Source organism: Gymnogyps californianus, chromosome 2 (assembly GCF_018139145.2).
Source record: "Gymnogyps californianus isolate 813 chromosome 2, ASM1813914v2, whole genome shotgun sequence".
Lineage (NCBI taxonomy): Eukaryota > Metazoa > Chordata > Aves > Accipitriformes > Cathartidae > Gymnogyps > Gymnogyps californianus.
In genome coordinates this window covers 47612789-47740943 of record NC_059472.1, presented here as the reverse complement: position 1 = coordinate 47740943, position 128155 = coordinate 47612789, and the positions used below count along the sequence as shown (strand labels likewise).

At 42.3% G+C, this 128155-nt stretch overlaps 1 protein-coding gene across 1 annotated transcript; it reads right to left on the bottom strand.

Moving 5' to 3' along the window:
- Positions 1 to 23745: 23745 nt before the first annotated feature.
- Positions 23746 to 125256, bottom strand: GAREM1 (GRB2 associated regulator of MAPK1 subtype 1). Its single transcript, XM_050891360.1, has 6 exons — positions 125136 to 125256; positions 101550 to 101690; positions 46381 to 46511; positions 35482 to 36660; positions 30186 to 30352; positions 23746 to 26912 (listed from the first exon to the last, which is right to left on the bottom strand). The coding sequence occupies exons 1-6, from the start codon at positions 125254 to 125256 to the stop codon at positions 26000 to 26002; spliced, it is 2652 nt and encodes an 883-aa protein (XP_050747317.1). The 3' UTR covers positions 23746 to 25999.
- Between the last annotated feature and the right edge of the window lie 2899 nt (positions 125257 to 128155).

Sequence of the window (128155 nt, the reverse complement as noted above, 5' to 3'; positions counted from 1 at the left end):
GAGTCCTGCAACAGCTGTCAGTCAGTAGTGTGAGGGTATGTGGAGTGTGGGAGCATCTGGTTCATTAAGTTATTTGGTTGTGATCTATTCACGATAAAAGAAATAATAAGTAATGAGGAAAGTGATAAATTAACCACCCAGACACACAAACATTAACGAGGAAGTCACAACAGAGACGATAATGAGGACCCGGAATGCTTCAGTCGCTGATTGATGGTCCATTAAAGGAACTACTCAGGCAGAGCCTTCAAGAATGTCAACCTGAACAACAATTTTTAACTAATAGGAAGGGGGAAACATGATTAACATGAGTATTATGGGAAACTTGATGCTGCTTGGGATATGGGCTATCAGAAGAGGCTTGTGGACTTATGTAAAAGTCTATGGGAAGGGCCAAAGGATTCAAAGAAAAGGGCGAGGATCACGGTGGGCCAGAGAGAAACTAGTGTGGGAAAATGGTGCCAGCAACTGGAGAGACCAGCCTGCAAAAGAGATCTGTGTGCCAATGACCAGAGGAGACCACAAGTCTTAGGGCTTGTGGGTCTAGGTACTAGCACATGGAGGGACTGGCATGCAAGAGTCTGTGTGCCAGTAACTGGAGGGACTGTGGGCCGCAGGACTTGGGCCGTAGGGCTTGTGGGTCTAAACACCAGTGACTGGAGGGACTAGTGTGTGTAGTATATGTGTTGAAAGGTCCAAGTGCCAGCAACTGGAGAACAGACCGTGGGCACCAGGGCTGTAGGTCTGGGTGGCAGCAACTGGAGGGATCATGCTGTATGTGGGTGTGTAAGAGGTCTAAGTGCTGGCAACTGGAGAGACCTGGATGTGTTTATATTTCTTCAGTGAATTTAATCCTTTGTATGTGTATGTATAATTCACTAGCAAACTTCAGGCTGGACTAGCTGGTGAGTTGGAGGAAACATTTCCACATCTGGAGGACTCGGTCTGAGCCAGTGGTCGGGGTAAGGGACCCCAGGGTCCAGGCATGGATATTAGGCAGACTGAGAGCCTGTGGTAATATTCAAGGGATCTGTGACTGTGGGAGTGCTTATGCGATGAGTGTGTGAGCGTACGCATCTGTTTCGCCAGCAAGCATCACGTTGCTCTATCTGGCAAGTAGGAGGTGACCTGCATAGCAGTTAAAGGACCCCAGGTCCAGGCATGGATATTAAACAGGTTTAGAGGCTGTGCTAACATTCAAGGGGGCTGTGAACATGGGTGTGCTTACGGATGTGGGGAATGAGGGCACACGTGTTTTCACCTGATCGGCTGGAGAGGAGGAAGAGGGTGGGGCTGTCTGCACTTGTGTGAGTTTGGGTAGCATTATAGGTGGGTTGTGCTACCTGCACTGCTCTCTGTGTGTGTGAGACAGTCTGTGCAGCCAGCCATGTTAGGGTGTGTGGGGTGGGTGTGTGTGTGTGTGTGTGAGTGTGTCTTTTGGATACACGCTCAACCTTGCTACAGGTCAGACCTGCAAGCAGGAGCAGCAGCAGCTGCATCCCTGGGACTGGGATGGAGAGACCACCTGGGACTGTTCCTGGCTGGGCACGTTGGCTGGGGATTTGGATCCTGGGTCTGTTGGATTTGGTGTCTCCCTTAACACCCTTGATAAGGAGGGCTACAATTCAGTGGGATTTGGAGAACAGAGTAGGCATGGAAATAGGAGAAGGGCCAGAGGAAGCAAAGTGTACTTCCTTGAGGACACTTTGCAGAGGAAGATGGCAGTCACCATGGGCACAGATCGTCACATTTGCAGTGTTTTGGAGGGGGGCTGCAAGAGACGGGAGTGCCAGTAATAGAAATGTCAGGTCACACCAGATGGTTGGTAGACTGGTATGTGAATATGTTCACACTTAAAGGTCAGCAGCTACTTTGATTCCCTGGAATGGATGTTGATGACCATAACATTTGTCATGCAATTTACCCTAACTCTGGGCAAGAGCAGTTCAAATGTATGAAAATTTGATAAGGGAACTAGTCTTCCTCTGAATGCTACTGCACGGCACAAAGCAACAAATGTGTATGCTTCTGTACCAACATTAAATATGTAGTCCTCCTCTGATTAATATTCTCTGAAATGTAGTTATATTTAAAGCATTCATAGCTGGTTTTATTAGCTTTTGTCGGAACCCAAAGATTCATGAAAACAGCCAGACAAAATTAACAAAGATTTGTCAGAGCTAACAAACATCCTAGATAGGAAGATACCCTACTATAGTTGTCTTAAAATAACTTTCCTATTTTGACATGTCTTCATCAGCAGTTTTCATGCAAATAATCCTCCAAATGCGCCTTCAATTAAGATATGCACATAGATTTACATGGAGTTAAGAAGACACAAATGAGACTGTTCATAAATTCAACCCTGGCTAAAATACTTAACATTATAAATAGTGAGCAGTTCATAATTTCAAACGTGAACTACCAGATTTGTGACTGAAATGGCATAAATACTTACCTGTGCTTTCATCAGAAAAGAGCTTAATACACAGAGCAATCTATTACAATACATCGTGCAAGATACAAATTCCATAGGGTATATCCTGAAATGGTAAACTTTCATGCGAAAAAACCTTAAGCTTCTGCTTATTCATTTCAAACAGGAATCAGTGAAGAGCACAAATTAAAACTGAATCTCCCGGTCAATGAGTATGAACAACTCACTTTTCAGTGGTGTGCAGATTCCATAGAGCCAAAAGAGACTGAGGTTTTATTAATGTCATTAACTGACCTAAAAATACTCAAGAGGAAAATACTTTTTTTTCAATTTACAATGCAGAAAAATTACTGAGGAAGTCCAGCATCAGATTCAATATTGCACTTTACTGTCTGTCAATCACAAAAGTTATACTACTAGCTCAAGTTCCTGAACAAATACATTTTTCTTAAAAAGCTGTAGCACAACTGACTTACAGTGATGGTATTTTTCTGTGAAGAAAGGAGGTGAGAGATTAAAAGTACATATGTGGTTTAGGAAATGAAGCATTTCAACTGGAGTTTCCTTCTTTATGAGTAGATGCTTTACTTGGATTTGTAATTTAACTGGTTAAAGTTGCAATGCCTCAGTAATGGTCACCTCTTGTAAAAACAGCAATGAAGATTCACCAGCCCAGGTCCTACAGCTTTCCTCTGAAGCTGACTTCCCTGCTTTACAAAGACTTTTCCTACACGGTTACTAGGACTGCATCTATTATTTTTAATGAAACAGCTTAATTTTGGAGACGTACATTTGACACTTTTACGGATAATATGGATATTCATCACAGACCAGATACTGCATTGGTTAGTTGGAGAGCCATACATGGAGTTGCAGCCTGGGTGTTTACTTTACTTTCCTAAAGCAGATTTATTCACAGAAAGTTTTACTAAAAATCTTTAATGTAATGCAAACTTCTCTGTGTGAAATCACTGAGATACTAATATGGTAGTAAAACCCACCAGCGTTAAATCTGCACCAAGTTCCACTTCTCTTTCCCGTCCTCACACTGTGGTGATTCAGGTTAAAATTTGCAACAAGGATTTGTTCTGCCTGCATCCCTGGTCAGGCACATTCCACTCTCTACAGATCAGGACTAGTGTAAAAAGCCTATTATTGGGTTCCCACAAAGTGCAGAACAAGGGCTTGATCTGTGGACATCCACTCCTTGGGTCGACTGCCCTGCTCCTGTTCCTAATTCAAGTGTGGGTCTCTGCTGGTATCCGGTGGCTGCCCCCCTAGCAAAGACCCAGGCTTAAGTGAATGTTGTCTTCTCTGCTCCTCCTTTTCTGGGCTCCGGACTAGCTGTACAGCTGGACCCAGCAGAGTATGTGCACATTGTATTTAGAGCTGTGTGCATGACTCATTCCCCACTGCTGAGTCTATCAGGAGTCACAGCATGGGGTTAAAAATAAAATAAAATAACCCCAATATTCAAGTCAGTGGCTCAGGTCTGGAGTTAAAAAAAAAAAGTTAGTCTGTTGTTCTAGCTACTTATTGTTCTTCAAGAATCTCAGCATTGCAGAAAATCTTTTAGGCATGCCACCTAATATCTATGCTAAACAGTATACACAGCCTCATATTCCTGATACAGGCAAACTAGACCAATTTCATTGCTATTTGCATCACACGGATCAGCTCGCTCAATCTAGCTTTTGCACAAGTAGCAAATAACTGCATCATAATGTCTAATAGTTTGGCTGGCACTGCATTGTCTAAATGCAAAAAAGGGACTGATCCTAGACACTGGCTCTCTTATTTCAGCTAAGCACGTCAGGTGTCTCATACCACCCACGCCAGGCAGACAGGGTTCCAGGGTGCAGGGCAGGAGTCATGAGTTGTCATTTTTTTAGGTGCAGATCAGAACAGAGAAGTGGTATTTCTCCTTTTTTTTTTTTCCCACAGCCCTCCTTTTCCACTGTTATTAGAGCTCAGGGGCTTTTGCTAAGACACAGATGCCACGTGTCAGTTAAAGTACCTTTGATTCTCATAAATAGGACCTTAATTCTCCTGTCTACTTGGACTGCATTTTCAAGCTATCTTCAGTACCAGTAGTACAGATAGTCATGTCTCAAAAGGAGAAGATAACCACCAAATAAACTGCCTTTTCTGAACATTCAATTGCTGTTTCTCAAATGTAGAGTTGTTGCTTAGAGACTTTTGTAGTATTTGATGCAGTAATGGCAAAATATCTGTATTTTGCTCTGTGTTATGAAATTACAAAGAAATTAAATATACAGTGATCTCATTTTCCCACTTCTTTCAACTACATATATTCTAGTTTATTACAAAAGACAGCTCTAAAGTCAAGTTTTAATAATTTGTTTTGTGCAAGAAGAAGATTATGAATTTTTTGCAGCAGACAGATTCCACGTGGCTGCTCTCCTTGTCCTCTCCCCTTTCTGAGCATCAACAGAATGAACTGGGAAAAAACCAATGACCACAGCAATTCAGACTGATCACCCCTCTTACTCCCAAATTAATAATTTTCTGGAGTGCATATGGATCAGTCTTGTTTGTATTAAACTTCTTCAAAACCATCACCAGTGCCACCTTTTTCTATTTTTTCATTGAATGCTTTTTTCCTCCACCCTCTCCAGTCAAAGTTTATTACTTAAAACATGTACACTATAACTGGTATCATAGAAGTTGCAGACAGGTTTCCATTCCAGTTTTCATTTTCATTTTCTCATGAATTCCTAAACTCCTTCCACCTGAGATGGAACGGCCTATGCTTGATCTCTGCCTTTGACTTCACCTACTGTGAAAACAAAATAGCGTCAAAGAAGCTTAACTTGAATGTCTGGAACTTAAAAGAACAAAATCAAACCTCATTGTTTCCCAGGGTTGCAACGCTTAATCCTACAGTACATAAACATGATTGTTCTTCCAATGCAATACTCATGGGGAAAAAAGGATTGTGTGCTCTTTATCAAATTTGAATCTTATCTCTAAACAGTTTGACGGAACATTTTGATTATCTTCTTAATGATAGCATTTTTGCTTAGCGGTTACTAATATGTAACTGGAACCAGCCATCTTGTTCTGTTAGAGCTCTGTGTACGTGCATTTGCCCTTGAGGTTTCTTTTTGACACCATCTAGATCCATGCAGTCTATGCTACAAAAAGCCAGATCAAATCTTGTCAGCAGCACATCTCCCTCTTCATCTGTGATTGCTTTTTTTTTTTTCATACTTCTTATCATGTTGTGAACTCTTGGGTTTGGAGGCAGCTTTCACTCATGTAAATGATGTTTGCTTGTTCAGAACAGAGCGTTATAAATTCGATAAAATAACATTGCAACTTCAGTTTAGTTTGTTAAGTAAGCTTTAGTTTATTAAGTTTGGTAGTTATTAAGTTGTTTAATAAACTTGGTTTATTAACTGTGGTAGGAGTCTCTGTTGCTCCTTAGAAGAGTTAGGTTTCATTCTGGCTGCTACTGTCAAGCCTTCGTCACCAGAAAGGATTTGTCAGGGTAACCTGAAGGTAAGGAGAGAAACAGAAAATGAAAGTATCTATCATCTCATCTGGTTAAGGAACAACCTCTGCAGGCACTCAGGACAACTGCAGGTTTGCCTTGGCCAAAAGAATAATGGTCGTACTTAAGCCTTAGCGTGTGTGATTGGGAGGAATGGAAAAAGAAGAGCCACTGGGATAAGAAAATACAGATTTCTTTAAGGGAAAAAAAGCTCTAAGGAAAAAAAAAGAAAATTAAATTGAAATGGCGAATACCGATTATGGGCCACTGCATGATAGTCTACAGCCCATGTCTCCCAAGCAGAAAGATGCTCCTTTGCAATGTGAAGCCTGAACAATTCCTCCTGCTCAGCAGCCCACCCGTTTGCTCTGGTTTTCATAGGTTCCCAGCTCACAGCAAGATCAATTGCCACTACTTGTGTCCTTTTTAAACCTATTTCCATCAGTTTACAGCAATGTGCACATCTCTCACTTACAAGCACCGTGAGACCTCCGGCTGCCCCAACTGCAGCGCTGCAGAGCCTCTTTGGGCAGCTCTCTCTTTCAGGGAGGTCTGGGAAACTGGCAGCCAGGGTGATGCAGAGGCTGCGCTGGCACAAGCATCGCAGAAAACATACTTTGTTGCTGGAAGCTGGAAGACTGAAGAAAAACTTGGAAGCATAATCCCTTCCATGGCCTCTGCTGGGGACAAAGCCAGTGGTGGCACCCCATGGTGCTGGCTCTGCTTTACCTATGGAGAGCTCGTCCCTGCATAGGCTGCTGCTGAGGGCAATAAATAAGAGTGGTTCTTGCCTTGGAGGATTTGTTGGAGGAACTGGTGGAGACCAGCGCTCTGTTTCACAGAGCCACTGAAGACCAGATATAAACATTCGTCCTCCTCCCTTGGGAGGGAAGTCCCCATCCCGCACCTGATCCCGCTTGCCAGGAAAAATGGGGCTGCCCTGTTCTGGCGCTCTGCCCCACGCCGGCTTTCCTGGCTGGGTCTCCACACAGTCACACGGTGGGAGTGACTGCATAGCAATTTGGTTGGCATCAAACCTCCCCGCTGGCTACACCCCTGTCCATGAAAGACTTGCAGAGCAGTGGCTGGAAACCACCTTCCCCTCAAGAGTGAATCTTGAGCTTCAGAACAAATTTGAATTTCTGAGAAATACAAATAGCCACAGATGCATCCATTTTAAATGCAGTCCCAGCAACCTCAAAGGTGTTTCTGAAATGAAATGTGGGGAAAGGAGGAATAGAGGTTTATTTACCCTTTTTTCCCCTGGGGTTCCAATGAGCAAGCCACTCCACCCTTTGTGCTTGCAAAGTCATAGAAATGCTTTCATTTATGCCATAATCATGCCTGCGTGCCTAGATTAGGTGGTGCCACTTGCTTTCCTAAGAGCAGGTTATCCTGGCTTCCACTTGCCTTGATTTATACCCATATTGCACAGACCGCTTTGCAGGCATGTCAGATCACTCTCAGATTGGCTGTGGTTGGGCTTACTTGCATATTTGCTTTCTCACTTGTTTCCCACAGCATCTCAATGATCTGGTGGACTAGGACTCGGTGGGCTAAAAATGATTTTTTTTTTTCCGTTCCACAAATTTTCTTCAGCTATAAAACACTTGCCCATTTCTTATTAGGTGGCGTCAAGATCATTTCAAGGCTTTGTTACCAAGAAACCCCACGGGCCGGGGTGCAGGAGCTCGGGTACATGGGTGCTTGCTGATGCGTACACGGGCGCACAGCATGCAGCCGGGCACACGGGGCCCATTGCACAACAGGAGGTTTTTAGAGCTCAAAAGAAAGAAAGTTTGATATCTTTGGAAATGCAAGGCTGAGCATCAGTTTCTTAATCAGCAGTTACAGCTGCTGTCAACTGCCTTCCTGGCAACCCCCTGCTGATGGTGGAAGTGGTTCAGGGCATATTTTGCAATACAAGGATCACCTCTTAAAGGGGAAAGCAGAGCGCTTTTTGCCATCTTTCAGCTGTAGGGCCAAAGCCTTTTGCACACTGGTTTTAGAGCACTGGAAGAAATTAAATAGCCTAATAAGCAGTAGAGAAATCCTGACCTTTCTTTACTACCACTTATTCAGCATATATGTGAATGATTAATTTGTGCTGAATAACTTGTACAGTATCTGTGAGTGCATGACTTTTACCTTAGTTTATTAAACAGGAGTGCAGTAAACATCCTCTCCTTCCCCACCACTTTTGGCTTTTGTCACAAGGGGTGGTGAAAGTATTTGAAATTTAAGCAGGTACTGGTGAAGTCAGAATATTTTTTGTACATCCCTCCCAAGAGTCACTGTGTAAGACGTAGCCATGCACTCCTAAGGGTCTGGATCATCTCAGATGGAGCCACACATTAGCAGGATTACCCTTGCCAAAGGTCTTTTCCCAGCTGCAGCAGGGCTTACTTGTCATTAAACCTCAAACTTCAGTTATGTTTGACAACACAGCAACCCCATGCAAATACACAGGTGTGCCGTACAAAACTTTTATGGAAGGGGAAATGTTGTGGGTCCCAGCAGCCAGAGCCCTGACACCTCTCCATGGATGCGCAAAAGAAATGAGGGCAGGAGGAACATCATGGTCACCCCCTTCAGATCCAGGGACTGCAGGATGCAGGCCAGACCTCTGAGCTGGGCGTTAGGGATAGTCATTAAATATTTGCTGATGATGCCAGGGGCTAATTGCTCCAGTAAACTGGAATCTTGGTACTTTCAAGCTCTGGCAGGAATGAACTTGAATGAGATAAATGTTCTTGCACTTACAAAGTATTTTTACAATTAATTGCCCAAATACTCCTGGGAAATGGGAAATCAGTTTCCTCAATTTATTGGAAAGACAGGACTATTAGGAGGCTTAAGTAAGAGCACAGAGTAAATCGCTGTCAGATCAGATTGAGAAAAGGCAACCCAGCAGTACCTGTTTGTTAGCCTGATGTTTTGCTGCCCTGATGGTGCCGTTTAGTCCAGCGGCCACAAGCAAGGACACGGCACTTGGTGGGAGCAAACCCAGGACCTCTGGCAGCACCGCTCTGCCACGGCCACAATCATCACCGAGACCCTTCTTCCCCCTTGGCCCCCAAAACCCGACAGCCCTCGGCTTCGTTGCTGTTGTCAGACAGACCTCAATAGCTGGATGAAGGTGTTGGGAGCAGGAGAGCCAGGAGTCCCTGCTGATGGGTCAGGGGACGCTAACCCTCATGTTGCTAACTCCAGGGGAGCCTGGGGCTGTGGTCTCAAAAAACGCAGTTTGCCAGGCAGCTGAAGGGCAGTTACAGCCAGCTTTTATAAGCTACCACTTGATCTTCATGGTAAGTATTTTTATTCAGTGTTTTCTAAGCTCCTTCCCTGTAAATGAAGACGTCTCTGACAGTGTTGCAAGTATGTTGTGAGTACATTGACATAGATATTGAGAAGTGTTGAAGTTTTTCCTCTTTTCAAGTAATGAAGATCAAAACTTCCAAAGTTTAAAACATTCACTTAAAGCTTGTAAGTACCTTGAAACATCATTAGTACATTTTTTTTTCTGAGCTTGCAGCCTTTTATTTCGTACGTTACTCAAAAATACAGCTTCCATATAAATGTCATGAAGTGTGATGTTCAACTTCATTTTAACAGGAGAAAATTGTGAACAAATCAAATCAACACCTTTCATCATTCCAGGCACAGGAGTCTGCCATACTCCACCAGCATCTCCAAAAGCACAGGTTTACGCAATTGAAAGAAGGCAAAGCATTAGAGACTTGCACTTGAGCCTTAAAGTTCCCAAAGTTGAAGGGCTCTGGTAAGAAATCCTCCGCATTATAGAATTTTAGTTTGTTTTTTTCTAGCATTCTCCCTCCAGAATGCTCCCGAGTCTTGGCAAACTTGGAAATCTTGCACCACTGATTAGCTTCTAAATTGCTTTAGCTAGTTGTAAGGTTACACCAACAGTACTGGTGTATAAGAAGGACTGCAATTGTTCATTTCAGTCTCAAACTGGAAAGAAAAGAAAGAGAAGCTGGCATTCCTAAGGTCAGGAGTGTAAATTTATCTATTTTTATATATACATATATATATAAAAATATATATATATAAAGGAACAACAACTGTTTTCTTAAGGAAAAGTTTATATTACTATGCTATTATTACATACCTAACACCCCTCCAGACATTACTGCAACACAGGTAGGTACTAAAGGCATCCTCAGAAATCCTACTGTTTCAATAAATCAGATAGAAATGCTCAAATTATACTTTCCTTATTAGAGTTCTTGCTTCAGAATCCTCCCAGAATAAATCTTTTTTTCTTTTTTTCATTTAAGATCTCATTCCAAATTTCAAAGAATTATGCCTACGTCCAATCTAGCTTTGCATTTTATTAAGGGACTAACTTTTGACTTTATTAAAGCTTTAGTAGATAGTCCTTTGGATTGCAAAGCACAGCAGCTCCATTAGCATGTCATTGAGTGCCATTACACAACTGCTTTGAATTTTTGTGGCTCCACATATGCTATATTTGGACACACAGCAAGGTAATTCAGGTGCTGGGCAAGTGCTTTGGACAAGGGGTTGTTGGATAACAGATCCCATCTGTATTGACGTGGTTAAAACGCCATAGTAGTGCGGTGTGGAGGAAGCGTTTCAGTACTGCCAATAAGTAGGTGTGCAAGTTGCCCTCTTCAGGAGAGAAAAGACATACTCAAACAGAAAGATTTGAAAAGGATTATTGGTTTAGGTTAATCTATTTTTAAAGGAAGTTATCAAGTATTTGATTGAAGCTCTGTAGAGCAATAAAGAGCTTGATTTATGTAAGGAAGCTGACGCCTCTGCCAGGAGCTGTTATGTACCAGGTTAGCATTGTCAGGCTAATGTAACTTAATTATGGGTGCTGAAAACAAAGCATTTAGAAAGGAAGTCACAACTGAACAGCCACCGTGCCTACAAGTGACAGAAGTAGAATAGTTCCATCAACTTGAGCGATAAACTGAAGCCCATTCTTGAAATCAGTGGGTGTCTCGCCCGAATGAGCAGTGCAGGATTAGACTCGATTGCACATCATGCCAGCACTAGTTAGAAACATAGAACAGATGTCAAGTAAATAGGGAAGTGTGGGACAAAACAGAAATAATTGTAAAAATGTGCCCAAGGATAAAATAAATTGATCCTAAGACACTAACAAACATTCTTGTATAAGACGAAATGAGTCTTTGTACTGGGTTGGCTTTTATTTTCTTGCTAATATTGCATAACAGAACTACACTGGCATGATGAGGAGAGGGGATAATAAAATAACTTATCAATGCACTATTAACTCTGCATGTTCTTACCTAATAATAAGATATTGATGTCTCCTTTAATGCGTGTCCCATTGTTGAGAACTTTCTCATTACCCCACAGCAGCATACACAAAATGGCTTTTTTAATATACTCATGGCCATGAACGTTTGGTGCTAAAGACTTGCTTAAATGGTCAAAGATATCCTATTTAAGAAACAGCAAACACTTACATCGCACATTACCAACATTAGAATGGAATCTCATTATCCATTAACCAGTATTAGTGCAATTTATAACTTACTTTACTTTGAGCTTTGCAGAATTTCTTGATCTTTGCCACATCATCAGCTGAGAATGTGGGTGCTATTTCTTTGCTCATCAGTTTGATATTATTAGCCAGCATTATTGTCCTGGGTAGTTTCCTCCAGATGCAGAGAAATGTCATGAGATTAACTATTAAATAGACGAACTATTAAATACATACTGGACCATTGTTGTCACAACACAAAAAGAATCAAATTCAAAGAAATTATTAGATTTATCAATTTTATTATGGCTTAGCAAGTGAAATCCACACTAAAAGAGGATTCAATGAAGTTCCAACATCAGAATTCAAAAGAACTAGAACTACATCGTATAGCTTTATAGCGCTGGGGATTTCATTTCTTCCTCACCCTGCAATATGAATGGGTGGGACGTCTGTATGGTGTGGAGCAGTATGGTGCGACATCCTATCAAAGAACGTGCTCTGGCATCAGGGCTACCTTGGAAGGAAAGAGAGAGGACAACTCATTTTTTGCTTTGTTTTCAAAAGGCTTGTCAGACACTTGGGCTTCTTCTAAACACCGATCAGACAAGCCTTGCAAACCCCAGAGGGTGAGAAAAGGCAATCGTCTCAGAAACCTAAATTTTAAAGCAGAAAGCGGGGAAACACCACCTTAACTTCTACTTTATGAATCTATCAATCTTTTGTAAGTTTACAGGCTTTGTAGGGAAGTGCTGGCGAAAGAGCTGACGCTTCAGAAGTGCCATGAGAAAATGCTTTGGGGAGGGTGGAGTGCGATTGATACAAACCATACAGAGAAAGAAGTGGATGCAGCCCAAGATCTGCATGTGAGCAACACAAGCTCCCCAGGGCACGGTTGTGTCTCCCAGGTAAGAGGACTTCAACAGAAACTAAATCAAAAATTAATCCAATTCCAGCTCAGACTGCCTCTGGAGGCTCCTAACAAGCCTCTGTGTTTTGCTGAGCCTGTCTCAGCCATTGCGGTCAGGAAGAGCTCTCCTGGCTGCCCAATTTGGCCCTGCCCAGGTGAGCGCTGAGCTGGGGATCCACCACAGCCGACCGCAAAGAGGGCTCATGGAGGAGCAAGGAGACAGCTCAGGGGGCGTTCAGCTGTCACTGGCGAGGGTCTGGGGCCAGGTAGCGGGAGGAAATTTGGCAAAGAGGAGACGGAGATAGGTGGAAACGGTTGTTCTCAGCTCCACAAGCGGCGCAGCAGACGTCCCCGCCGGGCACGGGGAGCCGCAGGTGGCAGCAGCCACAGGCGAGGCCTTTTTCTGGCTCTAAAAAAATGGGATCTTTCTGAGTGGACCCTCAGGGAAAAGCTACCGAGGTCTTTTTGTAATCAGTACAGAAGAAAATTACAATAGAATTCATAGCACTTGAAGACATGCCGACAAGAATTTTTTAACTGTTCAGTAAATGCCAATCCCTCCTATTTGATACCAAGTTCATCTCAAGCCAGTCCTGACAGGCAACCTCCTTTGCTGCCATGCCCAACTGCAAGACCAGCTGGCAGCCACTTGGGGAGCGGGTGTCAGTCAAAGGTACCTTGATGGAAGGAGATTTTATGACCGCTCATTCCTCCTGCGCACTATCCAAAAGAAATTAATTTTTCTGTAAATACTTTTCATGTGATATTTGTAATATTGTAAGCAGAACCGTTTGCTCTTGGGGTACGCGATATTTGGGTATATTTCCCCACCGAGGAGGACGGATGGCAACTCCAGCAGCTACGGTCACACAATGGTATGGCGAGGAAGGAAGGACGCGATGGCACGCAAGTTGCCTGTATTACTGTTCCAGTGCCTGCGTTACCCTGAGCTACAGCTAACGCCTTGCGGTAAATAAGGACACCGGGATCTGAAGAGACGTCCGCCCGGAGATGCCTGCTCTGCACCGAGGGGCACCGGCTCCTCACCGCAGCCACGCGCCCGGGACCAGCCCAGGCAGTGGGCACCCAGCGAGACCAGTGCCACCAGCAGAGCAGGGGGAAAATGCTGTATTAATACTTGCCATTAATACTTACCGATTAAGAAAACCCAACAACCAGTGCATACTGCCTTTTATACAGCTGAGAGACAAAACACAGACCAAGTTATAACAAAGCTTAAATCCAAAATAATTACATTTTGTCACAATTCCTTCCACACAGCCCAAGCTACCAAGGAAGCGAGCTGCCAGCGCCTGGGGAGAGACATGATTTGCTCCACAGCTCCCTTCAATCCCAGCGTGAAAATTTCCAAATGTTTGAAACAGGGAGCGACTAAATCTTTTAATGCTCTCTGAAAAGCAATCAGCTCACCGAACGCATCATTCAGCAGCCTCCAATATAAAATAATTAAACCATGAAAAGCTGCTGCAGTAATCTTACTTTAAAATCCTAAATTCCTTTACATTTTGAGGATCTGATGGCATTGATTCCAGTCAGACACACACAGGCAGGGCAGAGAGCACGGGAGCTTCTCACAGCTCAGCTGAACACACCTCTTCCACTCCTTGAGCAGAGGCAGCTTAACTTTATGAAGATTTGTTGTTGCAGCAAAACTATCCAGGAGATACAGCTAAATCCAAATTCATTTCATTTCCAGCCAAATTATGTTTTGATGCAGGTCACTAGAAACTAATCTTTCATCTCTGTTTTTCATACATGAAAACGAAAAAAAAAAGAATTTCAGATTAAGCGGCATTTATCATACTAAATAGTATTAAATCAAATGGAAAATTGCATAAAGAAACTCAGTTAAAACAATCTAATTAAAAAGCCCTTTACCTGTGTGAATGTAATCTTTGATTTTCTCAGAAGAGAAGAAAACCTTGTTATTAAGCAAATTTAAAAGGGAGCCTAGATTACCCTTTGCCCATTTCCCTGCACTTGAACTGTCAGTCTGTCTTCACAAACAGATTTTGCTTCCTGTCAGGCAAGTTCACTTGCTTGTTCTCACATGCTAGAAAAACCCGTGTTTTTGGTATTGCAGAAACATTTCAGCTGTACAGTAAGCAGCAGACACGTAGCTGATGATTTTTTATTCATGCATTTTTTGTTAGTTACATGCATATATACACAGACACACAGGTGCATACACAGACACCTGCATTCAGTAATGTAACACAGCTTTAGCAAAAAACTGAGCTAACCAGAGGCTAGCCTGCTTTTAACAACCTTTATTGATGCTCTGACTTTTAAAGAGCTCCCATCTGAAATAGCTTATGGTAAGCATTAAAAATGAAGAAATAGCAAAGCCTTCTAGAAGACACCTATTTAAAATTACCTCACAAATATGTCAGCATAATTGAAGGAATTATAATCCTTTTTTCCCCCAAAATTCCAAGTCTTCCATTACATCAATTAAAAAAGCATTTATAAGCTTGGCTTACGGCAAAATCGAGAGCAATAAGCAGTGGCTGTTATGGAGAATAGCACTCTGGGAAGAATTTTTCTGATATATAACACAGGCCTAAGAGGCTCAATAATGCCTTGGGTCAAATTTTGCTGATGAACATTATCTTAGTTTCTTGGCTGGAATCCCCTCTGGCTTCTAAAAATCCTATTTCATTTCAGGGCGAATTTTGTCTGAGAAATAAGTGCAGAAACCCATGCAGTAAGGTTGGTTTCACACAGAACTTGGGAAACGCTGAGGTTTGGGGTCCAAGACAACATTTACTTTGTTCCTTGGTATTTGGGCACATTTCCTTTAGATCCCCATGAATGAGTGGGTGCAAAACGCATCCCTTGAGAATTGGGAGGGGTTTCTTTTACCCAGTCAGAAACAAGCATCTCCTAATTCAAGGTGCTCCACAGGTTATTGCATGAATCCCAAGCTCTGTGAGTACCAACAGAAAGTTGTAACACCTTGAAAAAGCATGCAAGAGGCAGAGTTACATATGGTTTACAAACACAACATGCTGATACTGTTTTAGTGGTGGCGCTGGAGTCTTTAAATGCATCTGTTCCTAAAATCTTGATTTTTGCTTAGCGCTTCTGAATAAAATCCAACATAAGTTGCAGGTAAAACTTTGCATTTTAGCATGAAACTTCAAAACTCGTTAGTGAAGACAGTGACTTTTAAATACAAAATACCACTTCTGTCTCTGACAGCTCCAGAGATGTAAATCATTGGAGACGGGGAAAGCAGTCCCAAGAAATATCCCCGTGTGTCCTGTTCTCATTCCCTTGGCATGATATTCACTCAAGGCTCCTGCAAGGGAGGTGATACCAGCCTGCAACCTTGGGCTGAGCCGCTGCGGCTCAGCTTACGCTGGCTCTTTTTCTGTATGTTGGTCCTTTGTGTTTGGAGATGAAAGGCGCAGTGCGACAGAGAGGCCTCTCCTCTCTCCTTTAGAAACTGCCTTCTCATCTCTGGTTTTCCACAGTTCAAATGTAAGACTTTGAAAAAGATTTCAAAGCTGCAGCTTGTATATGGAAATTCATGGCTCCAGGCAAGTTCATCATCAGCCCTGAGATTTCAAGCTTAAGAGTAAGAACCTGCAGCCTAAATATAACTCCTTTTACTTGTGCGTTGTCCTTCTGTGTTTTTTCTGTTTAAAGCCATCAATAGGAATAAGATGATACTAATTTTCATGGATCATCTATATAGTTTTACTTTAGGTAGACATTTCAATTTTCTTGTAAAAAAACTGGGCTAAGGAAATATGAACACAAGCCATTTGGATAAGCTACAAAAATCAAATTCCAGCTGCTAGCTATCAAATGTGACATTATACATGCTTAGGAAACTGAACTCTGTACAACTAGACAGTAACTGAAGGTGTCTCAGTAATCCCCAAAGTGGGGAAATAACCAAACCACTGTCAGGGTGGTAGGGGCAGAAATACCATGCCATACACTGGCCTTGGGGATGGGTTCATTTTACACGTGAAGAACCAGGGAAGAAGAATGAAAGAAACTCCATCAACTGAAAGCTTTGTGGTCCTCAAAACAGTTCTTACTGCTCAACAGCAGTAGGGTATTTTATAAACATCAGCTACGTGCTTTTATATGTAGATATCACCCTACCTGATTCCTTCAAGGTTTGCAGGCATGGTGGAAGCCAAGAGCAAGTTTATCTGCAATGGAAGCTCAGAGGTTGAAGCTCTCGGAGCAAGAGGGGTGCAGACAGCAGGAGCAGGGCAGGAGAAGGATGGGCTGTTTTTCCTGGACATAGCAGTAGGGCTCTGTGTGGGACCAGAGGCAGCCACCCACCCCCTGCAACCACCCCGTCACCCATGGCACGAGGCACCCACTCAGTCTCTGGAGGCCAAAAGGTAGCAGAGGAGGGTGACAAAATGAAAGTATATGCTGGGTTGGGTTTGTAGGTCAAGCTGGCAAACTTGGATTTGTACTGTTTGTTGCTTTTTTAATTAGTGCGCTTTTTATCCTTGGCCTGCCGCACTCCCACTGGAGGCTCAGTTTCCAAGTCCTAGTTTTTAGCATTGCACAATAAGCTCAGATTGAATTCTATAAAGCAAAAAATGAACATTGGAGACCCTGTGAAATGACACTGTATTTTTTCAGTAAACCATCCGTAGCAGAGAAGAATCAAAAGAAGAAACAATATGTGCCCTTAGATTTTTTTTTTTTAAAGTCAGGAAGGAAGGGTTATTGGAAAGCTTACTAGATAGGTAAGAGAAAACTGTTTAAATATCACTGCCTTTCATTAAAGAAGAGAAATCCATAGTAAGGCAAGAGTAACTGCAGACCTATGTGGGACAGATGTAGACAGAGGGCCATGCCCATCTCCACTGCAGTTTCACTGATTTGTTAGTAAAAGGAGAAATTTCAGGGCCATGAAAATGGTCAGAGGGCTGGAACACCTCTCCTATGAAGAAAGGCTGAGAGAGCTGGGGTTGTTCAGCCTGGAGAAGAGAAGGGTCTGGGGAGACCTTCTTGCGGTCTTTCAATATATAAAGGGGGCTTCTAAGAAAGATGGAGAGAGGCTTTATACCAGGGCCTGTAGTGACAGGACAACGGGCAGTGGTTTTAAACTGAAAGAGGGTAGATTAAGCTTGGACATAAGGACAAAATTTTTTACAATCCGGGTGGTGGGACACTGAACAGGTTGCCCAGAGAAGTTGTGGATGCCCCATCCCTAGAAGTGTTCGAGGTCAGGTTGGATGGGGCTTCGAGCAATCTGGTCTAGTGGAAGGTGTCCCTGCTCATGGCAGGTGGGTTGGACTAAGTGATCTTTAAAGGTCCCTTCCAACCCAAACCATTCTATGAAATACTTATCCAGTGTGATTTTCCAGTCTTTTTGAGGGATAAAAATACCCATTTTCTTCAGGAGGAAACTGGAGGGCTGGTTATCAGGATGGCCTATGCTTCGTTCGTCAGGAGCAGAGGCTATCTAGGACGAGTATGTAGGATAGGTTCTAGCTGTCATATGTTTCTCCCACTTGCAGAGCTGCAGTTAAATAAGTAAGATTAGCCAAGATATATGCAGTTCTTCAGGGCTCTGCCAGACCTTCTGCCAGGTCTTACATTGTTGATCCATTAGAGCTTCCTCCTGCTTTCTGTTTGCACTAATGCACTGGAAACCCAGCCCTGGAGACCTGCCTCACTGACCCCCATATTCATTAAGAATAATTGTTGATACTGTATAATGGAATAGCAGCAGCGCAATTAAAACAGCTCCTTCTCGTGGCAGAGTCCTAATGAGATCCCTGAGCCCATCTATCAACCTCTGCAACCCCTACAGCTGGTTTCATCTTTCAGCGGCTGCGTGCCAGTCTGACACTGTGTGGCACGTACAAGTACTACAGCAGCCACCGCCACACAAGGCAAGAGGACATGCCCCTCTGCTTCGTTGCCAGCTCCTTAGACTTGGCACCTTAAATATGTTTTCTCCTTCCTCCCTATTTTCTTTCCTTTCATTCTTCTTCCTCCTACCCCAGACTCCCTGTGAGGAATGGTTTTCATTTAATCCAAGCGTGTTTGGCACCAGATTCCTTTTGTCCTGCCCAGGAGTCAAGGGCATTTAGAGGTCTCGTTGAGCAATAAATAAAGATTTGGGTCATATTTCTATGCTCACATTGTGGCGGCCTGGTTACCCGTCTTGAGCTTTCCACCTTTGGAATCTGATGGCGAGAACGGGGAGAAGACACCTCCTTCTCAAAGCCACTCTTCACGTCAGCTCTTCATTGTGCCAAGTGAAAATGAACAGCAACGCTTTAGCCTGGGAAAGGAGAAACGCTGGATCCAGGCAACTGAATAAAAATATAAATACTGTTAACTTTCAGTAAAAATTGATCTTCACTGAGTGTGACAACCATGGGCAAGAGAAGAAAAGGAAAAAAAAAATCTATATACAGAATACAATTAATCTTGAGTTTTTGCGCAACCACGAGAGCTGCCATTCCAACAGCCGCCCATAGGGACAGAGGCAGTGGTTAGCAAGGGGTGCCAAGGGAACCCCTAAAAATCATGCTGCCATGGGAGCAAGCCTGCTAGGGAGATGGTCCAGCAGCACCGAGGCCTGGGCAAAATCCCCTAGGGCAACTGCCCAAGCAGCCCAGATTTCCTGTTCATTCTGCAATGGCAAATCCCATCATCTGCTCACAGCATGGAACACAGGGAGAACAGGAGAGCTTCACCCAGGTTTGCAGCTTTTGGTCACCCTGTGCACAGGAGAAAGTGGTTGCATATGACGTGTGCATCTGGTGACATAAAGCATGTTTATACCTGGGCAACAGAGCGTGGTGTAGAGTGCCCCAAGCTAGTGACGACCTGAGCTAGCACAGTCTACTGCAACTAAGGACTTCAGTGATTAGTCATCGGCGTCATGAGACAGGACGTCAGGCTCTCTCAATATCCTGAATCCCATAGCAACTCGACTCAAGGACAGGAGCCCCAGTGAGAGCGAGAACAGGGCACATACACACATAACAGATCTAGGGGAGCTCTAATTAGCGAATGTATCACACCAAGAGAAGCGGCACGTCCACGAACGTTAAGCTTGCACTTCCTGAAGAGATGAGAGCTGCATTTTCAGGTCCTTCCCCTGCCTCTATTCCTTTCTTATTTATAGGTAGCCATAGTGACTACAGTCAAACACGAGATATATGTGTCAGGCTCGATGACTACTATAATACACGTAAACAGAAAATGCCTGCCCTAGAAAAAGCACTTTCCTGATAGTGAGATGGCCACATTTTGACTTGGGCTATAGCCCTGCCCTTCCCTTCCCCTTCCTGCATCAAATGCTTTCCTGCAGACCCTTTTGCTCAGCCTGGACCTGACCAACTGGAGCATTCAAAAAATTAAATATTTTTCTTTCCCCTCTTTGGAGAGCGGAGCAGAGATGTGCCCTAGACAGCCCTGCTCACAGTGAATGAGATTCTTCTTAACTTGTGAAAGCAATTTTTCTTCTCTCTGTTCACCCTCCCCCCACAACACACATTCTGCCTCTAGACACGCTTCTCCCCTCTCTCGGATGTGAGGGCTGGGGGCAAGTAAACCCCATCTGTCTCAAATCCAATGGCAACCACTGTGGCAGATTCCGCCCTGCTTTATTTCTCATAAACATATATTAACGAGTCTCTCCATAAAACCCTCCACAACTACTGTTGTGCTGGAGTAAACTTTCTTTTGGCCTAGTATCAGCGAACGAAGCTTCCACCCAAGGGGAATTTGGCACAACAGCAACTTATCTGCATGACATGTGGATGGTTGTAGAGCTGACATTTCCCCCTATTGCCAGGAACAGAGGAAAAGCGAACAGGCAACCTAGAGCACAACTTGTTTTGTCTCTAATTTTCTCCTCACCCAATAAATGCTTCAGAGACTTTCCGCAAAGCAGAAATACTTGTGCGTGGTCTTGCGCTTAAAAGCATATCCAAATTATAATTGAATACATTTCGCTAAAAGATAATAGGCTGAGGGCTCGGGAAAATAATGTTTTAGGTGAATGTCTGCTGGAGACAGGAACGCTGTCTGGCAACAATTCTTTGGGGAACACACAGCTCGATACTCTTGCTGAAGGGGATCAAGTGAAATTACAAGACAGGGAAAAGTAATGCGTCTTGAGAGGTTAAATGCAAAAGCCTGATTGCTCCTCTCAATTATCCCAATCTTACTTTGTCAATTCACTATTTGGGAAGTGCTTATTTCTGAATTATACTGAGATGAGCAAGAGGGTAAGTCAGTGAAATTACTAAATGAAAACCAACCATTTTATATAATACGTGCAACCCAACCAATTTAGTACAACAAATTCTGTACACGTTTGAAATATCATGAAAATAGTGTCTTTAATATACAGTTTATATACTTACAATACGCGGTTTAAATTTGTTCATATACATTACAGAGATATTTATTTGCACCTGGTTTAAATAATAATCTGCCTTCAGCCTTTTACACAAAAGCCCAAAACAGCACAGAATTCCACAAAAACCATGCTTCGTTTTATAACGGAAATGTACTAAGTCAAAGTTTTGGGGCTTTCTCTTGTTTTTCCCAAGTGTTACTTTTTTGACCTACCCAAAGTGAAGCTAAAGAGCTAAGAACTAACAGATATTTTTAATATAATTCAGAAGATTGTCCAAGTCAAGAGAATCACTCTGCAGATTTTCACACTGAAAATTTGGTTATTATGCACAAAAATGGTAAAGTCTGACCAACTCCTGGACTATTAGGAGTTTAAGACACAACAAAGGAAGAGTCATTTATTGCTAGGTCTCAACAAGGGGCCTGCATTTCCCTACTGCCCTGCCGTCCCTAATACCACGAATAAAAAGGACGATCCCTCACTTCGATCAAGATTTCATTCGTACCTTCTAGCTTGTACACAGGAATGCTGCAATTTCAGAGCATCAAAAAGAGGAGCCAGGAGAGCTGGGCTAAGCCCTAGTCCTTTCACATAGGGCTGGTGTTCGGCTTTTAAGTAGTGTGGTGTACCCCCTGCCTGGCCTGCAGGCAGGACTTTGCTGACCTGCGTTGCAGGCAGGCACCCCGCTGGACAGCACGCAAGTACCTGGTGCCAGCACGCTTTATTTAGTGGGGAGACAATCAAGGAGCTGATTCAAGAAGATGACATAGGAGAAAACACTTCAAGTATTTATAGACAGATTTGAAACACGGTGGGTTTTGAGACAGCATCGCTATTTATGCTGTTTCTTTTGAAGTTGTTGTTGTGGAATAAAGTCCATTAAAGTGGCAAGTAAAACTGTTGTATTGGAAAAAACCCTGTGTAATACACAGTTACTTCAAACCCTTGCTTCTAGCTGCAAAGAACACTTCAAAATGCATTTTCCTTCTAATTTTGGATGGACCAAATATTTGCTGTCTCTAAGTTTCTAGCCATAGGCAATTTTTACAATATGACAAGAATAAGAACGCAAATATGCACTTTGAGTTGATTTCAATACAGCTTTGGTTAGCCAGCCAGACAGCAATACAAAGAACCTTAATCCTAGGCACAACGAGTGTTTAAAGGAAACCAGCATTTCCCCTCACGTTTCCTCCCCACCCCTCTCCTGGCTAATTCTGTGTCCACCTCCAGAAAAGCCCCCATGCCAGAATCCAGCTTTCACCGCTGAAGGCAGCATCAGTCCTTGTGCCACCATGCGACTGTTGCATAGAAAGGATGTTTCCTGGTGCAGGACAAAGAGACAGCTCCATACAGAATGACATGCCAGATTTTTTGCTACCAAAACCCCCAGACAAACAAAACCCCCGAGGATAACACACAACTTCAGACACTGATAACTAAATAAGCACCAGAGGCCTTACATTTATTTAATCTGAGGAAAGAAATCCAAGGTTAGACTGGCCTATTTTAGTAGACTGCCTCCAAAAAGTAAGAGATTTTAGGCCCACTCTGGCACAACACGTGTTGTCTGAACTCAATGGCTACATCTCTGTTAGTAGACAACATGGGCCAGCACCTGCTCTCAGGCCCCAAGGACAACCAACACAGCTCGCATCAACATGGTTGAACTCCATTACCCTCCAAAACCAGGCTGGTTTCCCCCATTGCTAACCTCCGAGCTGTGCTTGGGAGTTGTCTGGGATCACCCATTGCACAGGCTGGTTGGGTTGCACCAAACCAGGCAAGAGCCCATATCAACAGTTCAGCAGCAAGGGACTCCCGTGAGAGAGTGCCCCTGCCCCGGTGCCGCTTGGTTTGCTAGTATGGTTTGCAAGTCCTATCCAACGCTGAGTGCTGTTTCCTCCTATTCACATCAGCTGGTAGAAAGTTCATATCACAGGGATATTCCCCAGAGCTTTCAGAGACTTCCTAATCCCAGTGGGAACATTAAAGTAACCCTCCATCTCAAAGTACCATAAGCAGTGCAGCATTTTGTAACCTTTTACAGATTTAAGTCTCCAGGTTTTACACCCCATTCTTCTAAAGAGGCTGCGTGGTTCTCTGCTAAGGCCTGAAGCTCTCCTCTGCTCCTGCCCCATTTCAAAGATGCCATCATCCCTTTATTGCCAGGGACTTCCCGTGAGACCGATGCGTTCACATTGGTCTGCCCTGTTGAGACTGCCTTCTACAGCGCCAAGGACGGTCCTGACCCCCTAACAGCACAGCAGCGAAGCTCAAGAGGAAAGCAAATAAATTAGATCTCATGGGCATCAGTGCTGCCATAGCCTGGCTACCTACACAGCGGTGGAGAGGCCAAGCCACCACACTCCAGCTGCCTGGTTTGCTCATCACTCTCCTGATTTCACCAGAGCAGATGCTTCAGTCCAGCCTGGGCATCACAGCAGGTAGCTCGCCGCTGCAGTTATATGATTCACACAATGCAAAGGTTAGGAACACCTAAATTGCTAAAAAAGGCTTGGAAAATTAAGATGATGGGCAGCTAAGGGCAAAAGAAAAGGTCAAATGCTAACATATTATGCATAAAGATAAGTAAGCAGTGCCAAGCCAGAACAAAACAACTGGAAGGACATCGATAGAAAGGTATTGCAGTTAGAGGTTTTAGCTGTACTTTTGCATGCAAGCTCTGCTTCTGAAATGATTGCACATTTCTGGGCCTTCCAACAGGCCAGTTGTATTTTGGTCTATGCATATGAAACGTTAATGCAGCACACTCATGAATGCAAATTCCACCAGGCTGCCTGCAAGAAAAAACATTCCAAGCAGGTAAGCAGAGATAACAGAATAGGTGTCCATCCATAGTCAAAGAACACTATTCTCTCGGGGATGTTAATATCCTGGGGGCATTAGCAATATTTAATGTTAATATTACCAAGACTGCAATCTCCTCTTTTTTTTTTTTTTTTTTTTTTGAGAGGATATATTTTACTTTTTTTACCTGGAATTAGCAAGCCAAGCAAAACAAAGAGAAGTACCTGACATTTAAAACTTGGCCCTTTCAAATTTGAATGCTCATTTGACATCGCGAGGGTTAAAATGGAATTGACTTCAACTTGCACGTGCCTACCAACAAGCATACACATCTGAATAGTACTTGAATTTGGTTTAGTCTTACTTGCAGCTAAAATATTTTAGGACGCTAATTAAAAAGCATCCGGAGAAAGCTATTGATCTGTTGCTAAAAGTCAATACATTAAGAAAAAGAGTAGGATTATGAACTCTTGGGGTTTTTCTACCGGGATATTTTTTGGCTCACTGCTTTCTAGTACCCACATCAATTGGGCTTCGCTCTCTGGTTGGGAACTGCTGGTTTGCATTATTGCAATATAAATGATGCATCTTGGCTTTGGCATGGAGACATGACATGAAATTTGCCCAGGCAACAGAAAACTCCATTTGCAAATAAATTCTTTTTAATGAGTCAATATGGTTGAGAAAACAGGCAAAATCAGCCTCCCATTTTTGTCCCTGCTCTGTATTTTCTCTTGATGCTCCCGCTATGTGCCCTACAATGGAGAAGGAGAGATTTTTTGTACTTCAAAAAGGTAACAAAGGCAGGTGACGGTGTCACCCTGGCTAGGGCTCTGCTCAGCAGCAGGTGAAGGTGAAGCTGCTCCGGCATCCCTGGCTCTGACCACCTGAGGACCCTGGGCACACACACTTGCTGAGGATGGACACCACAGACTGTTTCCTGAGGATCTCCATAGATCCTTGCATTCAATACTACAAAGGCAGGGGATCCTGGGGTTATTTAGACACATTTCAGAGAGCTCTGCCAACTACAAGAAATCAGCAACGGACTATCCAAAGTTAATCCTATTTCTAGCCTTCTGAGCAGTTAAATTTGAAAAGTCTCCAGGGGCAGACTAATGCCCCCTTCCCATCTCTGTGCTCCCTTTTGACTGCTACTTCCATGTGACATCTATTGCAGTGAGTTCTTGCAGCTGGGCAACTGAATTAGCACACCTTATGATGCTACAGTCCCTCCTACTTTGACACCCACATCCTCCTAGCCCACTGCAAGCAAGACAGGTGAACTTAAAACATCACAAGCATTTCCCGCGGCATGGCCCAAAACCTCACTTGGCCTCTTCTTACCAGCATGCCATGTGCTGTTTCTGTTCCCTCCCACCTCGCTAATGTTTTATTTCAAAGGCATCCTACCGGAGTACTATCACCTTCCCACACAGATCCGACTGCAGGAACAGGATAGCACATCGAGCACATTTTCAGACGATCGTAACAGCAGCAGAGGAAACATAAGGGTTGTGTTTCGCCAGAGCAAGGCTATTGCAAGGGCTGTGCTAGCAGGCTACTGCGGCAGGCAGGATCTGCCGAGAGAAGAGTCTGTGCACTGAACTGCCTTTCCCATGAGAAAGCGGCACGACCAGAAGTCATGCTCCTTACTCCAGCCATCCGACTACAAAAGCAACTTTTGAAATCTACAGGTCATAAACTTTTAATTGGCCAGGGCAGAGTGGCTCAGTAGGAAAATCCCCCTTCTCCCTCCCCTCTGGGCAATGAGCTAAGCAAGACTCTTGTTTTAAAAACATTTAACTCTTTTTGCTCAAAGTAACATGGAAAATGTATCCACATTACAGGTAGTCAGGAAGATACTGTTAATAAAAATATGCTGCAAGAATAGCGTGTTAGTGGCACTTCACAGCAATTCTTAACATTTTCAGATGTAGTGTCAAAACAGTATTTTTGTATATCTGAACATGCTTTTTGTTAACAGAAATGGAAGAAAGTCACAGCATGTTGCCAAATATTATTTGAACAGAAATAATCCCATAAGAAATAAATTCTTTTTTGCAGTTAACACAAAACTGTAAACTGGATCAGTGTGTGTCTTTCAGCATCAAATTGTTCAGTAATAAATACGACTAAGTCTTAACAGACTACGGAGTGAAAGTTCCCTTAGTGTCCAGTTTTTAGCAGCTGTTGAATGTTCAGGGATGCACAAGGCACACCTCTGCAGATTCTCTACCTTTATTATTGACATACAAAAAAAAAAAAAAATTAAAATCTGTTCACCACTGAAAAATGTTTATCTGCATAGTAAGAATTTTTCTACTACTATTTACAGGAAGGGCTTTTAGTGCAAAAAACAGGAAGTGATGTATTAGCTGAAGTGCATCGAGCACATCTCGTACAGTTTCACTAATAACTAGTTGGCATCACATCTTGGGCCGCCAGCCATTAATGAACTGTAGTATTTTCTTAACCTGCAATTTGCTTAGCTTAAAGTCTTCTGACAGGATTTCTTCCGTAAGCTGAACCAGTAAATTGCCATCAATCTTCTCTGTAACAAAAAATGATATGACATCTTCTGACAGACCAATAAACCTCAGCGATTTAGACACTTCCTCTATCGAGAGTCCAGAAAGGTCCGTGGGTGGCTGCCAGGGAGAGCCGTCCCCACAAGATCTTGGTGCTAACTGGAGGTGGAGGGGAGACGAGAAGGGATAAGATACAGAGTATGTATCCTGCATGCCCTTTTTAACGAGATACTGATCTTCCAAGAGTTCTGGAGAACCAGTTTTCAACTCCTCCTCGGCACCATCTATTTTCAGCGGCAAGGGACCAATGTCTGTAACTGTTTTCTCTTCACTTGACTTCGGTGCCCGAGGAGGTAAGGCAGGACACGAATGGCTCTGCTTTGCGTTGCTGACTCCCAGAGTTTTCTCATCAGTGCAGTCCAGAGAGTAACTTGCCGACTTTGGACAGCTAGAGATGGTGTTCCTGAACTCTGCTGGGGTCAGCGGGGAGTACCCCGCTGGGAGCTCACACCCATCGAAGTCGAAAGTCAAAGGTGCTGGACAGTTTCTCTTTGGCGTACCTGGAGTCTTCTGTCTGGGGTAACTGTAGCTCCTGCTTGGATCAAGCAGGAAATCACTCCTGTTCAGGCCTTCCGCAGTTCCTGAAAAATGGTTTGGCCAAGATAACCGCGAAGGCAGAGCTTCAGCTGAGGGGCTTCCCAAAGGCATCGTGCTCTCAGGCTCTTTGGATTCGGTTTTCATCATATTACAAGGGTAGCAGGAAACAGGTGTGCTCTCAGTTGGATTGGTGTTGTCGCTCTCTGTGACATTGCTTAAGGAACAAAGCAGAAAGGATGTCATTAGTATGAAAAATGTGGCATTTGAATAAATTCATAAATCATCTGACAGAGTCAGAGGGTGGCTGTCACAAGGAAAGAATCTTCTTTCCTCCGGCAGAACTTTTCAGATTTGAATTAACAACACGTTTGAATAATGCATTGACAGTTCTTTTACTCCTTCTACAAGCCTGACAAGATGCTGATATACCCAAAAGCCTCATGTCTTGGTTTTTCAAGCTCGTAAAAAAGTAGATGTCTCAATTCAGTTCTGTGTCACCTCCCGAATACTCAGTTTTTCCACTGTCAAATTCCTGAGGGACACCACCATGGAAAAGGAACAGCCTCACATATACTAGAAGATGTTCTAATCCTGTATTTTATATTTATATACCACGGATGTGTCATGGCACGCAAAAGCTCGTAACAGGGGCAGGTCACCATTGCACTAGACCCAAGCTTGACTGACATAAGGAGATGACCACAAGCCCTTTTGGAGCCAATATTTTCATTTGTTACGGCACTTGCACGTGCATGGCGCACAGGATCCTTCCCCACTGGTCACCAGTGCAAAAACTGCACCCGTGCACAGTACAATAACATAGAATAAGTTAATGGTTACTGCCAAAGGAAGAGTTCTACCTGGAAGGGTAAGAAGACCTAGCTGTATGTGTTGATGTATCAGGCTTTAAGCTTACGCCACACTAACTTGTTTGTGTGTCCATATCCTTAAAAAGCTATGACAAGAAACACTTGCTTTTCAAAGGCACCGAAGGAAAGTTACTCTGACCTACTTCCAGGTGGTAAACTAAGCTCAGCCTGTCCGAGGAAACTGATAGTTTATATCCAGGTGTTCCCAAGGGACATAGATGCCAACAAAAGCATGCAATCTGTTATCAAAAGCAAATGTTTGCCACTTTTATGCCACTTTCTAAAAGAAAGTCTGAAGGATTGGGTTGATCTTTGGAATTCTGGCCAACTAAGCCAGAACGCTGGAAAAACAATTAACAGATTTATAAAATCCTTACTTAACACAACAGACGGAAACAAACAGTTGAAAAAAATGTTTTAATTACTCACCTCTCTCTCCTGGAAACTAACTACTCAAGAAAGAAACTCGGTAGTCATTCTGTGACAGCTCAGTGAAAACTGCTTGAGGAGGGCAGCAGCTTTCAAAAAAACCAGCATAGTTTTGAATGGATTGACACAAAATTAGTTCCCCGTGCGCTTACAGTGAGTCAGAGAGGAAGCCAACCTGGACTTGCCCAGCTCAAAGACAAAGCACAGATGCGTAAAAGCAGCTCTAATCTATATCACTGGAAAATTAGTTATAAAACTCAGCCCCAACAGATGCAGTTTCCCTCTTATCTAACCATCCCTTGGTCTCCACTCCATGCCCTCCAAACTTTTCTTTTTTCCTGTTTATGTCACTAATACAAGTCTGCCAGTTAAAGCAGTTGGATGTTTACAATAGCAGAGATGTCTTTTTTCCCCCTCAACAAGGATACACTGTCACCTGGTCATTTCTGGCTGCTTAAAGGCCAACTGGTGTAATGTACACAGTGCAAAGCATTTTTCACAAACCAAGGCTGCTCTAATTCAGAGAAGACAGTTAGTGAGGCGTTGTAAATGACTAACCATACAGAGGAATTAAATTGATTGATCCTGTTTCTGTTCTCTAATTCAATATTAGAAATGGGAACATTTAATGATTTAAAAGATTAACGGAATTACTGAAAACTGATAAAGTAACATTTTCAAAGTGCTTCCTTATTCGTCCTCCACCAAAATTAACTCATTGAGACTCAGTGCCAAAGGATGCAAGAGAAACCTCAAATACAGCTGAAGTCAGGCATCAGGCATTTTCATAGGCAGATAAGGACAAATCATATTGGGTTTGTGTTTAAAATATTGTCTGCAACCCTTCACTATCCAGAAAATAAGATCATTGATAAAAATGGCAAGACTCGAAAAGCAACTTCACCAGCAATCTGGTTACTCCACACATTGCCAATTTTCTAGCAGCTTCCTCTGCAGCACTAGGTCAATTCTACCAAAATGGAGATATCTGGTCTGGACCCAAGCTGGAGATGAATTTCATACAAATATTGTGAAGTTCAAGGCAAATAATACCACCTGCATTCCTGAGAAACTTCACTTCTCACTGTTTTCCTGGTTTCTTGGGAGGCAGATGTATTCTTAGCTACAAAGAGAGAAAGCAGCATTTGGTGGGCCCCAAATGCTGGGAGGTCTTGTGCTCAGCCTCCTGTGGAGTAGACCTTGACAGAACTACCCAACAGGCTTTCATAAAAACAAACGAGCAGCCTTGATCTAGAGTGATCATTGCCAGATACACAACACTAAGCTGCAAATGTGCAGTATGGCTTAGAAAGGCAATTCCAGCATAAGTTATTATGCCAATTGCATCTAGGCTGAAATTATTTCAGTGGTGTTTCAGATCAATTTGTAATATCCAGACAGGCAGCATCTTGTCATTGAAGAGATACCAAAAATAATGGCAACAAGACATTCAGGGCAAAAAGGAGGTGAAACTTCAAAAGGTGTATACACTTTCTAAAGCCAAAGGAAGAACACTGCATTGCTAGGAAAAGATATGCAGCTACATAATTCAAAATTTACTGTCAACTTTTGACTAGTCTGAGTGGATTTTCAAGTTTGTGGGTTAGGTTTGTGCTGAAGTGGGTTTGATATGGAAGCTGCCTGGCCCCCTTCCGCTACACCTCACTTTGCACTCAGTGATGTCTGCTGGCCTCTCTGTTCTCCATCACACCCACCCCGTAGGTTCCCATATAGTCGGCACAACACATTTCTGGATTACCACGCCCCTTTTGTGCCCCCACTTATCAGAGCTGGCTGCACTGCATGCATAGAGCACCGAAATCCCACCTGAAAAGTAGCTTTGAGATGTTCTGGTTTGAAGATTCAAGCCTTTCAAGAATTATACAGAACTGTACGGGATTTTCCATTTAGACAGCCAGTGCCACATTACAGTGAGATTACCTATAGCAATACGTGCACGTATTTAATATAAATTGCTATGTCCTATCTAGTAAAACATAGTTTCTGCTGGAGCCTTGCTTCCTCTTGAATCTTTAAAAATAACTTGACAGGTTAGCCCATTTCACAAAAAGTCAGCAACTCTGACACAGTACCATGCCTTTATAAACAAGCACCTTCAAAAAGAATACTGCTACATTTAACTTTCTCAAGAAGAGCTAGCATGGGGCTCTCACACCTCAAACACATACATGTTGTGCAGTCCCGAAGAGTAGTAGGACAGAGTAGGGCTAGGAGAGCGGGTCTGCTGTCGTGCAGGTTTGACTGTACGAGGAGGGATGGAAGGACTGGTAGAGGACGGCTTTGAACTCCGTGGTGGGACAGGGGGAGCATTCAGGAGCCTGCATTCCTCTTTTACCTGTACAAAAGAAGCACATGTAAGTAAGCAGCGAGAAAATCTGGGCAACAGCACTCTCAACCAGATGAAACACATCTGGTTCTGCCTTATTCTGTGAAAGGAAATAATTAAAAAGGGAAGAGAAGAGAAAAATGACGGTAAGTATATACATCTGCAACAGTATGTGGCTGTCATAAAGAAGTCCAAAAGAACACCTTGCTACCAGTAGAGCTACTAGCAATCTTTTTTTAGGGTGCTTTTCAGTAGTTTGATATCCACTCATTTAAAAAGTAGCAGCAATGAAACGATGTGAAAGAACCTTCCAGTAACATACAAAATCAGACAGGCTGTTCCAGATATTTTACATTTTCTAAGGAGCAATTCATTAGGCTTAAACTTCATTAGTGTTGTTTATTTAGATGTAATAAACCAAGCTTACGTAATGAAAAGGTCTCAACAGACTTTGATGTTTCCTGACATACTTCACCAGTGATACTCAGCCATCCAGCTCTAGGATAATTCCCAGCCTTCCTCCCCCAGGAATAGTACATGTATCTCGTATTTACCAGGTGCTGGGATACAAACCTGGAGCTTCAGTCCTTCTGTAGCTGCCAAAGCAGTCCAGGATAAGGTTAACTACAAAACGTACAAGTTGAAAGGTGTGGGCAGAAGAGCCTGTTCAAACAATGCACCCAGCCAATAGGTCTACTTTTTGCAGCCAACCAACTTTGCAGCTTAAAACACATGACTGTAGCACTGCTTATCTGAAATTTAGTTTGGTCTGCCTAGGTAGGAGCAAAATATCAGGATCCATCCCCATAGAAAAAATGATGGAATTAAGACCTTAATCTCATCAGTACATATTTGGGAGAGAAACTTTGTTCAGTAGGGCTAGAGGTGAGCAAGCTACTGAAAATCAGGCTGCTAGGCAGGATTTTTAAGGACTCACCACCTCCCGCTGGGCAGGAGGAGACCTCTACGTTCTCCTTGTCTGAAATAGTCTCAGATACACCAGAAATGGGAAATTCTCTTTGTGTTTGAAAGTTATAGTTTATTTTTAAATTTAACAACACTGCAGAACTAAAAGTTATCTTAGCAGTTCTGCAACACATAATTAGCAATTAAAGTGATTTAATTTATTTAAAAACAAAATAAATGTGGAACCTTTTGCAATCCACTTCAGTGCTTTCAAAATGCAATGACCCATTTAGTACTTTTGTGAAATGGAAAATTGGGGACTAGGACACTGTAGTACATTTTTTCCCTAATTCAAAACAAGTCAAAATTACAGGAAATGCCCGACAGCATAAAACACTGAAATAAATCTTGCTCTAAGGGTTCTTATTTGCTCTTTCAAGAAAAAAAAAGAATCAATTTTATTCATGTTTGTTATTGAATTCAGGCATAAAACTCTTCAACCATTTTAGTGCTGTGCCCCAAGGATGCCTAAGGACTTAATTTCCCCCCCCCCCCCCAAGTCAGACTTGGCAAAGTTAACACTGCATGCTACTGAATATATACCCATGGGGTTAGAGAGACCATTCAGGGGAACTCTTGGAGCACAGCACACGGTCAAGGGGTTAAAGGGATTCTTTCCTGGGAAGACTGCCGGCATTCAAAGGTGCTGGCACAACAAACTATGCCAAGCTCCCTTGCTGACCTAGATGGCAGATCAGAACGAGGCCATAAATAATACTAGTTTGCAGTCCCAGTTGGTCCCTGTCACAAGACCGTGATTACAGCTGCCAGACACAGCCCTCGGGAAACCCAGCAGAGGAATAAAAAGGAGAGATTTTGCAGATTAAACTGACAAGAGCAAGGGGAAACTTCAGAGGAGAGCTACCCTCACTTGGCCCAAGCGAACAGCAATGAAATAAATGCGGGAGAGGAGGGGAACCGCCACGGTACGACATGACAATCCCTCAATGGCTGCTGCTGTTAGTAGGAAATACTCTTTCGCCCAGACGCACTAGATGCCATACGGCTGCCAGATACCGATAAAGTGCATTTGCACTGCATGTCTCAGGACTTTTATTCGTCATCGTCTGAGCCCTCCCACGCTCCAGCACTTCTTCTCGTGACCCAAGGATAGTGACCCCTTTCTGATGGTGTGAGGTGGACTTTAAGACCTCTGTTCCTTTTCCTTGGTGCCAGCCCAAGTCCCGCCAGCACCCCCTGGGCCCTGGGGTGCCACTCCTGAATCCAGGCATTGCAGGTGCCCATCGCAGTGACTGCTTCCGAGGCCGCCTGGATAAAACCCACCCTGTCGCCGGCATGACTGCGAGCGTAATGCAAAGCAGTTCAACGCTCCTTGCCAACGGGAGCCTGAACTTCCAGCACACTCCATCAGGGACGTGCTTTAAATCAATCAGGAAAACAGCCTCTGATTTTATGCAAATTAGTGTTTGGGGACTGAAGCAATTTCTAACTTACAGGCCCTAATTCAGAGATCTGTGTGTCCCCCCCCCCCCGTTCTGCCTTCATGCTACTTTGATTTTCTGAAAGGTATTTAGAAAATACGCGATATATCAGAATGCTTCATCTGCTGGAGAGAAGAAAACCAGAACAGCTTCTGAAATACCCAAATGTCCTTTTCTCTCCTGCAAACAGCTCCTATACACACATTTTAAATTTAGTACATGCAAAAATACAATTGCCAGCCAACCTTTATACAGAAACGCTACGGAATATCATTCTAGAGGGAGCGATGACTAAACCGCATGTTCATCAGCAGCTCCTGAGATCTACTTATTCTATAAATACCCTACATGGAAACCATGCAAACATCTCCTCGGCCCCAGCCCACTGATGAATTCAGTAGGTCACTGATACTCATTCCAAAGCTGTTTCAGGAAGCCACAAGACCGAGCCTAAATTATTATCATCTATGGAGATGTAGGCTTTTTATTTTATTTTTTATGGAGTTATACCCCCTGCCCACCTCTAAATGCAAGCTAATATCTTTAGCAGAAATTACTTCTCCTACATAGCTAGAAAGCAATACCGAAATTGCTGACAGCACTCACACATTACCTCAGGAACGTAAGACACACATGACAAAATCGCACACTTTTCAAAATGACCTTAGAAGGCAACATACGTATCTATCCCAAACGCTACCCTGCTGCCCCCAGAAGGGAGTCGCTATACCATGAGGTTTCCCCGAGTGTGAGGGTCCACACCGATGCTGTGCAGGTGCTCCACAGTTCTCACAGCATCCCATCACCCACGCCTCAGGCATGACCCGGGGGGCTGGCACCCCGCTGCCAGAAGGGCTGCCCTCACCTGGCTGCGGGGGCAGCCTTCCTCCCCCCACTGCCCCCTCGCCCTCCCGCCTGCTCCCCAGCACTGGCTCTGGCGCTCCTTTGACCCGGCGCTGAAGCAGTTCAGCTCGCAGAAATCAGCAGGAAACTAATCATTTTCCAGATCCAGACCTGGCTGCCTGCCCAGGCGCAAGAGTGCCAGAGCCAGCATGAAAGAGGAGCCAGGACCACGTGGCTGGGAAAGGAGGAGGAGGAGGAGGAGGGTGGGACCAGTCCCACGCCGGTTTACATCAGCGTAGGCTGCCAGGGAACCTCATCCCGATATGGTGCTGCTGGGCACTTGTCCAAGAGAGTCTGGACAAAGCATCAGTGCATACCTGACCTCAGAGGCAAGGAAGTGCTCTTGGGTTCCTGCACTTAAGGCATTACACATAAACACTCTATGCTAAGAAGACGTAACGTCTTGACTTTCCTGTCTCTGCTGAAGCTGCTGCGGCTGCTTTTTGGGGAAGTTTTGGTGGCACGGTCAAAGGGCTGCAGTTGTGCATTTCGTGCCCGCACTGGCGTTCTCCTCCCCTCTCCTCCGCACACCTCCCCAGCAGCTGCACAGCCTGGCCAGGGGGATCCCTACGGCAATCTGCTGCAGGCTAACCCAGCACAAATAAACACAACTTAGCTTTCAAACAGCTTAGCTTGTGACCTGGCTCATGATGAAAAGGCTATGGCCAACACTGCTGGACTGTTAGACGGCAATAGGAAAGAGATGGAATCACCATGGTTTGCTGCTGTTTGGTCTTAGATTAATCTTACCGTGCAGCCATGCTCTTGAAAATATCATTGGACTTGAAAATCAAACAATATTTTCTTTATTTAAATTCCAGCAAAACCCCTGCAAAACTAGTTTGTTAAATTGTAATATCTGTCAAGATTCATGTGACGTAAGTATGTATCATTTAAATTTTGCTAAAGATTCCTAGACACTCTTTCCTGGGGGAAGTTTTCTTCTTTCCTTCATGTTTTTTAAAAAATAATGTTTAGGACTATGTCGAGAGACCATGTAATGGTTGGATTTCCCACCCAGTCCACATAAGCTCCTGTGGATAAAACACATTTTTATTTTTGCCTCTGAAGTCTCCATGACATTTCAGGTTTGGAGAAGTGATTTCTCCCATGAGTTTTCATTAGAAACCTTAGGACAGGAAACATGCTCTGTTTAAAACTGAGTCCTCTAGAAGGCTCATTTATCAACTCTGCAAAGTTCCTATTTAAACATGTTTTCTTTCAATAAGCAGTACAGACCAATTGGTTCAGGTGTAGTTTGATAAAGTTTCCGTGAGGTCAACGACACTTAATATTCTTCAAAATCTGCCATAGACTTGTAACAGAGAAGACAATCTCTCATTAACAAACACTTCAAATCCATAAAAATTCTAGCTGTCCTCATCATCAGGACCTGCTAATTGAAGACGCACACACTAAGGTGATCCGAGGCAGTTCCAAGTGGGGTCATGCCCCACACACTTCGACCACAGAAAATATGAGAAAACATGGAGGCCACGTGGAGAGATGATGTGGAAAGCCAGGGAAGGAAGTGACCTAGCAATTCTTAGACCTTGTTTGTGGGAGCACAAAACCCCAATAAATATCACCTGAAAGTATCAGGATTAAGCTACTAGATCAGTTATATTAAACATATTAAACACGTGGTGATTTTTAGGACACAACTTACACTTCGCAGGAAACTAGTTGAAGCTGCACATCTCACAAAGTCTCACCGTTTCCTTGCCCTCCATTTGCCCCCCCGCCAAGTCTTCCCTAAAAAAGTCCCCAAGCAAACTCTTCACCAGCTAAAAAAGAAACAAACCAACATAAATAACCCTGACTTACTGCTTCTGATTTGGGAGGCACTGGAGGTGGAGGTAGGGAAACATCTGAAGATTTTGTGGTTGCTCCGACAGTTGCAGGCACAGGAAGAGATGCGGTACCACACTTTGATCGGAAAGACCCTCTGTAGTTGTCACATTTGTTCTTCTCACTTAGTGAGCGAGTAAGAGGCTGGTCGCCAGCCTTTCCAGACCCTTGGTCCAACCATAGCTCTTCGTAAGGAAGTTCTGGTTTTGTAGGCAGAAACATCGATTCTTCACTAACTTCAGGAAAAAGGTAATCGCTGCTACTGTCACCAGACTCCTGGTACTGAAGAGCATCGTGAGAGAACAGGGCCCACTCGTTACACAAGTCCCTGCAGCCGTGGAGGTTCACTTCACTATTCCCATGCAAGTTGTTTCCATAGACGCACACCGAAAGCCGGTGGAAGGACTGCGTAAGCTCGTCCCGCGCGTAGCTGAGGGAGTTCGGCACGTGGCTGTGCCCTGTGCATCGGCTCTTCTTTGGGCTCTTGCAGTCTTCGTTCCAGTCAGTTTTCACATCTCGCACGGCACGGGAATACTCATCTATGTCAAACTGTTCCTGGCATATATTAAACCAATGCTGGATGAGGGATTCGTGCCACAGCTCCCCCTTCACCAGACTGTCGGGTAGAGTAAATTTTGGAAGCGTCAAGTGCAAGGGAAAATGCATGGGAATAATTTTGTTGCCACGAAGCACGCAACAAACCACCACAGTCTTGGTTTGAATGTTGACAAACTTGTACCTGTGCCCTTCACGGATAAAATGCAGGTCATAAGGGTTTCTTGGTGTAGGACTCGGCACGGTCACGTTAACGGGCAGCCTGGTTTTTTCTACTATATTGCGAATTGTGTGCTCACCTTCTTGCATCTGCACCTCCAGAGGGCTGCGGGTGCTAAACTTGCCCTTACACTGGAAGGGGAGACTGATGCTTTCGTTGGTCCTGTGGTTCATGCAAATGAGGCAGGGCATTTTGCCTCTGCCTAGCTTACTAATTGAATTAAGTTTCCCGATTTTTTTGAAGATGGTGTTGAGTCGTGACTTCTCCTTAGAAGATTTTGCATAAAGGATTTCTGCTTGCCCCATTAAAGTGAGCTCATCCCCAGTACTAAGGGTAATGTTGTAAACCTCAGTGTCTTCATTGCATTCACCTGAAGCCACCTGCAAAATAATAATAAAAAATTTGTTTTTCCCCCACCGAAGATAATACTTCATATCAAATCTATTAAGACTGAACTTACAAGACTATATATTGGGAGAAACTAAACTAACTTTATTTGAACAGCTGAGTAGTCAAGTGCAAGGTGTTTAACCTGAAGCTTGGCCAAGTAACCTTTTTTTTATTGTTCTGCACATTCCTGCATCTTACTTGAGGGGAAAGAGCCACCTGAAACTGCCAAAGAAGGCATGAGAACAAACACAACCAATTTTTAAAGAAAGGACAAATCCACATATCCCAGCAATTCAAATAGCCACTTGTGTCATACAGCTATGACAGAGCATGTCTAGATTCCCTTGGGTATCTTCTTCCCGCCCCCCCCCCTTTTTTTTTTTGCTGTTTGCTAGAATTTATTTGCCAGGCTCTTGAGGGAAGCAAACCTCTTCTTTCACCATCTTCAGCTCCCTGGGGAGCAGAAAAGGTGATCTCATCATTATGAATGAAGCATATCCCTTTGATATAACCTCTTCCAGGCTAGAAGGAATGACAGATGACATCTATTCCCTGAAGAAGTCAAGAATATCGGTCTATCCTATATGCCTAACTCCCCCTCTGCTTTGCTTTCCTAGTCATAGACTTCCTTCCTCATTTTTTGATCATAATTGCAATTTAAGAAATTAAACAACATATGCACAGCCATGTGTGTGCTTTTCGAATATGGAAATTCTACTGGAAAGAAAAAAAAAAAAAGCAAAACAGATGTCCAAGGCTCATTTGTTCCTGAAGTTATTTCCTTGAGACTGGAATAACTCTTTATAGACAAGATTCCTCTGCTTCGTATTTGAGTGGTTTAATGTGAAAAGCCCTTTTCAGAGTACCCAGCTCTTCCTCAGCAGCAGCAGATACCTACTCATAAAAGAAGGTGCATCAGATAAACACTACTGGCCTGTTATAGACCATTTTATTTGGAAATATTGAACATACTAAAAAAATTGCAAATGAAAACATATGCTAAAATTGTATATCCTTTCCTCACCTCCGCAACCCCTAAAGACTTCACAGAGCTGTGTGAAGTTCAAATTCCAGGCTTCAAACTCAGGTATCATCACAGAATAGCCATTGCCTGAAATCAAGGCTGTAATTTCAATCAGTTAATAACTGAGAAGTGCTGTGAATAACGCTTCCTCTTGTAAGACGTGATCTGCAATTCACCCGTATTTATAAAGTTGTGGTTATCTTCTGCAAGCCTTTCAGAGCAAACGCACAGGCGGCTCAGCCGAGGTGTGCCGCCTTAGCACTTCAGTCTCGGGGCTTCCGGAGAGGAAGTCATTCAAGCCCTGAATTATCTAAACAAACACTAATTCGTCTAATCCAGGAAACTACTAGGATTTATGGTACGTAATACTCATTCACAGTTCACACCACTGGCCAGACAGTATTTTGAAACACCACCACATGAAAGGAAAGCACTCGGGTTTTTTGCTGATAACACCGGTGTGACGCTCATTGCTGGTTTCTCCTTAAAACCGCCACAGAGCGCTGCTTTTGAGCTGCGGCCACGTAGCCCTGCCTTCGGTGGAGCTGATAAGGGCTGAGGACACATAGGGCTCTGTGCATGTACTGTTCAATCCCCCCCTTCTCTTTCTGAGAGGGAATGTTCTGTAAGAATATCGGTTTCTAGCATCGACAAGTCCCCACAAATGGCTTCTTTGGACAACGCGAGCTACGCTGTCAGATATTTTAACTTGAGACGGTACGGTTACAGCTTTTTCTTGCTTCCTGTGGGACACCGGCCGGAGCGAGGGAGGTGTCACAACCTACGGCTGTGGGAGCTCCTGCTTGGCCACCCCACAGTTCCCTGGTGATACACAAACAAACAAGCCACTGTAGAAGGAAACAGTGGTTCAGATGTGAAACCACAGAGGTAACTAACTGGCCGAGCTTCGCAACGAAGGTCTCACGAAGCAGCTGCTTATTAGTGGCATCCATTTCAACCAGCCAAATTGCAAATGGATTTTCAGATTCGACAGGCATATTTAAAGACAAAATTACTCTCAATTAAAAAATGTGGAAAATATTCTTTCCTTTTTTTTTTTTTAATATAGTCACAGGATAATAATAGGTGAAATAAGGCTGAATTTTACTGTGCTGGAACAAAAGAAAAATCACACCACGGTTCTAGTTTGGCACTCTGAGAAAAATACTGTTCTGCACTCTTCTTTCTGAATGAAAATATAAGGTATCAGCTGCTGTCCAAAACTGTAATTAAAAAAATCAAAAAGTTAAATTGAAAGTTTAAGACTGCACCACTTTATCCCTATCCATTAAACCCTACTATGGTGAATTTAAGGCTGCTGGTACACCTCAGCAGGCTAAGTATATTTTAATATCTAAATTCTGAATGTCAAGAAAGGTAATTCCTCTCTTCTTGTGTTAGGTGAATTCATTCATTACTGCATGGTAGTTAACATCTGTAAAGCATATATGGTAAGTAAATATGTGTTCCAGGACATTAGCAACAAATATATCTCTCATTCATACCATACATAGCAATTACTCTAAAATAAACTAGAAACTCACGCATGGATATCTCTAAGTTTTTGTTTCTCAGATTACATAGCTAAATGACCTTTACTTTGTCCCTGTAGCAATGACCTATGAAAATCAAACTTGCTGTCTTGTTCACTCAAACATTTCACTTTATCAATGGCCACAAAACTTAGGAAAACATCAACAAATAGGGCCATGGACTTTACCACAGGACATCAGGTGAGGCCTGCAGAATCCTCCAGGTTGCACAGGACCCCCAGAGTCATCTAGTCTAATCTGCTCCTCAAAGCAGGTGTAGTTACAGCAGGCTGCTCAGGGTCATGTCCAGTTAAACTTTTAGTTTCTCCAAAGATGGAGAATCCACATTTTCTCTGGGCAACCTCCTTCTGTGTTCAACCACTTATTAATTTTTTTTTTTTTAATTGGAGCGGAATTCTCATGTTCCAACTTGTGCCTGTTGCCTCTTATCCTCCCACTGGGCACCTCAGATGAGTCTGTCGGACCCTCCCACTAGGTCCCCTCAGCCCTCTCAAGGCTGGACAAACCCAATTCTCCCTGCCTCTCCTAATACGTAGTTTGCTACAGCCCCCTGACCATCTTAGTATACTGGACTTGCTCCCACATGTCAATGTCTTCCTTGTATTAGCGTGCTATTGGAAAAAAGCCATTTCCAAAACTGGAAACAATACTCCAGCTGTAGCATCACAAACGCCCAATGGCGGGGAATAATCACCAACCTCAACCAGCTGGCTACACTCTTGCTAATTCAGCCCCATATGCTGTTGGCCGCCTTCGCCACACCACCACTACTGTCTACCAGGTACCCTTCAGACTTTTTCCACAGAGCCACCTTCTAGCCCGTCAGCTTCTCGCAGGGCTTGCGGCATCCCAGGTGTTGGGCTTTGCGCTTGCCTTTGGCGAACTTCACGTGGCTCCCATCAGCCTGGGAATCAGTCAAGCACAGCAGCTCCTCAGAACCCATTTGATTCACACCAAATAGTACGCTTAAACACAACATGATCTGGGAGAAAGTGCATATCATAAATTATTCCTAAAAGGCAGAATGGGTAACACCACGCCAGACTCGGCTCCCTCTACCCTCTAAGCTTCCAGCACTGACCCAACAGGATTTGCACCTGCAAGCACCCCTACGCTCCTTCACACCCCCACTGAGAGCATGCCCCGTGCACCCTCCACTTCCCGCTACGACATCACTGGCAGGGTGTAGCAGAGCCCTACACTATTTCAGACGCTTGGAACTGCTAGTGGCATGTCCCAGCCCACACATGTGACACGGCATATCACTGGTATATGACGGAGAGAAGACAGCAGCACACCATCTCAGAGCAGCAGAGTTAAGGTAGTCCAGAACACAGACTGATGCAGAAATAACGATATATTTATGGCAAACTGTTAGGATCTCCTCATAATTCTGGAAAACAGGTAACTCTACAGAAGGCAGAAAGCACCTGAGAAGCCTTCATTCAGCTGCATAACATACACGGGAGGGCTGACTCCGGTTCCAGTGCGGCTCCACTCTGCCCCACACTTTCAGCTCACTTCCCTCCTCCTGCTTTGCCCACCCTCGAGCAATGCTCTTGCCTCCTTTGGGACTTCTGCCAGTTTCGGTTTTGAACCTTCAGGTGTGAAGACCTTCCAGCTGGTAGGAAGCTGAGACCAGCTGAAGGAATGGGGGGAAGGAAGGCAGGACAATACATTTTCCTCAAACATCTCCATAGTGGTACTGTGCCCTTGCGTTTTAATTTTTTGTGTGTACTCCCTCCTCATATCTTCTACTTAAACCAGGAATTCTTCACTGGACAATTCCAGTGCAACAACATGCAGCAGTAACCGTCATACCTCCAGTTGCTGTCATTACCTGATAAACATGAAGTCTCCTCCAGTTATTAAACTACTAGCCTTGGGAGCATTCTGAAATAACTCCTTCCCCAAACACGTTTATCTTCACGGTTGCTCTCTCTGTTTTACACATTATAACAAGGATGCATTATGCATTATAACAATGACTCCTGCAGTTTTACTTCCCCCTCATCCCTCTTTTGCCCTTCCCAGCCAGTTTTCACTTTCTGTCAATAGGTGAGAATAATCAGTGCTCCCAGCTCTGTGGAAGAGGCAGTACTTGTCACACTATACTCCAAAGCCATCTAGAAATCACTAGTAGATACTCAAATTGAACAACTCCTAACGCAGAGGACCCACAGAACCAGAACCTACTCCATGCTGTACTCACCCTCCACCTCCCTACTGCCAGATGTTGATCCATACTAACTGTTCACTATTGATGCCGGGATGCTGACCAGAAAGGTTACTGGCTTACAGAGACCTTATCAAACATATTGCCAAATGGCAGTGGGTTAAGTCACTATAACATTTTAAATTTAAGACTCCCGCAATCCAGTAACATTCAGAAGCCAATTATATCTACTGCAAAAGACAGGCATTGGGAAAGTGATGAATGATTATTTAGGAAACATGTTCTTTTGGGAAAGCTCAAGTATATTGTTTCTTTTGCTTAAGGAAAGGTTAACTCAGAAAAATAGATTTTGATAACACCTGAGTCAATATCCTACCTTGGACTCCAATTGTTCTAATTTGTTATAGTTGGAAGAAGAAGTCTTTAATCACTTGGACACATATGAACTCCTTATAAAAATGATTTGTGGCTTTATATTGCTTATTATATCTGCTAGATTTTATTGAAGTAATGTAAGCATTGCATTCACTTTAAAAATACACAATTAGGATTTTTTTTTTGGTAGAGCTCTTTTTAACTGTGAGGTCTCTGATTCATAGTTACTGCATACGGTTTTTACTATTAAAGCCAAGGGACCAATCATAGCACTATATATGTAAAATATACATTTTTTTTTTTTTTTTACAGGTCACAAAAAATAGATAAAGATTTTTAAAATATAAAACAAAGAGTCTTCAGAAGAGCTATTAGCAGAATAAATAAGCAAACTTTTTCAAGGAAGTTGACTACATTCAGTGAGACAGTATCCCATTTTTCTTTTATAAATGTCTGTCTCCCAAGACAAAGAATCAGCAAGTACAACTCCTCATGTTAGTATACGCACATCTCCCTCTCAGCTGAGAGGAACTTTACCCTGATTGCTACATTAAAAGCTAGCTTCAGTGCTGTTTAAGGATGTTTCAACTAAATAAAAGTGTTCCAAAAATGACCCAAAACATGATAGGTAATACTGCAGAGCTCTAACATGAAGCGTCTCTTCATGTGGGATGTCAGGAAGGCCAGCTCATGAAGCCACTGTGAGGCAATGGCGCTCACTATCCAGGCTCCTTTCAGAGCAGAAACCCTCTAGCAGGTACATCGATGTAGGCACGGAGCAGCAGGTCTGCTTCTCTCTCACTCGAGCCGTGTACCAGACACTGGAGGAAAGAGGCAGTCACAGCAGTGCACTGCCAATGCAAGACACCAAGGTGCCACAGCCTGTGTGTACTGGGGACAGAGGGGGAAGAGAAGAAGAAAAACCTTCTTGGAGCCAAGGCTTGCAGCCTCACAAAGCTGGCATCAAGCCACAAGGCAATGAGGGGACTAAAGCACTAATTCTCAAGGTGAAGTACTATGAATTGCCTGCAAGTTTGGAGCTAAAACCTACACGCGAACTGATTTCAAGAAAGTCACTATTGCAGCATTTAAAAATGCCAGTGTAGGTTACAACCTTCTATATATGTGCTTTCTGGAAACTCAGGGCAAGTTTATCAGAGCCGATAGAATTGCAATCAAAACAGGAGATCAATTTTGCTTCACTGTACTGCATTAACATGTCAAAAAAAAAAAAAGGCAAAGTTTTCACTATAGATTTATTTCTGCCAAAATGCACACTGTCTGGCCCAACACAGTTAAACCACTGTGAAAAGAGGATTACATTTAAAAAAATAAGCAAAGCAGGTATCAAAAGTTCACACCAGCCAAACAATGTCTTTGATAGGAAAGAAATGAATCATTATGGGACTAATTAACTAACCCACCTCTCTATCTTGGAAAGGTTCTGCAAACAGCGTCACAGCCTCTCCAGGGAGACGGAGTGATATCTTCAGGACAAAAATGATATCCCAGAAGATTTGAAGGGTCCTGCAACACTAAGTGGGCTGGTTTTTAGACTGCAGGAATACATGGTTTGTCCAATGTTCAATCTATCAGACAATATTGTTGCTTTTTAAGAGAACTTTTTGTGAATTGCCCTCGGTATGATGTGGGGTTTTTGTTCCTGGTTTTGTTTTTAAGTCTGAATGCAAATAGCTTCCTGGGTATTTGTACAAACTGCCATCTGTATGGGACCAGAGCAGTTGACTGCAGAAATCTATTGCTGTTGCTTCAGCAAAAGCTAGGGCCCTGGGGTAGCTCAATTTCCTTAATATTTTTCTTCCTAGCATAGAGAATCAAAAAATCCTCATCTTTGTAGCGTAATGCTGTTACATAAACAAAATCCTCTGCAATTATGCACTGATTATTAATACAAAAAAGGTTATCACCTATCTGGTCAGTGAAGAAAAGACAGAATGCCTCTGATTTTCAATTAGGAACAGATTAAATACCTACTGACTGAGTGAAATTAGCTTATCCCCAGAACACTCTAAATTGCTGTGCCTGTAGATGCTGCTGGCCACCGGGTACCTGAGGCAACTGACTGGGTATCCAAGCACAGTACTGATATGAACGTACGTCCAAAGAAGTTACCAGAAGTAGTTTTAGCCATTACAAAAGTTTGGTTTAATCTAACATTTTTTGTTTGCTATTCTGTGAAAAGTGACTCCACCTTCCACTCCCAGCTCTGCTTGATGGCATGTGTTACAGCCCTCCTTCAAATATCTGGCAGGTCCCAAACCCCCTGCCTCAGCGCACTGCCCAGAAAGTCTGCCTAGCTGCATAATCATGGGGAAGGAAGGGATACCCACCTCCCGGGCCTCCCCCAGGATAAGGTGGCTTATTCTTCCCTTTAACAACTAATACACGAAGTAAAAATAAAGTAACCCCCTTGGAGAAGATCCCACGGCCCGTCACAGTGAGAAGGCAGTTCGCTGAACGGCAGCACTAGCTGTAAAATCCTGCTGGAGCAGCAAAGGCTTCACATGGAGGAGCAAGGTTTGCACTAAGTCAAACCATAACCATGGCATATTGGCACGTGCAGGCAGACCCCCAACGAGCACAGACAAAACCATGCAGTAACTGTCTGGTGGCACCTTGTAACTCTACAGGCTCTTTCTTCAAAAATTATCCATGAAAGACTTGAGTGTTCGGAACAAGAAAGAATTCCCAGACTTTAGAGTTCCTCCTCATCTTAAATGCTTCATCAGATATTTGAAGCATTTTTTTTTTCTTTTTATATCAGATTAGCTACCTTCTGATACTCTCTTCTGAATTTAAACGGGCACACTGCATTAGACAGAAATCAACCGTACTTAGTATTCCTCCCTTTGCTCTAATCAGTGAGACAGGAACTCCCCTATATTAAAATTTTAGCATACATAATTCTCTTGCATGTAAAGGGTTATTAAACACTTTAATAAATCCTGTTAAGTTCATTTATTTTTTGGAAGATGCTAACCTTGGAACAGACTTCTATGAAACTGGAAAAAATGCCAAGAGAAATACTGCCAAGATAACTGTGTAACTAGGTTAAACCTGGATTATTATTACTGTTATTTACATTAAGGAGTATCACTATAATACCTTTTAAAAATGGATTTGATATCTAACAGTAAGCTATGCTTATTTCTCAGTTTGCTAAATATGACAAAGAGTTTTGAGAACACTCATATTAAACTCAAGATACAACATTTTACATTTAAACAAGCCTGCAGACGAGTACTTTTCTCCCTATAAAATCAAAGCTGCACATTCTGCTGTGCCACTCTCTTGATTTGGCCATTGATGAACTGAGAAATAATGGCACAGCACTGGATAAGGCTAGCAGTCCCAAGGTAAGACTGATTTTCCTGGGTAGAAATGAAATTTTCTTGTTGCCCTGATTTGCCCAACTATGTCATACACATACAGAAATGTTCCAACTTTCTCATGTAGCCTTCATTCATGAAAGGCTCTGTTTTGTGGGTTCAGGTTAACGGAGAGCATAAATGAAAACAACCTACTGTCTTGAAAGGCATGAGTCTGTGTCGCTAAATGAATTAACTGATGAGTTCTCGCACTTACAGCAGTCTTCAGCAATCGTGTTTCACACCTATAAAAATTGCAGACTAGCTGGTGTCCCCCAACTCTAGCAGTGCAAGAAAGAGAAAAAGCCATTGAAAGGTTGTTATACAAAGCCCACCTTGCTACACATGGGACCAGGAAACTCTATACTGGTTTTGCAGCAGCAGTATCAACCAGTTTCCCCTGCAGGGTACATGATGTGGATCTGCTCCATTGCATCCCAGCTCCAGAATGGTCTTCTACCCATCTTAGGTGGCGTATTAACTGAAGCAAACTAGATGAGCCCGAAGACCGCTCTGCTCTGTTGGCAGAGCTGACCTACCTTGTGCAGTGTCACACATATAGGTAGGACAAGGAAGAACAAGTTCTGTCTTCATTGTTTCATGCCACTGCACTGCAGTGTGTTTGCTGATAGCAAGCCCTCTTACAGTCATGGGATGGCTGACCCTTTGATGAGCCCAAGAGGCATGCACATGCAAACACACACACACACAGAACAAGTGTGTCCTGTTTTTTTTGTTTTATTCACAATGCTATTTAGCTGCAGTAATTTTGAGACAAGCAACCCCATCATTTCACCCTGTGTGCTCTTTGAGAATAAGGCTTTCTGGACAGGGATTTGAGCAGCTGCTGCTTAGCAGAGAATAAAATTCAGACTGCTGGAGGGGGAGGAGAAAGGGGGCAACAAACAACATTTGTTTAAAATCTGGCAGAGCATCCTAATTAGATGAATTATTGGATGGATCATCAGGACTGCTCCCCAAAGTGCCATAGGACAGGAGAGCCCTTAGAGGACATGTTGATTTAAGACTGCAAAAACAATCCCGAAGAGCACCATCACTGAATGCAGAACACTAAAGGCTCATTTGTCTCAGAAATCACACTTCCCACACAGTGCTGTTGCTCACTTGCCATGTATATAAAGGCTGCAACAGTTAATCATTTAGACAGGGATAAATATTTATTCAGGGACTACCTTAACGTTGAATGTTATTTCCTCCATGACGTAAACTCGTTCAGGAAATGCTTTAGCCACCTCCTCCACACTGTTAAAATACTGCACTGGCTCCTTAATATCTCGGTCTTGTTCCAGCAGCTTAAACTGCCCTGAAAACAGATGATAAACAGAAGAGTTGTAAGATATTTATATTGGACAACTGTCACTGTGGCAACTGCTGGCTCAACTTCTTCACCATTTTGCTTGGTCAATTTTTCCGGTTATTAGCAGCCAAACAAGACGACGAAAGATAGCAGAGGGTCTCCTGAACCTGCCGTGAAAGACAACCAGTTTCACCAGGTTGGAATGAAAAGAACGCGTGGGAGCTGAAGTTAAATTAAAAAAAGATCCTTTTATCACATGCTCTCTAGAAATAGTAAATAACTATGGAGGCATTTGTGTTTGTGTACTTAATTTGGTGTAATAGTATCTGTACAGATAGCATTTTTTGGCCCTTAATATTAAAAGCTTTACAGAAAGAAAACACACCCATTACTATAAAACCCCGGAACAATAAACATAGGGGTTTTGTTTTTGTTTTTAGCATCATCAAACAGCTATTAAAAAATGCTAGGCTAAAACCCTTTTTCCCCTAGGCTTCCCTAACAGTGGAATAGCACCTAACTTTCCTTAATCATAAACTAAGCCCTTTGAGAACTTTAACTAACATAAGAAATTAAACCATATACATTTAAAACCCTTTTGAAGGTGGTCGCCTTCAGAAGAGCATTAGAAAGAAGTGTTTCTTGCTGACTTTACCTCCTCCCAGCAAGAAAACCTTGGCTATTTTCTAAGTTTTGTAAAAGGCAAGAAATAACATGGATGCAGCCGCCCTGGGCAGACCTGCCAGGGACAGCCAGGCACATCAATCACCTCTGTGCACTACGAACACAAAGTTTAAAAGCCTTCTTCTATAAATACAGCGATAACAAAAGCTTAGACGGACACATTTGCTGCTTGAATGACTTAAACTTAAAATCAGTGGAGTGATCTTCCCAAATTTAGAAACATTAACTACTGCTAAGTTAAAGGCTGGTCTCAGCAAGAGAACAGCACAGCAAGACTCAATGTAAGAAACAACTCCAGAAAACAAGAAAAAGGCTGAGTAAAATCAACGGTTAGTGCATCTCCTGTAAATCATATTTCAAAATTAGCAATGCATGCAGCCACTGGATTATTGTTCCCAAACAGTGCTCAACTTCATTAAAATACATCCAATACATCAGGATGTCAGCCACCTACAGAAATATTTTCTCACTCCTTCAGCATTTTTGTGCACAACACCCTGCTGCCCCTATACATCCCATCAGACTTGAGACTTTTGTGACATGTTCGGAGAATTCACCCACACTAAACTATTTCAGGCCACCTAGCAGCAGAGGAGGAAATGAACGCAAGCTCAGCAAGTCCTGACACCCCATGAGAAAGACCTGTCCCGCCACCCTGCCAGGTGTGTGCACACACGTGTACATACATACCCACACCAAGAGAGGTGTGAGACCAAGAGGCTCAGCTCCTCCACCCAACTCCAGCACCCCGCTGACAGAGGCATGCTCTTTTAATCACTATGCTCGAGTACTGTGGTTGGAAGCCTAAATATCAGCTTACAAGACAGAAGATTTCCTTTTATTCCCTTCCATACATTTTGTCTTTCTAAAGGGACCACAGTAACTTTGAAGTATTATCAGCAGGGTAACTAAAGATGCTGGTGCTTCCCACTGCAAGACTGTATTTTGCAAATGTTTAATAACCTTCACCACACTTCAAAAATCAGTTGCCTTGGAGTTTTCCTAACTTCGTGTCTGCTTCAGGACATGCTATTATTTGAAGTTCAGCCAAGACAATTCATGTACTTTGAAAACCAACACTGGGGTAGAAGCAGCAGGACCTTTGGTCTGACCTGCTGAAGTCATTCCCGTAGTATATTACAGCAACGTAGTTAACCACAGGAATGGCTTCACCAGGTCAGACCAAAGGTCTGCCTCACGCAGCATTCTGCCTTAGACAGGAGTAAATGACAGCTGTGTAATGAGGACTTTAAGCACAATTGGCACTACCACCCAGAGCCTCCTCCACACCTCTAGGAGGAACTCATGGCTCAAGGATGCCCAGAGCAGGGAAGAGGTATCTTTGGGCTTAGTAGCTCCAGAGGTTTTCTTCCCTGTAAATGTGTTTAATTGCTTACTGAAGGTATCTAAATCTTTTGTTGTAAACATACCCTCTATCTTGAAAAATTCTGGCAACCTCTTCTTCCACAGACTTTACAGTACCTCCAGGATTAAGAGTAGAAATTTTAGGATTGACAAAGCTACGCCTGGCAGACACTGTTGGTAGCAACAGGAAACCTGACAGCGGACAAGCATTTGGAAAAACGCTTCACATACTCAAGAGAAACATGCCAGCATCCTAAGGCTGAATTCCTTAGCCTGTCTGCTCTGAGCCCCTTTCGGTGCAAAGCAATAGAGGGGCCAGGCAGCCGGCACCTCTGGGCTCAGGGAATCTGGACAATTAGCAGGGAGGTGCTCAGTTAACTGATGCGGGAAAGTGTGTTGTGACTGATGCCCGAGGCACGGATAGGAAGAGATGAAGAGAGGAGAACTGTGCTTTTTAATCCCCAGTCTGCCATACAGACCATTTAAGTCCTGGTTTCAGGATTTCCCTGTCAGCCACAGCCTAACCAAGAGGAAGATGCATTTCCCAGCTCCACAGGTCCTTCCCCCTGCAGGCACCTCGCTTTTCTGCAAAGGAAATTCAGGAGTCGGGGGGGGGGGGGGGGGGGGGGGGGGGGGGGGGGGGGGGGGGGGGGGGGGGGGGGGGGGAGCTGAGTGAAGTCAGACTTCCTCCTACATGGAGTCAGGACGCGCGAGGACATCACGCAGCAGCAGGGACTATGAGTTGCACCAGGGAGCACCTGACAGCACAGAAAAACTACTACTCTAGCGCGTAGAGCCAATGACTGTATTTCACAGCTAGTCACTAAGGGCAAGATGTTCTTAAATTTTACAGAAGTTGTCACACAGTGTTCATTCACCATGGGCTGAGCTGAGGCTGTTCCTCTCTCCTGCTTAATTCTCAGTTGCTGTCCTCTTCAACTACTGACACAGCCACCTGGATGCAACCCTAACTGACTGCCCAATTTGGGATCCAGGGGTCTGATTTGCAGGATTCCCAGCTGTGGTTACTATTCGAGGCAAGCTGTGATTACAATTTATAATGACATTTCATACTTTAAGTTCCCTGAAGAAAAAAACCCAAAACCACAGCAGGTTTGAGTCACTTCAGACAGATCTAAATCCAGTGGGGTTGCTTCTGATTTAACACTCCCCCCTTACGTACAGAGCGGAGCTGAATACAATACTGCATGGAAGCTACATAGTTTTTTTGAAACTGTGAGATATTGCAGTGATAAAATTTTGCTAGTTCAGAAGAAATTGAGAACTCTCACTTCAGAACGGGAATTGAGTTGGGCATAGTAACAAAGCATGAATTCACATGAACAAGGAGGGAAAACAGCATACTGAATAATAATACATTATACGAACAATATTCATCCAGCACTTTGAATGAGACAGTGGTCTTTAACTCTAGGTTCTCTAGCTACTCTGTTTGGAAGCATAATAATACTAATTTACTATGACTGTTATGTATGTAACAATAGATAGTCTGGTGGCAAGAAAAGGCCAGTTACCCATTGCAATCTGAACTTCTACAAAGAAGTCTCAAATTCCTCAGCACAGAACAAATGCTTTAGGCTGTGTGCAACTGGGAGCAGGGTCTGCTATCAATTGTAGAATTACACATGTTCTTGTAAAACAAAAAAAAAAAATCAGCTGGAGCTTTGCTTTGGTACAAAGAGATGCTCAGAACCGTCTATGTCGCTATCTGTGCCATCCTCCCCTTCCTTCAGCTGAGCTGTGCAAACACAAAGCTGTCTGTGCCTTCACTGCTAATAAGCAGCAGTTCACGGGGAGGTTGACTACAGAGGAGCACACACAGATCCCAAAGCATATAATAGAAGGGCAGCATTAATTTCCTCCCGTTACGAAATCAAGAAGTATGCTGTACATGGAAGCTGTCAGGGCTAGATGTTAAAATGCCTCTCCTTTGGAAAAGATGGTTTATAACTCGACATTTTCTATAGACAGTTCTTTTTAATTTATTTCCTCATTGAAAAAGGCAGACTTTTTTATTGGAAGGAGAGAAAGAAGGGCTGAAGAGGGGCCTGCAATACACATTTGAGCCAGATGTCAAGTAACTAACTAATGAGGAGGAAGGAGACAATTTCTTATTATGTTTCTCTCCAGTCTCTATTCAAGCTGCCATAAAAAAGACAGCATGGCTAAAATACAAGTTAAATGGACATAAGTCTGGCTTGACTGCAAGTTAAAGTGGAATTTTATTACACTTCGCAAGAGGCACGATTTCATCGGGAGTTTACAAAACTGACAGAAAGCTTAAATCACAAGGCAATTTAACTGTGTGTTAATTAGGAATGTAACAAAAATTTTAAGAAATCTAAAGCTAAACCTATACTTCTATAAACTTTTATAGAATAAATATATATAAATATATATTTATATAAATAAAACACATTATATAACAATATATTAATATAATATATTATTTATATAAATAATACGCACATATATTTATATAAATAAATATAGAACTTTTATATACTTTTATAGAATTTCACTCCTCTCTCTTACTAGCACAAAAAGAATAATGAAGTGTTTCTCTAGTAAATCAGTGCAGGTTCAGAAAGATCAAAGATTTGTAATACCTACACGGTCCACTGAGCAGGTGTGGTTACTCCTTTGCAGCCAAATGCAAGGGAGTAATGAACAACTACTGCAAGCTTTATATCTCTTTATCGTTCAGTCTGGCCTCTGGCAGGCACAGTATTGGAACAGTTTCATTCTAGTATATATTATCTCTGCAGATTATGAATTCTTATTTCCCTGTGAAGGTACTTACAGCAAAGACAGTAAATCCACTACTGCTGGAAATGAGTCCGGAAAGATAAAAAGGCACGGAAAGACCTAAACCAGGGCTTATCCTCCAGTTTATGGAGGCATTTATTAAAACCCAGTAGGAGCAGGAAGATCAGTCCATCTTCTTTCTTGCCAGAAGTTGGCCCAGCAACATCTGTGAGCAGGGGCATTAACCAGCCCTTTCTGTTCCAGCCTTCGGGTTGCTTCTGTTGCTTCCACTGCTTAGGTTCTTTCAGGCTTACATACGTTCACAACTCTAACCCACCTCATACAGGTTATTTCTGTAATGCAAGAACCCCTGGTTTTCGCAGCAACTTAACCCTAACCACCAAATAGTCCAGCCGTTTCCAGTTGTACTGTGTTCCAGACAGTTGTATTGTGCCTGTACTGTGCCGAGACCAAGGGAGGCCTTATCTATGGCAAGGGTTCACAGACTGAAACAGCCAAGTTTTCATTGATATAAAAGGATGAGAGCACGTATATGCTCATATACCAAAAAGAAAATCTGAAAAAAGAAATTCTGTAAAAAAAAAAAAAGAGAAAAAAAAAAGAAAAGTAGCTGCATGTCATTAGTAGGAAACATGGAAGGTCACTGAAACATCTGCTCAGTTGCTCCAAGGAGGCAGGAGTTGTATTGTCTTTCAGCAGCTTTGATTATTTAGTAAGTCTCACATCTCTCTATGTGAGACTGTATGCAAAGCCCAGCACTTCTCAAGAATGCGCAGACGGCACAGCAGGGTAGCAAAAGTACTGCAGAGGTTTATGTTTCATATTATTTGTTGACTGCTGACTGCATTTCAGTATTTCAAAGAACAGCAGAGCTGACTCAAAAAGAAAAGGCTCTCTACCTGCCAGAATACCACCATTTTGGAAAAACACAATTTTTGTCTACATTTTTCAGCATTCCTGTGCATCAAGCTGATAGGAAATAACTTAGTTTTCCTCCCCCAAAAGAGGATCCTTGATATAACTGGGCAGAGTTGAAGAGCATAAGCCTAAGGCATAAGACATAATAATGAAGGACACAGAGAGGTGGCTTGCTAAACATCAGTGAAAATGTAGTTGCATGAATTGGAAAGTACACTTCAGCATGCCCGGTTTTTAGACGGTCCTGTAGAATCTTTAGCTGACAGTGTACACAACTGCCCTCAACACCTGATGCAGAAATAAATTTGTCTCAGTGGGGGATGATGGAAGGAAATCTCAGTTTATGGTCTCACTTGTCACCCCATCAACTAAATCATACGGTAGAGCTATTTCGTCCCTACCTAATCCTTAGACAAGGCAGCCAGTCAAGAGCGAGCATGGCAAACCAAAGACTCTAAAATAATAGATTAAGACATAATCCTAACACTCCAGCCTACGTGTAATTTTTTTTTAAATCAGTTTTTTATTGAAATTGACATTTGCCAATATGTCTTTGCATAGAACCTACATGTGGCATTTTGTTGTTGCAAGAAGTGTTGTCATGGCAGTGGCTGTAGCTGTCTAAACCTGAAAAAAGGAAGAACAAAAAAGAATCCATCACATCTTTGATACAGCTATTACGTGACTAACTGGAACCAAGGTGTAAAGTTAATATTGCAGCTCTTTCAGGGACATATCACTAAATCAACGTGAAAAGGTTTGGCAGACATGCAGAAGTAACGACGACTGGGAAATAAATGCCTTGCTTCACTTTTGTCATCTTCCAGCTTGTTGAAACTTTTGAGTTTGCTCACGGCTCTCCAGAGGAGAGAAGAGTGCCTGAGTGTCAGGTCCTCTGGAGCAGCAGAGCTGCAGAGTCCCCACTGCAGAGGGGACAGTGCAGGGGGAAAAGACTCATCGCAGAGAGAAACTACAAGTATAAATGGAATGACAGAACGCTGTTTTCAACAGCAGGAGCAGACAGTAGTCCGCAAATGAACTAGTGCAGACAGGCTCACAGCCCTACTGCCCACAGAGAGGGCAGGAAAGTGAATCACCTGCTCTGCCACCTCTGGGTTCCCCACTGAAGGAGCTAGTGATTTCACCTGAGGTTGGGACCTGGTAGCAAACTAACATGGATGCAATGGTATGGTAAGTTCATCCCCTCAGTTAAAGAAAGAGCAAGGCAACCCAGCGGTACAGGTTCATCCTTATCTGCCACACTGATCCCCTCTGAGACCTATGCAAAAAAAGGTTTGGGGGGCAGAGAGGGAAGTTTTTCTGAGTTATTCATACAAATTTCTGTGTTTATTTTCATACTGTAGCCAGCTGAAAGCATACAGAAAACTATAAAAGGGTGGAGAATACAGCAGGAAAATACACAAGAGTCTTAGGTACACAGCTTCCAAAGGGTAACAACTGGGCCACAAACTAGAAAAGCTACAATTGATTCTTATATTATAATCACCATGAAATAGCTATTAAATAGACTTCGAAATACTGCTTCTGTTTAAGAGCTGCCTGTCAGTACTTTTTCTTGAGGGGAGGGAGAGGAGTGAAGAAGAGGACCTCCTGTGTCCCCATCTGTACCCAATCTTCTGGAAATTTTGGGAATGTATTAAAAAAAACCAGATGAAACATGAACTGGAGATATATCTAAGTAAACATAATACTAGTAGAATTCATCAAGTGTACTGGAGCTAAACTTATGGCACTGCAAAGCAGAGGGCAAGGCACAAAGGCACATTCAGTCAGTAGAGATTGTGCAACATTTCATGGGGAAGGAGCCCTTCAGAATGAATAGTTTTACTTCTCGGAAGTATTATGAAGATTTTGAAGCCTTAAACGCCTTTATTCCTCTCTGTGTTATGTCTGCGGTACAAATACCCATTCAACCAAGAGAGAATGAGTCAGGCATCACAACCTGGTGAGACAAGTCGAAGCAGAGCATCAGCACGCTGACACATCACCTGTGCGTATGCATAGACACTGTTCCAGAGATCAAGGAAGGGAATCCAACCAAGTTTCCCACACAGCAACGCAATGCTGGCTAATCAAAACCTCTAATCCTGTGTTGGCAAAGCGAAGGGGATGGTACAGCGTAGCGTTCTCTTTTCTCTTATCTTACTTTTATGACTCTTAAGTAGCATAACAAAAAAAAATTTGATTCTGTTGGCAGCATAACAAAGAAAATCAGTTCAAATGGTGACTGATGATAGCTTAAAGCAGATTTAACTCACAGATACTGCATGAGAGGGAATTTTAGGTTACAGATGATGTAAAAAGACAGACAGGGAAAACAAGTCTAACCTCTAACCTTTGTTTCATAAGTTATTATCATCACAAATACAAGATTACTACAATGAAATGTTCCATTTTACAGGGTCACATGTTTGAATGTCTGGACTGTAACTTAACTAGATTTAACTTACTCACCGGATTATCATCGATCTAACTTGTAATTAACATCATTCTATTCCTTTCCCATGTGCTGCCAACAGACACCAGGAATATTCCATAGGCAGCGTGTTAGTTCACACTCAAGTGACCACGCAGAGGACTCTGATGACTACTGCACCATCTGACTTTCCTAATTACTATTAACAAAAGCTTTTGCTAGTTTCCTGCTGAACAGTAAGAGTGTAAAGACATGCACACGAAGATGGCATGCTCTCCTAGTGAGTATCAGAGCTTATCCAGATCGCAGCACAAAAAGGCATCAAGAGAGACAGAAGTTACAGAAAGCCCAACTAAACCAACCCAGAGCTTGCATGAAACAGCTTTGAGATGGCTACGTTTAACAGCAGCTGCCTTATGACAAAAGCTTTTCTTATGTGACTACTAGCACTGTTCCTTTGGTACTGGAGAAGATACCCACTTAGACCTCAGTTATGAAAATGGTAAGAGTCACTGAAAGCTTATGGCTCCGACCTGCTACAGCAGCATCCAGGTTCCTTATGAGAACATCTGCTGGAACTGCGTGCCACCAGAGAGGAGCATTTGATAAGAAGGTAAAACCAACTTATCCCTCACTTAACAGAAGACTCTAGCAAAAACTGCTGTCCTCCATATGAACAGCTGGAAAAGAAAATGAGGTAGAACCAAAGGTGAAAAAGTACATGGTTACAGTTCTTACTGTACTTTGAATCACTTTTTTTATTAGGCAAATACATTGCTTTCATTTATACATTAACAGTGATTCAGGGCTAAAAATCAATCCTAAGGAGTGGAGATCCAGCTTAGGTATGTCAATGCAAACTGAACATCAAACCAAGTCCCTTGACAGCATCTTACATTCTTCTGCCCAAGCAGATTTTCCTATTTCAGTGAAAGACATCACATACATTTAAAATTAAGAAGCAGCGCAGACTTAATCTGCCTTTGGATCTATTCTTAACTAGGTGATCTCCTCCCAAATCATCAGTATACACTCGTCCCAAGACATACATACATTAAAAGAACAGGGTTCTCTATAATAGATTAACATTTAATTAAAGCACAGAAGAAAGTTGAGATGAGAGTTAACAGAATAAACTCCTGGTTAACATTTGAAATTAATATTACTAGTTTCAAGCAGGCTCAAACAGACTATATTAGAATATCTGTTAAAGGTTAGCCAAGCATGCTGGGATTTTATCACAACTGCATCAAAAAATTCTGCCTTTACGCCATGGATTCCCTCACCTCATTAACACTGACTTCAGTAGAGGTTATGAATGTGTAAGATTTCCTCTTTAATGCAGAAAGAGCAAAATCCCATTTTTAATCGAAACAAAATTTGTGACCATTAGTTTGAAGACAACACACTAACACAAATTTGTTCTGTTTGGGCTAATGCCCCCACCAGCAATGGAGCAGTTGTAGTTCATAAGCTGCGTGACTCCAAGTACTGAATGAGTACAGAAACCCAACTCCATCCTTCCCCTGCTTCAGCGGATGCCTCCTCATGGCAAATCCACATGGGAAGAAACCCTTCTTCCCTTTCACTCCCCCCATTTTGGCTGCTAAATAGCGAACTTTAGTTTCTTGTGCAACTGAAGTATCAACGAAAGAAACTGGAATATTTTCTAAGTGCAGCAATATTTCAGGACCTGAGTTCAGTGCACCTCTAGTTGAACAGATTCTTCTAATTCTGGTGTCTAAATTTGTTCAAAAAGGTGAAGAGGATTTTTGCACTGATAAAGAGTATTTTAAACATACACTGTACTTACAGAGAGTAGTTCTATCTATCTCCTCATTACCTGTGGACGCAAGTAAATGATAATATTTATTTGAGGTTAAGATAAAAACCAGACAGCATTCAAAAAAGAAATCCTGTCCACCAGTGGCAACAGAGAAATCTTATGCTGACAGATGAAAGAGGCTTCATTCTTAGAGGAATAGCGGAGTTTGGGAAGAGGGCTAGTCATTTTAGGGGACCAAAATTTGATTGCATTGAAGAAAGCAAACTTTTGCAATTTAGAAACTACCAGGTTCCAACCTCTGTGTCATGCCTGCTCTGAATCGTATTACTTCACTTTGTTGATTAAAATACTGGAGAGACTTGCAATTATAGGGAGGAATTTAAGATGTGCAGAAGCGTATTTTTGGTCACAACATAGATTGCAGAGATTCTAACGATGAGTGACTTGTGTATTTACACCAGACACAAATTTTTGGGTTTGGTAGCCATCTCTTAAAAAATAAATTTGACAGAACGAAAGTGGCTTTTCCAAACAACTTCATACACATTCTTCTATTTCTTGGCAAGTCAAAGCTTTTGCTAAAATAACAGCAGCAACTGCTTGAGCTTAATCGTTAACTTTGCCTTACTGAGTAACAGCTTTTATTTATTTATTTATTTTGCAAACGCTTCGAACTCCACACTCACCAAAACTCAAGCTCTTAGTGATTTGTGCCACAGTGCAAAGACACTTTCTTCAATCGTAAACCCACCACCCTTTATGCTTTCTGCTCTTTTGCTGACAGATCTTTTTCCTCCTGCTACTCCCACGTGAGTATCCCCATTTCTATGGCCTGACTTTAGCGCCATTCATTGCTTTCTTGCTCGCTGAGCAGCCTTTTGTGCCTTTCAGGTTCTGACCCTGTCCCATGCTCAACGGGCCCCGGCACCAGTGTAGGACGGTGTGTAGTGAAATATTCCACTCGAGAAGGACAGTCATGTCGACAGTACCGCGTCTGGCAGGCACTTGCGCTGCAATAAACAAAGCTAAAGAAAAAGTGCATTCACGGAGCAGAAATCTTGAAAATGTACATAGATCAATTTGGTATAAAAAGTGCTTTTGTTTCCTGTTCAGGAACAGGTTTTTTAATTAACTGAATGGGAGGAGTTGTAAAAACCAGGAACAATGGCTGAGTCAGCAGCTCAGTCAGTTCTTAGTAGCTTACAGGGCTTTACATGAGACAGAATAAACGTATTTCATTCAGAGTTAGACATTTTTATCAATATGTAGAGAGACTTCAGAGCTTGGGCTTGGTATCCTGAAAGACTGTCTGTGCATTATAGAGCAACTTATTGTTTCAAAGCTCGTATCTCATTTGCTTGCTGAATATACATGTGGTTTACAATCTCTAGCAGAGTCTGTATTTTTTTCCTCCTCCTCTCTCCCTCAACTTAAAGCTACTGAAGTATTGAACTCAAATGACTAGAGAACCTGTCGCTCAAATAGTTCCCAACATTTGTGTATCAGCAGTAGAAAGGAGGGGTTGCTGTTCTTCTATGTGATTAAAAAGACAATTTTATTGGGAAAGGTACTATCACTTCGTATTGTCAATGCCCAGTGCAGACTGTAGCTTAGCTTACATATTTGTGAAGTGTTTAAATTAGGAAGGAATTCAATTTATTATAGCTCTGACCACCAGCAATTATAAGCAAGTTCTGAAAAACAAGTTCACTTTACTTCTGGAACAAATTAGACAACGTATTTAAAACTGAAATGAAGCCAATTTCCAAAGAAACTCCTTAATTACACAATAGATCTGGTTTATTCAGCTAAAGTCTCCTGTCAAGGAGAGTATTCAGTGTTAAGTACATTTATGTTACAGCTAAAACTATATTAAAGAGAATTTAAAAGAAGTGCAGAGCCAAAATAATACATTATCTGAAAATCACCTTAATGAAATACATGTAGTAGCTTATGCTCCAAAAATTGTCATCCATAACGTTGGAATATCTATCAAGCATGCAAAGTAACTTGCAGCAAGCAAACATTTCTAATTTTTTTGGTTTAGGATCAGCAGCCACGTTTATATCATCGCCTCAGTTGAGAAGCAGAAGGTGTTTTGATACCCGTATTCTGCATGAGGTAAGCCATCTCTTCACTCACTCTGTATGAATGCAACAGAGTTTCTGTCAGAATAATTTGTCTGGTTTCCAGTACAAGAGGACATTGATTCAGCGTTGTGCAATCTATCTACGAAGCACACAAAGCTCTCGATAACAGCTCAAGATGAATGAAGGCAGCTTTTAAGAATGAGCATTTTGGCATATGTTCACAGTATGTGCTAAAGTGTCACTAAGAAAAAAAAAAAGGAAAAGAGGAGATGAGCTGAAAAGGTGGGTGAATAGAGATGGTGGGTAAGAGCACACTGCTTCAGCACTGCCCCTTCATTTAATTTTCACTGCTACTCGAGAAGGCAACAAAGATGATAAATCTAAAATGCAGATCTAAGCAAGATATGCATCTGCCTCAGTTCTCTTGAACGCATTCCGTCACACTTATTTTGTTCCATTACCTTAAATAAGGTGGGTACCATCTAAATCCTTCTCTGGCAGTTCAGATTATCATAGCTGAATCCAAAAGGTATAAAGAAACAGAATGCCCAGCCAATTTTTCCCTCTTGTAAGATGTCTGCCAGCTTGCTGACAGCCAAACGAAACCAGTTAGTAGAGGCAGCCTAGCCTAAAACAGCTCGACAGAAAATAAATGCTACAGACTACACATGGGGTGGTTTAATTTCAAAAGTGTTTTTAGAAGACCACTTAGGGGATTTTGTTTTCTCCATGTAAATGATAATTCATGATTTAAAGAGTGGTACTATGCCTTGCTAATGCTTTCTGAAATGCTATTGAATATTTTATCCTATATGTGTTTCTAGTGAAACCTTCTCGCTAATATTGGTTTGGGGCATCTCCGGTTGAAAGCCATTTTTGCACCAATTCCATTTTGTAGCCTTTCACAGAAAGGGCTGTGAAGTGGTAATTATCAGAGTGGCTGGCCGCCTATTTGTCTTTGAATGCACACGGACTTCCCCAGCTGGTAGATTACTATGAGATATGTTATTACATACTGATTTCTAAGTACACAAACTAACATTAGCAGCTGCAAATGCTCCATAGAAATTCTGTGCTTTAAATTTCTGTGAAAGAACTTTAGTTTTAAAACAAGGTGATCTTAAATCTACCTCTGGGATTAAGAGAAATACTATTAATATGTTCGGTTGGGAAAAAAAGTTATTCCTTGAATAATGAAACTAAATCAATACTGGGCAGTTTGTGTTAGCACACAGATTTAAGGTTGTGAAGATGCCACGGATGGAAAAAAAGGATATTAGGGTTTCAGACACTTAGAATTGATTACTGTAGATATTTAGAAAGAGAGACAGATGATAGTTAGAGACCAGAAAAACTGGCATATCCCAAGCTAAAAGCAACTCAAAACCAAAACCGTGAAAAGATCAGTCTTTGCTGGATTTATCACAAAGTACTGAAAAAGTTTTCCCAACAGCTTAATGTTCCTTTCAGGAAAGTGACTATTTTATTTAAATCGCTGGAAAGACTGTGACCAGCTAAGCCAAGCCAGATAAAATGACACAGAGTAAACCACATTGTATCTGCTGGGGGCTCTCTGACTGAGGGATGTCAAAGTGGGCAATTCCAGGGTCCTCATCTTTCTTCCCTGCAATCACTCTGCTTGCTTTGAGCACATCATGCAGGCCTCCCCAGCCACTCTTCAGTCTGAATTGCCCAAGTGGCTGGGAGTCTAAATACCTATAACAGTTACTTAACGTCTTACCTACAGGTTACTCTTCACCATACCCTAGTGTTGCACTCCTGCCTGCTACAGGCTCCTCATGGCTGACCAGGCAGCTCAGCTGCCAGCTCCGGGAAGACTCAGCCGAGCCAACACTCAGAAAGCTGTATGCCAGCTGACCCAAGATTTTTCTTGCACAGGAGTCAGAAAACCACTCTGCACACTTTCCATCTGATTCACATTAAACAAGCCTTATGATAGCCAAACGCCACAAAGCGACAAACGTCTGCAATATGATAAAAAGGTGGCTATTTTTCATTTTTCACAGTAGAGAAGACGAGTGGTACATCCAAATGGAACAAAGGCATACAAGTGTCACGTACGCTATCACACACATCTGCTTCCTTGAACCAGCATGCCTGACAGCAGTAAGGCAGATACGGCAGCGCCAGGTTTCATCCTCAGCAGTGCAGGATGTCTTCCATGGACTCCCAGCACGCAAACCTTGGTTGCTATCACGTACTGGGCTGCTGCTCCTTCCCCGCTATTGTTAAACAGGCAAGGCAGCACACGCTGTGACCTTACACGTCCATGGTGCTGTGCGGGCAGACCCTACGTGCCTCACTTCCAGGGTTTCTAGGGAAAGTCTAAGGCCATGGCAGACAGCTGATCCGCGAAGCCCGCGCACATCTTTGTGCAGAGCTGAAGGCTTAGCGTGGCCCTTTATATTTTACTTGGTCGCTTCTTCCCTGGCAAACGTCATGTGTGCCAATTCCTCCCTGCTGCCCTTCTCCCTCGCTCAGAATTATTTCCCTCTGAAGAAAAGGAAAAGCAAGCAAACGAATATGTTAAAAATATCTTCTGTGATTCTCCTCTAGGAAGTAATATAGCCAGGAATCAGTATGACCCAAATTTCATAGTAAATGTATGAAATGTACAGTAAAGAAACCTATGCTACTCTCTATTGAGAGAAATGAAAGTTAAAAAGCATTCTTCCCAGAGAAATAATAGAGGATGAGTTTCTCTATGACCACGTAGCACACCACTCCAATGATCAGCAAAAAAAGGAAGGTTAATCAGTAAATAAATTGAGCGAGATACCAATCCTTCACAACAGAAAAGCTGCAATATTAGCAGCTTACATGTACCAGAAATATCAAAACCACACACTTAAGATCTTTGTACAAGATTACAGCAGGAAGCACTATGGCCTAACCCAGGAACGCCAGACAATTTAATTACATTTTCTACTGAAAAATTAAACCATATGTATAGCTCATCAGATCAAGCTTTCTAACATGTTTCTGCTTTTGATATCTAACATCTGTCTGAAAATGAGATTTACGTTTCCCTTATGAAATCTGATTCCACCTCCATGGCCAAACTCAAGCAGCGTTGATGGAAAGACGTGAGGGAAAAAGAGCAAGTGTTGTGTCATCTGACTTAGCCTTATAGCAGAGTTCAACCTCTAAATAGTAAAAATGTTAGAATATGACAACTCTTTCTTTACAGGTGAAGGCAATAGGGCAATGCAAGAATAATCAGAATTTTTTTCCCCCCAAAAATATGTCCTAAATTTTCTTCATTTTCTTCCTTCAGGTCCACCATTAGTTAGGGTCTCAGCCCTCATTAAACAACTCCTCCAACACTGTAGTGCTATCTCACTAGTTTTGGCTGTCTCCTTGAGAAAACCATGTAGGAGGACTGCACATGTGCAATGTAAAGACAAAGAAATGACACAATGCTTCTGCTGGATCAGCTCATCTGCCATCTTCATCACCTGCCACCTGCTGTCACTGAACAATGTGAAGCATGGTGAGCTTTAGAAACCTGCCCATCATGAGGATCTGGGCAAGGCACAGTACTCCAGCTCCTATCAGCTGAACAACATCTATACTAAGGAGAACCATATGAGTAGGGATTTAACCCAAAAAATGCTTGCTGTGTTATTTTACAAAGTTGTTACACCAATAAAAAGTGCTTTTCTGAAGGTAGAACTTCAGCCTGCATATTCCATCTGTATTTTACCTTATGGTAGCAATTTGCTTGCCCATTTTTTCAGCAGCCTGTTTCCAAAGGATCTTAAACTTTCTATGAAAACTTTATTTCACTGAATGTACAGAATAGTCCTGTATTCAGAAACTTGGTTAAACTTTTCCGCCCCTCGTACAGATCTGAAGTTTTAGAGTTATTTCTTTCTTTCCTGCAGCAGAACTATTCTGAGATACCTTCCCAGCACTTTGATGCCCACAGAAGGCATGCCTGCATGCATGCTCACTCAGTGCCACCAACTAGGGTTGGACAACCCTACATCCTGGTGAGCAACTTGAGTTCACACTACCCCTCTTCTGTTTCATTTGAGCTAGCGATTTGAATCCAGTCTCTCACATCCCTGCTACAAACTCAATCTTTTCTTCTGCAGTCAGAACTGTATATACATAAAAAAAAAAAAACACCGAACTGCTCCAAATATAATCCTTGGGGCAGAGCAGCTGATTATATACCCTTGTAGTCAGGGAACTGTGAATGTGGGAAGCAAATTTCAAGCCACTGCTTCAAATCCAGCAGGGCAGGAAATGCACGAGCATATTCATCTTATACATTATATGCTGAAGTTTTAAATCACCAGTTATTGTATGGTACAATTTTCTTTTCTATTTCCATTGTGGATCTGAGAAGCCTTTCAATTAAAAAAAGCAAACCCCAACCTTCAGATTGAACTCAGCATGGTCCTGCAATAGTTTCAACAGGTCAGCATTCCCAAGGAAAAATGGTATAGCTGAAAATTAATTCTGCCAACTCTAATTTCAAACCGCTATGAAGAGATCATTATGAATGTTCACTCGCAACATTCACCCACACTTATACTAATAGCCTGTATTTGACTACAAATTTCCTGGTGACGGAAATGCGATACAAAGCAACAGCAAAATGTCTTGCCCACGCTGCCGTCAATTTAGCAGAAAAAAATTAACCTGCATCCCTCTGGTTCAAGAAAAGTTTCATCAATACACATCAGACAGCAGGATCTGGAGCTGCGTATATGTTCTTTTAATGATTTCCAAGTAGTGTTTGCTCATTACATTAATTAAAATAATAGCTCGATGCTTTCAGGGTCGACAGTTTTCTAAAAATTAAACTGCTTTATTTCAGCTTCATCCATCACCAAGAGTAGGAAATCATTCTTACACCAGAAGGGGGTTCCTTCTCACCAGGCAATTTACAGGATAATCCTAGATGCTGCAGTGTTCGGAGAAGCCAGCCAGCACAAGGGGTGCATTGTTAGAAGCCCCCTGCCTTGCAGGGGCACCCTGGCTCCCCTTAGGGCAAGGGTTCAAAGGCTTTATACAAAGCAGTGGAAGGGGCAAGCTGCAATTCATCCTCTGCCCTGCTTTTTTTGCTTGCCCGGGGTGCCAGAGCTGATGCCTTGGAGACAGGTTTCAAGGATCAGGTCTCCACCTTGACTTTTCTGCACTCTTCTCATTTGACAACAAACTCTCCTGAAGGCTGGTGGCAGACAGAGGGTTGGGGCTGTGTTTCCTTCCCTGTCAGGACTAGTCCCACAGAAGGGAGTTTTGTTTTCATTTGGCATCAGAACTGATACAATCAAAGGGAGGATCAGCACTGAAGATTCATTTGTATATCAAGGGGAAATCCAGAAGCCATTGAAATAGTTTACAGCAGGTTGAAAGAATAATACAAAGAACAAACATTGCACTGACAGATATCCAGATGGCATTTGCAGGCAAACCTCAACACCTTTAGCCCAGCTAAGTTTAATTAACATTTACATATCATTCCAGGATTTTATTTCTAATATTTGAAAAGCACCAAATTATGAAGGTTTCAGAGAAATGGGAGTCATCATGCCTCCCCCCGACTTTGCTTTATGACTGAATTGAATTTACCTGGCAGAGCAAAACAGTTCAAGCAACTGGTGCAGATGACAAAGAGGGGAATGGAGGAAAAGGTATAATGCATTGGGGAACTAAAGGATGCTGCTTGTGCATCCACAGGACTTTTCTGTGACAGAAGAGTTCCTGCAAAGTTACTCACTGCCAGAACAGGCTACCCAGAAGTTTGGAAAAGGCAAAAACACACATACAAGAGAAGGCAGGTCCATGACTTTGTATCCAAACACTTAATTCTTCCTACGTAGACTCACCCTGGCAACTTCCATTGTCATTTGAAATCCCTGTGTCTAGAAGGATGACGACAAACCACAGCAAGGGATGCTTCCCTACCAGATACAAGAGCAAGTCAGGAGTGATGTGTCAAGGACTTGCAGTATCCCGTGGAGGCCACTCTCCTCAGTGGGAACTGGGCCACAAGTATACAGACTTGTTTTAAGACAAAGACGAAAGTTGAAAATATCCATCCACAATTTGTATGAATTAAAAGTTTACCAGGCAAACCCTTTCTTTCCACGGCCCCATTTTGTGATACCAAAATGTCTTTACTTCTGTACCAATGCATTACTGGCCACACCACTGACAGCTTTTTCATGCCCTGGGTATGGACAGAGTAGAAATACTTAACAGTTTTCAGTCTGTCCAACTAAATCATTCCAGATTGCTGCTGGAGCTAAGAAAGGGTGAAAAAATAGCACTGAATCCTTTACTTTTGTATAACGGCATTGAAGTTAAAAATAGATTTATAAAATATTTGTAATCCTTAATCTCCCTTCAAATCAAAGTGATGGCTAGATTCACTAGTGATTAGAAACCCCAAGAGATTTATTTGTAAATGGCTGGCTCAGACTCTGCTAAATCCTCCTCCTTTTTATTTAGCCAGTTTGCTGACCTGGTAACTATTCAAAACACATATTTTAATGAGAAAAATATCCAACCACCTCCAGCACATTAAACCTCTGTAACAGACATTATAAAGGGAAGAAAAATAAGGTGTTGGTTCACACAACACTGGGGGGGAGGGGAGACCTTTTTAGCAGCAGATGAATTCAATGTTGAGAAGAGGCCTAAATCTTCCATATAGGCAATGTGTTTTGTGGTTCCCTGCACAACTAATCTGTTGTTACTTATTCTTTTTCCTTCAGTATAGATGGACCCTGTGTAGCAGGGAACAGAGTTTTGGAGAACAGCCCTCATTTTGTTCAGTACAATACATCCTTCTCAACTCTTACGCTGCCACTTGAACCCTCAAATTGTACACAGGCAATAGAAGGACAATTTTGAAATGAATAAAGCAAATAACTGATTTTAGTCTCCTTTGGGTGTAATGCCACATCCCAACTTAAGGCCTAGTAAAAACTTTTATGCAATATTTTCCACGCCTGGTAGTTTATATAAACACCCCCTATGGGTATTTCTTGGCTTTCCAGGAAAAGAGACAGTTGCTAACATACTGAACAGATTTCCAATCAGATGTTCGGTGAAGGTCAGAGAGGAAGGCATTACTTGTCTGCTTGCACAGGACTAATTAGCATCCACTGCAGACTAGTGGATAGCTGCATTTGTCTAAGGAAAAGGTTTTAGGCTTTATCAGTGACATTTTAGATCATAGCCAAGGAAGGCTTGCTGATCTACCATGACTCACCCGGATTAGTATTTCCCATAACAAATTTAGTAATACAGAAAGAAGTATAAAAGTGCCCACAATAACACAGAAAAAAAAAAAATTCCCACTGAAAGCCATTTTTGGTGAATGCTGATATATTTATATCACAACACCCAAGAATACAATTCATATACTAAATATGTTCCACTTAGATAAAGTTTTCACAGATTTTTATCCATCAAGGCTCAGAGAATGCAAGCACAATTCCCAAAAGACAAAGGAATTCCCATTCTCATAGTTAGAAGTGAAAGGAGTGGGCTGGAGAGGGAAGTGACTGTAGTTAAAACTGTCACGGAGTCTCAAGGAATGAATATGCATTGCCTGACCTGAACCTATTCCAGTTTCAGATGGTATGAGAACAGAACATTTGTTTCCAGCTGAAGAACAAAAAAATAAATGGGTTTCCATGGCTTTCCTGGGTAAAGCTATATTTGAGTTTGTTTTGAGATAGCAGTTTTCATAAAATGGTTTGGTTAATATTAAAGAGTTCAGAGCACTTCAGGCTGGTAAAGGATAAAGCAGTCAGATTGTTGGCTCACCAAAATAACACTGCTTTCAAATATTGTACAATAAACAGAAAGAAACCCTGAATTTCAAGGAAAGAAAACCATGATCAGCAGGAGATCTCTGTTCATACTTCATTAAACAGGATGGAATTTATTGCTCAAGAAGAAAGTTCAGGACGTCATATTTTTGCCATTTGCTGCAAAGCTGGACATTGGTGTGAGAAGCAGGTGTGATGGAGCAAAATGTTGTTCAAGCATGCTAAAGCAAGCATGTCTCATGAACTCCTCCAGAACACTAAGATTTCATTTAAGAAGTTTGTCATCTTAAAGTGGTACTTGTCAGCTTTAGGTTTCTGAACCCAAATGTGCCCAAGCACAGTATCGGCACTTCACGCACTCGCCCCCGAGGACGTATGACTAACCTACCTTTTAGGGATACCCATGCTGAGCTATGAGACATGGGTCAGGACTTCAGGATTCACTGTTGTGGGAAATTCTGCACTGAGTGAGATTTTATTTTATCTTTTATAAGCAATTTTTGGCAAGTGTCATTACCAGCACTGCAACAAAGAAATTGTGGAAGATGGGAAGGGGGGGGGGGGGGGGGGGGGGAGGGGGGGGGGGGGGGGCAGTGGGGGGGGGGGAGGGGGGGGGAGAGAAAAAGAAAAAAAAAAGATTGATGATACTAATGGTTATATCTAGCAAGGAACGAAATTCACATAAAATTATAAAATTATGAAGCTTAGAAATCATGGTCCTTTAGCGACAAAAGGAAACTCGACCCTAGTTAGCCCAGTGGCAGTGTATCTATTGTACCCCATGGAATGAGGGGAAAACAGAGGTGAGGATTCAGAGGAAGCTACCTGGCATCTATCCCAGAGAGCAACTCAGCCCTCTCCTTCCATCCCTGCCTGAAGTCCCAATCCACCAAATTGCAAAGAGCTTCCAAGGCACTAACTTATGCCCTGGTTTAAGGGAAATCTGGAGCTGCATATACAGAAAAGGAAACAGTGAGGCTCAGGTATATTGGGGTCATTACATCTGATGGCAAGAAAGTTTGAGTGCACAGATAATTTTGGGGAGATGATATGAAAAAAAGGCAAAAGGCTGTTTATTCTTAAAAAACAATCCTGAAATGCAGAGCTTGGTTTCTGCTCCTACCTGGTCACCTCTTGAAAAACTGTGTGGATGTTTGACTAGCCTAAGAGGCAACCTGGAGGGGTGGGGAAAATTTTGTGGAAAGAAGAAAACAAGGAGGTTGAAGAAGGAAGAAAACTGTGTGCATCAGGACGACTGCTCAGATGAGCATGAGTATTCCCAACTTGGATGCATAAGGGCTTAAACCAGCAGGATCCAGTTTTCACAAGTTAACAGCCATGAGCACTGAGACCTTCTCTCTCAAGAGAAGGGAAGAGAGGGGGAGGAGAACCAGCAAGTTAGCCAAGGAAGGCCATCTGTTAAGTGAACCTCAGCTATGAACTCAAGACCTGCCCTTACTAGGCTCAAACATTAATAGAAGTGTCCAGGAAACACCAACAGCTAAGCAGAAAAATTCCTTTAAATCAACAAAAATGAAAAAAAAAAAAAATTGAGGCGTCTTATTTCAAAATAGTGTTACCATATGCTATAGTCAATTAGTCACAAATTAGACACAAAATAAACCTTACAACAAACTGCAACATGAGAATGTTCTTAGTACTTTTGAAGGCATATTCTCATCAATTAGGAATAAGTGAACAGTTAAATTATATGCATATGCCAAATTTTCTCCTGGCAGTATCTGTAAAGTTTAGAAAGAACTATTTTGGAGGGATACAAGGAAGAAAAGGGAGGGAGAGAAAAAACCTCCCACACACATCCCCAGCTCCTAGCAGAAAGGGAGAAAAAAGTGAATCTGAACATCAGCTCCAGATTTCATACTATAATTCAGAAGGTAGGGAACCAGAGAAACATGAGAAACTAGATGGCTATAACCCTTACCACTACACCTTGTAGTATGCCATAGAGCTTCCTTTCCAAGGAAAAGAAAAGAAATTTCACCAGTGTACTGCAGGTGATAAAGACAGGTTCATTCCTTTCCTCATCTTACTGCCCAACTCTTAACAGCATCTCATAAAACGAGATAAACGTCAGAATAAAATTGTCCATCTTAAACTAAAGTTTCAGTACTACAGATTTATCTTTTACTACTAAGCAGGAAATAAAGGGAAGGAATTTCTACCCTTAGAGGACAAGTCTGTAATGTCCTTAACGAATCATACAATTTAATTTGGAAGGGACCTCTGGAGGTCATGAAGTCTAATCTCCTGCTCAAAGCTAGACTAACCCGAAAGGTGGATCCCAGCACCCCATTCCATCAAGGTTTGAAGGTGTCCAAGGATAGAGACTCGACGGCACCTCTAGGTGATCCCTTCCCGGCTTTAACCATAATTGTGGTGACAAAGCTTTTCCTTACATCCAAGTAGAATTTTCCCTATTGGACATTGCATACATTGCCCTTTCATTGTGCACCTCTGAGAAGAGTCTCACTTGTCTTCTCTACAAATCCCTCTGGCTGGTGGAAGAATGCCACCCCCATGTTTCTCTTCTCCAGGCTGTACAAGCCTAACTTCCTCCGGCTTTCCTCATACACCATGTGCTACAGCCCCCAACTATCCCAGTGACTTTTTGCTATTGATTACTAATTCCAGATACACTAAAAATTGTGGAGGGCTCTTCATGGCTAAATAAGTTTGCCAGCAAGATCATTTTGAAGTCAGCAATCTTCCTTCTTTGACATCACCTACTTCCCTTCATATAGTATGTTGTTGCCATTTCCCTCAACATCAAGTATGTATAGTTTCATAATTCTATCTATAAAGGGTTAACAAATACTGGAAATGTAAGCCAAGCCTCCCCTACCCCAAAATAAATTCATCATACATTTAACATGAAAAATATCCACACCACCAACTGCGTGGTTCCACTTTTTCATCAGATATTGCAGCTTTCAGGATACATTTGTATAGTAGTTTCTAGCTTTTCTTTACTAAGAATGAAATAAACTTGCGTCAGTAATTATGTGACTCCAGAAACCGCGGTGTTAGACAAAATAACAAACGAAACGATTATTGAAGTAAAAAAAAACCAAAAAAATAAAAAAACAAGAGTTGAGAGGAATTCCCTTGATAGTAACTGAACAGTCCTCTCCCTGCTATGAGAAGACAAAAAGCTAAAAGATGCTCCTCTGACATCAAAATCAATAGCTATATTAATGACCTAAAAAGAACAGGCACAAAGACTGAAAAAGACACTTTGAGAGAGATTACAAAATGCCAGTCATGGGAAAACCCTCCTTCCACTCCCATGAGAGCTGCTAATCTCTCATTTACCCCCCCACCATCTTGCAAAATAAATTATGAAGCCAGAAGGAGCCAATGTAATCATCTAAGTCTTATCTCTTTGATAGCACAAGCCAGAGGATTGCAATTAATTATTTCTTTTGGGTTAAGGCTTATGGGCTTTTGCTTTTTCCAAAGGGGAGAAAAAAATTCCTCCGTCAATCTTGATTGAAATGTTTCCAGGGAAGGAAGTTCTGCCCTCAAATTCATATTTTTTCCCTCATGCTCATTACTACCATTTTGTTTACTTTTGATTCTAGTTCTGCTGTGACTTGGTCTGGCAGGCTCTTTCAGCTTGAACATTACATAGCTTAATTTCACCGCTTTGATAAGGGAAAGCTCTTGGAGACTAGAGCTGAATAAAACTAACTTCCCTTCCAAACCCCCAGAGTTTGCAAGCAATATTATTTTCCAGCCTATCATGTTTATGCCTCTTCTAGGAACTCTGCTTTTCTCCCAGTATCTCTTCCACTGTGAAAACCAGCCATAAATTGTATCCCAGCTGCAGTCACATCAGTCCTAAAGAGAGAAGGAGATTTGTATATGCCTCTGTTTTATATACCCATTGATTACATCAGGCCCATTACCACAGAAATCAGACAAAAATCTCACAGTGGATAACCAAGTCCTTTTCAGAACTGGTACTTCTTAAAGTAGTGTTCCACTCTCCTGTAAATGTAACTTATATTCCTTTGCTCCTACATATATAATTTTTATATCTGTCTGTACTGAAACAAATAGTTTTAATGTAGATCAATATGTAACCTGCTTTCATTTACTACTTATGTCTGACCTTCTGTTTCCCAGCCCTTTAATTAATTAATAAAAATACTAAAAAACACACAGATGAGAAAGAATGGATATGAATGCAGCTTTATACAATCTCAGTTCTTAATTCACAGAAAAGAAAAGCAGACGCCCAAAGGCTCCCTCTTTCTTCCCTTCTTGCGCTTCCAGTGCGGAATTTATTGTCTCTAAACCAATTCTGGCAAATATCTGACCTGTTCTTAAAAACTTTCAACATGAGAGATTTCTCAAACTGTCTAGGCAATTCAAGCCAATATATAGCAACCTCACATTCGGAAAAGTTTTTGGGGATGCTTGGAATAACTCATTTAAATCTCCCTTGCTAGAACTCTTTCCTTCAAAGGTTGTGTTTTCTACATCTTGATTACTCTTGCTGCTGTAATCTGGATTTTCAGTTGTCTGCATTTTTCTTGAAGTTCAGTGTCGAATGTGAACATGCTGCTCAGCTGATGCCTTACCAACAGCCAAGAGAGCAGAGTTGTATCATCCTACAAACTAAAAGTTTCATCTCAGACACTTCACCCCTCCCCTTGCCTTGAGGCAACATCATGACACTGTTGACTCACATTCAGATTTATAAACAGAAGTAAACTATTACTATATTTGTCTTCCATATCTAAATATCCTGCTGAAAATAAGGTCTTTGATGTCTGTTGCCAGCAACGTGCTTAACGCCTGCCTTTTAACCTTTTTTTATGCTCTCATTCTAAAGTGGATTTCCTTTCAGCTGTCAACAATTTTCAAACTGCAACCGTCAGTAGCTTGGATGGTTGATTTTCAGACATATCAGAAGGCCACTTTCTTAATAAATAAATAAAAGCATAGCAGCGTGGTAGGTGCAGACCATGAATATTACTTGCTTGAATCTCAATTCTCTGTACGGGTGAAAGGGAAGGCTTTCATTTTGGTTACCCCCAACCACCCTCCAAACCTACCAACTCAGCATGGACAATATCTTTGCTATTTCTTCAGGAAAAAGAAAATCTATCATTAAAAAAACAAACAATCAAAGAACAGGGAAAAAGAGCTACTGATGGCAAATACAGTATTTTAAAAACATAAACTCAAGTGTCACGTGGAATGGGAAAAGAAACTTATTCTTTATTTGCCCTATTCTTTAAAGTTTCAGTGAGGTAGAACATCTTAGAGAACTGAACCACAATTAGGAAAAAGAGGCACCTGCAGTGATCACTAAGATAAACAAGCAAAGCCTTCAGTTGCACACAGATATTGCTGTCTTTGTAGCAATACAGAAATAGACTATAAAAATCCAGCAAGGGAGCGCTCAGGCTACAACCCTCTAAAACATTCCTGAGTTTAGATAGCTTCTGTTCTGTATATACAAAACCAACTGTTTTCATCACACATATACTCCCCATGTTTTAGAAATACTTGTAAATAACATGCACTGTACTGAGTTAGAACATTTGATAGAATAGATGATGTTTGTATTGAATATCACTACAATAGTTTTTCAAATGGGTTGCTGATGTGCAAGAGCAGTGAGGGCAGTGCAAGATGGGCAGTGAGTTGAGGGAGAGTCAAAAGAAGCATTTTAAATATGTGAAGTAATGGGTAAGAGTGGTATTATGCATATGTAAGCGTGAGTGTCTTAAGGTCCAATAGTTCCTAATGAACAGAGATGAACAAACACTATGAAACAACTGTAGAAGTCTTAATTTTAATCAAAAAGATTCCTAGTTTTTCTAAATGCTGTTGGACACACAGACTGGTAGTGAATGAAACAATCTGTTGCTTGAAGCAATTAAATTTATGTCTTTACTCGTCACTTCCTAAGATATGCTTAAAAGTTCTGACATGGGCTTTGAATTCCTTAAAGTAAATTAGTCCAAGAAACCAAGAAAACAAAGAAGCTTCTGTTGAATATCCTCCTTCTGAAAGGTGTCAGGCAAACACATTTTTTTTTTCCCCTCCTAAGGAAAGAAGTCAGAAGAAGCATTAAGAATACGTAAGAGTTTACAGAAATAAACAGTGAAGTAATACCATAAAAGGCAGAAACGAGCTATAAAGTTAAGAACTACAAAATGTGACATCTTGATGATGCCTCCCAAGTAATGATTAATATTTTCCTTGCCTCGTATATCTGTACAAGTTCTGGAAGCTGCTATATGCCAGGCTAGAGCCTTCTTTCCGGAAAGAAATAAAAATCCCTGGATTTCTCTTTCAAAAGCCGTAAACCAGAGTAGCATGAAGGAGTTTAAGTGAGCCAACTCCTGTTTGTACATTGAGTGCAGAGGCCATCCTTAAACCAGCTTGAATCTTGAAAGCTGTTTTCAAGTATTAGCAGTTACACAGTGCTAGTCCTCTGGATTCTAGAAAGGGACATCATTTAAGAAACAGTTCTGCCTGGCTGATTTCTGAATCACTAATTAAGGTAGATTTTATTGAAGATCTCCAAATACAGCATTTTATAACAACATTCATATCTGACAGGGGAGGGAAGTACTTTTAAACTGTAGTAAATACCATTAAAACCATCCTCATTCATAATGAGAGATGCTACTGTCTTACCTGAGACCAACAGACATGAATTGCATTTTCTGTCAATAGTTTATCCTTTCCTTCAAATATATTTTTCCACATTTTACTAAACAGTGTTTTGTACTACAAACATAATTTTTCCAGTTTGTCTGGTGTACTCCTATTCTTAGCTGTAGGATCAAAGTGACCTAACTTTAGCCAAGATTTCAGTCATTTATGGAAGTGATGTTATTTTACTAAGTATACCAAGCTAAACACTATAAATTTCAACAACAGTCTTGTCTGGTAACAGCATATGAAAGTGTTCCGAGTTCTAGAAATATTTGTAGGTGACCAGCCAATATTCTTTTAAATCAAGTGATTAGCATCCTCCACCCGCTAACCATCAACAACAACAAGCATCTTTATGAACCTCTTGGCTCATCTGATTTTTCAGGATGCTGCCTAAGTTTAAATATTACTAAACCTACTACTCCCAATAAAGACTAGTGAAAGAAATCTAGAAAGGTCAATCACTTGCTTTCTTACATAGATACATTGCTGTACTTTTCACTATATAGACATACTAAGCAACTCTCTATGTAAGGCATCTTTACACACTGATCTTCTACTACATGACTAGTATATCATATTTGCCTTTATTGCCACCCATCTGATGCTTATAGTGACTATAATGTTCAGGATCTGAATTACATCAGAAGTAAAACAGTGCTAGGATGTTATTTAAAGAATCAAATTTTTCTTATAATAGCTTTGAGTTCAGATCTATTAGAAGACACCAATAGGGTCTTTCACATGATTAAAGTGTCTAAATTAAATTCTTGCATGTGTGGCCTCTTTAATCCAGATTAATCACAGATGGTGAACGCATGCAGTATAAGATCATGCACCTAGCTCACTCTCTGAATCCTTCTTCTGTTGGTAGCTAGTAAATGAATGCTTTTGAGAAGGGCTTGCAGAACAAAAGTCCCCTTTAATCCGTTCTCAATCAGGTAAGTGTAAAATTACATCGTGAACAACCATCTTCAATTTTCTAAAGGAGAACTGGTTGAGATTAGAGGTTAGGAAGGCACATCCAGTTAGACAGTGACATACTACAGTACAGAGATACATTAATGGTTTTCTGTGTTGTTATTTTAAAATACTATTAGAATTCATTAAAAAAAAATCTCTATTTTAACTGTATAAACCAAAAAATAATGGTTATTTCCAAGAAATCTTCACTGGATTTTTCCACTACAGCCACTGGATTTCAGGTTCTACAACATCCTTCCTCATAGTTCACTTCTTAGATTTGGAACTACAGGCAGCATCTCTCTTCCATGCCTCAAAAATTAGGCAGTCAGCAGGCTCACCTGCAACACAAGAGGTCCAGCTTTCCAGCCTGCTAGACCAAGAACTGAAGCGGAGATCGCTCGCGTTCAGGTGACCACTGCTAGCTACTCTGTAAGAAGGTCTCTAACATGGCTTTTTCTCCTCCCCGTATAACAAGAAAGCCTCCTCTCCTCACTTGCTCCTTCCCACAGAAGACCAATTTCCCAGGTGTTGAAGCACCAAGAGTCAGAAGAGGTCTTAGCTGAACACACCACTCCAAAAACAACGTGGTGCCCACAGAGCACTAAACCAGGCGCTTTCCACACTGCTATCCGTTGGGTAACAACAATGCCTAGTCACACAGAAAACAAAGTGTAAAGTCTCACCCTGTAAGGCTGAGATCATTTTCTACTGTACGTCAAACTGTGTTTTACCCTCCTACTTCAATACTCACATCCTCCGTTTTTTTCTTCCCGCCAAGGACTCCATGTGTCTCATCCCTCCCGTGCAGTGCAAAAATAGCTGTTCCCCCTAAGGACCATGTGCCCAAAAGTCTGCCTGCCTTTTCCAACTGTATCTTGTGAAATTCCAGCTGGTCTAACAAAAATATTATGTCTCCCTATATAACTTGTTGTCGCAGAGAAACAACATACCTACAAACACTACAGCTACTATCCCTCTCTGCCCTGCATTCTTCCTTCTTCCTCACTTTTTCCACAGAGAAAGAAGAAATAAGCCATTCCAGGGTATCCGGGTTTTAAATCTTTAGCTAAGATTTAAACTGAGGGCTCAGACTGCTACCCAAAAAGCAGTCATTTATTTGATTTACAGAGAAAGGACCGAAACTGCTCAGAGTGCTAGCTACAGGCCTTTGGCTCTCTGATACCTCAAACATCCACTGGCATTTTGGTACCAGCTAGATGTAGCATTCACAGAAACATGGGACTGGAAAGAGTCACCTGGGCCATTAAGTTTGGGTTTTTGATCAACCGCAGACCATCATAGTAACAGCTCTGTAGTCCACCAAGATTTCCAGGATAACCACCTCCCACTGATTGTCTTATTTTGGACGCAGGCACCACAGGATTTTGCATTGGCCTCTCTGCGACCAGCAAAGGAGGACTACCCTATAGTTTATAGAAAGACCAAAGTGATTTTTCTACAAAAGGGTTCATTTAATTGGAAAGCATTACCAACCTCTGTTTTCCATAGACACAATGGGAGGATGTAGCTCTCCAACTGTCTCAGCAGGAAAGTGGCTCAGATTTATGCACCCAGATTTTAAAAGCGTAGGCTCTCATCTTCTCCCAAGCAATCCTTTCACTTCCCAGAGAGGAGAGAATCCTCCCTGCAGAGCCAGGCTGGCTTCTCACCCCCCTGTACTGCCCTTTGGAAGAGGCAGTCGGCAGCTGTAGCTCTGAGTAGGGTCTCTACCACTGCTACCAGGCAAGATTCACTCCAATAAGATTTTCATCCTGAACTCCCTCCTCATCTACAGTTAGGTCAAGTACTAGTAATCTGTCACCATCTGGAAGTCTCAGCCCTGTGCCAAGGGCTGGAGTTTCTGCTGTGATCACAGAAGGTCAAAAATGCCTCACCTCTTCCAAGGAGGTAGATGGCCACCCATCAAAAACTAGTTTTCCTGTTAATATACACTATGTGGCGTATTACTCAGTTTGGCTCATCTGTGTAGGTTTTCCAGCCTCAGAACGTGAACTGATGCATTACATATAAGCCATGAGCTTCAAGTTTCAATTCAGACAGAGGACAAGCAGTGAGTTTAAGCTTCTTTTGGATGCTTTAACAAGCCTACTTACATTTATCCACCCATGCAAAATTGTCAGGCATCTTTCTCATTTGCTGCAGGACAGTCATAATTATCTACAAACCTTAGGTCCTTATACAGATTCTAATGAAATGTGTTTATAAACTGATTTACAAGATTACAGACAGCATCTGAATCTCCAGGAAAGCCCTTAGGAAGCATTTAGTAAAGTAAGAGAATTCACAAACAAAAACACACCTGGAAAAAGCTAGATAACTGAATGTTTTGGCAGGCCCCCAACAATTCCTTTTACTGGTAGCAATCAACATCCACCACAGTCTGATTTGTCATCTACTACTTTTAAAATCATGAGGCCAATCCATTAGCCCCAAATACCACCTTAAGTAAAAACTCCATTCAAATCAAATTTCCAGAAAAACTGAGCTAGGAAACGTACCCTTCTCCACTCTTGTTAAGTGAAATGTAATACACACACTACAGAAAGTTTATGCTTCAGAGTAATGACATGACAAGATCAAGTACTTAGTAGTTATAGCTATTCTTGATTAGTCAGGAAGTAATATGCAAATTAATGCACTTTAATTCGGTACAGTGTCATCTCAATCAGCTAGGCATAACTGAGTCAATATGCAATCAAGAATCCTCATAAACAGAAGTTTCATCATCTAAGTTAGAACAGCATAGTCCTCTGCTTGATGTAAGCACACTTCAGCCTGCACAGCAGCTAGAGTTTTTATATATAAAATAACCTAAAGAAGAGCGAACCCTGTACGTCCTACTCACACACTAGGGAAGAATCAGACTAGCAGAGAACTGACAGCAATCAACATATTTAGTAACTGAAACCCGGTTCTGTCCTCCTACTCTTCCATGCTTCCTATTCTCACCATCACATGAAAGGTGTCAACATTAGTATTGCCAGGTTTGCTCCATCTCCATCACTATTTCAACTCTATTTTCATTTAAGTTTTTACTTTGATACAGCACCTAAGTGAAAATGTACCCAATGGAAACCTTTGGGGAAGATTTTCAGGACCATCTAGCACCAAGTAGCTCACACCTACAACAGCAGAACAGGGTGAGAAGTACCACACCTATGTCTTTTAATTGGCTTGAGGATGGGTTGATGATCATCATATTACTTAAAGAGAAAGTACTTGTTTCAAGTATGGTTAATCAGTGAGATGTGACCCTTAATTTTTGCTTTGCATTTCATTTTCTACCAATTGCTTTATATATTCCTGCAGGGGCTTAGAGAAGATATGTTAAGAGTACCTATAGTACTACATAAGTACGCACAGTTCAGTACACAAGAGAGTTTTGAGGGAAAAGGAAGATTTCCAAGTTTGTTCCCTCCGCAGTAATGGCTTTTAGTGGTCCATCAACTACACTTAATGCAGCTGTGAAAAGCAAGATTTCTTTGTTATTAGGCTTACGCTGGCCATAGAAGTATCAGGATCTCCACTGGAAAAAATATTCAGATGGGTCAAAGACATAACATTAAAAGGAGAACCCTGTACAACTTCAACAGCAGGTAAGTGGTCTAACCACTCCAGTGAAGTTACAGTGACCATCTCCAACTCTACAAGTCTGTCCACCAACATAATGAGTTTGCTGTAATGAGACAGCCTCCGGGGTAGTCCTGATTTTTAACTTTCAACTGTTAGGTAAAAGTTGGAAACAAGGAGCAGCACAGTGTCACCACCCTGCTAGTTCTCCAAAGACCAACTAGCAGGCGGTCCCACAGGTCCCATAACCTAAAAGCCTTCTGCTTTGCAACCAAACACCTCTAGGAACTAGTTAACTCGGCAAGATTTGTGAAGAGTAGCAATGAATGAATGAAGTCTAAGATGCTCAGTTCCATATAAGCATAATTAATGTATCCAACTATCAAGCATAAGACTGACATTATCTTGGAAAAACTCCAAGGGTCACAGGCATGATACAGGAAAGGAAGCTACAGAAGGAGCTACTGTATTTGCTTAATAAATCTACTGCACAGACTGCTGTCAGTGGATTTTGTTCCAAGAAACTATACAAACAAAACAGTCTTTACAGACAGAAGAGAGGGAAGGGGGTGGGAGAGAGGCAAGAAGGATTTGATCTCATGATCTCTAACAAAGTTGAACAGCTGAAACGTTCACGGACAACGTCTGTGGAACTCATGAATTTTCTGAATTATTGTGACAAACTTCAATTTCACAACTTGAAGGAGATGAAGACCACTTCTTTAAGAAACCAAGAAAGTGCCACAGTTTGTCGTTTAAACATGAGGCTGTAATTAAACAGATGACTTTGTTTTTGTTGAGCCATTTGCATTCTTTGATAAATTTTCCATCTTTTTCCAAGATGGGAGTCATTCACACATTGTCTATAACAGCTTTTCTAGTAGAATAAATGGATCAAATTTTATACAATCAACTTTTCTATAAGATGACTACAGAACCCTAAATATACACTAAAGTTTGATTTTTCACATCACCTTCTGAAGTCACTGTAGTTTAACTAGCAGGCTTAAACCGTGTTCTCTCTGCACGGAAACATAAATGTTAAGCATAAAAAAAAAAAAAGATGCTTTTATCACAAATTCTCCTAAATTTAAGACTATATACACTGCAAATGTAAGGATGCTTTAAGGTTACACCAAAATAACCTTTCTTCATTCAGCTTTAGGAACAGAAAAAATGCCAAAGGGTAATCAGTTCTTCTTATATCCTTCAGCTATGCTGCCTTCCAGTTAAATTTAATTAATATACCCCAAAAGATGTTACTTTCATATCAGACTGTCTGTAGAGTAATCACTGAAACAGAGCATTAAGTAAAATAATTATACACAAATAGGGTAAGCACTACTGGCTCTCTCAAAGCTGTCCTGAGGAAACATTTTAGACAGGACTCTCAGATGACTTAGTAGATGGCAAAATTCACTGTACTGCCATTTATTAATTAAGGCTTATTTTAGAGAATTAAGCTTACATACAAGTGTCTCTTGTAACTTGGAAACTCTTTGCAACTAGGCCTTGGCATGTGATTCTGGTGCTCATTACCTTCCAAACAGGCTTAATTGTTCTGCAGAAATATTTTTTTCTTTCACTTGTTACTGTTAAGGAAGCTTGGTATTACTACCCTGTTATTTTTCTGTTCCCCGTAACAAGGAATTGGCCTTCAGGAGCAGCATCGTACAACTCTGAATTGCTAACAGTCACTAAAAGAGGTGGCAGTAATTAGTAAACATAGTTTCATATATATATAGATGTATGTGTGTATAAATGCATGTGTATATATTTTTATATATGCATGTGCATATACACATATATAATACATATATGCATATCAATTTTAAAAACATGGAGCTTACCTTTCAACCCCTGCAAAGAAACAAACAAAACCAAAAAATCCCACGTCATAAACTCTTAAAAATTTTTTTCCCTCCAATTTCTCCCTCCCCACATCTACCATGATACACTTAAAGCATCTGTAGATGTCGGAATAGCGTACCCCTCCCTCCTTCAACACATAACCCTGACCCACTTCACTGCGGAAAGCTAGTGAAACAGGCTCCAAATATTTCATTCTGCAGCTGGTCTTTAAGCCCTAATAACCAAGGGAGGTTGAAGTCACTCTCTAATCTCCTAATGTGTAAGAATCAACAGAGCTCCCCTTTGAGCAGCCAGCCTACGCCGGAGCACAGAACAGATTGTGTCAAGTGACAGCTGCTTTCTGGCAGAACATGCAGGCTCCCTACCAAGAAAGGGAGGCAGGAAGCATCACTCACTTGCGGAAGAGGTTGCCAGCCAAAAAAAAAAAAAAAAAAAAAAAAAAAAAAAAAAAAATCATCCAGCCATTCGAATACGATCCGTGCAGCTCTAAAGAGTTGCCTGGATATACCCTAAATGTATATACTCTGTCGCCATCTCTTCTTCCCCTCTCCTCTGGTGCTTGCCTTTAGTAGGATGAAAGTTTCCCACCGCAAGGACTATTTGCCTGTGTATCTGAATGGTGCTTAAGATATTATGGCTGCTCTACAAAGACAAATAATAAAGGATTGTCAAGCTCTCTAACTAGTTAAACCAGTTTGAAATCAAACATGTCATACAGATAGTAATTTTTCTTTAAAAAGAATTACATATAAGAAAATGAGCTGTAGTCTGCTGATTGATCACAGGTATCACTGTGTGCGTATACACACATACAAACACATGGAAGCACGTTTCTTGCAATCACGTCAGCCATGCATAAACTAGGCACGTAATAAAAAATGGTTTCATAGCTCCATGTTCTGCCCAGCTTGTGCAAGTATTATTTTAATTTGGAAGGAGCCACTAAATACGGCTTAAGACCAATCGCAGCTCAATTCAACTAAGAGATTTCTGAAGTTACATAAGCATTTTTTCTGGGTGTCTATAATGTTCTACAGCACAAGGTTAGAATTTTTTTAAATGCTACATTTTTGAAGACAAGTTGCTGGAATTATACTTTTGTACTTCTGGGTGTATTAGGTTCCAAGATGAGGGAATAAAAATCCAGCCCAAGCACCTTTCCCACCTCTGTTAAAGAAACAGAAACAAAGAACTCCCTGAGAAAATCTTGGCAACAAATCAGCAACTGATTTTTTTTAAAGGACCATTTAGATATTATGGCTGTAACACTTGACAAATTTGCATTCATATCCTTTAGCTGTATGATTTAAGCCCTTGTTAGCTAGATTGCAGTCCTGCTTAAAACCTTTGTCAATATGTTACACACAAAGCAGGCTGCAACCAACTGCTTTGTCAAATCCACATTTACGTGCAAGCAGTCAACATACAGACCAAATGAAAGGATTTTTACCAGTTAGCTTCAGCAGGATGAAGAAAGGACTGGAAAAGGGCATGGAATTAAGCATCTTTAGAGGAAATGGACTATCCAGGTTGGCTGTTCTTTTGAAAGAAGGTGGTCATATAAATCAGACTCAAATAAGTTGGAATACTATATGGTCAGTGGAGAATGTTAAACTGCAGACTGGAATCTTTCAAGAACTCAAAAATGGCAAAATGGGTGTAACATAAACACACCAGACATTAACAGTTCAATTTGGGGATGAAGGAAAAGTCCCAACCCCTAAGAATAAACACACCTACAAACAGATCCGGTAATAGGAAGAGTTTTGCAATACAAGATAATACTAATAAAACAGGAAAGATGGTTACAAAATCCCCTCTTGTAAGCGTCCTGATTACATCATGAATTTAAGATTATAAATTATTGTCTTTACTACTTCCTCTAGTGCTTTACATTCTGTTTACCAAACAGAAATAGCATGCAAGGAGTTTGTAGCAGGTGTCCCACTTTGCTCTGCGGCAGCAGCGTCCCACTCGGCCACCACCGGCCATGTGCTAGCAGTGGGGCACCTCCGCCGAGCCGATGCTCCAGCCCACAGGACAACTACGGAGTTGAGGAACAGCTGGGGCACGTGAACTGAACTCAGATTCAGACTCCGGCGCTATAACCAAAAGCTGCTGCTGCTACTTTTGAGATGTTAGTGGTTGGATAGACATTTTCCATTGCAACTGCATGGTGCTCTTCTAGTTTTGCATCTGTGTTCATGAATACACTGCAACTTGGTGCCAAATTAAAACTGTTCGCACAAATACTCCTCTCTAGCCAGATACCAAGTACTTTTAAAGCTGGTCTCTGTTCAGGATCAAGCTAGTTTAGTTACTATCCTTAATTCAGGGTTTCTCTAGCACAAGCCCACATGAATACTTCAGCCCAGAGTAAGGAATTCATCCTCATCTTCCATCGTCTCAGCCTGCACCATCTGTTATACAAAAATGCAGTCTCTCTCATCTTAGAGGAGCAGCTTATCTAGACATGGGTTATGACTCACTCTTGCTACATGTCCAGCCTGGGGAACTTCAGTCTCATCCACCTTCCTGCTTCACCTGGGTGAAGTTCTTTTCCTCCTGGCTGGGCCTGATTGTTGAGATGCATCCAGAACAAAACCTTCAACAGCATGTTCATAGTCAGGAAAGCAATTAATCTCGCAAAGAATAACCAGGATGGCCCCACTGCCTTGTCCTTGCAATACTACAACAATAAGTAGTCTCTTACTGGAAAGCTTTACAGAACTGAACAAACCATAGAAAACCTATTGCCAACATTCTGGACTTGAGCAAGATTTATTCTAACACAAAGCAGCCTTTAAGAGCATATACCAGTAACTTTTTAGAAAAGTAATAACGACTTCTGCCAAATAATATATAGGTCTTGCTAACTGCACAATGAAAGAGGGAAGTGTTTAGTTTTTTAAAATGGCCTAAAATCTACTCTCCCTGTTAACAGCTATTCAAAGAGATCATTAAAAATTTCTGGTAGTCAATTACAACATAAAGATATTTTTTAAACTACTACTTTTCACAGTTTTCAAGATCAGAAAGCTTTTACTCAAAACCTAAACGCTAAGGTATCAAACTTGCAGGACAGTGGTGCTTAATAGCTCACAGAAGAACATGCATCTCAATGATTGCAAAACAAGAGGGAGAGAACAGTCTAAAAGTGACTTTGCTATATTTAGAAATAGCACAATCAATACAATACAGACATCAACTCCACAAATATAACTCGGGTCAGTCGCCAATGCCTGAAGCCAATACATCTGCAGAGAAAAAAAGAAGTAAATAAATAAATAGATAAATCAGTCTGATAGCATAAGGGGAAAAAATTCCAATAAAAGGATTTGCCAAGCACCAAAGAAATGCTTTCTTTCTTTCTTTCGGGGGAATTTACCAGATCTCTACACAAGTTTAGCAATGTCTTAGCTGTTCTTCACATGTTTATTTTAATTTTGTGTTAGTTAACATGAGATTGTTGAGCAGTCAAAAACATTAAGGTGATACCAGACACAGGCTCAAAATGACAGCAAAAAAATAGTGGTAACAAAACAACCTCTACTGACAAAATAACACTGACTTTGCAGCTCAGAGGGAAATGTTGCATTATAATCCGACTGCAATCAAATCTCTGGTGGGTTTGTAAATCATTGCTAAGAATAATCTGTCTGGTTGTTTACACTATTTAAAAGAATACTGGTGTCGACACTCAACGTTTGATTTCCATGTTGGTCTGAACTCTTGCATCTGTAACTGTTTGCAGACAAAATTTTGTCATCTCTATTAGTCAGACATTCTGGAATAGTCAAACATTGTAGTTAATAGGTCTCCACAAATCATAAGTGATAACTCCCATGTAGAAAAGTTTGTAAAAGAAATTGAAAAGATAAAACCAAAAACTCCACCAAAACATCTATCACCAGACTGAATGACATCCATGGAAACAGTACCATGGGATTTTACATTTCCTGTATTATTGACTTCTGCATCGTATACGTTCCATTCACGATGAAAAAGTCTGTAAATTTACATGGCTGTGAAAATAAGTAGATTTGACTACTTACAGAAAGCAACAGTTCAGGTGCGGTTTTTTTTTGTTGTTTTTTTGTTTGGTTGGTTTGGGGTTTTTTTTTGTTTTGTTTGTTTGATTTTAACTAAAAAGTTATTATACAGAATTAATCTTTATCAGCTAGTTGTAATATGCGCCATTGTATCCACTGGAAGGGAAGAGAGGAGAAACAACAGTCGAGTGCATCTGTTTCCAAATATTTGATTGGATATGGTTCAAACAGTCTGCAGCCCAACTCTTACAAGAAGAGGTGCTCTTATTAAATAATACAAGTCCTTTGTATATGGTCTTGCACCTGCTCTTTTCAGTGGAAACCACATTTATACTGTTCTTCACTCCTACAATGTTTCTGAGCCATAGCAGCTAAGAGTAAGGAACCTAGATTTGGTGCTCCAAAACGCAACACCCATAAATCCATTGCTGTGGGTGGTTGGGAGTGACTAATTCAGTGCATTTAAAACTAATAATTGTACTTACATGCTCTGAGTTTGTAAGTACACATTTTTGTTGTTGTTGCTATTACAACCAAACTACATTTAATATGGAATCACATTTTTGTTGTTGTTGCTGCCATTACATCTGAACTACATTTCATATGGAATCAGCTAAACAAATACAAGCATCCACTTATCCGCATTAGCTCCATCCACCCTTGGGCATTAAACTGATTTTGCTAGAATTTATTTCTATAGAGATATAGATGGACATTCTTTTATAGCCACTAGATTAAGCTTCCAAGTTTAAGGCAACAGGCTTTTGAATCTTAGTTTCTGAATAAGATTTGAAAACCTTGCCATCTGTAGCCTCCGCCTCCTCTCATGGAACTGAGCCCTTAGATCCAGGGCACTGTGTTCAAATAACTAGAAGTCACCCACATTGCTTCCTTATATTTCCTCACTTTTTGAAGCATGGTAGTATCAGCAGAATACCAGAGAATACAAGTATTTTCAAATACTCAGAAGTAGGCTCTTCTGAAGAGCCCTTATCAGTAATCTAGCTCTGCTCCCGTTGAAATTAGTGGGACTTCTATTACTCTTCTTGGGGGGGGGGGGGGGGGGGGGGGGGAGAAACCAAATTAAAAAATCCATGGCTCAACTCAGGAAATGTTATGTACTTCTGCAAAATTACTTATAACAGAGAGAGTATAGAGTTCTCCTCTGACCTGAGAGGCCAGTTAAGAAGAGCTTCATCTAATCCCTCCCTGATGGTGTTTGTTTTTTCGCTTACTCCAAACGTTACCCAAAAGTTCTGACATCACCCATGTGCCATAACCACTCTCCTCCTACGGCAGAGAAAGAAGAATTTTTTTCCTCCAGTGAGGAATTACCAAGATGAATGACTGATGCGCTTTTCAAATCACGACTATATTTGGTGAAGAATTACCTGATGAAGGTGACTAAGCCCTGGAACTACAAAACCGATCATTCAAGACAAGTTTCTGAGTTATAGCATTTGTTAATTTTAAGCATAATTGACTTGTGAAACTCATCTGGCCTAAGAAGCCGTGATATGACATGCTCTAGCATGCAACAACATGGAGTTCAGGCTACATACCACAAACAGACCCCAAACGTAAGAAAACAACCCATGAAGTTATTTTAAAATCCATTTCAGAGAAACTGTTTGAGGACATAGGTAAGAGGGTGTTCGTATTCTTTTTAATAGTTCCTCACATAAAAGGACAAATTTTTTAAACTGTTTTGTTTGTTTATTTGTTTAGTACAGAGAATTCCTGGAGGGGAGACTAATATTTATAGCAATGCTAGTCAAAGTATTCTGTCTCCATTCCCGAGATCATCCCTCCAACTAAGGAAAGCAAGAAACAAAAAGCCTCATCTGCCAAAACCAGCCCAAGTCATTTCTATTGTTGATTTCTTTTGAAGTCAATGATACTGAAGCCTAGGGCAAATGCTAACCAACCAGGTCCCGCATTTTAGTTTTCCAAATAGCTATCCACACAAGGTTTTGAGCTTTATGAACAACTAAGCCTTTAAAAAAAAGAGTTTGTTTCAAACTGATCCAACTAAACTATGAACATGATCAAGTATTACTCAAGTGCCGCCTTTCAAAATGCAACAGTTGAAACTTTCAATTCTGATTTAGAAGAGCAAGACTTACTGTTGCTCAAGGTGAGGCCCCAGGCAGTAATGCTTATTTTCTTCTCCACTTTATTTTATAAATGCATCTAAAGATCACTGTGACTGGACCAGTAACTATGAAAAACAATCAATACCCATCATCACCACACACAACAGCAAGCATCAGAAATATGCACATAAAGCACACATATGGTTCCTATGATATAGGCCCTTCAAAGTGAGGGTCTCTATTTATGCGCAGTACAGCTCCTATCCATCACAACAGCTTATCAGCACAACAGGCATTTAAAGCTGAAAATGTTCTTACCCCGAAAAAGTAGCCTTGTACTAAACAAGGCAACAGATACTTCATGCTATTGATTTGGGCAGACCAATCCTCTCAGAAGCACTGATATAGTGGTTTTGTTTTCAAAACTTGAGGAAGAGAAATCTGATTTTCATAGGCCTTAAACATTTACTAGGTTTCTAATTCTAGGACTCAACCCCCTTCCCTGCTCCCTTTAGAGCTTTTTCAAAATGGAAAGGACTGGCTGCAACCTTCTTTTGCAGAAACTTTCTAATGGAAACACCAGCTTCCTTGCACACCCACTCAGATGTATACAAGCTGGGGCAATTTGTCATACAGGAATTTCACAGCATCCCAGACTTCTTTCCCCATCTCCCTCAAGCACACTAGTTAACTTCATTCTATGTTCTTAAAATTGGTGACATTAATGTATTTCAGTATTTCATTTAGCTCCAAGTGTCTAAAGCACTGTAGTTTTGTTGAAAACTGCATATGAAAGAGAACTCTCTTGGCTATTTTTTGAGTAACCAGAGATACAGAAAATTCAAAAGCCTGCTTTTGGGTTGCGTTAAATTTACCCTAACCTTTTTCAGATGTATTTAAGACAATGGAAATAAACTAGATACCTTACTATTTTATTCCCGGATAGGAAAGGATCAGTCACTGCAAAAACTTTCTACCGCTTACTGTACAGTCGGCAGGACCTACCAACTCCTGATCGATCCTATTTAATTCACCATGCTATAAAAGCGTACACTCCCTTTATGCTTTACAATGGAAAAACTAGATTTTTTTAAAAAACCTAATAAATAATAAAAAAATCCCCCTACATGTATCCCAACAGCAAAGAAACAGTTTAGCTCAGCCACGTTGGTAAAATTAGGTAGACAATTTTGCTGCCTTGCTTTTTTAGTTACTTGCCCATCAAAGCATAGCTTCCTTAAAATATATTTACATTTTTCCCCAAGAAAAGTGCAACCCACTCACACTGAATGGTTTTTACTGCTCGCACACAAAGAAGAGGTATCTGGAAGTAGTCTGCTTTCTGGCATACAGATACCTTGGAAATCAAATCGAAGTGAGAGCTGGCATTTGTATATATAGAGAGAGAGGCTATTACTCACACCTTGCTATGATAAGATGACTTGGCAAACACAGAGTCAAACGCCTTCCCCCTCCTCCCCTCCATATTGTACTGCTATAACTGGTCACCAGCAATTTGACACAGAAAAGGTTTGTACGTATGCGCTCAGCTGGCGTGCATCCAGACAAGGTCTGGGGAGGGAGAACTTCGCAAAAGTCACTGCTAGACACACACAGCTGGAAGAAAGCCTGCGAGACTGCAGATTAACATTCTACAAAAAAAACACCCAGACTGTGTTGGCCAGCTGAAAACGTCGTCCCCAGATTTCGAACCAGGCTGTCAGACACTAGACCTGGTAGTGTCTGAGGCTAGCGGCACAGCTCTGTTTCCAGGCTGCTTAGATAACAACTGCGCAGCTAACAGGATGGACTGGGAGAAGTTATTTTAAGTTACAATTACTAGTTCATATCTTATCAAAAGAGCTGGATGTGCACAATCGTTGTTGCGTCCCTTCCTCTTCTGAAAGAGCAACAAGAATTTTATTCATGGCAACTAAAGATAGAGTAAATAGTACCAGGTGAAGGGTTAGGCTCACTCTGCTGCTGCAACCACGCCAGTGAACTCCAGTACCTCCCACTCTTCTTGCAGGCAGTCCCACTGAAACAGGTCTGAACCGCACCTCTCCTTCTTGTAGAGATACTTAACCAGCCTCTTTCTTACAGTGACAAAGGATCCAACTAAACCACCATGTGGTGGCAGTGCTCAAAGCCGAAGTCTGCACAAGCAGCCCTCTCTCTTTAGCTGAGGGCTGGGTAGTCCCAACTGCACACAGAGGGTGGCAAAGTACTTCGCACTTTCAAAGCAATCACTGAGCAGCCGGGAGAGGTGTTAGAAATCACAGCGAGAAGGACAAGTGGCACTACTGCACATCAGATGAGGCAGAGCTTCAGAGGGGGTCAGTAGCAGGAGGACGGAGAGGAAGGTATTCTCCATTTGCTATACACAAACTAACTCCCATATGAGAACAAGCATCAACGTCAGATCCAATATTAAAAGTCATTGCCACAGCACAGAATATTTTTCAGCAGGCAAGGTTAAGTGTTGAAGGACAGCCTGACCTTGCTACAAGTTAATCTGAAGTCATAAGGCTGAATGAGGAAGTTAGGCATAAATAAATAAGTATGTTTTTACTTGCATGACTCCTTACACAGCTACACTTCGGCAATGGATTTCTCTTAGATCAGTCACACAGCTGTTACTAACAGCAGAGACTGGTCATCATAAATTTTATGCTCCCATACTGGTGGCACCTACAGTTAAGGAACAATAGACCCATCCATCCTCCAGACCCACTACTGGCTACCAAATACAGTATTTTCCATCAAGAATTTAATAAAATTAATTTTAATAGGCTTTTATAGACCAGCTGCAATCACTTACTGTGGCCTTTTAGACTACTGTGACTTTCAGTAGTCAGGTATTATGTTACTTATTTTATTTATCATTAGCAAATCCCACATGCTGTAAAAAGGTACATATGGTACCCAACCACCATTGAGAGGTAAAGAACTGGATGCCTTCCAGCTTTCTAAACTAGGTTCTGGAACATTTTCTTATAGTTTTGGTAACAAATTGCTGAAGAAGCTAACATGAGGCTTTGTCTTTCTCTAATACTTACATTATGATCTGTTCCTCCCCTCCCTGAAAGAAAACGCACCAAAAGGTTGCAGGATTTTTTTTTTTTTTTCTGGCAATAAGATGCTGCTCTAAGACTCTGCCACACACAAACTGGATGAGCAGCCAACTGCTGAGTGGGAGGCTCATTAAAAAGGGCCATTTGCTTGCCATATGTCTCTTTCTTCTAGACAGACTAATTCTAGTCATTAAGAATTTTAACCAGAAATGCAGATTAGCAAAGCAACTTTTTGTTAAAATGGTACCAGAAATTTTCCTAAGCAGAGTATTGAGAACCACTAGCTGCTCCGAGTGAGTTACCGCTTAGAAACAAGAGCCCTGATCCCAAAGTGGGATTGGCAGAGCGCCTCATCCTTGCAAGGCCGGCATTTCCCAACCTCCCGTAGGGGAGCCCCAGTCCCACCACCTCTTCCCACTCCTGCCCTCCACCGCCACCCAGGCTGCTGCCGCTATTGTCTCCTGCTTCCCCCCTCCACCACCATCTCCCCCTGATTCCTCTCCCTCCCTACTACTGCCATTAACATTTTCCCCGCTCATTCCCACACCCCGCAGGATAACTACAGGAGCATAAGCTGAGAAGATCAGCCAAGCTTGTCTGCCATTGAGAAGTCTGTGTACTGTGCTCCCAGCTTGGGAAGGCAGCAGAAGCACATCTGCTCCCAACCATCTATCTAGAACAGCTCTTGCAGACCTTTGGGTCCATGCTGTGTATCTTTAGCAGTGTGGGTACTACAACCCCAGTGGACAAACACAGGTAACCCACAGGCATCCACAGGCTTCCTGTAATGGGGTAGTGGTAAGTCAGCAGGAATCAAATTGACAAAAAGGAAAACCAACCAACCAAAAAAAACCCCAACCCCTTCAGACTTCAAGGGCATCTCTCAGCCTCTTTTTTAGAATCAGATAAAGCAGTTTTTCAGATAGGAACATACGCATACTAGATCTTATTATAAATGTCAGTCTCTCTTCTATTTACATACTGTTTAAGACACTACCAGTCTGAAGTCAGACTCAGGTTCTCCATTAATTTTAGTTACCAAGTTTGTCTAAATTCACATTATGTTTCTATAGCAACTGTCCTCCTGGAGGATCTGAAAGCACTTTACAGGAAAAAACTGATACCATGAACAGTTACAAGTAATGACCATTTCCCCCATCCAACATCCCAACAACGTCTAGAGAAGGCTAAAGCTGATTTACTATCACACTGCAACTCTCATTCCTACTCAGAGTACTTCTCATCCCACACCCCAGGATATGCTGTAGCCCTTCCCCTATACCGACTCTGAGGGACACATCCTTCCCAGCAGCTGGTTCTGGGTTTCCAAGTCACACACGTAATCTCTCAACTCAGACCCACGAATCTTAAACACAGCACTACTTTGTTTTTCTTCTTTTTTTTTTGGCGATGCCATTTGTGTAGCAAATGTCTTAATTCCCCCCACGCACTTTGAACCCTAGTAATTAAATTAGCAGGGAGACAGTAGCTAAAGAACTGGATTATGCAAGCCACCCTGTCCATCCATCTCACCAAGGTTTCACTTTTCCCGTCAAGCTTCACAGTAGTCCCACTTGGCCTACACAGCCTTTATTTTTTGAGTTTGGAAACGCAGAGGCCCATGCAGCATTTTATCAGAGACAGCTTTCCCCAATCAGTACTTCCTGCTGAACACACTTTCTCCTCCATAGATACACATCTCACACTTGCCTATGTTCAAAAGGTTATTAATAGTAAAAAAAAAACCAAACCCAAAACCAAAAAACAAAACGCCCAAGCAACAAACAAACCTATTCTTCTGGCAGAAGACAATAAATGCGTTTCCCATCATTTTGATAAAGACCTTCAGAAACCTTCAGATGCGATTGTGCGTCCTAATGGCATGTCCCTCTTCCTTTTCCATGCACGCGTGCAGCCATCATGTCAAAAATGGGACCTTTCACATGATGAGCTGGTCCACACACACACTAAAAGAGGGATCAGGTGAGCACCATGAAACAAGGCAACAAGGAACAGACGCAGCCGGCTTGAATTATTTCAGCCACCCAAATGCAGCCAGCCAGCCTTGGCTGGCTATTCCCAGTCTACTGCAATACCGAATTCATGTGAGACGAACCGGAAAAGGTTGAACCGGTGACAAATATTTAAAGAGCGTGCTGTGAAGGTGACTCCCCCAAAAAACATAACCTTCTTAGTACTTAGATTTAGAAGGTCTTTCTTACTCTACATAGGCTATCAACCATCCAAGATGACAGTAGCATCTGTCAGTGTTGTAGATTTTGTGACAGGTGGCTCACCAGCCAGGTGTTACTAGTTTGAGGACACTCATGAAAGCCCTCGTACAGTATAAACATGTACAGTGTATTTCCTTCTTTGCCCCTGCTCTGCCTGCCTTTGGGATCAAACTGCACACTCTGGTTCAAAAGAAGAGTTGAGTTTCACCTGCAGTAAAGGGAACGAGCGGATGAAACGGAGCTTCACCTCTGTACACAAAGCTGTGAGGGAAATAAGTACAGTTTTCAGTTTTCCTCTAATGCTTAGGTCCTTCAGAATGAGAAGTTAAATACCCATGTTTCTCCTATCCAGTTAATAATGGTCACCTTTGCTATTAGTGTTAATAGCTTCCCCCCTTACACTGAAACAAGTTAATCTCTGCCAACTGAGAACAGAAAATCTCTGCACAACAGCTCACGACAGAGAAAAAAGCCAGTTTTTCCACTCCTCGAAGTTTCAAAGCTCACTGAAGTGCCTTTCCCTGACACAGCAGAATTACTGTCTTGGATCACAGGCTAAATTAAACACACAAATTACATTCTCCATATAAACAGAGTTATACATGGCTTAAATAGCATGGTTTTATTTTCCTATTGGCACCAATTGGTACAGTAGTTCAGTCGAAGCTTAAGACATCCGTGATGTCAGTTGCTTTAATAGGCAGCACTGACGTGACCGGCTCTCGTTCCCAGACGTAAAGTGTGCTGGTTTCCATGGGGAGGATGCTGACCGAAGAATTCCTACCGCACTTCCTATCAGTTGTGTTGAGCAGCAAACACTGGCTCCGGGGGGGGTGGGGGGGGGGCGGGAACAACAAAACCAAAAAAACCAAAAAAGCCCCAAACATCTGTTTGGGCATCCAAAAATTCACAAGATGACATCATCCTGTGCGACAGATTTCTCTGCAGCTCCCTCCCCAAACACACACAACCTATCAAAAACCCTGCTCTACATTCCTGCCAGCTGGGTTCTGTATTTACAGAAGCGAAAGACCTTCATAATTTTTGCCTTGCTTGTTTGCCATGTTAGCTCAGTTGTAACAGTTCCCCCTCCAGCCCCAAGAAGCAAAAGGGACAGTCAGTCTAAAAGAGATTTCTTAGACTAATCATAGGAAACTCATGGCAATTTCTTCCCTCCCAAATTCCCATACAGATTTAGACCATGTAACAAGTCAGAATATTAGTAAAGGAAAAAGAGGGGATGAACTTGAGACAAAGTGAAACCAAAGGCAGAAGAGACAGCCAAATGAAGTTAAAGGAAAAAAAAAAAAGTATGCAGTAAACCATACCCAAATCCCTTAAGCATTAAGGATTGTACTTCTCTGCAAAAGTCTTTATCTGCTACTAGCATGCACTGCAATCCAGGTGAGAGTAAGAGTCATGGGATAGTTGCATTGGTGACTGCATCATTCTCTGTGAAGATTTCATAGCAGTGACACATGCTTGCTTTCTTCCGCATTTGCTGCTCTGTTCATATGAAAACACAAACCCCAACTTCATGCACTAGAGTTAAGTAAGAGACTAACAAAAGGCATTATTATCCATACGAACTATGAACTCAAAACATACCACTTTTCAGCTCAAACAGATTTTATAAAAATTCTTCCTCAAGGTTTGCACAGAACGGAAAGCATATATTTTTTTACTGATTAAACAGTGACCATGGCCTTTACAACTGCCTTCTCTTTATTTTCTTCTCCCATCAAGGGTCAGCTTCGAGGCCAGATGGGTGGCGTTAAATCTGTAAAATTCCTACTTTAGGAAAACAGGTGTGAATTTCCAGAGTTGCAGTTACAGACTACAGGCTAACAGACCCTCTTTGAGCTTCTAACTACCCTTAAAGTTTTTTAACTGTATGGTTTTCCACATGCCTGAACATCTACTTCAGGGCAGGAAAGGGTGAAGCAGCTTCACACTTAATTCATGCCTTGCTCAGTGCCTAGAAACAAGGCAGCTCATCCCTACCCCAGCCTTGCTGGCCGGAGCTTACCAACTGGGTAGGTTGCAGTGTTCGTGCATCTCCTCCCTTTTAAATCCTTAAGTTATACCTCATGAAAGAGGAGAACAGCTTCCTCATGGAACTCAGGAGCCACATTCCCAATTTCCTTGTAGCTAGTACTTAGGGCAGCCTGAAGTGGTCGGAAATGTGGGATCGGACTGGAACCTCGAGTGCAGCTCTAAATACACCTCAAATTCCCAGTGGGGATCAGCCTTTTCCTCTCAGCTTCCTAGTGGTTAAGTTAGGCAGCTTTTAAGACCCTTCTCCCAAGCACTTAAGTCTTTCTAGCGTCACACAAATGAGCCCAGTGCTCCACTGTACCAGCCAAGAGCTAAGGCAAAGTAATTCAAGTAATGCCAAGCAAATCCTGTGTGATTTAGCCCATCTCCCAGTCTTCTGGGAACCAGTTTCCTGGCTGCTGTTCTACCCTTCCCTCAACTGCAATCTTTCAAAAAGTCATCCTCCCCAGTTAATTTCTTTTGTACAAGCCTCTAGAGTTCTTTCCTAATTGATGCAACTCCGATCAGCTTCTTTGCTGCCCACAGAAATCTGAAACAAGCAAACAAAAAAAACCCCACCTTACGGTGAATGCTTATAAGGTCACAGCTGAATTTCAGCAAGTTGCAAGTCTGCAGACTTAGAGTAACAGCCAAGAACTGTGGAAGTCTGAGAGGAACATGTGATACTTCGACTCATCAGTTGGAAAAGCTGCAAGTTTTCCCTCTCTCCTCCTACTCCCTTTCCCTTCTCACAAATAAAACACAGAAAGTTCAATGCTGAGGCAAATCTTAGGTTTTTTTAAACAAGAGTAAGATTCTACTTGTGCTGAAGTCAAAGTAGAGGAGAGCAAGACAGCTGTATCTAAAAGCATATGCCTCTTTCCACCTAGTACCTCACTGAGATTGTATTGAAAAATACCACTATTATCACAAGCTTTTGTTTCCTTTAAGGCACCAAGTAAATCCCACGAAACCAAACAAATTTTATAGTATGAACTGGTGTCTACAAACCACAAACTCTTATTCCAGGTTGGAAAGCAAGAGAGAAAATGCAGGTATTTTCTTTCCATGAACTTCTGGGACATAACCAGACTCTTCCTCCGTTACTTGGAATAATACTACCCTGTGAATAACTGTACTGTTCTCACTACATCAAAGAGCAGCAGCCTTTGAGAGCTGCAGACTCTACAGCAGTTTCAGACATTTCAGATGGGCCAGGTAGCAAAACTGGAAGGTGGACAGGAACAAAACAGAGTTGAATGGGGTTTCACCAGAAGGCTGAATACAAACTTTAATATATCCAGCCACCAAACTGAACGTCAAGCAAATTCTACAAATTCTGTAGGTGACTCCAGAAATCTCTCATAGACATAAGGTTGTATATATACAAAGAGAGAAGCAGTCTCAAAGTCTGCTGATTTTAATTTATGAGGATGACAACTTTAAGGAAACTAAACACTACAAAAAGGTCTGGCTGACTCCAGAGAGATGAAGTTGAGAGTGAAAGATTCTCAGCAGTGCAACCCGATGAAGAATTGCACACCGCCATTTCACTAGAAGCTAAATTTGAACCATCTCCCCACACTGAAAAGGTATTTCTGATCCATAGCTTGCATTCTGGGAAGCTGTCGGCACACGACACTAGAAAGCAAGTACTGTATACGCTCAGAACAAACTCCTTGGGCTCAGGACAAACTGCTCAATCAAAAATCAAATAAGCAGGTAAGCAAACAAACAAACAAAAAAATGGGAAGACGTATGTATACATTCCTTAATAGTTATAAAATAAATTGCAAAGTAGAAGAGACTCTCCAATACAGGTGGTCAGACAGAAGGGGAATATTTCATTAAACTTAGGTAAAAAGCTGCTACTTCACCAGAGTGGCTAATGGGGGGAGATGAAGGAACAGGAAGAACACGTGCACCCACAGGTGCAAAAGAAATGAGCAATTTTTGCCAACAACTTCAGTGCCTGCATTTAGATCCTGTGATTTGATATTGCGCTGTAGATTAATGGAGAGGCATTTGCCAAAATTTAAATAGGCACAGAAAAGTGGAATAACAAAGAGATAGGACCATGGGGAAGTCTGACAGCAACTAAACTTGTTGAAGGTAACTCTCTGAAGAAAAAAAAAACAAAAAGAAAAATTAAGAATATAGATATTTGCTCACGTATGGAAGAACAGTTCACCCATTATTTCAAGGTGATAGGTTTGAAAAATCCAGGAATATGAAGACAGTTTCCAGACTACAAAGCCGTGATTGCCTAGAATAGAAAAACTCAGTCTTTGGTGGGGAAAATAAAGTAGCAATTAAACTAAAAACAAATAGATAAATATATTTTAAGGCATAATCATTTCCCTGACAGAAAAGCATGGAATGATGCTATATGGGCAATTACAAGTGTTTCAGACATTACTGATCTTGGACTTATAGCTGAAGAAGCACGCACTGCTCACGAAAACGAGTGTCCTCTCACTCTGCAACACCCAGGCACTACTCTACAATCAGACTTTTAAATGAATACCAAACAGACTTTCTTCTATTTGTTTATGGGGAGAAAAGGGTTGCCATTCTCAGGAAACTTCACCCAGTCAAGTATTTAGAGCTACAGAAGTCATATTTCTCTTTTAAAAGCATGAAGACTATATGCTGGTGGCAATGCTTTTATGAGCAGTACCTGTGAAGAACAGCTTTCAAACCTCCGACTGCTTTTCAGATCATACAATGTTTTTCAAGAAAAACAAAACAAAACAAAACTTGGGTACTGGGGGTTTAAATGTGTGGGTTGGTTTTTTTCTTGGTTTTTGTCTGAGAACATATATTCATTAATCGTTTACCAGCCCACAGATACATAGCAGCCTGCCTCTCAGAAGTACTGCATTCAGGCCCTGTTCTCTAGAAGTTATATTCAGTTATACAGCACAAAAGCCCCAGGAGAACTATGTGATAGCTGGGTGCCAGGTTAAGTTCAAAGCAAAACACAAATTAAAATGCAAAATGCATTTCGTATCGGGGAGTGGTGTACCTGTTGGCTGCAAAGGACTCCTCTAAGTAAGTTCCCTACTCCAGAGCAGTGTCCCTCCCTGTCTTAGATCTCACCCACCTCTTTGAACTTAAAAATTACACCATCAGAGCCGTACTGCTCCACTTACACAGAAGAACAGGCTTAGCTCTCCCTGACACCACCCACTGTTCCCAGGGAGGCAAAGCCCCAGACAAAGGGCTTTTTGTCCAACACCACCTTCCTTGACCAGCAGACAGCATTAAACTGCACTTGAGGGAGTGAAGAGTCTAAATTGAACGTAAGACAAGGAAGCACCCCCTCTGTCCCCAAAGTAACACACGTTGGCAGCAGATACCATAAAGCCATCAAGCAAAAGACGTTTGCCAGTCTAATGTTTGCTCTTCTCTCCAGGGCCATGAAGAGAGCCGTACAGCATACTCACAGAAGACTCAACATACTATAAACATCTAAGAGTGCTCAGTATCACCAAAGTAAAAATCCAAGCTCTTCCAGATCTTGGATGCATCAGGTTCAGGGTGGGTACTGAGCAACAGCAGCTGCTGTCACCATCTCAAGACAACTAGGGGATGCCTAACTCACACCATACTACAGCACTCTCCTCCCTCAGTGTCCAAGGTCTGACTATCCCAGAGCAGGCAGCAGTAGGCCTGCTGGGACTGCAAAATTGTGTCTTAGAGGCAGGCATGCCTTTGGACATGAGAGAGAAACTTCTGCAGCTGCACGCTGCAAAATCTCAGGGAGCTCTTCTGCCCCACCACTGCAAAGGCAAGTTCACTCTTGAGAAGACCTGCAGAGAGCGTCTTCCTCCGTGTTAGCAGGATGCAATGAGGAACAGGCCCATCAGGCACTGCTCTATGATTAACAAATCAAACCAGTAGAAACAGGTTTCAGTAGGACATTTGTTGTACACCAGTTCTAACACCAGAGAAGGGACTTCTGACTCATTCCCACCCGGCACCCCACCTGGGGAAGGTTCACATGACAAGGTTTTATATTTCCTCATTTAAAAGACATTAAGAAAGCTATCAGCACACTTAGGTAAGCAACCTGACAGGGCACCAGCAGTTACTCTGTATTAGCAATTGCACACCTTCACTATGTGGTGGGGAGGTGTGAGTTCACAGGAAGAGTATTTCCAACACCCCGGATGTGTTACACTGTGGCACACCCTGGAACAGGGTGTTACTTTCTCATGTCTTCATAAAAGTATTTTCTTTATTAGTTGCCTCCCATGAGGACATATATGGCAGCAATGACATGAGAGGTATTCCCTCCAAACCCTGGGTAAAGCTAAGTAGAAGCTTAAAGAAAAAGAAAGGGTAGGGGTTTGGATTTTTTTTTTTTTTTTTTTTAAGCATCATCCTAAAGGAACAGCTTTGCTCTCAGAATGGAAAAAACTCTCAGATAGGAGAGCAAATGAACCGTCAGTTGCAACAACGGAGATAAGGTCCTAAAAAACAACAGTAAAGGTCCTGTTAGGATTTGATTAGAAGTGGGAGTATTTGGGGCAAAATAACCTAGATGCTGCCAACCAATTCCAAAGTACGTTTTTTTTTTTTTCATTGCTTACACTCACCAATACTAGCATGGACTTTGAAAGAAAAGACTGTGCTGTGCAGGTGGGGGTACGCACACACACGTGGGTCACTCCACAGCCCTCTGTGCTGCTTTTCCCATACAGCAAGTTTTGAGCAACCACATCCAACTCCATCAACTGTCAAATCAGTAATCCGCACACATAAAGAATTGTGGCCACGTAGTACAGATATTTACAACACACTGAACCTGAGCCGTTTAGAGTCAGAGCAGAAGATCTCTGCAGCTTGAGCCGATGAATCCTCAAAAACACTTTTGATAGTTTTGAGCTATATAGCCCTGGAAGGTAACACAAGAAGGGTCAGACAACATCCGAGGCCCACAACGTTCAAACCCCCAGACAGTGTCTTCAATGCCTTTCAGTTATCACAGAATACGTTTGAGACGTGGTCATCAGCCCCCCTGGGACACATTTTCCTGCGCAGGTACCTCTGCAGAGGAATGAGAGGTGTTCCTCTTGATGACCAGCAGCACAGTGAAGTCTAATTCTGCAAGATAGCAACATGCCCTGTATCTTCCAAATTCAGTTCATAAAACAGTATTTTCCAGAGGCTACTAAGGGAGACATTTATCAAGGTAAAGATTACAGTGCTGCCTAAGTCAAAACTAGCAGTAACATTTGACATCAGCTGGAGGGTATGGATGATACACACTCGCTTTTAGAGCAGAAATTTATTATTAAGGATATCACAGTACCAGGAACAATATAAAACTAGTTCAGACAGAAAGCTGGTAAGACCTTCCTATAAGTATCAAGTGTGAACTGCATACCTGAGGAAAGCAAAGGACATCAAAGCAACGTCCATCTGTTGTGATCGTTTACCTTGGACTCTTGAAGTCCACTCTCTCATGCCAAGACAGGGCACTATCAGGACAGTAATTTTGATCTGCTCTCCATTCTATATGCAGGTGAAGACCTCTTTTGTTTTAGGAGCCAGAAACACATTAGCCGTTTGGTTTTAATTACACGAAAATTGAACTCGATGCTACGTTCACTTTAACTTTAAAGAGAAGCTGACTGGAAAGAGTATTCAAGAGGTATTCAAGAGTATTCAACAGCTGTCATATATGACTGTTCTTTGACAGCAACAGCAAAAATTAACCATGTCAGCCATCCCCAACAGAAACAACCAAGGTAGCAGTTTCCCAGTAGGGAAAGGACCATCGGCAGGACTGCAGAACTCAGGTTCTGTTAATGAGATTTCACTTAAATGTAAAATACAGCATTTTCCTTCTTTAATACGGCTTTATTGTATTTAGGTTTAATAAGTGTATCAAAACCTGATTTAGCAAGTAGCAAAATAAGATTTACTTTCTACTTGTATTTATATATGTGAGTGATGACTTTGTGGTACTTAAGCCCATAATCTCAGGGGAAGAATCAGTTTCAACTTCGCTTCCTGCTCAACTGTTGCAACAAAATCACGCTACAATTTGGTACATTAAAATTCTGCGAGGGGTTAAAATAAAAAAAAAAAAATTCCGTTAAAGCTGAAACAAACCCAGAAAGTCATTTTAATGAACCCTTATGTTCCATCTCTAAGGGTCATTCTGGTAGGCAGTACCTCTTACTTGACAGAAGTTTGAAACATTTGCATATGAGGACATAAAATCCCTCCTCTAAACCCAAAAACTAATGGCTGAGCCCCATATAAACATTCTGCCAACTGTTCTAGTAGTGCTTTCTGCAAAGATCGAAAGCTCTCGCATGCAAACGGAGGGCTGTGCCAGCCAGCTCACACAGCAATCGTCACCCGACGGCACTACCTTTTGGTAGCAGCACGTCCTCCTCAGAAAGGTAATGATTCTGGAGCGCTCCGACCTCCCAGCCTTCCCAGAGCTCACTGCAGAGGAGACTCCCCAGCTAGCTCGAGAGCTAGCAGCATAACTGTGTCAGGTCAGTACCCAGCCCAGCAAGTCGTCTTAGGCAGCTACATTAAACTTTGCCTCTTTAGTGCAGGGTTCTGGATCCCAAAAGCAGTAAACACGAGGCACTGCACAATGCAGCACTGAAAGCGCACTCAGTGTTAGCTTACGTATCTCTGTTTGGTATTCCACAGCAGCATAAGTTAATCTTTAGGGTATGGAAGATGTCTCTAAATGCATTTAGATGTCAGCATGCAAGCACCAGATTGCAGTGCTTTGCTAACTAAACCTTCACACGCTTAGACTTGTGTCTCCTTTCTTGTAGGCAAGCCCATCAGACATGCTTTGGGTACTGCAAGTTAGCACTGACCATTTTTGTGAAGTTCCTTTGGCAGCATCAGAGCATATCATGTATTCAGTAAGTGCCCTCACTACCTGGCAGTTTCTGAACTTTCATGTATTTTCATCTCATTAATGAGGGGGTTCTGGAGATTCTTTGACAGCAAAACGTATTCTGCCAACTAAATGCACACTTTTCCTGCATTAACACAAGCCAGGAAGAAAAGCACATTGATACTTTTGCATTATCTTAGGGGACAGAATTTGATTTTGCTGGTATCTATGTAAATTTAAGCTATGAATGAATGGAAGCATGAAGAGTCAGGAAACCCTGCTAGCAGATCTTTGTAATTTCTTTAAAAATTAAGAATGAAGCTTTAGTAAACCCCCTAAGAGCCAATCTTTTTTCACGCCAATAACCATTTTATTTTCCGTTCTCCTTCTTTCAGGAATCACAGTGAGGATTTTAAAACGTGGCATTCAGTTTCAAGGAAGTGGAGTGTTTATCTGACCACAGCACTGAGGCTTATGCAGCCAGAAGGTGTAAAAAAAAAAAAAAAAAAAAAAAAAAAAAAAAAAAAAAAAATCATCAATGTTACTAAGCACAAGCACTAGAAACTGTATACTAAGAAAGTTAAATTCAGAGAGTTTTAAAGCCACGTATATTATGACACTATATGCCATCAGACCAAAGCTTTTAAACGCATCTTAAAAAAAATTAACCTTCCAGAAGTAAACTCCAAGGAGAAACAGTACATAAGAAGGCAATTGGTGTAAGTTTCATCACTGAAATAGGGTGCACCACTGCAGTTGCAGCACTGGTGTGATTGAAATAAAACATTTCGGTCAGCTCTTACACAACTCAGCATACCACGACTGCACCAACTTTTTAAAGGAGATCGCAAGAGAGCTGAGTAGATTACTCAATTGACAATTGGCTATACAGAAGACCAAGTAAAACACTAAGCCCACGTCTTTGCTTTGTAGGCATGGCTCTGAGTTCACACTTTCCAGCTTTTTAAATTTTTGTATCTACTGCAGTAAGATAAGCACTTCCCACCCATATAGTATTGTTCTATTCAGCTTGTGAATAAGGATATTAAGCAGTAGGAAACAGTATTAATAATAATTTCTTAGGAAAGTAAAAATAAATGGAAATCGTAAAATAAATATGGATTAGTTGCATCATATCTACTTGGAACAACAGTATAACTGCATCATCCAAAAAGGCAGACAGTGACAAGGAACTACTGAGGACCATTAGTGTAAAACTGCAGCATTACTATGAAGGGTCCCTGGCTTTTAACATGGAAATATTAAGAAATCTCCTCCAGCTTGAGTATGCAACGAAGTGTAAAACCCATTCCATCTTTGACAGAACATTTCAAGGCATTTTCAAACTTTCACACTTTTGTCACCACTTTCACAGATGAGAAGCACTGGCAACTCATTATACTCAAACTGAAACCAATTCTTCTACATAGCTACGTGTTCTGTCAATGTGCTGCCCAATGAAATACACCTGTTTAGTAGCCCTGCAAGTAAGTCAGTATCTCTTGTGCTCTGTAACATTATTAAAAAGCTAAGTCATAGACACCGGCATCAGAGGCTTAGCTTCACTCTGTCAAATAAAGTGATCAGTGTAAATGGTAGGCAATTCATTCTCTTTCAATTTATATTTCAGGTCAACAATAGCTTTACCTGCATAATGTACAGGGATTTCTATCTTTGGCCCTATGACGTAGTGACCCTCCTCCAGACTGTGAGCTGTAATTGTTGTCCACTGCCGACATGAATGAATCAGAAGATAATCGCTCTCTCGAAGGCCTTCTACAGTTTCTCCTGCAAAACAGATGTAGGTTTTTAAAAAAAAAAAAAAAAAAAAAAAGTCACACTTATTGCATGAAGAATTAGGAAAACTTCACAACAAGCATTTTATTCTTATGGCTGTTTATTTTTTCAGACATTTTGATATTTAAAAATCCAGTTATGTACATTTCAACTCTACACAGTATTCATTTTTGCAACGTAAGCACTTTACCTTACAGACAACAAACATAAAGCAAAACAACTCAGTGCATCAATACAATACCAGAGATGTAATCCAGATTACTCAGCAGTGGCTCTGGGGCTCCTTTTTCAGCTTTCTGCATAAACAGAATTTTCATATCTCTATTTATGTTTGCTTATCTCATTTAATACGAACACTTCAGAGCTCTTTTCATATTTAAATAAAGGAAAAAAAAGTACATTTTTGTATGTTGAAAGATCAGCGTCACACTACCCTACAGCCACCTGAAGCCAAGTCTTGTTCATCACTATGAAGTAATTGGGTATCACACTTGCAGATACAGAGATTTCATCTTTGTCATTCTATCCCTTTGCAAGTCACTGCTTAATTAGCCATTCCTATGTCTGCAAACTTAATCCTGCCACTCAATGAGGAGAAAAAATAAATAAAATTTAACACACACCAAAGTCCTCTCTCAGAGATAAATTCAACCAGAAGCCCCCCGATAAGGTCCAGCTCATCTTTGTAATGCCCTCTCTCGTACTCTTGTACTCTGGTGTCTGTCAAATCCATCCCAAACACAGCCAGAGATCCAGCTCTCCTTTCTTCCCCATCCCTACCAAATCCTCCGCATTTCTGCCAAGTACTCTCCCCTCCTCTACCGGTTGCAGTGCCCGATCAGGACTAGAGTGCTTTGCCTGGCTTTCCAGCAATTGCAAGAACCACATTAGATAGACTACCCAAAGTGCCAGCTATACATTTCAAGCATGATATATGAACAAAATTTCATAGAGCAGGGCGTATCATGGCAGACCGCTCTTACATACCCGTAGTCCTGCTCAGTACGCTTCTGCATTAAACACACAGAAAACAGCCTTCCTCAAGGTGTCTTTAAAGCAGCCATGTGAATTTTCAGGAACGCTTAGTAGACACTAAACATGGGCCAAGAATAATGAAGCTTTAAATTTCATTTTCCTTCTCTCCCACCAGCCCTCTGCAGTTACAGCCAAAAATAAAGCAAGTAGTTTAGCCCTGGAATCAAGTTTGGACAAAACCCATCCCCTTCAGCTACTACAACAAACTGCACTTTCTCTTCACTGTCCTCTGATATTCTTGAAAGTCAGTGGAAAAATGAGACTTTCCTCTGCCTGGGGCAGCAGACATTTCCCCTGTTCAATCTCTGCAGAGGAGAGATACTTCCCACTGAGCTCTTTTTTTGCCCACACCAGGCAATCTTTTCCACCGTAGGCAACAGCTACTACACACCCCATTCCTGCCTGATTTCATGCTCCCATTCTATCAGAAAGTGCCCTCCTACACGATTCAAAACGCAGCAACTGGTGGTGTGAGAATTGTTAGATTTTAAATCAGAAGAGACCATTACGACCATCTGCTCTGACACTCTCCGGCCACAGGATTCTGCTTGTTTCCCCCAGAAACTTGGATTTGGCTAAACAAGGGAGAGACCTGCCCCAACCCGCAGAGTCTGAAAGATGGACTTCCCCGGGTCTGCTGTCCCATGGCCTGTTAAACCTTAAAAAAAGTCCCTGTTTTGCACATTTCGGGCTTTAACTTATAACTGTGGTAAATTGCTGTTATGGGGGTGGGGGGGGGGTGGGGGGGAACCAAAACAACAAAAAAAAAATCAAAAGGTCTACAGAGCTCCTTAGTACCAGTTATTCTTGCTCCTAGGAAGGTACCATTTCCAGGTTTCTTTCTTTTTCACAGCACAGCAAGTAGCTTCCAGGTAAGCAGGACACTTCAAGAACTGGTTTCCAAGTGCTCCTTGGACCGTGTCCCTTGGCAGCCCAGCCAGGCAGACAGACTGCTTAACACCAGTTCCTGCTCCCTGGGAAGCACCACCCCTCCACCCACAGTGTGCTAGGAGAAAGGACCTCGGAAAGCCTAGGGAAGAGTGGCAAAACTGCCATGCAGCACCGGAGAACTCTTTGGTTCCATCCATACCTTGAAGGAAATTCAGATATATTTGCTAGAGGAGTCATGCACCCGCTAAATTTGACCAAATCATCTGACCTTGAGCGTCTCCTGTTTTCTGCTCACAGGGCAACTCCTAATACGTATAAAAATTATCTTCAGCTTGCTGCAACAGAGGTTTACAATTTTGGGGGAAAACACAATAATAATAATATATGGTGTTATTTGAAACTCATGTTTCAGTTCAGAGAGTTACACTCATGCTTTCTATAATTCATGGCAACAAGTAATTATTCCATCCCACAACAAAAAAACAATGACACCTAATGGAAGAACTAGTATTTTACTTGTTTCACTGACAGTGGTAAACAAATTTTGAAGAAAATACAAAGCATCTCTGGTATGCTTTTTCTCTGCCTTACAATCTGTAGGTATAATTTCAGAACATTACCTAAAGGAAGGCTAGATTCTACATCCAGGATTACAGGGAAATAATTACAGTATGGGTCACCCTCGAAGAGTCTGAGAAAGCTATTCTCAGGAAAATAGACACCTATTATGAAAAGGTGCTTCCAGTCATGGCTCACATGCCACGATCTGTTTAAGTGGTTACTCCACTAAAACTGGGTGGGTCAGGTGAGTGTAAAAAGAGATTACTAAGGCAGGCCCAAGAGTGACTCTGTAATTAAGTCTGCAGTTGGAACTAGCTGTATTTTTTAAACAGAACCTTGGAAACCACAATTCTTGTTACACCAATTATTTGCTCCAACCGATCACATCGGAAGCGAATTCCATGCTTTGCCATGGGAGATTGAGCTGAGGAGAGAAGGTGGAGCAGATGCAATGAGGAGTTCACGGTCCCTCCGGCTCCCTCACAACAGGCAGCTCTGTCCTTACCAAGCCCTGACCTTTCCTAACCGTGGGCGAGCTGGATTCCTGGCGTTGCTTTATAGGAAGAGGCTCCTTGTCACCAAAGGGATTAATGGACTCGCAAAAACACCTGGCTAATGATGGCCTCCATGCTATGGGAGGAAATACAAGGAAAAGTCAAACATGACTGACGACAACAGAACATGGCAATACATACCCTCTTCTTTCTTCCATTTTCTTCTAGTCTGTCTCCTCCTGTAAGACTTGCTCACTGCCTTTAAAGTGGTTTCCTCCTGCAAAGGAGGATCTTTCAGGCAGGAGACACCTCTGACCCTAGCTACATGACTCAGCTCCCAGCCCAAGCACAACCCAGACTTAGCCCTTTACGCTCTTCTCAGCCAACCGTACCTTGCAAAACGGCCACACATATCCAATCTGATCTTTTTCCCCTGCCTCAGTAACACAAGTTATGCAAGCCTTTCATTAATCACATTTTAACTATGTGGGAGAGAACTCGGCAGTCCTCACATCCACCAACTGTGCAACTCTGTTCTCACCTATTCAACATACTCCTACACTGCTGCTTACACAAAAAATCAGACGCCATGAGAAAACAGAGAACACAGGCCACTCGTCTTTAGTAACAGTTTTGTCTCTTATGATCAAATATGGATTAGCTCTATCTTCTCACCCTCTCCTCCCCGCCCCACATGACTGCAATATAATTAAACCACTACAAAGAATCTACAGGCAAATACTTGCGTTGTTTTTTTTCCCCCAAATAAAAGTCAGAGAAGCAATGAACTATCACATGCAATTCCCCACCCTTCCCCAAGTTGCCTACCTCTTTCCAAAATATGAGTCAAGTTTATTCATAATAATGCCCGAGACTAAGAAACCCATGATTCGCTAAGAGTGCCTAAACCCTAAATAAAGCGTCAACACCCATCCTTGCCTGACAATAAAAGCCTCACACCTCTGAACTGAAAAGTTAGCCGGTATGTTCCTACACAAGCTGTCCTCCCATAAGCACTCTGACCACGACCAGTATTTGGGCTACTTCATCATGCAATCCATACAATTCCTAAAAACTACAAATATTGCAAAGCCCACCCTTGTTGAAGGGTAATTGCAGAGGGAACACTGACCATGAAAGGACAACTGTTCACATGTTGATACAGTTTAAAAAAAAAAAAAAAGGTAATTGCTTAATCAAGACTCCCATGCTTATTAAATACCACCTACATTAAATGGCAATACTTCTTTAATAATTCTTTCCACTTCCAAAACTGGATCATCCACATTTGGCGAATCTTGGCTCTGTCATTGTAAACACTCCAATCTCAAATTAACAGTTAACAACTGTAGCAAAACTGGGAGCAGGATACCTTGATCTACAAGTTCGGAGATGAATTTCTGTTTTCACTTGCAGTTTTTAAGAACCAGGTGAGAAAACAGAGGTTGGCTATGCACAGGGACCGAGTTTATATATGGCAATGCTGCAGCACAGAAGGAAGCTCATTTCTTTTGAAGCAAGCACTGACCTCCCTGCAGGTTGTTGCCACTGCTTACTTTCTAAAGACACACACTTTTATTTAGTTTAGCATTTCACAATTTCCAAATATCTGGGGTAAAGCCTCAGGAGTAGAACTGAAGACCACTCCAGTTTTGAAGGGTCTGAGCACTCCCACCTCCTCTTCGCTTCCTTCTGGATCAACAATTAAAGCTTGGCCCATTACAGTCCACAAAAGAAAATTCACACAGGTTCCACATATTCTGGTTTACCAAAGACAGCAATGACTTTTCAACACCAATCACTGAAGAAAAATCATGAAAAAAATGAAAAAAAAAAAAACCAAACAAAAAACCCCAACTTTTAAGGTTCTCCTCCTAGTATTGAGAAACTAACATTCAACTCACTCCAAAATGTGCAGACCAACATGACTCATTCACTCACAGAATCTACACTGCTAAAAATAAGCAGTGATCTACAGGAATATAAACGCTTTACAATGCCACACACTTTGTCATCTTGGCTAAGAGTTTGCATCACTGCTTCAAAGCATAAGCTTTGCGTCTGGAGACATTAAAATAGTAGGTAACGAGCAATTCAGAGAAAGAGAAGAAGTCGCACGCAAGGTTCCAGCAACGTAACAGATACCATTTACACACGCCAGATGAACTAGATACCATCTCCTCCTGCCAGGAAGATGGTTACGGAGACATTCCTCTCATCTCATTCATCACAGATGACTGTAAAGTGAGCTTAATGCTGTCCCTTGCACATCAGTTCAAGCATGCAGAATTTGCTCTTCCTGGAACAAAAAGGCTTACAGAAAAGAGCTAGGAGCTCATGAGAAACTTAAGATAGCTTTTGTGAAATAGCTGGTGAAGAAGATGCCTGTGAAACCCCAGGGAAAACTCATCAAGTCTTTGGGCCATGTGTTTTCATTAAGCCTGAACACCATCTGCATGCAAGGTAACAGATGCCGTACAATTAAGTGCATCACCCAGCCTGCCTTGGTCAGTTAAGTAGGTGGTGAGTTTAATTATTCCATCTAATGTTCCACAATCGTGTAACATATCATTACATAGGAAAATCTCAGCATCATTAAAAATCATTTCAGTGGGTGCTCAGCCAGGTACCTACAAAACCACACAAATGAGTAACTTCCAACTTTATCCCCACTCAAGCTTGCACTAACATTTGCTAGGAATGAAGGGTTAATTTGTGGAACAGCAAAAAGAAGTGGCTGTCTGGTCAGGTGAGCATGTCTGCTGTGAAAAAACTATGAAGAACTGTCAGCATGTGGCTAGTGTTACAAGGGAAGACTAGCAACCAAGGTTTATTTTGCAACAATTGGAAGCTAAGAGAAAGCAGAATGATTAGAAGCTGGAAAAAAGAAAGAAGCGAGGTTCTTACTTATTTATCATGCTATCATCTCACTGAGGAGCCTTACTTACATGGTATCTGCTTCACTGGGCATGCAGCTTCACTGGACTTTCCCTGGCTGAGGACCAAACAAGCCATGCCTTAAGATACACCTTAACATTATCCCACTGCATCATGAAAAACAAAGCACAGCCCTAGCCAGTATGAAATGAAGTTATAATCTATTGTTTAAAAAAAAAAAAAAAAAGAAAAAAAACAAAGACAGTCTTATGGACTTCATGGCTCTGTGCAAGGAGATATCTGTTTCAGGTCAGAGGGAGGTCACACTGCTAGCCCAAATATAAATGCCAGTGCTGCTTTTCCACTCCAAAAGAAGGAATCTACAACACCGTACACCAGTCACCTAATAAAAGCTGTCTTGTTTTTGGAAAGGCAAGCTTGTGTTTCTGCAAACATTTGCTAGTCACATAGCTCCCACACAGGTAATACCTTAAGATGAATTCGATTTCTTTTCATCTTACTGGAAGATTCACAGCAGGTAAAAGCTGAAGCCAAAGCCTCCTCTCAGCACAAAAGCTCAGGAGTCCCCCATCTAAAAGTGGGGAGCCCAGGGCCAAGCACTGATGAGACAGCACACCCGAAGAGACCCCGCACAGGTCAGAAACACCCAGCTGTGCACAGCGAGCACCTAACAACCGCGGGCACTGCGCACACTAACTGCGGCCTCCTTGGCAATGCCTTTCCAAGGTAGGCTTTGTGGTATCGCCAGGTGTTAAAACCAGGCTGGGTACCACAGCATCCTTTTGCCTTTAAAAAAAAAAAAAAAAACAAAAACAAAACCCAATCATAACTCAGGGTCGTTCTCATCTGGGAATCTGTGTTTCCTTTCACTGGTGGGCTCATCCTTTACACAATCTTCAAACAGCTCCCAACCCTTTGGTTCTTGTTCAGCTGGTTGGTTGGGCTTCTGATCTCTTGAAATACAAGACAACAAAAACCAAGGTGTAACCATCCACAAGAAAACAGCAGACAGCAACTACTTGTTCCATACAAAACAAGTAAGCCAGAAAACATCAAGGTGTACGTCAGGCTGCATCACAAAGATTTTTCACTGCTAACTTCAATTTGGTCTCGTTTGATGCAGGGACACATGGAAGCATGACTAGCGCTCAAGAAGCACTGCACTGAGTATGTTGCTTTTATGTTAGTAAGAGTAACAAGTTCTTTGAAAAACATACACAAAAAACCCCCAGACTCTTAGCATGGGCAATAGGCTACGGGAAGAGAACTCCAAGTAGTCAATTTTCCAATATCTTTGAGGCTTAGCATCTATTTTTATTGGAGTCTGAATTCAAAGAGCAGTATGAATTCTTTCACTTAGGGGACAAGACTGCGCTCCTAAATAACCCCCTCTGGTTTTAATACATGCAATGGAGGAGAAACAAAAGAAACGAGTATGTGACAACTCAGTAGAAGACGAACCTACGACATTCTATTTGTTAATCAAATACCTGCAGTGCTGTCATACATGACCATCCGAGAGCAGTTGTCATCAAAGGGAGGAAAGAAACAAGTGAGCAAATTCCCTTCTTCCCTTAGAAGCACAGACTTCATCTAAAGTCCTTGAGTGGTTTTGCTGTTTCAGGCAGACTGAAACTGCAACAGTGCACAGGACAGCTTCCATCCAACTCCCCATCTACCACAATGCTATTAACATACAATCCTTCACCTCCAGCACTCAGTCATATTACTGCAGCAACATCTTGCTGGCAGAACAGGTGCCTCTTCTCCTACCGATCATTTCACTAATACTTAAAGCTTTCTTCTTTTATAATGCTGAGTTTGGAATTTACGTTTTGGGGGAAGAAACACAAAGTTCTTGTTAAGTCTGAATATTCAAATTAGGACAATTTATTTTATTTTCTTTTATCATTATTTAGCAGGTCATGCAAGCTCTCCTCATGGCAAATAACTTCTATATGAACTCTGAGGGAGGGTGGAGGGAAGAAGTCAAACCTTTTGTTTTCTGCATGCTGCATCATACTCCAGAGTATCTGTTGAGTATTTATCTATGGAGACATACCTCAATGAATGTCAAAGACTAATAAATATTAAATTAGGGTGGTTTGCTTGCTTATGCTTTGGCACTGTGGTTACTGAGTCAAATCTCAATGAGCTGTTTAGCCTGCCAGTGCTATTTCTTCCGCAAAAATAAAACTTGCACTGGTCTAGGATGTAGGTCAGAGGAAAAAGTTCATTAGCAGGAGAACAACATCTGAATTTTCCAGTTTGAAGTAGAAACAGGAATTTGTATGGAAAAATTCACATCCTTGTAACGTTCCTTAACAAAGGAAAGAAAATCCCAGAAATATTTTGTTACGTGAAGAACCCCACTCATAGCAACATTAATGAACACCGGATCTACAAGGATTGAAAATTTTATGGGGTTTTTTGGCACTATGACTGAACAGATGCTTGGAAGAGTTACTCTTGCATAAAGTGCCTAATGGGAGAGAAGTAAAAAGAGCATGTAACTGTAGAAAACACTACTATCAAAGAAAAATCTGCTTTGGAAGCCTCTCCATGTTATCGGTTTCACTTTGTCATTCCATACAGACACAAAAAAAGGTTGATTAAAAAAAAAAATTATCTAGCTGATCAGACAACTTTCCTTGTTTAAAGAAAAGCAAAACAACTTGCATGGGGGTGTATCACACGAAGTCTAAATACAGATTGCCAGTGAGTTAAAAGGGTAAATATTGTAATTTCTAGGAGCAAATATTGTAGTTTCTAGGAGCAAGATGGAAAAAAAAACCCAACCAAAACAAACCCAACCCACGTTAAAATTTAAACATCTCTGGGCTATAAAATGTAGTGTACTAAATTTTTAATTTAAAGTGGGCAGATTCATTAGGAAAGCCTGACAGTGGTCTCATCTGACTGTCTGTGTCTGAACATAGTGGAAAACATGAAAGCAGAGGGCTCTGTCCCCAGCTACACAACCTTTTGAGCTTGCAACACAAAGATCTGGAATAAAGATTGCAGTTATATCTAGAACTGTTGATAATGAACCTCGCTTTTCAATTTTCCTTCTTCCTTCTCAAATGATTTCCCGAGTAGTTTTAAATATATGCTTCCATTTAATTGTTCCATTCCTGCAGCACATTCATTTGTGCTGGTTCCTATTATCTGGATTTACCAGTATTTCTGTCATGATTCAAACTGCAATCAAATCCCTCTCTCCAAGGAAATCCAAAGTAATATTGACTTGACCTTCCATCAACTGCACAGACTCCACATCTTTCAGTGGATTAAAGGCTTCCCCTGACAGCATAAGGATTCATACTCATTTTGATTTTAAGATGACTTACATTCTTCCTTCCTTTGCCAAAAGCAAGAAAAGGGAAAAAGTCGCAACTAAAGCAGGGAAGATCAGGCAAAATTAGTTGACAATCTTGTGTGCTGTCTCTCAAATTAAGATTCAACCAGTTGGTCTTCAGAGTTGCTTTTTACATTACAAAAGAGTTAAAAAAATGAAGTGCCTTCCTTTTTTTTTTTTTTTAAAAAGTATTTTTATTCGAGCCACAGGAGAGCCCAGGCATCGAAGCCAGCTCAGGTTGTGCCTCACAAACTCACCAAGAGTTTCAGACCGCCTCTTTGGTACTTCGCTGCAGAGACCGTGTAGGAAATGCCCAGGAGAATCATCCAACCCTGTCCAGCCCAGACTGAGACACTCAGCTGCCCGAAACTGCTTGTCTGCAGCAAGGTCCATTACCAGCAGTTACACTTGTCTCAGCCTTGGATGGTGGAAGGAGAGATACTGAATGTTCTCGCAGCTTCAGGAAGAGCTGGGCAAGATGCGTCTACCCAAGAAACAGTTTGTCCGAGATGAAGCCTCTCCCCACTGTACACCTTTCTCCTTGGATGAAACACAACTGTTGTTGGCTATGGTTGGCCATGCTGCAACAATTTTCAGTTGTGTCTGAACAACAGGGCATCCAGTTTGCTTACTGACCCTACCTGCTTAGCAAGGAAGGGGCAAGGACAGCATCACCCTCAGACTGCCTAACATCACTACCTGCGGTACTTTGTGCATTGATGTAATCCTTCAGCCTCACAGTACTGTGATCAAACTTTGCTCTGGGTGACCATTAAATATTTCACAATCAAGAGAAAGGAGATAAGGCTTTATTTCTGCCATTTCCAACCCCTCTGCAAAAGCCTGATACAATCAAATTGCTTCAATCCAACTGATGCTGAACTCAAGCTATCACCCACTAATACCTAACAAGAGAGCAGAGACTCCCATCCCCCTATTCTTTTTATGCCTGCCAGCAAGAAGACAGATTTATTTCTTTAGGATTAGCATTTTGCTATTGGAATGACTGGATATACCAGTACTGTTGCAACAAATCAGCATAAACCATAATCTTGTTACAAGGCTATGGGACAGATTAATCCACTGAAAAATCCAGTTTGTTCCAAGACAAGCTTTTCTCTAGCTGCAAATACACAGAGACAGCATCTCAGCAAGTCTTCAAAAAAAACCTGTTTGACCTACTGCAGGGAAGAGGAGCACCCACCAATATTTTAAATAAACACTAAGTGGAATTCTGGTGCCACTGATGGTAAATGCTCTGCTGACTTTAGCAATCTCACAGTTTGAACCTTGGCATCTTGCTTTCTTTGTGTTCATAAGAAAACTAGTGGGGGAAAAAAACCCCGAAGAGTAACAACACAGATTTCATTGAGCTTTGTTTGTGTTTGTTTCAAGCCTTCAGAACAAACATCCCAGAATGAGAAACCTTACTTTTTATGAACTCAAGCCAAACAAGCCAAAACACATCTTTCAACACAGACTGCTCTCCACCCCCACACAGGGGAAAAAAAACCACTCAGTACAACAACATCTTAACATTTGCATTCCAAAACACAGTAACTTTCTGCTGCTATCATAGTTACTCTTCTTATTAATGCTGAGCATCATCAGATGTAACTGCAGATTTGCTGTATCCTCACAACAGATTTAGCTCTAAGATTGATCCAACAGAACAGTCAATCACCATGGTTACTTACAAACCACCCTAAAAAGTCTCAGCAATTCTTTAAACTACTCCAATACCCTGCAACATGTTGAATAGTGCTAACTATTTATCATGGTACCTTATATTTGAAGAAAAAAAATTTAAAAAAAATCTCAGAATCACTCAATTAATTGAAAACTGAGATTCTTATGGAAGAAACTTCTGGTTTTGAAGTCACCTAAGATCACAAATCTGAAGGATTAAGAATAAGATCAAAGAACACCAAGTTTAACTACACTTAAAATGACCACAGGTTAGAAACATTGAGAAGGAGAAAGCCAAATAACTTTTCATTGCATGCAAGAGAGGTTCCAGCCTAGTTTAGTGTTACCATAGAGAGGGAGAGAAAGGAATTTTTACGTCGGTCTCATGTTTAGTTTATTTTCCATTTTGAATTCTCATGGCCAAAGTCAGGGAGGAAAAAAAAAAGATTTAAAATATTTATTTGCCCTTTGCAATCAAGGCACCAGGTTTGGAAATGAGGAATCCAAAGAGCAGCTTTCATAAGCAGTCTGATAAGTACAGATAAAGAGAATGACAGCACTACCTGACCAAAAGAAAAACACAGCAGTAATGAGACTTCCGAGCAGTCTGCTGCCATCCAAATCAGCTCCTTTAAATACTTCATTAAGAGAGCCGAGGTTTTCTTTCATTAGAGGCAAGAATTCCTCATGCTAGAAAGCTCCTGCTCAGAGGCATCTATAAATATTGTGAGGTCCACTGGAGGATACACTTCCAAGTGTCTGTTTAGCATCAGGTGCCTAGTTGGAGAAGCGCAATACTTAGAGGTGGGAGGTCAGCATTTAGCATTGCACTACATGCTTTTACTGGCTTCCTATTTATTTCCAAGCACAGATACAGAATGGTTGCTTTAACTGATAAAACTGAAGGCGGCTGCGCAGCTTAGCTGCTGCAGGAGTCACCTCTCCCCACGTGCAATGGTTGGGAGTCTGCTCAGGGAAGTCTGGCTAAAGCTCCCCAGACTCAGGATGCCGATGAAGAAAATTTTAACCCTACCAACCTCATGGATTTAAGAACTAGAATTTGATTCTAGATTGCCCTGGCAGACAGAAAAGCAGCCTATTCATTCAGACTTTTCCTGGGCACAGCTTGAGAGCTGGGGAGCTCTCATTGACAGTTATTTATAATTAGACGATATTTTAAAATAGTATCCAAGTAAACATGCTCAGTCCTCTCATTATATATCCCAAGTCCTAAAGAGACACTATGCTGCTTTGTGTTGCACAGCAGTGATCCCTGTTTGAACTTGGGGCATCTTGGACAAGCATCCAATTAAAAATAAAGTAGTCCAAATGCAGTAGCTGCTCAAGCATAGTTTTCTTTGGCTTTGAAAGAACTCATCATTACACTTTAATTTGTCTCTGATTTTTTTGCAGCCTGGGTTAAGGATGGAATAAAAACAGCTGGAAGCAAGCAAAAGTTCAGCTCTGCTCTGAAGTCAGGTTGCCACCTGGCTGCTTGCCTAGTGGCCTGGCCCATCTCCCCGTGCCCTCGGAGACCACACAGGCACTAATTGCTTGTGCACAAATGGCACCTGCTTGTTGGGGCTATCGTTGCCTTTGCATTTTAGCTATGTCCATCCTACCCCTTCTGCTCAACCTGGAAAAATTCAAATATCACTAATAAGAGGGCAATGCCTCTTCAGACACGGACTGACCACATACACACACAGAAATTTTGGATGTTCAACTATAATTAGACACCTGTTTGGTTTGGTTACACCCTGGTACAGTAAGAGTATCTGAGCAATATGGGAATACTAACAAAAGGAACGCAATCAAAGCTGCACCTAATTCTTTTCTGATCAAGGACAGTCCTAATCCTGAATACAATTTATTTCCATTATTTCAGAGAAATCTACACTTAAACTGTAAGGTATAAAAAGAATGGCTTTGTTTTTAATAAAACATAAGGGATAATTGAATAATATCCCTTTGATAATATTTTCATCATCTTAAGAAGGCACAAAAAGAAAAAAATAAAACCCCTCCTGCGAAGGGGAAAGCTTCTACTTTTGGTGAGCAGCATGCAGAACACAGAGTGAAGAAAAGCCCATCATGCCTCACTTTCCCCTTGAGGGCACATTTATCTTTGCCCACAGGCCATTTGGTCTTAAGATATTTTGTTATATATTGACAGGAACCCAAATGATATTTGACAATGCAACCCATAAAACACGCAACAGAAATGATCTTTTCCTCCCGCTTGCCCTACATTCAGCTGCAGCGCTGTTGCAGCTTTGCTGTTTGTCTACAGCCACATCCTGGGTTTGGTGGCTGCAATAACACGCATGTGTAACTAGACACATTTTGTATTTTCATGTGGAACCCTATCATCTCTCCAAGTCACATACGCGCTGATGCTTTCTATATTTTCCTCCTATGAGTATAATGTAGCTTCACATTCAGAGACTAAGACAGAAAAAAATTCTGACCATAATGAAATTACATAAATGCAACTCAGATAAGATCTTAGATATTACCCAATGTGTGTGGTTATGGCCCCTTCAAAGAGGTAAAGAGGCATTTTGACCTTTTAATAAATAGAAGCCTGAGCAAAACTGTTAAGAAAGAAGCAGGAATAATTTAATGTTTTGGAAACCAGTCTTCCAACAAGGATATACACATAAGATTCTCCTTCTGGCTAGTCACATCATATAACAAATGGACAAGGATTACTATTATTCTTACAAATACACAGCATTTCCACTCACTTTCTTTAAGTCAAGCAATCAGTCAGTGCTGGCTGACAAAAGGAAGCATTACATGCAAAGCCTACCAACTCACGTTTAAGTCCTGCCAGAAAAACTCCCTTTACTGAAGTTAAACCAAACAGCATGTCAACAGCAAAGTGTAAGACTCCACAGAAGGAGATCTCATGTTATCTGCACTGACAGAAACCACCTCTCTGCAGCGAAGCCCATAACACCTGTCTCCTTCCAACAGCAATGAGCTGCAGTTCCAATTTCTGGTCTCGGTGACCAGAAACTTTCAAGTCTCTAGAAGTGTCTGAAACAGCTTTCCCTGCTTGCACCTCTGGTAGCACATACACAGCTATCACTCCTGGTACATGCATAGCCAAACATCATGCTGCTGTCTGGTCCAAGAAACATGCCGATTTCCTCCAAGTTGAGGGAAAAGAAGAGGGTATGGAAGGATGGAGAAGCAGAGTTTGCACGGGAGCTGTAAGAAGTTGGAGGACAGGACAAGAACACAACAGCAACGTGCCAGTAATGCTGGAAGAGGTGAAAGGAAGGACTATCCTATCTGAAGGCAAGAAAGGATAACAGAAAAATGGAAGAAGCTCCTTGCACTGCTCCATTCTGCTACTGCTAGACAGTACTGAGTGTTTTACCTTACAGCGACCTTGGAAACGACTGCAGGTAACTTGCAACACCTCCTGGAAGCCCAGAAGTGCAGGCCAGTAGCCTGGGGGATGGACTGAATGATGCTGACTGGAGCCAAGGGCTCCTTGAATCCAACCATGCCCCGAAAGGACCCACTGAAAGACACAACAGAAGAGCTGGACAAGAAGAAAAGATCTGTGCACGTGTGCCCTTCCCCCCCCTCCTTAGTTAAAAAGTTTCCTTCATCTTCCTGCCCCAATCTTTCCTCTTTCATCTCCAAAATGGTGAGGTGCCAGGAAGCAACAAGAATAGGCAGTGCTTGCTTTTAGTGGGGCAAATAAGTAAAAATGCCAGTTGGAACAACAACAACAAAAAAAAGCTGCAAACAGAAAAACAAACACATGGGAGGGGGTATTCAAGCATTTGTGGATTACTTTGAAATAGTTCCTGGAAGTAATTTAGTAACTGAGTATTTAGACTGTATGACTCTTACAAACCCAGCTGCAAGGAGAGCGTGCTCTGTTTCAGTCCACCAGCCCAGCTCGCTTCAGCGCTCAGCAGCAGCCGCAGCAGCACGACGAGGCGGGGGGACACTCGGGTAAGGCCGGCAGGCACAATTTTGAAAATGACTGCTTAGGGTACACACAGGGATCTTCCTCCGCTCGTACCCTCGGGTCGGTCTTGGGCACACTGTCTCTCCCTTCAGGACAGAGTGAATAAGCAGTTTAGGGTGGTTAATCTCCAGACTCTCTCCAACTAGCCCATATCCTTCTTGCAGAGGGGAACCACGTCCCCACGCAGCCTTTCGTCCAACACCTTGCCTTCGGAGAACACACGTCCCTGCACTGCACCCCGGCTGGTGGCCGGTGCTCCCCAAGCCGGCAGCCACAGCCCCCTGGCCTTTCCCTGGAAACCTGCCGCCCACTGAGCTACGTCCTCACCCACGCCAGGTACGCGTTTTGCCACGAAGGCGCAGAGACAGCAAGTAGAGCAGCATGTGGCATGCACTGGCCTGTCAAAGGGGGCTTTTAGTCCCTTACTCAGCTTTTCTTCCCACTCCCCCAGCTCTGACTGTAAGGAGAGACTCCCCAACTTCCTCGCCACCACCCCTTTGCCAGAAAGTTTTCCCCTGCTCGTTTCACAAATGCGATTGCAGCATGTTGTGTTCTACATAATATTTACATTTGAGTCACTAAGGTTCAGCCCTGGCATGAGGCAAGTCCATTATGAACTTCATCAGGTTGAGCTCTCAGGCACCTTCCAGCCTCCGAGACCATATTTAAATCTTTATCCTTGGTTCCCTTTAGGAGCCCAGCGACACCCTCACAGGCCAAGGAAACCTGCATGAGTCCGAGTTCTCCGTGATTACAACTTGCACCAGTTATAACACCAGGAAAGAAAAAGTCAACAAACAAAAAGGGCACTTTTCAAACAATTTTGCATTTCCTGAAGGTCTGCACCTCCAGGAAGCTCCACGTGGCCTTCCCTGCCACAACCAGATGTGCTACTCTTCCTGGTAAAATCATCACCCACTCCTCTGCTGAGAGCGCACCAGCTCTTGCCTGGGCGTGCATATGCTGTGGCCCCTGGCACCGGGCTCCCCAAGCCCCCTGAACCCACAGCTCTGGCAGCTCTCACTGGTCACTTTGCGTCTGCATTGTGGCTTGATCCAGACACTCGGTGCGCGTTTTGCAGGCTCAGGAGCATCTCCCTCTGCACAACAGACTTGGCCTGTGAATGTCTGTAGGATTTGGCAATTCTTGCTCCCCATCTGCAGCCTCTACAACACCTCTATGCTCATTTCTCCCACGTATAGTCAGCCACTGCAGGAGCTGTTGGTGTTAATGCCTTGTATGAGCTAAACACAGTTACCTCCTCCCCCCCCACTCTCCCTGACAGACACTCCCCCGACCTCTTTCTGAAGGCCAATTTTCTGATCACTCCTTTGCACAAACTGAAAGCCAAAGCAAACTATGGGACGAGGAGGCTGGACTCCAAACCCTCCCCACCCTCAGGAAGACATTTCTACCCCCCAGCATGCAGCAACAAGCCTGACGGGGCAATACACCATGCAGCAGCAGTACAGGAGATATCGAGACAGAGCAGCTATTCTTGCTGATGCAATGCCTCAGCCAAGTGTGCAGGTGCCCTGGCAAAGCTGTGACATTAGCAGTTTTATGCGGACGTGCACATCGCCACAGAGACTGCAAAGCAGACACGGCCCCAATCCTCAGCAAAGACACACTCTTCAATCTGCTTATACACCTCAATTTACATTTCTGTCTAGGCCTTCAGATTAGCAGATTTGGCTTACAGGTGGAGGTGCAGTGAAGTTAGCTCCACAAGCTTTTCATACTGTAAGTGGTATGAGAATCGCAGACCACAAATGCTACGTAAAACTCGTTCCAAAGGGAAGTGCCATTAAAAGCAAAAATTTCAGACTTGAAATATTGGCTCACTGGGTTTTATGAAGGTTGGTTTTGAGTCATATGCAATCCACATTAAGATGATGAATATTTTCCTATAGGGGAGAGACTTAAGCTTCCCTAATCCAACCAACTTGTTACTCGTAACGCCAGAAGGAAATACAGCAACACCCATGCCCTTCGCTGCTGACAAACCACCACTGGAATGACTGGAATACGCTGTAGCTCTTCCCACCACTTCCACTGAATCCTGGAGCACCAGACCACGCTGTCCAATATCCTCCAGCACTTTGTCTTGGCATACTCCCTCGAGTTGCCTTTGCTGTGCTATTACAGGGAGTGCCAATTCACGTAATCACCAAAGCCAGGAACACCTAGTTCCAGAACAGCGCTTACAGACAAAGCATAAAACAACAAAACCCTTCTTTCCTATGCTAGACTTGTACCATTCCTTACTACCATATCTTGCAACAGCAGCATACGATTCATCACACCACATTTGTTTTAAGATTAAGGGTTTTACTAACTGTTCAAGACACCTTAATTCGTTTGGTTTTATGTATATCTTGTGCCTTATCTGAAAGCTACATGTAATTTAAATGGAGGGGAAAAAAAAAGAAAAAAAAAAAGCCAAGGCACTAAGCTTCCTCCAGGACTTTATCCACGGATTTAAAGTTATAGCACTTGAATTCCAGTTAAGAAAAGACTAATGGTGTTTCACCTTCCAATACCTGAACTACAGAATTATCCAGGAAGAGTTTGTCCAGGTATGTACACAAAGGCTTCACCTAACAGAGTCAAAACTTCAGAAACTGAAAAAAGAGCTTTAAGTTTCACACCTTGTATGGCAGAAAAGAATATGAACATTTATTAATCATGTAAAAAATAAGAGCAAGGCAACTATTTTGCATCTTAGCAGCCCTACCACACTACCAAGGGTCCAGTGTGGTGCAAATGGCATACTGATTAGAAAACACACAATACACACTATTGTACATTAAATCATTGCCAAACATGAAAGCAGCTCAAAGAAATAACGGATTTTTAGGTGTAAAACGGGTATGCTGCTGAACTCTTTATCTGCCTCACTGGAAGCCTGTAGTACACCTGGGAATAGGTGTTGCCAAGTTACTGGCCTCCATCTCCAGGAGGGCACTATAATCTTCACAGACACCATTCGGTAGCTGCAGATTTTAAATGAATTAAAAGCTTTTTCAGTAAAACGTTTCTGGAACATATATCTGCCAGCAGGGGAAAAGAAAAAAAACGAACCAAAATGAATACCCAGGAGCAGTGGTTAGTGGCAACCTGTTAATTGTTTTTTTCATTCAATTGTCTTGACAGAGACAGCAGACCACAAGGCAAAGGAGGAAAGAAGAGGATGCAAGGAGATGCTTCTGAGATTATACTTTAATGGCAGAACACACAGTATAAACAATCGGAGTTTCAAAGCTGCTCAGCAAGTAAGGAAGAAATCAAGCCATGTGGATACAGCATATCTTGAAGGTTTTTGCCTTTGAATCAGAGACACTTGTCTGTCTGCCCAATATACGAGAACTGTCACCTACCACACCACAGTACACAACAGACGGCCACACCTAGAGTGGGAAATCAGATCACGGCCATTGCCCAGGCTCTGAGCATATCTGAAACCTCTTTCTTGGTCCACTCGAAAGCTTTGCCCTACCCCCACATGATTCCTTTTAAAGATTTATTCAATAGCAGACTACTGAGACACCCTGCACTAGCTTCTCGAAAGAAGGAGGTCATTCAAGACAATTACAGCACGGATAGCAGCATTCAGACCTTAAAAGAGTAAGCCTCTTTGTAGTTTCAAAGTACTGTTCAGCTGCACAGATAACCCACATTTGCAGAGTGACGCAATATGAAATTTTCATTATGTACACGGCCACACTGTTCTATTGAGTACAATGTTCTTTGACAAGCTGCAAAGGTGCTCCGTTTCCAGATATTTGGAACCGGAATAAGCCCTACAGTAATGTGCTGCAGGGAACAATAGTCCCCTGAACGTGACTTGGGTAGATGGACATCACCACGAAAAGTTTTGAAATGGCAGAGAAAAAGAGAACCTGAAATAAAATAAATAAATAAGTAAATAAAATCTCTTCATCCCCAGGAGCAATAGCAGCACGAACTCACTATTCACCCACTGCTGATATTCACAAGAGTTCACTCAGGGGCAAGAAAGAAGAAATCATCCTTTAAATTTGTTACCTATTTTATAGATTTTTCCTTTCTTTATAGCCATTATTTCTGTCTTTTCATCTCACAGCAACCACACATTTACAATGCATAGAGAAGAATTTCCTTTGGAGTCTCAGTGGCTCATCGCGATCCATGGTCTCCCTTCCAGAAAAGGGCAGCATGGTTTCCCCACCATGCACAGCAGGGAATCACTTCTCTACGAGTGGAGGACAAGTGCCACCATGTTTGATCCCAAGAGCATCAGTTTCTATAACATCATCTTTTTTTGAGAGCATGTATAAATATGTTTATCCCTTGTGAAAAAAATAAATAAAATCAGAGGACCACATGCCCTCTTAATCCCAGAAGCTTTAGTCTTTGTACACAAGCTGCAAATTTCTATGAATTCTTCCAGTTCATACCCAGTCTGTGGGTAAAAACTACCTACTAGCAAAGGCTGCTCTTTACTTGTGGAAACACAGCAACAGCAGCTCAGGGAAAGGGAGTTCTGCTAAGAAAAAGAATGACAGACTCTTGGAGTCCAAAGGGAGCAGTGAGCTTACAGAAAAAAAGCTCGGCCTGAAGCTCAGCTCTATGCAAAACAGTATTTTCCAGGTCTTAACCTTGATAGCATTTCACTTTTACCCTCCAAAATTACCCTTAGAAAAATAATTACCAGAAATGTAAAGCCCTGAGATAATCACGCACAACATCATTTCAGCATTAGCAACAAGACACAGTCACAGCTTCGCTGTTAGCCTTTTCTACGGATGATCTGAAGACAGCCAACCCAAGCCTCACGCGCATCCGTGTTTTCTCAGAGACCAGCGACGCTCACCTTTTGCCCTGTTGCAACAACCACACTCTGATAAGATCTCTTTCTGCTGCGGGTTCCCAGAGCGAAATCTTTTCCCACTGCACCCACCCACAAGCCTCTCTGTGTCACTGGGGTGGGATTCAGCCGTGACAACGCAGATCAGGATGGTGGGGGGGCAAGGACAGGAAAAACAGAGCACAAAGCTCGCTCCTCTCTCGCTCTTCGAGTCTTGCTTCTTTTCATCTGAAACAGCCCACTCAGTGAATTCCACAGTGTGAGATAAAGTCCATTCATTTTCTTTGGTATGGTGTTTAGCACTCTTTTAGCAGTTTTGTATGAGTTATCCTCTAGAAACATTTAAGCCATTATATACATTGGAAAAAAAAACCACCGTGGAAAAAAAAATTTGCTTCCTCTCAAGAGTGACAGCTTTTTTTTCCCCAGTCTGTTTGTTCAATTAATATAACAATATTCACCAGCAAAATATTAAAACACATGAACAGATTAAAACAAACAAAACTTGACTTATGACTTAACAGCATTCAAAACCATAACCTGGAATAGAATTAAACAGTCTTAAAATTTCATCTGAAAAAACAGAAGTTGACATATTTATCATTTCTAGATGGATAAGGTAGGCACTGATGCCTAACTACTTCCAACTATATCTTGATGTAACGACAGACTCCTTCCTCTCATTCCTCCTTCATCCCATACCATCAAGAAAAACCCTCCCTTCTTAGCAGAGGGCCAAATTTAGTGTGCATAAATATTTCATAACTTCATCCTGTCAAGAAATCAAACTGAACTACTTAAGGGCATTCTTCCAGGAGCTGCACATCCAAACTCGAAGAATAAAACTGCATTCATCATATCCATTCTTCCCCTTCAAACTGAAAGGCCTGAAGGTGAAGCAACAGTGAAAAACTGGAGATCTTGTGTGGGTATCATCTAAGAACATTATCCAATGAGTGCTAAACTCCATTAAGCAATGTAGAAACAACACAGTAAGGCTGGCATCTTCTGAAGAAGATACATCTCCAGCTTTTCAATCCTATTCTACATCCTGGTCCTGAAGAAACAAATTCTGGCTTTTACAAAACCTCATGATGACTGAAACAACCAGCCTAGAAACAACTTGCTGCTACAGACAGAAGCCAACCACGAAATCAAAAGGTGACTGAAGACAGACATCTACAGGTGGTTTGATTTCCAACAGCACGGAACACACGCAGCTTCCACTGATCTGGAGTGGAATTCAGCACCTAAAGAAGAGACGAGGCCTTTTCTGTGCAACTGAACCCTGACCCGTCGACGAGTATCTGCAGGCTGTACCTGCAGTGGTGTGGAGGAGACAAGAGCTGCATCCTGATAAAACTGGCACAAGACGCTACTTTGTTAACGGAGGTAGCCTTAAACTTCCTGAGCATTGGATGACACACATTTGGACTGGACTCTGCATTTATTTTCTTCAGTATTGCATCAAGAAATTCTCTGACAGAGCTCCACTTGTTAGCTTTGCAAGAAAAGGACAGGGGTGCAGAGCAACCATCCTGGGACGGCAGGTGCTCCAGTCATTTCCACAAACACTGCACGTTCCCACCTTTCCTCCTTTAGGAGGCTACATGCTGATTCGTAGTTGCTTTCTCTTACTGCAAGACAACCTCCTTTGGAAACAGAAAAAGTGTTCTCTTCGTACCACCAAGACCATGGCGTCTGCGTTCATTATGAAATATTGATTCGTCTGCCATCTGTAGTCCCAGAAGTTAAAAGGTACGTCCATATGAGTAGGTAAAAGCAGACCCAAGAGCTTCTGCCTGCACGCTGAACTGGCCAGACCTCAGCCAGCTCCAACCCAAAGCCCTTAGCACAGTGCTATACCTGAGCCTGCCTCCTAGCAAGGTTTAGTGTGGGGCTGAACCATTACTCGCAGGACACCTACACCAACAGCTGCCTCATGTCTGGCCATCTCAGGGCATGGGCAAAAGAGCTCAGGTCTGTTTACATCCAGTTGCCTGTGCATATGCTTTAAGTGTGGCATATGGGACAAAAAAGCCTTCGCACAAAATCCACAACATCTTCGTCTCCCCAACAATTATGGGATATTCCCGTCACCAGGTCTGACACAAGACCAAAAAAAAAAAAAAAACCCTACTTGCTTCGAAACCCATGAACTTTCTCTACCCACAAAGCTCACTCAGGTCCCTTCCAATGAAGCAAGACAAGAGGAGCGGGAAGATTGGGAAGTGTAACATGCACAGAGGGAAATTAGTAAGTCATCAATACATACGTCCTGTTAAAGCCCGAATCACTGCCAGGAATCTCAAGTAAATTGACAGCCTTAAGTGCAGTGACTGGAGGCCATCTTAGCTGTTTCTAGTGACAGAAGGTATTACCACGAGGACCTCCTTAACACACCAGCTTTGCCGTTCTCACAGGACAACATACATTCGACAGTACGAAAACCAGCCAGCTGCAGTTCAAAAGGCAAACAAGCTTTTCTTTAACCTGCTCCTGAGCACCAGCTCTGAGGAAGCACCACAAGGAATAGGAAAAGTACTGCATAATCAAGGGACAAAGTCAAAAAAGCCCCAGCTTGAATCATCACTGGATTATGGGAACTGCAGTTAAGTAATAAACCAATCCTAGTCTTGACCTGCACACCGGGGAGTAACAGTGGACGATGTCTGTGCTCATTTTTAACTTTTCAAATCAATACAAAACTTTTATAAGAGAACTGTTCTATTACATCCTGTAAGTACAAGGTGACTTCATAAGCTAACAAATTAAAAAGCCTGAAAATTTTTCCTGATTTGTGAGTTATCTTCTGCATTCCCTTAGAGACGGGAGAGTTGGACAGTTTTCACGGAGCTACCACGCAATGCACATACACACTATTATAAAGCAGCTGTCTGAGCCTTTATAAAAAATTCCCCATATTTCCCCAGTTCTCTGTGCTGACACATTACTTTCTAAGACACGTATCTAGGAAAGGTAAAATGCTGCTGTCACAGCTATTCTGTCAGACTTATTTCTTATTTCCTGGAGCAAACAAAAAGCTGCAGACTTGGAAACTGCAGGTGAGCACCTAAGCGAACAGTAATAAAAAGTTATCTGGAGACTGTAAAGGCTTCTTACGTTACTCCTCTCTTTACAGGTCCGTGGCTTTTTTCGTGGTGTAACATTTGAGATTTAGCCCACTTGGCTATTTAATATCCCTTCTTATTTGGCCTTGGTGTAGCATCACTTCATCACAACACTGAGTCTCGACTACTGAAAATGCCCTTCCACGTTTTGAGACTGCGAGGACCTTTCTCAGGGGCAGGCAGCTGGTAGCAAAGAGGCTTCACCGAGCTCCCCTGGACACACACGGTAAGGGGGCGCGGGGGGGGAGGAGGGTATTACCCAGATATTTTGATGCAAAGGAACGCACGGACTCCGATGCAAGTCGAAGCCTTGCAGCGACACCCGGTAACGGCAGATGCCGGTGTAAGGACCGCACGGAAGGTACTCCGGGGAGCCGCGGGAGGAAAGGGGGTGCACCCGGGGGTCTGGCAGCCCGCCCCAGGAGCGGCGCCCGCCGCTCGCCGCCCGCCCCGCAGCCCGGCGCCCGCCCGGCCCCGCTCCCCGCCAGCCGCCGGGCAGAGCCGCCCGCCCGCCCGCCCGCCGCCCCACGCACCGCTGTCCAGCCGGGCGATCTGTGGGAGCCGGTAGGTGCTGACGAGCAGGTCCAGGGGGACGGCCACCGCGCTCCACTTCACGTCCTTGAGGCTGCAGCCCAGCGGCGGGCCGGGGTCCATCTTCCCGGCCCGGGGAGGAGAGGGAAGGGAGCCAGACAGGCAGCGCCGGCGGGGTGCTCCCACCCGGCGGGGCTGCAGCCAGCGAGGAGGGGGACGGAGGGAGGAGGGGGAAGGAGCCCGCCTCGCTCAGCGCTGGCTGCCCCGGGACATGCCGGGCTAGGCAGAAGGGGAGACCCGCCGGGCAGCTGCTGCTGCTGCTGCTGCTGCTGCTGCTGCTCCTGCTCCCGCCGCCCCCCGGGACCGGCTGGGGCCGCCCGCCGCCGCCGCCGCCGCGCCTGGCCCAGGAAGCGCCATCCCAGCACTGACTAATCAACAGGGTGCGAGCAACGCCTGCGCAGCTGCCGCTCCTCCCCGCGCCGAAAAGGAAAGTGCCGGGCTGCCCGCCCGGCGGGGAGCGCCGCCGCCGCCGCCGCCAAGCCTGTCCCTCTCACTCCACCCTCCGACCGCTCGCCCGACGTGCAGCCCGCCCGCCGCCGCGCAGGGCCCCGCCGGGGGGAGCCGTCGGGCGGCCCCGCAGGTGTGTGTGTCCCCGTCCGTGTCCCCCCCCCCCCCCGCCCCGGGAACCGCCGGGGCTGGGAAAGCGCGGGGAGACCCTGGCAGCGCACCCGGTGAAGCAGGGTGCGGGGTTTAATGGCCCGTAGGTCGGTGCGCGGGTTGGAGGCTCCGGCGTCTCTCCGAGCACATGGATTTACATGTGCTGCTTCCCTGCAAAAGGGGACGGAGATCCGTCTGCATGCGCGTTTACGTTTACAGTTGGCAGATAAAAAGTCTCACTTCATTTATCAAAGCAATTTTGAGCAAGCGGGTTGCATTGTGTCTTCCCGCTATTTAATTTAGTATAGGAACTTTGCCTGTGAAATCCATCCTACATTAAAAAAAAATCCAATTAGATGGCAACTTTGATTATGTATCTATTGTTTTCACCTGTGAACCATGGGTGGGTATTTAAAGTATGAAGAGTAGTGCACAGAAGTTGGAGGAAAATCTTTGACTTATTTCTATCATTGTTACTGCACATGCAAGTATTACGTATATTGCATATTCGAGGGTCTTCAGACCACAGGAAAATTTAAAATCAACTATTAGTTCTCTTTTCAGAGTGGCTTATGTGATGAAGTCTTACATGATCTTCATAAGATATTTTATTTAATGTTACCATTTTTTAATGCATTTTTACCTCTAGACTGCAGAAACTCTGGGAAATTAGACCAGAAAAACTAACTCCTGGGTGGTTGCATTATACCGTGCTTAAGTTTATTTTGTTCACTTGTGTGTCAAAACTGTTTATTTTATTGCAGTAAACTTGGCTACATCTAAGGCTGTACTGTTGACCAGAAACATAAAAGTGCCTTTCAGCAATTTGTAAAACGACTGAAAACATCCACAGCTAACATCGCTCTCCAGGCTCCATCTTCCGCGGTATCTATCTTTGAGACTGCTGGGGATGGCAGAGCTCGGGGAAAAGCTGTTGTAGGAAGAGCTCTCCTGCCGCTCGCCCTTCCTCTCGCGCCTGGTGAAGGGCCAGCCACTGCTGCGTGCCTTTGTAACTGCTGGTGCCAGCAGCACCGCGAGCACGAGGAGGGCTGAGACAGACACGCTCTTGTTCTGCTCTGCTGCAAACAGAGACTGGGACTTTATCCATGCTCTCCAAGATGAAACAAAGACCGTGGAAGCCAGTCGGCACAGAGGATTACAGAAAACCCAAGTTATCGTGCTTTAAATGGATCTGGGTTGTTTGAACCTCATCCTGATGTGGGTCCATGCTTCAGCTACACAGTTTGGCACTGGGTTTTCCCAGCACTACGAAAAACCTTCGTTCTCTACACTCAGTCATGCTGCTGTTAGATCCTACCTAACAGAACAGTTAGCTTTAAAAATATGACACTGGATTTTTTTTCAAAGTAGCTTCCCTTTTACAGAGTCCACCAAATGCTTTGAACAACTTCAGTGAATTAAGCTATTGAAGTGCAAAGTAATATAATAGCTAAGAGCATTATTGTTGAAATACGGAAAGCAAAGGCATGGTTTTAACTCGTTCAGGTTTGACGAGGTTATTGGGTGCAGTGTATACGGCAAAGCAGATCAGGTCAGACTGGGATTCACCAGGACTTGAAGCACTAGTCTGTCAAGATTTGTTTTTAAACACTATCTTGGGTACCATTAATTCCAGGATAGATACCATCTCACAGTGTAGGCTTCTCTCAGACATCGTGCACTTCTGCTGTCTGGGAAGAAACGCATCTTTCACACAGAAATAGTTACTGCTGATTTTTCTTTAAAGACTTTTTCATTCTTCAGATGGTTTTAGATGTCCTACTGCTTTTAAGTCTGTCTTCGTGTAACTGTGTGTTCTCTCCAACCAGTGGAAACCCAACCCACTCTTACCCATCCTACTGGAACAAGATGCATTTTTTAAAAATGTAACTTCTAGATACTATCTAAATTACATCGTTATTTCCAGGCAAAGAGACATCATAAAGCTTACTAGTATTTAAATGTCTCGCTGGAGCTCTTAGAGTGACTTTGTTATGTGTCCTAACTGTACTACAGCTCAACCTCCTTGAAACATATTCTAATATTACATACACAGTATTCAAATCACCAGCACATATGAATCTCAGACGATTTCTTGTTTTAACTGCACCTTATGTATAATTAACACTTTAGATATAATAATTTCTCTGATGTCTAGCAACGCCTTAGTCCCTTAGCGTGATCTCTTACCAGTCTCCTCCTGGTGCAAAATGCTAACGAAGAACAATCACTGTGAGCAGATCCACCTCAGGACCAGGGCCTCAGTTACACAACATCTTAGGTTTTGTGTATGTGCCTTTCAGGCGGCATTCAGAGACAGTCTTTATGTATCAACAGCAAATTGTCGCCATGAAACCATAAGCAG

Bases quoted from the DNA above. Each gene is read 5' to 3' on its own strand.
- GAREM1 (XM_050891360.1), bottom strand. From the start codon at position 125,256: ATGGACCCCGGCCCGCCGCTGGGCTGCAGCCTCAAGGACGTGAAGTGG. The intron at 101,691-125,135 runs GTGCGTGGGGCG...TCTGTTTTGCAG, and splicing joins GATCGCCCGGCTGGACAGCG to GAGAAACTGTAGAAGGCCTT. The intron at 36,661-46,380 runs GTAGTCCCTGAA...ATTATTTTGCAG, and splicing joins AAATAACATTCAACGTTAAG to GTGGCTTCAGGTGAATGCAA.